At 45.1% G+C, this 134099-nt stretch overlaps 2 protein-coding genes across 2 annotated transcripts; both read left to right on the top strand.

Annotated features, from left to right (window-relative positions):
- Positions 1-14611: 14611 nt before the first annotated feature.
- PEBP4 (phosphatidylethanolamine binding protein 4) lies at positions 14612-94166 on the top strand. Its single transcript, XM_066593445.1, has 7 exons — positions 14612-14688; positions 25774-25895; positions 28513-28645; positions 76956-77054; positions 88149-88197; positions 91992-92108; positions 93836-94166. The coding sequence occupies exons 2-7, from the start codon at positions 25780-25782 to the stop codon at positions 93934-93936; spliced, it is 615 nt and encodes a 204-aa protein (XP_066449542.1). The 5' UTR covers positions 14612-14688; positions 25774-25779; the 3' UTR covers positions 93937-94166.
- Positions 94167-105828: 11662 nt separating this feature from the next.
- Positions 105829-118093, top strand: EGR3 (early growth response 3). The gene is made up of 2 exons (XM_066590043.1): positions 105829-105979; positions 117105-118093. The coding sequence occupies exons 1-2, from the start codon at positions 105829-105831 to the stop codon at positions 118091-118093; spliced, it is 1140 nt and encodes a 379-aa protein (XP_066446140.1).
- Positions 118094-134099: the final 16006 nt, after the last annotated feature.

The raw sequence follows: 134099 nt of genomic DNA on the forward strand, positions 1-134099 counted from the left end.
TGTCACACAAGTGTATGCGTATTTCCGTACGCATTTTGACACATTGAGTGTTGCATATTTGCATGCACAGCAGTGTTTTTTACTGTGCTTTTTGCAAATGGCCAATTAGTTTAATACCTTAAAGGGGAGGTCTCGCGAAAGCAAGTGGGGGTATACACTTCTGTATGGCCATATTAATGCACTTTGTAATATACATCGTGCATTAAATATGAGCCATACAGAAGTTATTCCACTTACCTGTTCCGTTGCTAGCGTCCTCGTCTCCATGGTTCCGTCTAAATTCGCTGGCAGCTTGCTTTTTTAGACGCGCTTGCGCAGTCCGGTCTTCTCCTTCCAGCACGAGCCGCTTCAGTGTGCTCCCCGCTACAGCTCTTCTGCGCATGCGCAGACGAGCTGTCACTGCTCGAGAGCGCGCTGGAGCGGCCATTCTGTACCATCCTCTGTTAGAGGAAGGTGCAGAAACTGGAGCTGCCCAGCGGAGAAGCCCAGCCCAGCAGCCCAGCTGTCCCGAGAAGCCGCCCAGGTAAGTGATGGGTCGGGGGGTGATCTTCACTAACAGGTGAAGGTCCCGGGCCACAGCGGTAGGCCCCGGAGCCCAGCGCTAGGTTCCGGAACCTAGCGCTGGGCTCAGGGGCCTAGCGCTGGGCCGAGGGGGCCTTCGTCTGTCAGGGTCTAGCGCTGGGGAGCCGGGGCGGTAGCGCTGGGGAGCCGGGGCGGTAGCGCGGGGGAGCCGGGTCTAGCGTGGGGGGGCCGAGGGCTGCGCCGGTTACCTGCTGCCTGGCGGTGGGTGACTGGTCGGCCGTGTTCACTCCAGGGGTCCGGTCGGCGGCTGCAGGGCGTCGTGTTGTCATGGAGACACAGCTGGCAGCGTCTCGGGAGCGCGCACGTCGGGCTACAGCAAGCGACGGGAAAAAAGCCGGCAGCCATCTTGGGGAAACTTTTATAAGTTGCTGAAACGCTGGAACGGTAAGTACAAACCAGCTAGAAAAGTCATTTACAGGGGGGCTTAGTAATGTGTGCTTAATTAGGGGGACTGGGCAAAAAAAAAAATTCACTGCTTCCTCGAGACATCTCCTTTAAGGACCAAGCACAGTAAATCTACGACACTTTTACACGCAAAGATAATCGCTCAATATTCGTTCAAAAGATAGGATGAATGACAGTTTGAGCGATCATTTTGCATAAGCTGTTAATGGGCACTACTGCCCATTAGTAACTTATTAGCTTCATTTGCATGTAAATGAGGCTCCCTTAGCTGTATGTTCTCCTGTGGGATATTAGCTGAATACAATGTTATCAGGGCTCCCGCGGAGAATCACAGTGTGCAATGCCTGCTATCAGCTACCTGGCCGAATGATGGATTTTAAACTCAACTAAAAATCATTGTTCGTACAAAAAGCTAACAATGGTAGCATTTTCACGCAACTATTATCGTTCAAAAGATATAGTTTGAGCGAATTTTGAGCGATAATCATTGCGTGTAAATGGGGCTTTTGCCTCTGGTCCTACAATCAAGCAGGAGCAGGTCAGGTTTTCAGCTGTCAGACATCTGAGAACCGAGAGGAGAAGGGAAAAGCGGTGTCTAACCTCATCTGCCATCTCCTTTTCAAGCTACATAGCGCTCAGTGATTGAAAGTATTACTTACACTATGTGACCCAGTGATCATGTGATTGCCGGGTGCCCCCTTTGACAGCAGAGCAGCAGGGTTCTAGCAGACCCTGATCAGCTCTGTCAGTGACTACCAATACTACATTTGGATGTTTTTCCTTGTAACTGGGGCTCCTTGGAGCTCCTATGGATGAAATAAAAAAAAGACCATGTGAATGACCCCCAGGAGGTCTTATATGACGTTATGGGGGACATAGATGGTAAAAATAATTGTTAAAAAAATAAGTCTAAAAAAAAATTACAGAATAAAACAAAAATATATGAATAAAAAAGAAAATGACCCACCGCCGACACCAAACAAAACTGTCACCATATGCGCCCTGTAATCCGAGCCCCTACAAATTATATATCAAAGTGTCAAAATGAGGAACTCATTGACATGCCGTATAAACATGAGTATTAGCTGACTCGGATATAAGCCAAGTCAATAAGTTTTACCACAAAAAAATTGTTAAAACTTATTGACTCGAGTATAAGCCTAGCTATACTCGAGTATATACTAGGTTAAAAAAAAAAAAGCAACACTCACCTCCCAGCTGGTGTCTGTGTCCCCGGCGCGATGGTCTCCCCGGCGTGCGGCAAGCTGCTGGAGAATTCTCACCGCTGTCATCTCCCTGCTCAGCTTTGAATTCCCCCACTGTCAGCGCTGTGTAAGTAAGCACTGTGATTGGATAGAGCGCCAGCCAATCACAGCTGTAGCTCGATAAACCAATCACGGCCATTTATTGGTGGATTGCTGTTACACCATTTATTTCCGTGTTTCCCCAACTTCAGTTCTCCCATTCTTTCCCAACAGGTCAGGTTGTCCGCTGTATTCGTCCGGTTTCACACACACGAGAATCTCGCGTGAGTTTGGTGCATTGTAAGTCTCACAAAACTTGTGCGAATATGAACCCCATTCTTTTGAAAGGAGCCATACACATAAGCGCTGTTTTCCTGCACCACATAGGGGCATGTCCCATCAGTTGGGGTACACTTGCCTTTGATCGCTGACCTCTCGCACATGAAAATGGCACACCACACGTGTAGAAACTGCTCAGGAGATGTGGATTTCTTTATCTGGCTCCTGCCAGCCTTTATTTTCACAGCACATCATATAACATCAAAATACACTGTCCAAATAAGCACCCCACCTGGGTGTAGAGTTTAGGGTTGTTTTCCCTGTCAAACTCCTGGTCTGCACTAGACCCTGGGCTAGCTGGCCTTCCAGCTCCATGAATCTGGTTCTCTCTCAACTTTGGTGTGAGTCCAGGGTTGTCATCCCTGTCAGACTCTGGCCTTTGCTAGGCCAACAGCCTGCAGCACCTCAGCTCTGCTGCACTGGTCCTCTCCCCCTTGCTTTTGGCAGGAACTGGCTTTTATCTGGTTCCTACTCCACCCATTGGTGTTAACCCTAGCACCAGAAGTCCTGTCTGCAGCCCTCTACAGGCCCTTATGTGTACTGCACTAAGTCTGCATGCGGATGACAGGCAAAATGACAGGGATTTTGCTGCGATCTTTAGAGGCGGAATTTACTCAGGAAATTCCGCTGTGAATTCCGTCATGTGAACAAACCCTTAAGCCCTTTTCAAGGTAGACATGCAGATGTTCTGTGGAACTTCCATATGGCAGCAACTTCCACTGCGTTCTGCCCTAAGGGACCTATCACACTTGACGGACTAAGTCTACACGGACATTTCTGCGTAACAATGTTATCCCTATGGGGCTTGAATTCTGCACCTGTTAAAATCTTTACTTCAAAACAGCAAACTTAAATTCCAGCAGAATTTCTCCTAGGCTGGGTTCACATGGTGGAATTGCCGTGGAATTTCCGTGCAGACATAAATTCCACATGCATTTTTAAACCTGAGACTAAGTAGCAAAGTGGAGAAAATCTGCAAAAATCTCGTTTACACACTGCCGACAGTCTGCTGCATACAAGCCGTGTGGAAACTGACAAGTGGCGCGGAATTCAAATCATTGACATGTCAATTGTATCGCCGTTTTTGCTTTGGACTCTGTTCTCTCTATTGGGAAGAGATTTCCACAGTGGAATACAGGCTGCAATCCCGTTTCAAACCCACGCCAAATGGTGCAGGTTTTAGAGCACCCTTTCCCCTGCGTAAATCTCATGGAATTTCTGTGTGGTCCTGTAGTGGCCCAGAACACCATCCTAGTCCCCTCCATAAATGTCATACATGTTTGTCCCATGTAGATGCACTGTGCAAGCCTGTCTTGTTATTTCCAGTGTGTGTGTTGCACAACTTTGGCACTTGAGAGGTTACATTTTTTATTAAATCCAAAACTTGCATGTAGATGTATCAGTCTGTCATGTCATATGGTATGAGAGTGGGTGTAAATAGGGATGTGTGAGAGCGGGAAAAGAGTTTCATCTTCTGGAGGAGCAAGAGTTCCATCTTGTCTGCTACCTGGGTTCCACCAAACGCAGAGCCCCATAGAGGCACCTTCAGCCTCTTTGTGGTGAAGATGGAAGAGGAGAGATTTCCCGTGCTGCTTGTATTCTGGGTGTGAATGGAGTGAGCCCCTAACAGTAAGAGAGAGCATTTGTAAGTAACTTCTTTTCAAGGCCAGTGCAAAGGTACTAATCAATTTTCTAAGTTTTTCCTACGAGGCCGCCCAGAACCAGGATCACCGCGTAGAGGTACACCCTTTAATTGTCACACCCATGCATCTCCAGGGCTGGATGGAGGTACTTCAAGTTAACAATTGCTGCCTGAGTGTCTGTGGAATGACCCTACCCCTTTCCTCCTCCGGAGTGTTCCCCACTAGGAGCGGTTCCTGGCAGATAACGTAGACTGCAGGACCGGTGTCATCCTGAGTTTCCTCACTGACCTCAAATCTTCGGTCTTGCCTGCACTGTAATGACTCTAAGTGAACTGCCTTGTATTCTCTGTTTGAAGTTTTTCTAAAGTTAAGTTCATGCCAGGCTCTAACCGTTCCTAGAGACCCGTGGTACTCAAGGACTGTGTGTGGCTGCATTTATTCTCCGCCGAGGGTCATACTGGTGTGTAACGGAACGGTGGCGTCACCTGTGACAACTACAATCCCTGTTCTCCTGTTTAGTGGGCATCTTCCTATCCTAGGGGTGTACCCGGCGGCCTGTAGTGATACTCTGCCCTTGACTGCGTGTGTTCCCTCCGAGAAAGAGTCTGGTAAGTGCCGCCGTGACTAGCCATCACCTTACCCTCCCTATGGGATGCTGTAATCCTTCTGTGGACATTCTGTGAAATTTCTGCAAGATTCACAGCCTTAGGCTGCCTGCAGACGAGCGGGTCGGATCCGGCGGCGAGGATTCTCGCCGCGGGTTCCGATCCGAGCGCCTGCAGAGACGAGCGCATACTCACCCGCGCCCGGCGGCCCCGGCTCTTTCATGTGCCAGCTGCCGGCGCATGCACAGTCCGGAGCCGGCGGCCGGGTGAGTGACGTTTCTGTGCGGGGCTCTGAGAGCCCCGCACAGAAATAGGACATGCCGCGTGAGATTTTGCGCGGCCAAACCGTGGCCGTCTGCATAGGATTGCGTTTGTTAACGCAATCCTATGCAGGCTTTGAGTGGCGGAAATCCCGCCGCAGGATTTCCGCCCGTGTGCAGGCAGCCTTAGGCCTCTGATACACTTGTCATGTGCCCAGGTTGTGCCCAAGAGGCTTGGGTGTAACTCACATCAGACACCTCTAGGACACCTGTTTGAGTCCTGGTTGATATGAAAAAAAGGTTTGCTCCGGCGTTAGCCAGTAGAGTAAAGTGTGATTGTTCTCAGTGAGAGAAACCAAGTAATCTTGTAGATATGATACCTTTTAATGGCTCACAAAAATACATGATGTTACAGCGAGCTTTCGAGGATATCTCGCCCCCTTCCTGAGGGTAATGAAACTAGTTTGGATGGCACATAATTATAACGTACAGATGAGGGGGGGGGCACCTCTTGATCTAAATAAATGTTCACACACAGAAATTTGAGACTTCAAAAAACACAAAACAGTCTGAGGAGAGAGAGAAATACTAAATCAGTCCACAGCTTGATACACTGTTTGATACATGGACGGCCATGAGCTTTCACATGTGATACGGACAAGAATAAAACGAGCAATGAGTATTCAACGTCGTCCATCTCTGCGTGAAAAAACTTGGTGGTGTATGCTGCCTCGTTGAATATTACGGGTCTGTATGTTGTCCATTTCTGTCACATCCGATACGCGGATAAAAAAACGCCAGTGTGTCGAGGCCTAAAGAGAGGAATAAACTTTAGGTGCTGTTGAGGACTCAACTCATACAAGACAAATAGTTAAATCTGCACCCTATGGTCGGCTTCACACGTGAAATATTCTCGTGTGAGATCTGTGCGTTGTGAGACGCACAAATCTTACACAAATATGAACCCCGTTCTTTTGAGAGTATAGTGCCTGTAAAATTCACTTCTGTAAGGCCTCCTGCAGACAGCGGGATGCAAGCCGTGCCCTGCAGTGACCCAGCGCTCACCTCCTCCCGGTGTCTCACTCTGCGCCAGATGTTGCACAGCCGCACATGCGCAGAACAGAGCCAGTGCGTCACCAGAAATAGGACATGCCGTGATTTGTTAACCAGGCAAGTTTTCACGCGGTCAAATCGCAGATGTCTGCATAGGATTGCATTATCCAGTGCAATCCTATGGCAGTGTGCATGGGCGGAAATTCTGTGGGAAATTCCGGCGCGGAATTTCCGCCCGTGTGCATTTGGCCTAAGATGCATTATTCCTTCATACACATTTAGGTCGCCTGCACACGGCAGAGCCGGATTCCACATACGGGAATTTATTTTTTAAATATTTTTTTTCCCGTGCCGGCGCTAGGTGGTGACACGGGTACTAGCAACCTGTCCACAATGTCAATTGTGAATGGGCCGCGGGTTGGATGACTTCTATTGACTTCAATGGAAGTCGTCTGCGTGGAATCCGCACAGAAATAGAATATGCTGCGATTCTTTCTCTGCGAGCGGAAATTGCAATTGCTTTCCGCTCAAGTGGAAGAAGAAGTACTTTTCCATAGCATCTTATGAACGGTATTTGCTGCAGATTCCGCAATGCCAGTCCGTTAGCGTGCAGGCGGCCTTACCTGAGGTTTTTAAAATTACGGCCACATTCAGTGTTTTTCACTTACTGTATCTTTTGTTTTTACTTTTAGGTCAGCTGTTGAGTACAGCACCATTGTCTCCTTAAAGCCATGGCTCTGATTCTGCAGGAAGCATGGAAGAGGCAATTACCTGGAAAACAAGAAAGAAAATGTGGACTTTATAGAATTCACCACATGGGGGCAGTAAATATAACAGAAGAACTGCATGAGTTTACAGGACAAGGAGTGCGTTCTCGTGTGCAATATCCACTATATCTAATGCCGTTACAGGGTTAGCAGTACTACATGCCCTCTGACCACCAGGGGAATGTCTGCTCTAGGGCAGGCTAGACGTGTCCCGATACTGGGAAGACTCAATTATTAGGGGGACAGACAGGGCAATCTGCAACAAACTCTGGGATCATCCAACCATGTATTGCCTTCCTGGTGCTCTCAGATTACTGGGAGGGACTGGTGAGGATCCAGCCATCATGGGACACACTAGCACAAATGACAAAGTTAGAGGTGGCTGGAGGATCCTTAACCCCTTAAGGACACGGCCTATTTTGGCCATAAGGACGCAACAGTTTTGGGGGGATTTTCATCTCGACTTTTCAAAAGTCATAAAGTTTTTTATTTTTCCATTGACACAGCCGTATGAGGGTTTGTTTTTTGTGTGGCGAACTGTAGTTTTTATTGGTGCCATTTTTGGTAAATATAATGTATTGTAAAACTTTTATAGATTTTTTGGGGGGAGCAGGGAGAAAAAACATCAATTCTGCTATTGTTTTTTTGCAGCATCAATCATGCAGCTTAAATAACATACATTTTTTCTGTGAGCTGGTACTAAATTTCTTTGGGTTTTTTCCCTTTTGCACAATACCTCTTTTGGAAATAAATTTTTACATTGTTGCACTCAAATTCCCATAACTTTTTTTTTTCACAGATGGAACTCTGTGAGGGCTTGTTTTTTTCATGAGCTGTGGTTTTTATTGGTACCGTTTTGGGCTACTTAGGGTTTTTTATTGCATTTATTGTTTTTTTTTGAGGAGGCAAAATGAATAAAATAAACATTTTGCCTTTGTTTTTTTTAGGATTTTTTTACATTTTTTGCTATGCAGGAGGAATAATGTGATCACTTTATTGTAGAGGTCATTATGGATACGATGATACCAAATATGTGGGTTTTTAATTTTTTTTTTATACAAACAGGTATGAAAGGTGGTTTTTGGTTATTGTTTTTATGTTGTTTTTTCTTAACATTTTTTGTCACTGTAAGGGGCTTGAACCATAAGAGCTCTGATCACTATGATACTGCTTTGCCTTATCGCTCACAATAGCGATCACAGGTCATGGCAAGCCTGAGCACCAGCGTATGGCATCCGGTTGCCATTAGCCCTTTACAATTACATTCCAGCATGTAAGGGGTTAAGGGCAGGGATCAATATTCTCATTGATCCCCGCTATTGCAGCGGGAGGCTGGCTATTAGTCACAGCTGACTCCTGCTGTGTGATGGCCAGGGCTCACTTCTGAGCCTGCGCTGTCCAGAGGACGTAAGTTTACATAAACTAATAAATGTCTAGGTGCTCTCTGTAAGGAGAAAAGATAGTGTTTACATAAGCTTACATCCTGTGCAGTAAATGAGAAATGTAAAAAAAATCATAAAATGGTAAAGTTGAAAGGAACCTCCAGGGTCATTCGGTCCAACCCCCTGCTCAATGCAGGATTACTAAATCATCCCAGACAGATATTTGTCCAGCCTTTGTTTGAACACTTCCATTGAAGGAGAACTCACCACCTTCCGTGGAAACCTGTTCCACTCATTCATCACCCTCACCATCTAATATCTAATCCGTGTCTCCTCCCTTTCAGTTTCATCCCATTGCTTCTAGTCTTTCCTTGTGCAAATGAGAATAGGGCTGATTCCTCTGCAGTTTGACAACCCTTCAGATATTTGTAGACAGCTATTAAGTCTCCTCTCAGCCTTCTTTTTTGCAAGCTATACATTCCTTTAAGCGTTCCTCATAGGACATGATTTGCAGACCGCTCACCATCTTGGTAACTCTTCTCTGAACTTGTTCCATTTTGTCTACCTTTTTATAAATTGTCCAGAACTGAACCCAGTATTACAGATGAGGTCTGACCAAGGAAGAGTAGAGGAGGATAATTACCTCACGTGATCTACACTCTATGCTTCTCTTAATTCATCCCAGAATTGTGTTTGCCTTTTTCCTGCTACATCACATTGTTGACTCATGTTCAGTCTATTAACTATTAGTATACCAAAGTCTTTTTCACATATGCGGCTGCTTAGCTCAATTCCTCCCATTCTGTATGTACTTTTTTTTATTCTTCTTGCCCAGATGTAGGACTTTGCATTTCTCCTTGTTAAATACCATTCTGTTAGTTGCCGTCCACTGTTCAAGATTTTAAAGATCCTTTTGAATACTGTCTCTCTCTTCTCTAGTGTTAGCTATCCCTCTTAGTTTTGTGTTGTCTGTAAACTTGACCACTTTCCCCTCAAATTCCTTCTCTAGATCATCTAGAACAACACCGGGCCCAGCACAGAACCTTGTGGTACCCCACTTGAGATATTCTTCCACTTGGATGTGCAGCCATTTACGGCCACTCTTCAAGTACGATCACTCAGCCAGTTCTGAATCTACCTAACAGTTACCTTGTCAATCCCATATTTGGTCATTTTTTCAATAAGCATGGTATCAAATATTTTGTTAAATGCTTTGCTGAAGTCAAGATATACTATATCTACTGCATACTATATGTTTCTGTCAGAGGAAATTGGATTAGTCTGGCATGACATGTTACAAACCCATGCTGGCTCTGGTTCATTACTCCATTCTCATCCATGTACTTGCACACATGCTGTTTAATAATTTCTTAAAAGATCTTTCCTGGTATAGAAGTCAGGCTCACAGGCCTGTAGTTTCCTGGGTCCACCTTCTTCCCTTTTTTGAAGATAGAGACAACATTGCCCTTCTCCAGTCTTCTGGGACTTCTCCTGTTCTCCAGGAATTTTCAAGGATTACACTAAGTGGTTCAGCAATTACCTATACTGCTTTCTTCACTATCCTAGGATGTAATTCATCTGGACCTGGTGAGCGGGTTTTTTTTGTGAGCGGTTCATATCTTACAGGAATAAAAGGGTTAGGAAAAGGAGAAAACTGATATCGCTTAATAAAGAAGTAAAGGGGACAATAAATAATAATTACTAAAACAAGAAGGCATCAAAGAAGCACTAAAAACCTACAAGGAAAGAAATAAATTACGTAAAAAGCAGACTAAAGCAGCAAAGTTGGAGACAGAGAGACTTATTGCCAAAGAGAGTAAAACTAACTCTAAACTGTTCTTCAATTACATAAATAGTAAAAAAAACTTAATACTGAAAGTGTTGGTCCTTTAATAAATAATGTAGGGAAAAATTGTAGAGGATGATGAGAAAGCAAATATATTAAATAGCTTTTTCTCCTGTGTATTCACAGAGGAAAATGAAATGTCATATGGGATTCAGGCTGCCTTCACACTGGTGAGAAAATTGCACAAGATTTAGGTGTTGCGAGATGAACACATCTTGCACAAATATCAAACACATAAGCGATTTGTTCCAGAATTGTGATGAGGGAATCAAATCGCGGCATGTCCTATCTTTGTGTGTGCTCTTGCATCACACTGCCCATTGTTTGCAATGAGGCCAACGGCAGCATTGACCCACATGCTAGGTGCAAGTGACGCGATGTGAGGTCTCCCATTGAAAACAATGGAAGAAACTCTGAGATCCTCCGCTAAGGCTGACAGCCACGGCAGAGGATCGCAACGTCCCAGAAAGGATGCGAGGTGGTTTTGATATAAAAATTGTGACGGGTCTTTTCCACAGGATTGGCGCATAGCCAATGTGGTGCCAATATTTAAAATGGGGTTGAAGAGTGAATCCGGAAACTACAGGCCGGTAAGTCTTACTTCTATTGTGGGTAAAATGCTTGTAGGGTTTCTAAGAGATACTATCCTGGAGTACCTCAAGGAAAATAGCTGTATAACTCCGTATCAGCATGGGTTTATGAGAGATTGCTCCTGTCATACTAATCTGATCAGCTTGTATGAGGAGGTAAGTTCTAGACTGGACAGGGGAGAGTCATTGGATCTTGTGTACCTGAACTTTTCCAAAGCGTTGAAAACAATGGTTGATGCATTCCGAAGGAATGCCCAAAGAAAGGGACAAGCATCAATTTTTTTTTCCGCACCACAATGTCGGAAGAAAAAAATTGCTCATGGATATGACCTCATTCAAAAGAATAGGGTGCATATTCATACAAGATTTGTGTGTATTGCTGCTGCCAAGGCAAATGGGATCTTGGAGTGCATCAAAAGAGGTCTAGGGGCACATCATGAGAACATTGTTCCTCCTCTTTACAAGTCACTGGTCAGACCCCACATGGAATATTGTGTACAGTTTTGGGCACCGTCACTCAAGAAGGACATATCAGAGCTTGAGCGAGTCAACGGCGGGCAACTAAAGTAATAAATTGAATGGGCGGACTAGAATGCCAAGAGAGGTTATCGAAATTGGAGTTATTTAGTTTAGAAAAAAGATGGGGTGCATCCAGTTCCCAGCGGCCTGTAGTGGACTCACCTGACCAATGGTACCACACCTGACCTGGCCGCTGAGAACTGGAAGCCGGGGAGTGCTGACAGCGGGAAGCCTACGGAGGAGGTGAGGGAGAGCATTGCATAGTATGAAATCAGCTGTGGATTCGTCGCTGATTTTCAGTCAAAATCCGCACCAATGATACAGATTTTGACTGTTTTTTTAGATGCAGAAATGCTGTAGATTTTGCCATAGAAACTTCTGCTGTGGACATTCCGCAGCATTTCTGCCATGTGTAAACATACACTAACTCAGCTTGATTTATGCTGCCACATGCAGAGTGGCCTCATTAGTAATAGTGTCCTCCACAGTGGCCTCAGTAGTAATAGTGACCCCCACAGTGGCCTCAGTAGTAATAGTGTCCTCCACAGTAGCCCTCAGAAGTAATAGTGGCCTCAGTAGTAATAGTGCCCCCACAGTGGCCCTAAGTAGTAATAGTGTCCTCCACAGTAGCCCTGAGTAGTAATAGTGGCCTCAGTAGTAAAAGCGTCCTCCACAGTAGCCTTCAGTAGTAATAGTGTCCTCCACAGTAGCCCTCAGTAGTAATAGTGACCCCCCCAGTGCACTTAGTTGTAATAGTGACCCCCACAGTAGCCCTCAGTAGTAATAGTGTCCCACACAGTAGCCCTCAGTAGTAACAGTGACCCCCACAGTAGCCCTCAGTAGTATTAGTGTCCCCCACAGTAGCCCTCAGTAGTAATAGTGTCCCCCACAGTGGCCTCAGTAGTATTAGTGTATCCCCAGTGCACTCAGTAGTAATAGTGACCCCACAGTGGCCCTAAGTAGTAATAGTGTCCTCCACAGTAGCCCTGAGTAGTAATAGTGGCCTCAGTAGTAAAAGCGTCCTCCACAGTAGCCTTCAGTAGTAATAGTGTCCTCCACAGTAGCCCTCAGTAGTAATAGTGACCCCCCAGTGCACTCAATAGTAATAGTGACCCCCATAGTAGCCCCCAGAAGTGTCCCCCCAGTGCACTCAGTAGTAATAGTGACCCCCACAGTAGCCCTCAGTAGTAATAGTGTCCCGCACAGTAGCCCTCAGTAGTAATAGTGACCCCCACAGTAGCCCTCAGTAGTATTAGTGTCCCCCACAGTAGCCCTCAGTAGTAATAGTGTCCCCCACAGTGGCCTCAGTAGTATTAGTGTATCCCCAGTGCACTCAGTAGTAATAGTGACCCCCGCAGTAGCCCTCAATAGAAATAGTGTCCCCCACAGTAGCCCTCAGTAGTAATAGTGTCCTCCACAGTAGCCCTCAGTAGTAATAGTGACCCCCACAGTAGCCCTCTGTAGTAATAGTGTTTCACACAGTAGCCCTTAGTAGTAAGTGTTCCCCCAGTGCACTCAGCAGTAATAGTGTCCCCCACAGTAGCCCTCAGTAGTAGTAGTGTACTCCACAGTAGCTCTCAGTAGTAATAGTGTCCCCCACAGTAGCCCTCAGTAGTATTAGTGTCCCCCACAGTGCAGTGACCCTCAGTAGTAAGTGTCCCCCACAGTAGCCTCAGTAGTAAGTGTCCCCCACAGTAGCCTCAGTTGTATTAGTGTCCCCCACAGTAGCCCTTAGCAGTAATAGTGACCCCCACAGTAGCCCTCAGTAGTAATAGTGACCCCTCAGCTGCCTCAGTGCTAATACTATTACTACTGGTGCTGATATAGGGGACACTATTACTAATAGTGTCCCTTACGGCCCAATGTCCACAGGCGGATTTTATTTATAAAATTTGCGCGTGTGCCCCGCAAAGGAGATCCGTGCATCTTGCTGCCCATGGGGATGCATTAGCATCCGTAGGGCAGCTAAAAGTATGCAGATGGGATTTCTTTCCGGCGTGCGGGTCACATGCACGGGAAGAAATTTCAGCATGCTCCATTTTTCTGCGGGTCTGCCGCACAGACGGCTCCGCAGCTTCTATTGAAGCCTATGGAAGCCGTCCGTATACGCGGCACAGCCGCAGCTGAATTTCTGCTCTGCCACGGGACCGCGGGAAAGCAGGTTTAAAAAAAAAAGGTGCATGGCGCATGTGAGCGGCACGCTACCGGCTTGACCACTATGGTGACCAGATGTCCCAAAAGCGGGACAAATTGCTGTACCATTGGGGTCCCGGCGGAAGGCGGGACACAGGGTTCCAAAAGCGGGACTGTTCCACCTAAAGCGGGATGTCTGGTCACTAGAGATGAGCGAGCATACTCGCTAAGGGCAATTACTCGAGCGAGTATTGCCCTTAGCGAGTACCTGCCCGCTCGGAAGAAAAGTTTCGGGTGCCGGCATACTTTCCTCATGCACCTATAGTCTATGTGAAGAAATTCACAGCACGTCTTATTCCGGTCTGCATCACGGACCAAAATTAGACATCAATGTCCGCTGTCTGAAAATCTCGGCCACGACTCGCAGACGCCCATTTGAATGGGTCCTGAGAAATGTGGCGTTTTTCTGCAAACTACTGTGTGAAACCACCCAACCAGGGCCGAGATTCTGTGTTTGGAGGTAAACAAAGATTGCAATTTGCTGACAGCAAGCAGAGGTCTTGAGGAACGGAAGCAAAACACAGAGTACAGGGGGGAAGAGGCACAGAAAATTAGCCAGGCTCCACAGTTTTATGAAAGCTAAAATAAAAAATGGATTTGTTGCCTATAGCAACCAATCACAGCTCAGCTTTCATTTCTAATACTGCTGAAGTAAAATGAAAGCTGCGCTGTGATTGGTTGCTATGGGCAATAAAGACAGCTTTGCTAAGATTGTGGTGCCCATAGCAACCAATCACAGCGCAGCTTTCATTTTACCTCAGCAGTATAAGAAAGGGTAGCTGCGCTGTGATTGGTTGCTATGGACAACAAAGTCCAGATTTTTCTTTTAGACAGCTTCCATAAGAGTGTGGTGCTGGCCTACTAGTCCACGACCACCCAGTATATTATAACACTTCAGAACTGTTCATTATACACTGTACAGCCGCTATTTGCATAGATAGATAGATATCATGTATATATACTTGTTGCAATGATAGCAAGCACCGCAGCACATCGGGTGCAGCTCTGTATACAGAACATAAGACCGCTCTGTCTGTATTATAACGTATACACACACGGAGAACAGCAGGACTACAATCCCCATGATGCACTTGTGCAGCCACCTTGATTAACAGCAGCCGCGACCAATCGGACAGCACATGCTTACAGCCAATCAGCTCTTAGCCACGTGGAGGGGCGGGACTGCTGTCAAAATAAAGCAGTCAGCTGAGCAGGGAGCGGGGCTAGAGGGACGGCCGAGAGAAGCGGAGCAAGTTGCAGGTCAGTCACTGCGCGGTCTGTTTACAGCAGGGGGCGGTATATTGCATCACATGGCTGCTGGTGAACCCCTGTGCAATGTGCATGGTATATACTCTCCCTATATAAGGAGGTGCGGTCACAGAAGGTACTTGGTGTGGACATGGCACCCAGGTGGGTGCAGAGAATGCCCTCTGTATGGGTATATACTGCATCTATTCCCTTCCAGTAGGACTACTGATATCATGATACCGGTGGTCCAACCGGTAGGTGCAGTTTTAGATCTAGACCTCTATGCAGCGGGCACTGCCACCATACTGCCCCCTCTTCTAAAGGCCCTCTGCACTGTTGTGCGGTCATCCATGAAATGCATGTTTTAATGCCCCAAAAACTAGCATTTCGTTCATCTGCAGGTTGTCGTGGGTTAAAGGGGTTGCCCAGCTGTAGACTAAAGCGGGGTGTCTGTTCTTCACGGATGACCAAATCAATGCTTTAGTTGCCTTTAAAGGGGAAGGCTCATTCACATGGGTGTATCTGCGCTCTGTATGACTCATGTAATATGGACTGTTAGAGCTCATTGATTTGCAGGGGGGTATTCAAATTTTTTTTTTTTTTTTTTTTTTAATGCAGTTGAAAAAAATATTGCAGCATGTTTGGCCCATATTACACACAGAAACTTCCCATTGAAGTCAATGGGATCTCGTAAATACGCGGTGAAGACAATACACGGTTGTTTACGTATGTAGAGAAACTTATGGGGGCGTCTTACAATTTTTTTTTTTTTCTTTGCGCACATCAAAAAAAGTTTTGATTACATGTGCAAAAAACACAGGAAGGTCCAAATGAGTATCACAGAACTGTATCCACCAGAATGCCTGAGCCCTAAATGTAAGTACCCCTTACCACGGCGGTGGCACTCTCTGCACTATGATGGGGTTTCTCCCCTGCCACCTCTTTAGCCCTGAGCTTCCTACCTTGGAGGGTGGCTAGGGTGCCGGGTGAGGCTGGCAGAGCTGTGCCACCACCTGTTAGTCAATGAACAGATCGGTGTGTACCAGCTCAGAATTGAAGATGCCATCCGCTCCATGAGCTGGCTGTGTTCTCTGGGGAAAGCAGAGAGCCGGTCCTTCTGCATCCGGACCTTGCAGGCCACATAAAATGATAGTGGGCCCGATTCAGCCAACGAATCCATGAGTTTTACATCTATTATAGATGGACTATCCTCACAATAGGCAAGAAATAGGTTGCAAGGGACCCCCACAGAATCGGCTAGTTTCTGGGCTGGTGTGCTCATGCAGGAAGCAGACAGCTCCGTTCCCACTTCCATGGCCTGACTTGGTATTACATGCATTAATTTCAGTGGGAACTTAGCCTGCAGTACCAAGCCTGGCCACTGCAGAGAGAACAGAGCTGTCTGTTTCCTGCATGAGCACACTGACAAGAGAACAGCTGAAGAGCAGGGCTCCTGGACGCCTGAGCCCACCAATCTACTATTGATGGGATAGACATCGATTGTTTGCAACCCCTTTAAGCGTAGGCAACATATACATGGCCTGTTTCATATTTCTGTCCCAAAATGTATACTTTTTAGTCATATTGCAGTCAGTGGAAAACGTCTGGGTTTGCGTATTTCACGCAGGTCTTTCTCCCAGCTTTTCTGGTATCGAATTCCAAACTGGCATTTAATAAAGATTATGATAAAAAGTGGACAATTTCATGTCAAAACGGATCAAAGTGCATTAAAATGTATATTGTGCCGAGGCTATAAAAGGGTAAATGTGCTTAAAATCCATGCATTTTAGTGTGTTTCCCATCCATGCCATGGATGACCCTACCAGTGTGTGCCGCCTGGTGAGGGCACTTAAAGGGGTTTTCCATGTTGTGACTCACAAGCTTTACTCGCTGTGATGGGCTCTGCAGCTTTCTTGCATATTGGTTTGGTTTACCAGATTTCCTCTTGCCGCCGGAGAGCGATTGGTGATCACATGACCAGGATGTGACGGTTCCCATTACAAGACTGCAAGCAGAGATATTGAGAACCAGGAAGTTGCTTTCTTCACTGTAAAAGCTGCTAAGTTTTCACTGGATTTTTCTGAAGAAATTCCACAATATGTGGAGGAGAGTTAACCCCTTAGTGGCCAGCAATACGCCTTTTACGGCAGTCACTAACTAGCTTTAAATCGTCCTACCTCTCTTTACGGCAGTGGCTCAGCTGACGGCCAGGTTCCTGCTGTAACTGGTGGGATAAGAGAAACCTCAGATCCTGGCAGATTAACCCATTACATGCCACAATTACAACTGCAGAATGTAAGAGGGGTCTCTTTCTGTCTCTCATCAGCACCCAATAATGCAATTGCAAGGGAACCAAGGAGCCTCCATTGCAGGCAGAAGCCTGACAAAGGCCTCCATGTCTGTCATATAACGCAGGCTATTAACCCCTTAGTGTCTGCGTTTTTTTTGCTTTTTTCCATTTTGATTTTTTCATGCTCCCTTTAAAAAAACAAAAAAAAACATTACTCCTTTATTTATCCATAGACGTCGCTGTGTGAGGACTTGTTGTTTTTTGCAGGACGAGTTGTATTTTTCAATGGTGCTATTTAATGTACCATATAATGTACTGAAAAACGTTTAAAAAATTCTAAGCGGAGAGAAATGGAAGAAAAATGACATTCCACCATCTTTTGGTGCATCCTGTTTCTACGGCGTACACACTGCAATAAAAATGACCCGATAACTTGATTCTATGGGGCGGTATGATTACTACGATGCCAAACTTGTATTTTTTTTTTTTTTTAAGATTTAATTTTTTAAATGATTTTTTGTCCATTTTCTGCGCACAATAACTTTATTTTTCCGTTGACATAGTTGAGTGAGGGCTCATTTTGTGCGGTACGTCCCGTTGTATACAGTTGACTTTTTGATCGGTTTTTATTACATTTTTTTTCTCTGAGATAGGGTGACCAAAAAAGTGCATTTCAAGCATTCTTTATTTTTATTTATTTTTTGGACCACATTCATCGTGCGGGGTAAATAATACATTACTTTGATAGATCGGACTTTTACGGATGCAGTGATACCAAACACATATTTTTGGTTTATTTTTATTTATTTTTTTTTTAATTGCAAATATGGCAAAAGGGTTTTTTTGCACTTTTTTTAATAATTACTAAAATTTTATTGATCTTATTTTTACACTTTCTTTTAGTCCCCCTGCGGGACCACAACCAGCGATGCTTTGATCGCTCCTGCAGTATGACGTAATGCTATAGCTTTATTACGTCATACTGTTTTTTGATAGGTAGTCTGCTAAGGCTATTGCCCGCGGGTGTCACCTGTTTAGCGGCACTATCTCCCTCTATTAGGTATAATGAAAACCAAGGTTTGGTCCAGTGTTAGCCAGTAGAGCAAAATGTGATTGTTCCCAGCAGGAGAAACCAAGTAATCTTGTAGATATGATAGCTTTTAATGGCTAACAAAAATACATGATGTTACAGCGAGCTTCCGAAACAACACAGGGCTCTTCAGGCTCATTTTTGTTGCGTGTGAGACAAAAAATGCTGTGAATGGGTATTTTCCCACCCAAAGCCCCATAGAGAATTATTTTTGTTTGCTCATTGCAAACACCGCCAACAAAAATTTCCCACTTCCGAGTCCCGTCACGAGATAGGACTGACTATGGCTTTGTCCCCTCTTTGTCTGTCCTGTGTTTAGTGTGTACTGCGGTGTGTCCCATGTTCAGTACATCCCAGAGTCAATCCTGAGGTGAAGACCCCGGGGCTGTTCTTGTCAAGACTTCTACCCTGTTTCTAGGCAGGGGCCTTCCCATCTTGTATTGTCCAGTTGGTGTCCTCTGTCCTAGCTTGCACTAGGTGTATCTTAGCTCTTGCCCCTGCTTATAGGTCTGTCTGCTTCACTGTGCCTTGCTCCAGTACCTTTGTCCATCGGGGTCAGCTGCTGACCACACCAGTTGTGGTTCAGGCCAAGCCGGCTGGTCGGCACGGTGGGCCTACTTGCTGCCCGTAACACTTCCTACTGTGTCACCCATCAGAAAAGGTAAGGGTTATCGGCCGAACAGGCTAGCAGAGACGGTCTGGTACGCCCACTAGACTGTTCTGCCTCATTTGCATGTGGTGCGGGAAAACTTTTTAAACTCTGCTTACTAAGGTAAGGTTTTATTAAGTTTTAAGAAACAATATTGGAAAGCCGTCAAAGTTACGGTCAATACCGCAGAGCTGCTCTTGGCTTCCATTACTAAAATCTGATTAAGTTCCCTTTTGATTGTTCTCAGTAAGAGAAATCAAGTAATCCTGTAGATTCCTTTTAATGGCTAACAAAAATACATGATGTTATAGCAAGCTTTTGGACCTCTCAGGGTCCTTCCTGCTGAGACTGCTCTTGCCCCTCCCGAGTAGTCAGAGCAGGACTCCATGCAGGAGGAGCACACAGTGATTGCTGAGTGACCCAATCCAGTTCTATACATGTGGCGCTGGGTGAAAGCTCAAGGCTGCATGAAGTCCAAGAACTAAAATCCCACTGCCATGGATGGTGTCCAATGGTGACCATGGTTTGTCCATTCCTGTTCTACAACTCTGGCTGGACAAGATATACAGATACACTAATTTCCAAATGTATATAATGTATTGAGCCATCATAAATGTCTTCTTGAGGTCCTATCTATAGCAGACAACACTACTTGACATACACTGGCCATTTGGAGACTCCCATCTAGTAGTGTGTTGGACCTCTGTTGGTCTTTAGAACAGCAATTTATCATGGAATAGATTCCACTAGCTGCTGTAGTTCTGCAGGAATATCTGCCCCTGCGGACAGGAAGCTTCTTGTAGTAGCCAATTAGGTGGAGGTGCTGGCTGCAAATTTCTTGACTGCAGCAACTGTACAAATGATTCTTGACATCCTCCTCTGACCCCTTTTGTCAATGGAGTTGTTTCCATTCCCAAGATCCTCTATTGCTGGATGTTTTTCCTCGATCACACCATTCTCTGTATACTCGTCAACTCTGCACCAGAAAACCCCCACAAGGTTGGCAGTGAAATCCCGGCTCTGGTTAGTCTAGCACCAATGACCAGAGCCGGGAAGTTGGAAGTCGCTCAGATTGCTGGATGTTCCAGTCCTGAGGCCCACACAACAATTATCTCTCAAAATTCGCTCATAAGCCATTGTTTGAGTGATAATCATTGTGTGTAAATGCGCCTGTCTTTCACTCTTCGGTTAAACGATCGTTCAGCTGAAGAGAAGATAACAGACCGCATGCTCTTCGCTGTCCATGGTGCTGTATTCTCCACGGGAGCTGCTGATTACATTGTATTCAACAGAAACCCCGATGGCAGAACAAAGGAGCTGAATGGGGAGAACAGACCACCCATTCTCTGCATACAGGTCCTGGAGCTTCTTTTCATGAAAATAAAGGTGATAAGCTGCTAATGGACATTAGTGTCCATTAGCAGTTTATGCAAAACAATTGCTCAAAGAATATCTTTCGAACGATTCTTTGCGTGTAAATGGGCTTTAATGTGGATTCGGATTAAAACCTGTCACATGACTTTAATTCTGCGCTTCAGGGTCACATATCTAATTCCCATGCAGGGAAGCTCCAATCGTGAAAGGGCCAGGGTCTCTAATAAAGGGTGACATTCAGTGTGTAATTAAAAAAAAAAAAAGCCTACACCAGCATAAAAGGGGTTTTCTGGGTATTTACTGCTGATGACCTGTTCTTGGGATAGGTTATCAATAATTGATCGGTGGGGATCTGCCACTCGCATTCCTCATCGATCAGTTGATCCTCCGTCCCGCTGTTGTGCGGTGGAGCTGCATGTCCACATCAGTAGCCCAAGCCAGAAGTGTAATTGGAAGACTTTGGCCCTATTGATTCCAACGGGAGTGAAGCCTTTGTATTACACATCCTACTCTGACCCCGATGACTACGTCTGGTTCGGCTGCACTGGCAGCGAGCCCCTTAGGATCAGCTGATTGCTGGTGGCAGATCCCTGCTGATCAATTACTGAGGACAGGTAATCAGTAGTAAATGTCCAGAAGACCTTTAAATGAACCGTATGTTCACACTTCTGGCTTCCCTTTAGAAGGTTCACCATAAAGGGTAAATGTTGTGTGGACAGACATGTGATGGTCCAGTGATTGGTGTAAATGTTTGCTTTATAGGGGAGCGGACTGCTTATTAAAGAGGTGGGGTGTAACCGTGGCTTTACCTGCTATCAGAATACAATCATGTTACATCTTTTGACAATTAACTTTAGATTTTCCCAGCTCTGCCAGGAGGATTTACCCGCCTCCCCTGGGACAGGAAACAAGTCTTTAAATTAACCCCTTTCACTCTTTTTCTCCAGTTGCTTCCTGTCCCTTGGGAGGAGTGGAAGTCAATCCTGGAATCCCCTGTTGATTTGCATTCCGGCCGGATGGCTGGTGTTGAGACCTGGGGCAGCATTGTGCCCAAGTCCCCTTGGGTCTCTAGGCATGAGTCATGTAGCCAGTCTGACAAATGCCCCAGGCTGTGGTCTGGCATTTGTTGGACTCCACGATGCTCCAATAGCGGTGACTACTTAGCAGGAAGGAGTCTCTAGAGCGCGGTCCAACTAAGTAATGGGATTTATACGAGAGTTTTAGGGACAGACTATAAAAAGTTAGACTAAGTGTGTGGGGAACGTGTCAATCCCCGTCACTATTTAATTATATGACAGATGATTCGAGAGGAAGTGGATAATTGCCTTCAGATTAAATTCAATTCTATGCGCAAAAGAATTAGCGTCCAAATTTTACGTGCGGAATGTAATTTTTTCACTTTCCGTTGTGTCATAGAAACAGGAAATTTGGCACGAGCATTGATTACGTCATAAATATGAAAAGTTAATGGGTCCCAACTCGATTATTCAATTCTATCGCAAAAGAATTAGCGTCTAAATTTTACGTGCGGAATGCAATTTCTTCACTTTTCGGTGTCATAGAAACAGGAAATTTGGCACGAGCATTGATTATGTCATAAATAGGAAAAGCTAATGGGTCCCAACTCCATTATTCAATTCTATGCGCAAAAGAATTAGCGTCCAAATTTTACGTACATAATCTAAATCTCTCACTTCCTAATGTCATAGAAACATGAAATTTGGCACGAGCATTGATTACGTCATAAATATGAAAAGTTAATGGGTCCCAACTCGATTATTCAATTCTATGCGCAAAAGAATTAGTGTCCAAATTTTATGTACGTAATCTAATTCTCTCACTTCCTGATGTCATTTTATATAAAGGAAACGTCGCATGGTTGCCTCCACGTGGTGTTTCCTGGGTAACGCAGAGAACTATGCAAAATGGTGAACATATCTTTTTCCTCAGTATCTCTAAAGTAACCACGACTTCATAAGATTTTCCGTGTGAACACCAGATAAACACCAGTACCAAATTAACTCGGGCAAAGCCGTGTGTGTGTTTTTTTTTTTTCAAAAAATTAAATTCCCTCTTTAAATGGAATGAGCCAACTCCAGTATTACAGACTGACCGCTTCTGGCGCAGATGTGTAACCTTGTCAAACTACTGTCGAGCTTCTATGCCCATATAGCGCAGCCTCTTGCCCCGCTAGGCGAGAGGGCCATACAGAAATGGGAGGTAGATATTCCTGACCTGGTCTCGGGGGAGGATGAGGACATACTAGGCGGATCTGGTCCCCATTGGTTAGCGCTAGTGACAAACTTATTCAAGTTAAGTTTCTGCACCGCATATATTCTACCCCCTCCAGATTGTGCACCATGGGCCTGCTCTCTTCTGCGATTTACCCGCGATGTCTAGCTGCAGATGGGACGGTCATACACGTGTTTTGGGAGTGTGCAGTCTTGCAAAGCTACTGGAGGGACGTTCTTGTTTTCATGGAAACACACTTAGGGGCACCGAGGATCATGCATCCTGGAACGTGCCTCTTTGGGCTTGTTGGAGACCTGCCGGTGGCTGCAGCATCATGCATATTGTACAAATTGTTACTCTTCTATGCCAAGAATGTAATCTTACTTAACTGGAAACACTCTGGGAGAACGACCAGGAATGCATGGGTCCGGGTGGTTAATTCTGAAATCCCAATGTACAAATTGACATATATGGCCAGGGGATGCCCTGAAGAATTCGATAAGATCTGGGGTAGTTGGGTGAGTTGTCCTGCGACAGCAGTGGGAGAGCCTGGCTAGGTGGTAGAAGGGGAGTGAGAGAGGGATGATACAAAGAGGGACATTTGTTTAATTTGCCCTCTAAGTCAAAATCCTACTCTATAAGGAGAAACTGTAGGAGCAGAAAAAATTTAAAGAGGCGCGCGCGGAGGGGGGGGGGGGGGGGGTCCTTTTCCTCTTCTTTTTTTCCTTTTTCCTGACTTATTACAGCTAATTCATTCTAAGCTTATTTTTCGTAATTTTGCTGTTTAGTAATAATTGATAAAGTTAAAATATATGAAAAGAGTTCTAGCCAAGCATTGTGTCAAAAAAACTAAAAAATGCGCATGTATACACAGGTAACGATTACTTTTTTCCTGACTTCTATGTAATGTATCATGCTGCCAAATTTGGCACCTACGGTGCCAGTTGCTTATGTCTGTATGTTTGTTAATTAATTTTTGGCTAAAGAAATAAAAATTCCTTTAAAAAGACAGCTTCAAGGTTTTTCTAGATTATGTTCTTAATCAAAGGCTAATTTCATGCAATTCTAAAATCTGAAAGGTCTTAATCTGTTTATACAATGCAAGAAATTCAAGATCGACTTAATCGCCTTAAAAGTAAACGTATGTACTGAGAATGGTTTGCTGGCCTCCATAGACCACCAGGAGGCAGATTTTCATTGTTAGGATCAAATGTTTCTTCAAATCCAGTAATGTTAAGTGGTTTAAAAAAAAAATCCTCATTTTCAGTTTGCAGCTATAACGTTTGGTCTGACAACCTCCCCCAGAAGCTTTACAAAAAAAGTCCAAGGTGTCAACACATCTTCATGTTCTGTGAATTATAAGTCCTCTACCAGGACAATCTTCTGGTTTTATGTAAGAAGTTCGAAAGAAATGGTGCCCAACTATGTCCAACAGGTTCGGGGTCTCTTGTCTTCCCTAGGTTGGATTCTAAATACAGACAAATCTGACCTTGTTCTGGGGAAAGAAAAGGGGTTTCTAGCTATACAGCCTTTCTCCCAGAAAAGTTGGAGAACGTTCAGACAAAAACAAGCTTGTTCCTTACGGCATCCTCTGTTTCGATCAGACGTTGAGTCTGCTAGGTCATTACTCTTCCTGAAGAAAAATGTAGTCACAGGTTTCCAGAGCAGGCACATTCTCAAGGGGAATGGTCCCTCAATTAGGTTTTTTGTTTTTTTTTTGGGGGGGGGGGGGGGGTGGTTCTTTTCAGATGACAGAAATATGGGGTACACCGTTGGTACAAGACAAAATGCTCAAGTAAAGAGCTCCATCAGGACAAGCAATCAGCTCTGGATGCCTTTTCCCAGTCATGGACGGCTCATCTGCTGTGCCATTCCTGTTTTCTCTCAATTCCCAAGGTTTTTTTGTGTTTTTTTTTCTCTATAAAGGCAGATCTCATTCTCATTCCTCTGTTTGGGGAGCTTGGTTTCCTCTCATTCAGTTTTCTAGGGGAAATCCTTGAACTTACACCCATAAGGGCTTGGTTCTCAATCTAGAGAGCAAAAGGTTTGTCAGATGCAGGGCTAGCCACTTTTGCAGAATAAAAAAAACTTATTTTGAAATGAGTAAAAAACAGTCCCTTTAGGCAGCATGACAAACTTTGCCTGAAGTTCCAAGGTCCTAACCAGGTTTGTAGAGCTAGCAAAGCCACAATCGCTGGTTGGATTTGGTTAAGGTACTTTTAGACTAACGATATTCAAAGAATCGTTGCCTTTTGGTTCATGTTATGCAGACGTAAGAACAATCGTTGCCTCGTTGGCTTATCGTCCGGTTTAATCAGCCGTCATAGTCCCTCTCATTCACTAATACAACGAAGGTGAAAGACTGAACAATTCTCGTTTAAACGAGCCAACAATGTATCCGCTTGTCTAAACAGGCGGCACAAGATAACGAGCTACCGGTGACATCTTGTTTAGACGGCTTGTCTAAAAGGACCCTTAGCCATTGGGGAATGTTTTTAATGGCTAAGCCCCCCTACTTCTGTAAAGGCTTATACTACAAGAGCAATGGCTGCATCTTGGACAGAATGTGCTATGACTTCTTTAAACCAAATTTGCACGACCGCACTGTGGTCAAGGCAAAATATTGTCTTTAGGCATTACAAATTAGTCTCAAACAAACAAAGACTTGAGTCTTGGCCAACAAGTTTTGCCGCTGATGGTCACACCCTCAGAATTGTTTTTCCTAGTAGTGCCGTCGTGGAGTTACTAGCGAAAAGATGATTACTCTTACTGGTAATCGGATTTTCCATTAACCTCTTGCATCACATTTATTTTCTGACCCAAATGAGCATGTTTTAAGTTCTTTGTGTGTATGGATTGTTGTCTTTTCAGGTTCTTGTGGTACGAAGAGAGATATTGAAGAAGAGCCTTGGAGGGGTTAATTTAAAGGACTTTCACATTGTTTCCTGTCCCAAAAGAGTCAGGGAAATCCTCCTGGTAGTGTGGAGGTTAATAGAAAATCTGTTTACCTGTAAGAGTAATAATCGTCTTTTCTAGTCATATGAGAAACTTTCCTGTAGTGTAGTCCTTTAAAGGGGTTATTCCAAAATTGACTTATTGCATGGCCACAGCATAGGCCATACGTCTGGTGGGGGTCTTCCCTCTGAGACCCCCATCCTATGCAGTGCTGCTCCATGGGATTCAGTGGGATTGCCCAGAATGACTGACTGCTTGTACTCGGCTTTCTCGATATTGAAATGAATAGGGTGGTAGGTGCTCGGTTGCCGCTCCACATCACTGTAGGGAGGTGCGGTAAGAAGGACATGGGACCCCAGTTATTGGGCTCAGTGGGGGGCTTGTTTGTGATCAGACTTTTCACATATGCTGTGGGTAGGCAATAAGTAATTTTTGTGATAAACCCTTTAAATGGGTATCTACAATTTATGACTGATCTGTATGTAACGACTCCTGTGCTCTCTCCAGGTGACCATGTGGAAGGCGTTGGTGCTTCACGTGTGCCGCTTGTCCTTATTGGGTCTCGTCGCCACAATCCACGCTACATGCGTTCTTAAACCGATAACTGGTGATGATGCAGAGTTTTGTTGGTAAGAGGTTTTATCATTGATTAAAATTGACTGCTAAACTCCCTCCCTCTGCTCTCCATCTCCCTCTTGTTCTTTGCAATGGGAGGGGGTGACCCGCCTCATCCCATTGCTGACTGTGGACAAGTGAGAGGGTGGGGGGGCTAGGCTCCATCCCTCCCTGCCCCTTGTCTGCAGCTAGCAATGGGAGGAAGTGGGATGGGGTGGCACTTGGCCCCACCCCACACCCTCCCATTGCAAAGAACGAGCGGGGAGGAGAGCAGAGGTGAGCCTGCTAGGAGAGGGAGGGAGGAGAAAGGGGCGACTGCATGGTGGCTTCGGCATATATGTGCCAGGGCCCATGCCATGTGAATGGGCGCACAAACAGCAGATTTGTGCTCCCGTTAATGAGCTTCTACGCTCCAGATGGTGGCATATAGCGGCCGCTCATGAAAACGAAGTCCGATATACACGTGTGAAAGAAGCCTTAAGCTGTATTAACCCTTCCGCCCCCTCCCCGAACACTAATTCTGCATTTAAACATAACAATGATCCAACTTACGAGAATCGCGCACTTTTCGTTCGTCGTTCAGTTTCAGCAGGACAAAATAATTGTTGGTTCTTTCACTTATTGTTACGTTTAAACACTCCCCGCTCAGTGTTGGTCAGGAAGAGTATTGTTTCTAGGAGACCACCTAGGTGAGGGAGGGGCTTATAAGGCCATCCATGCTCCTCTGGGTAATATGCAAATAAGCAAGATGGAACAATACCTCTGCAGCGCCACCTATTGGAAGGCAGCCTTCCTGCAGTCAGGTGGTGCTACAGAGGGTATTGTTCCATCTTCCCTATTTTCACATAGGAATTGAAAGTGAATGTTTAACAATTATGGGCCTTTCTGAACAGGTTGCAGGAGTGCAAGCAAGAATCTACTGCTCTAAAAGGGGTATAACAATTAAACGGAGGGGGGCAGAGAACCAACACAACCAGTAGCATTGTAGTGTTGGATCTGTTTGAAGCAGCAGCATACCCAGCCATATACAAGTGTTGTACAGACTCTGCAACAACAAAGGTAAGACATTTTAAACGAAGACTATTGAGAAAGATGCCCAACTTTTCATTTATAAGCAAAGAAAAGAGCTGCCCCCTACAGGAGCCAGGCTACATCATGGTCACAAATGGCTCAAAAGGAAAACCAGCCTGCATCACCCCCATTATCTCCCACCTTCCAGGGGTTCTGAATAAGGAGATATACCCTTCCTAATACTAGATCAACCATCCTATTCGCCTAGATGGGACTTCATGCTGCAGTACATACGGTGTGGCTTGCACATCACTGCTTGACATGACAATCGGCTGCAGGTGTATAGGTAACAAAGTCAACCTCTGCACCAATGGGCCATACAGAGAGGGCTGTGGAGTCAGAGTCACATTTTGGTGGAGTCAGAAGAAATATATCGACTCTGCTTCTAAGAAAAAAAAATATACACAGTAAAACCTCTACTAGCATTGAACTTTACTAAGGCAGATTTCAAGTATGGCTGTCTGTCTTTGCCAAACTTTGCCTCTAGTAACATTGGTTGCCTCTAATAACGGCTTGTGCCGGCCCATGTGACCTTGCTGCTGAACCCACGTGATCTTGTGCTCGGCGTCTCCTCCTGCTCCTAATGCAACCCACCCTTCTCCATCATAGACTATGGGTAATGTACTAGTACTGTACAATAGCACTCCAATGTAACAACACAGAACGCAGTAATAATGCTGAGGACAGATGATGTACTGTAGTACAGCAGATGTCACTTGCAGTCCTATGTAACAGCACAGAGAACACAGTGATAACGTTGAGGGCAGATGTACTATAATACAGCAGATGTTGTCTGCAGTCCTATGTAACAGAACAGTGATACCACTGAGGACAGATGATGTAGTGATGTAACCTGCAGTCCTATGTAACACCACAGATAACACGCAGTAACATGTTAAATGTTTAGCTATTCTTTACAGTAGTGTTTTATATTTACTAATTGTTTTTTGTGGTATTAAAGACCATATTTATTTTCAATCATATGTGGTTTGTGCTTTTTGGAATGTCTAGAAAGAATAAATTGGATTTACATTGATTCCTATGGAAATAATTATCTTGAGTAGCAACGGTTTCAGATAAAACTGATTTTGCTTTCAGACGGATTACCAATATTAGTAGTAGTGAAATGTCCTATTCATCTAAGCCCCTATTCATCAAAAACATTGATAACACGAATGTGGAATGTTGATTACATCATAATAAGCTTGTGTGACTAAGCCCTTGGGTAAATATTCGCCACCTTTCACGTTGGAGGGGGGGGGGGGGGCTACAGCTGATCTATAATAGAATTATGCTGTGCAATGTCAAAAGCTGCTATAATTCACAGGACTGTTGTTGCACTGTAGACAGTGTCTTATTTTTGGATCTTTTCTCTGATCCTTCTGCCTCAGTGACATGTCTGTAGACAGGTACAAGCTGGGGGTGTAACACTGGATCTATATGACCTTGGTTGCAGCTGCCTGGCATTGGGTAGTATACAGTAGTGTTGCTTCTCCTCTGTGCTAGGGCAGCAGAGCACTATAGCTACAGGGTGTTCACTTTTTTTATTCTCTCTCCTAGTGATGATCTGCATGTTGTGCATCCAGACATAGGGGATGTGGCCTGCAAATCTATTCTACATTGTGACAACGTCTCGCAGCGCCTGCTTAAGGATGGAGGCGCTCCAGTCGTTACATACCAAAAGGCCCAAAAGGTAGGTTGGAGGAGTCTTGTGAAGACCATGCGGAATAGAGTAATTGGTAACAAATGTTATTGTGGATGGTTTTTGGTCTTTGTTGGGACTGAAAACTATCATATGTATTAGGCCTTCCTTAAATATAGGCTTTTTTTTTTGTAATGCCTTCATAGGGGAAACCCCAAACTAAAAACCTATAGAGTAAGCAATGGGAAAAACACTTGCAAAAATCCCAGTGTGCTGTGATATATGCAGAAAAAGTTATGGCTTGGAAAAATACACTGGAAGTGCGGTGGAATTACAGGACCAGTTAAAGGGGTTGTCCTGCGAAAGCAAGTTGGAGTATACACTTCTGTATGGCCATATTAATGCACTTTGTAATATACATCGTGTATTAAATATGAGCCAAACAGAAGTTATTCACTTACCTGCTCCGTTGCTAGCGTCCTCGTTTCCATGGTGCCGTCTAATTTCAGCGTCTAATCTCCCGATTAGACGCGCTTGCGCAGTCCGGTCTTCTCCCTTCTGAATGGGGCCCGCTCGTGCCGGAGAGCTGCTCCTCGTAGCTCCGCCCCGTCACGTGTGCCGATTCCAGCCAATCAGGAGGCTGGAATCGGCAATGGAACGCACAGAGCCCACGGTGCACCATGGGAGAAGACCTGCGGTCCACCGTGGGTGAAGATCCCGGCGGCCATCTTCGCAAGGTAAGTAAGAAGTCACCGGAGCGCGGGGATTCGGGTAAGTACTATCCGTTTTTTGTTTTTTTTAAACCCCTGCATCGGGTTTCTCGCGCCGAACGGGGGGGCTATTGAAAAAAAAACAAAACATTTCGGCGCGGGACAACCCCTTTTAAACTTTGCAGGGCTTTTCATATCACTATTTATACAAATTTTAATATCTGAGGAAAAAAATGCATAACTGTTTATAGGAACCTGAAAATACAAGGTTCATAAAATGTATATTGATCAAAACATGTGGGCCCACCCGCTATGTCCAGGTGAACCTTATTGCATGGGTTCCTAAGGCTGGATTCGCCGAGGTGTATTTGCAATTGTGAAATCTGTATACGCAATATGCAGTGAATAGAATCCATTGATTTCAATTAATTCATTAACACGCGTATGTTTCCTGTACACTTCGGCTGCACACAAGCAGCATGTCTTATTTTCCTACCCATAGAAGTCAATGGGGGATGCACAAATGCACACTAAATATGATCAGATACATGAAAAACTGCATAATTGTATGGGGGAAAAAGAACAGACTTGGAACTCATTTGACAAATTGGCCATTTCAATCGGTGTGTTTTTGTTTGTTTTTCCCTTGTGTATGAACATATCCTCGCGCGCGGTAAATGTGTAATAAAAAAGGCAAACTGTTCATTTTACAAAAACTGACAAATAATCATGTGATGCCGGCCTTACTCTAGACACCTGTCTTAGAGCTAAAAGCCTCCAAATGAGTGCTGAAGCTGGGTACCTGGCTATATACTCACCAGGACAGATGGGTGAATGTGGTGCATGACGTGTAGGCAGCCACTCCTGCACAAACGCTCAGGCAATGTAAACTAGGCGGCACTCCTAGAGATTACATGTGAAGGAGCAGGGAATGGCTGCAACAAATACAGTAACAGACATCCCTATACCGTAAACTGATCGGCCCACATACCTTAGATGGGACAGCTACCACCCTAAAGACATCAAAAAGTCCATTGTCTACAGCCAGGCCATTAGATACAACCAGATCTGCTCCAACCCAACAGACAGAGAGGAACATCTACACCATCTTAAAAGGATATTTATAAATCAGGGCTACCATCCCACCTCAATTGATGACCAAATCACCAGAGCCACCAGGATACCCAGAAATCAACTACTCCAATACAAGAAGGAAGGAAAGAAAATATTGTGCCTCTAGTAGTGACCTACAATCCGCAACTAGAGGTACTAAGGAAAACCACAAAGAAACTTCATCACCTTACACAATGATGATGACCGTCTGAGAACCATATTCCCGGACCCTCCGCGTCTGTGTTACAGGCAACCTCCTAACTTGAAGAACTCTATAATCAGGAGTGCATTACCCTCTGACACACAAGAACTTACCCCTGTAACGTAAGGAGCTGTAAGACCTGCTCACATGTACTGACCGCAGACAGGATACAAATCTCCAACACACAGCAGGACTATAAGATCCCGGGGACATTCACATGTTCCACATCCAATGTTCTGTCCCTGGTCCCCTGCAGTAAATGTCCTATTGGGGGCTTTATATCGGGGAAACAGGACAAAAACTGAGATCCTGGATGAGATCTCATCGCCACACGATTGGAGAGGAAAAACGGAATAACCTGTGGCAAAATATTTTTGCAGTCACGGACATGGCATAGAGCAGATGAGTTATCACACTGAAGGGCAACTTCAAGTCACAGCATTGCAGAAGAATTTGGGAGTACAAGTTTATGGCCATGTTTAATACCCTCAAGAATGGAATGAACCTCAGCCCGGGATTCTTGCATAAGTGGGGAATATGGAAGGTCAGAAGAAGGTCAAGACGGGTGTCCTCCTCCCAATCATTTTTTTTTTGCTTTTCCTTATAAAAATTCAGAAGTTGATTGTAAGAATGTTTCCATCCAATAGGTGGTGCTGTTGAGGTAGTATTTCTATCTTGTGTGCATTAGTGATAAGACACATCATAAAACTGTTGCATTCCTCAGCTCCGTGAACTTTTAGTAAAAAAATCAATAGTTTTATTAATTGTAAAAAAAGTTATAAAAGTTTTTAAATCACCCCCTTTTTGCCATATGTAATATTAAAAAAATCTAAATCCTAAAAAAATACATATTTGGTATCGCTGCGTCTGTAAAAGTCCGATCTATCAAAGTAGCACTTAGTTTTCCCACACAGTGAACATCGTCCGAAAAAAAAATAAATAAAGAACGCCAGAAATGCACTTTTTTAGTTGCACTCTCCCAGAAAAAAACGCTATAAAAAGCGATCAAAAAGTTGTATGTATTCCGAATTGGTACTATTGGAAACTACAGGACATCCTGCAAAAAATGAGCCCTCGTTCAACTACGTTGATGGAAAAATAGAAAAGTTATTGTGCGCACAAGATGACCGCAGAAAATAATTGAAAAAAATTAAATGTCTTTGAAAAATAGTACAGTATAAAAAACCTATACAGGTTTGGTATCGTAGTAATCGTACTGACTCATAGAATAAAGTTGTCGCTTTTGTTGCAGTTTGTGCGCCGTAGAAACAAGATGCACTGAAAAATGGCGGAATGGCTTTTGTTTTTGTTTGTTTTTTTTTTTAAATATTTTTTATTCAAAGATTTTTCATAACAATCATTATAACTGGACCCTGGACAAATGCGGGTCTTATACAGTGCAATTAAACAGGTAATTCAGTCTTTCTACAGATACATATCAGGTACTGTGCTTATATAACACTGTAGTCCAAGGAATATCCTATAGTTAATCAACTATGATAGCCTAACGTGCGGCTAGTCTATTCAAAGGATGTTGAGAACGTAACATAGTAGACTTTTTTCCTCCGATACCCAGGCAACCCCAGGCACAGGATAATGTTTTCTAGGGATGTCTGGACATTTCTGTCTCACACGGGAGTACGGTGTTTGTCTAAATCTGCAAACCCTGGGGTCTCCCGGGGATACCGGAGCTCAACAGTAAAACGAACAGCTGTTCTTCGTACCACGCACTTAAACCAAATAACATTTAACACAGGGTGGAGGGATAGGGGTAGGTGGGTCGGGGGGGGGGGGGGTTGGTAGTTAAAGTAGTACCTCCGTGTTTGCCCCTCCTGGAGAAGCTCTCTCTGACTCCACTCTCAGTATCATAAGGTTTCCGGGGTCCGGAAAATCCGGCTTATGCCCCTGTCACTTTCTACACTATCGGCTCACCACAAGTCGTCTTCAACGTCCGGGGTGCTTCCCCCCCCCCCAGCGCGGTCTGGCAGAGGATCACCACAAGAATGGGTGGGGCTCCTTAACGGGGGGGGGGGCATGTCCTCCCAAAGTTGTCGGGGGGGGGGGGGGGGTTCAGTCATGTACCCTGCAAGACTGGTAATCCCGATTTGGGGTTCAGCAGATGCGCTTCCACCACTCCCACTCCCTGCTGAATTTTTCCCGGGTGCCTCTCTTCCAGCTAGTGAGTTCCTCTAAATTGTAGATCAGATCAACTTTGTCCTTCCATTGGGACACTGTGGGGGGGGGGGGGGGGTGTTTTTTGTAGCCATAGTGCCGGGATAAGCGCTTTTGCTGCATCTATAAGTAGGGCGGTCAATTTATCTTTCAGTGGATGAAAGTAAGGTGTGGGTTTCCACAAGAAGATTATTTCTGGTGACAGCATAAAGTTTGGCCCAATGCTTTTTATTAACCGTTCGATCTCTCTCCAGAACGGGACAACGTCCGGGCAATCCCACCAGATGTGTCGGTATGAGCCGCCATTGGCGCCACAGCGCCAACATCTATCGTGGGTGGCAAGTTTATGCGAGTACAGCCATTGTGGTGTTCTGTACCATCTAACAAGAGCTTTGTAGTGGGTCTCTTGCATTGAAACGCATGGAGAGGCCGAAGGCCAATTTCAGAACAAGCTTTGTTTCCTCTAGGGATAGGGAGATGTTTAGTTCCATTTCCCACGAAGTGAGGAAAGCAGGTTTGTGGCCTATGGGAGAGTCGATGAAGTTTCTTTGAGCTTTCGCTATTTGCTTCTTTTTAGGGGCGCCTTCTGAGAAGAATTTCTCAAAAGCGGTTAAAGGTCTAATTGTCCTGTGTTTCCCAAGGAAATCTTCAGTTATTTTGCTGATGTGTGCTTTGTGTAGGAAGGAGCCGTGAAGGTTCAGTCAGGATCAGCCCTGCTTCCCTCGGGCAGAGCCCAGCTAGTGCCTGGGCATCCGCTATTTTAGCGTCCTCTACTCCCAACCATATGTTTCTGATGTTCGAGTCTGTAACTACCCCCATTATGCTGCAGATGGTGCTCAGAGGTGCTATTGGAAAGGGGATGGGCGCAAGGTTGGGGCTCAGTATGTCCCAGGTCTCACAGGGGGCCTTCAGAAGGGGGCTGAATTTCTTGGCGGTATAGCGGTGTTTGGTGGGAGTCCATAGGTCTTCTACTATGTTGTCTCCGTGAGTGTTGGCAGCTAGTTTTTGTAAGATGGGGTCTCTACTAGGGTGGATTAGATCCAACCAATATGTCAGCTGGATGGCTCTATATATGTTGTGAACGTTTGGCAGATCCATCCCCCCTTCTCTTCTTCTGGAAAGAAGACTAAATGCTATTCTTGGTTTTTTCCCCTTCCACACATATTTAGACACCAAAGCATTGAGGGCCTGAAAGAAAGAACCAGGGATGTGGATCGGTAGCATACGTAATTTATATGTGATGATGGGAATCACATAAGACTTAATGATATTCTTCCTCCCGAACCAAGATAGGTAAGGCAGCTCATATGAGTTAAGCAGGTTTTTAATTTGTGGCAGGAGGAGTAAGATGTTTGTTGTGTAGACACTTTCTGCCTTTTTGGTAATTTTTATGCCTAAGTAATCAATTGAATTTTCTTTCCAGACGAATGGTGATTCGGACCTCAGCATGTTACTATATTTCAAGGGGACAGATGTTTAATATCTCTGATTTTGCGAAATTTATTTGGAAATTTGACATCCGGCCAAACTCTTCCAGGCGAGAAATGAGAGAGGGGATTCCTATCCTTGGGTTGGTAACGATGAACATGATATCATCAGCATAAGCTGCTAATGATAACCTGTTTCTGTCTATCTTCAGCCCTTCGATGTCTGGACGTCTTCTTATCTCCTGTAGGAGAGGTTCAAGCGCCAATACAAAAAGGGTCGGGGAAAGCGGGCATCCCTGACGGGTCCCGTTGCGTATGCTAAACGCCTGTGAGAGGGAGTTGTTGATTTTTATCCTTGCGTGGGGGTCGCTATAAAGGGAAAAGATCGCTGCAACCCAAGGAGCTGGAAAGTTGAAGTTGAGAAGTACCTTCTCAAGGTATGTCCAGTTCACGCGATCAAACGCTTTTTCTGCGTCTGTACTTATCAGCACTGTGGGGATTCTATGCGTTTGAGCGAATTTGATTGCGTGTAGGAGTCTATAGGCGTTGTCTTTCCCCTCTCTGCCTTTAATAAATCCTGCCTGTTCTTTATGTACCAAATTGGGGATGAGATCCTCCATTCTTTTGACCATTTTATTAATTTCATATTCTAATTTTTGACCAAAAATTTCGCCCACAACTTCACATCTGTGTTTGAGTGAAATTGGCCTGTAATTTGTACAGTTCTCTGGGTCTTTGTCACCCTTTTGGATAAGGGAGATGTGGGCCTCCAAAGCTTGTTTAAGGAGTGCTTCTCCCTGTAGGAGTGAATTGAAGAGGTCCTTCAATCGTGGGATAAGTGTTGACTTAAAGGCTTTAAAGTATGAGTCTGAGAAGCCGTCCGGCCCCGGGCTTTTACCTGTTGGGATTGATGTTATTAGGACTTCTACCTCCTTGTCCGAGGCAGGCGCCAGAAGAGCCTGTGCATCTGTCTCGCTTAATTTGGGGAGATCTAATGTCTTTAGGAAAGCGTTAATCTTGTTTGTTTGGTTTGTTCTGAGGGGGTCGGTTGTTCTTTTAAATTATATACTTTGTTATAGAAAGTATGGAAAACACTAGCTATACCTTGGGATGAAGTCATTACTTTACCCGTATGGTCTTTTATTGTGCTAATATGGTTTCTGTTTTTAGCTTTTTTAAGGAGTGCTGTCATGAATTTACTCCCCTTGTTCCCCTGTATGTATACTGTCTGCTTAAGGAAGAGGTGTCTTCTATTAAATCTAGATTGAAGTAGCCGATTAAGCTCTCTACGTTTCTCAGCTAGGTCAGCCAGATTATTTTTCATCAATGAGAGTTCAGTAGTTTTTTCCAATTTCGCAATTTGGGCGAGTAGATCCTCTATCTCCTTGTTTTGCTGTTTTTTACGCTTTGACCCTAAGGCAATGAGGATGCCTCTCATATAGGCCTTGTGAGCCTCCCACACAACTGGGATGCTGAGGTCGTTACCGCCATTCAAATGGAAATATTCCTCCAGAAGCTCCGTGAGCTTTTCTGTCCCCTTCCCTATCTAGTAAAGAATTGTTTAAGCGCCAGATCCATTCTCTCGGGGCCCCACCTATGATCCTAATGTCTATGTGGATGGGTGCGTGGTCCGATATAGATATAACCTCTATTTTAGCTTGTGTTACCTGCGGGAGGAGGGTTGAGGAGGTGAAGAGGTAGTCTAATCGTTGGTAGGAAGCATATTGTTGTGCGAAATGAGTATAGTCCCTTTCTGTGCGCCAGACGTCTACCAGCCCTAACTCGCCCACTGCTCTAAGGAGTTTGCTAATGCGTCCCTGTGAGACCTGGGACCTGCCTTTTGGAGGAGTCCAGGAGGGGGTTTAGGGTAATGTTCCAATCACCGCCCAAAATAATTTCCCCGCTAGCGAACTCCTTGAGGGTTGTAATCTGCTTATGTAGCCACTCTGTTTGGTGGTTGTTAGGGGCGTACAAATTTGCAATAGTAAGGTTGACTCCATTAATGGAGCCTTTCAGGAAGAGCACTCTGCCTTCGTGGTTGGAATATTCCGCCAAGAGGGTGAAATTTACCGACTTGTGGAAAAAAGTTGAGACCCCCTTAGAAGCTGACAAAGGGTGGGAGCTATGGAAGGACCTTGTGAATTGTTTCCCAGGTAGTGAGAAGTGTTTATCCCCCTTAAAGTGGGTCTCCTGTAGGAGTAGTATTTTTGATTTGTATTTTTTTAGTAGCTGGGTGATCTCATACCTTTTTCGCGGAGTGTTGAGTCCCTGGACGTTAAAGGACGTGCATCTGAGCGTTTCCATGTGTGATTTCGAATACAGGATGATATTGTATTCCTAAAGAAAAGAATGAGAGATTAGGGATCAGAGAGTATCACCTCCGTTGTAGGAATGTGAGCAACTCCCAGCGCAGTACGTTCAGCGAGCTCTTTCACTTCCAGCAGGTCTGTAGGGAACCAAACGGATCTCTGTGGGAGGTCTGCGGCTTATGCGCGTTCGCGTGTGCTTAAGGTTGGAGGAGCTCAAGTGGAGGTTCAGTGATCCTGAAAAATAGATTAAGTTATAGGGGGGGGGGAGGGAAAGGAAAGATGGGGTAGGAAGGTTATAGACAACAGCAAAATAAACAAAATAAAGCGAGTTAGTTACTTTAAGCTTTTTTTTTTTTTCTTTTTTTTTTTTCTCACTAGTCAAGTGAGATACAGGCGTAGTCTCACGTGAGACCAATATACGCCCGTTTACGGGAGGCAATATTAATCAAAGTTTTATATCAAATAATGAAAAACAGATGCCTGATCCGGATAAGGCGATCAGACGCCCCTTATCTTTAGGGGTCATTGCAGAACGGGTTTTCCGTTCCTCAGAGTCCTGAACAAACAGTGGGGAGAAGGGTTGAGTGTAGACAGAGCGAAATCTCCTTCCTTCACGCCCGAGCCATTTTAGGAAATTTCGTCAACTTATTTGGTTTAGAGTTCTCTTTCCTCGCTGCGCTCCATTTCATTTCATGGAGGGTTTAGGGCCTTGTGTAAAATAAATCTTTCAGGTGTCCATCTCGGATACTTCGTCTCTGGATTTTTTCTTATTTTTGCTTTTGGGCGATTTCGAGTGGGTAGTCACACTCCAATTCTCCTCGGTTGTCAGGCGTGGGAGAGTGGGGAAATCCGGCATGGGTAACCAATTTGGAATGTCTATAGGATCGAGGTCAAGCAGCTGCCAGCTATTGTTTAGGTCTTCTGGTGACCTGATATTTATTCTTTTGCCCCTGTGGGTCACCCCCAGGCCAAAGGGGAATAACCAGGCGTAACGTATATTTTTCGCCTTTAGGGCGTCCAGTAGGGGTCGTAAAATTCTCCGTTTCGCCAGCGTGGTGGGGGAGAGGTCCTGAAAAAACTTAATTTCTGCTCCCTCGCGTAGCACACTTCTCCTATTTCTGGCAGCATCCAATATGGCTGCAGCGTCAGGGTATGCTAACAATTTGCAGATTAAGTCTCTTGGGGGCTCTCCTGCCGCTGGTTGCGGACGGAGTGCCCTGTGTACTCGTTCCACAGTGATGCTAGCTGCTCTGTCAGCCCCTAGAAGTGTGGTAAAGATCTCCATCACCACCTTAAGGAGGGCCTCCGCCGCCCAGGATTCAGGGACCCCTTTAATGCGGACGGTACTGCGGCGGCTGCGGTTCTCCAGATCCTCCTGCTGCAGCAAGGCTCTGTTAAGCTGTTGGTGTTGTGATTGGAGAACGTGTTCCATTTCAAGGGAGTGTGTAGTAATGGCTGCTGCTGACCCCTCTAGATCTTCCACCCTCCTGCCCATGTGCCTGACTTCCTCTTTAATAACCGTTAGGTCCGCTAAAACGGGACTCATAGCCTTAGCTATGAGGTCCCGCATGAAGCTCCTGGAGACTCCCTGCTCCTCTTCTCCCTCTGAAGATGACTCACCCCCTCTTGTAGTGAACGGAGTCGGCTCCCCGCTGCCGGCGCCATTTTGCTCGGGGCGCTGGGAGAACGAGCGGCTCTCTTTTAAGTATTTCTGAAGGTCCGCTTGCCCCCGAGCTGGTCTGGGCGTTCCCGAAGTCTCTCCGCTCCTCTCCTTGGTGAGTTTGCCCATCTTTGCTGCAGATAGCTATAGTGGGGTGCCTTCAATATCGCCTCAGTTTCGGAGCAGCTCTAGCAAGCGGCCATTTCACTCCGCGGTCAGGCTCCGCCCCGGCTTTTGTTTTTTCCACTTAGAATTTTTTTTTTAAGTTTTTCAGCACATTATATGGTACATTAAATGGCATCATTTAAAAATACAAGTCGACCCGCAAAAAACAAGCCCTCATACAGCGACGCCGATAGAGGGGTTACGATTTTTTTTAAAGGGGGGGAGGAAAAAACGAAAATGGAAAGAAAAGGGCTGTCATTAAGGGGTTAATTGAGAAAAATCCCTTTACTTTACTGACACGGTACCAAACTTTTTTTTTTTTTCTTCTAATACAGTAACAGAAACACGCTTCAACACTCATACATTTACTGGCTGCATAACATTACACAACTGTTCATACTAACTACATAAAATAATGCAAGCTGCTTGGCTCTGTGGCAGATGGGCCTGTATGCTTTTCAAAACCAGGCAAGCCTCTTGGATGGGTTCCTGCCTCTGTAGACACATCTTTTGGTTGTGCAACTTTATTCAGATAGTAAATGTGCACAAGTGCTGAACCGCGTGTTTGTTACTGTGTTGCAGCCACGGCTTCTGTTCACCTTCATGCTTATCAGTTGGAAGTGCTGACTTTTTTTCGTTGCACGTTTCACTGTTGGCTTATAGCGAACATCTGGCACGGGGCTTTTTACAAAGTTTGTACAGCCAAAAAGATTTTTTTTAAAAACAAGCTTTCTGAGCTACAAACTTTCTAGATGATTTCTGTCTTAATGAAACCATAGAAACGACCATTTATCTGCATGGAATATTTTCTGATCAATCGCTATAGAAACTTCGAACAATTTTTATAATGAAATATATTTATATAAAGGCAAAAGTTTCTATAGCGATTAATTATTAAAAAAAAAAAAATTCTATGCAGCTAAATGGTCGTTTCTATGGTTTCATGAAGACCTTCAAAAACGGTATAGAAAGTTTGTGGATCCAAAGGGTTGTCGTAGTTTTCCACTATACATTTCTTTTTTTCTCATTCTTCTGTAATTTCTCATATTTCACTATCTGTACTGGCTTTTTCTCTAGCAGTAGGTAGATATATAAAAAAAACTTTTGTCTTTACATGTATTTTTATATTTAAAGGGGTTGTCCCGCGCCGAAACGGGTTTTTTTATTTTTCAACCCCCACCCCCCCCGTTCGGCGCGAGACAACCCCGATGCAGGGACCTAAAGAAAGCTTACCGGAGCGCTTACCTGAATCCCCGCGCTCCGGTGACTTCTATACTTACCGGTGAAGATGGCCGCCGGGATCCTCTTCCTCCGTGGACCGCAGCTCTTCTGTGCGGTCCATTGCCGATTGGCTGGCAATCGGCACGTGACGGAGCGGAGCTACACGGAGCCGGCATCCTGCACGAGAGGCTCCATTGAAGAAAGCAGAAGACCCGGACTGCGCAAGCGCGGCTAATTTGGCCATTAGAGGCCGAAAATTAGTCCGAAACCATGGAGACGAGGACGCCAGCAACGGAGCAGGTAAGTATAAAACTTTTTATAACTTCTGTATGGCTCATAATTAATGCACAATGTATATTACAAAGTGCATTAATATGGCCATACAGAAGTGTATAGACCCACTTGCTGCCGCGGGACAACCCCTTTAAGAATAACCATTTATATATAGGCTTTTATATCCATTTTTTTTTCATTGCTGGTTTTAATTTATCTATGGGGTAACTTTTAATTGACTTGTGCTCTTCAGCACAAACTGCTTCTACAGCTTGTTTAGTTTTTGTTTAGTTCTTGAGGTTCTGGTCCTGCCAATTAACTTTTTAGCATTGTATTTTATATGTAATTTTTTTTTTTTAATAATTTTTCTCGCCTTCTCACTCATAATCCTTACGCCTAAGGACCGGTTAGTGGTGACATGCACCTGTACCCGTGTTTCCTCCAGGCCGCTCAATTTAAAGAGTTGTGTAAAAGGGCAGGGCCATAGTGACATCACACGTTGCCCGCTCTCCCACGCTTTTTGAGTTATTTAAGCACTGATATATGCATGTATTTTGGCCAGATGAAGCAATCTGCTACCGAAAAGCATAGGGATTGCAGTAAAGCTTATTTCACTCCTCCTCTCTGCCTGGGATCTAGCATCGTCCGGACTCGTCTTTAGACTGATGTTTAATGGTAAGAATGCAGCACTGGTCTTGCAAACCTAGCGATGGACACACATCAGGATGCTGCTGGATGCTGTTGTTGGGCTCTGCCGTACAATGGATCTGGTACTTTGTTGTGCATGATACAAATGTGAACAGTGCCTTAAAAGGGGCTGTACAGGATTATATAAACATGGCTGTGTTCTTCCAAATCTATGCCTAACACGGACATGGGTTGCCTGGTTCAATTCATAGTGAATGAGATGGAGCTGCTATACCACACCGGTAGACGGGTATAATGTGCTTTTTGTAAGGAGGCAATCCTGTTTTTGGACCACCCCTCTAATTCATGCCTGTCGTGCCAGGTGTACAGTAGTTCTCCAATACAGGAACAGGAAGTTGGCTGTGAGCCGATTCTGATTGGCTCATCACATTTTAACTTCCTGCTGGAGGTAAGCACAGGTCTGTGGAAGAAGCAAGTGTATTGGGCAGATTATTCTACATAAGGATTTCTGTAAAGGACAGAAATTTGCTTTCCATATGATCTATTGCGGAATATGGATGTCATGAAGAGGATCCACGGCTCTGAGCCACCCTCTTACTAGGAGAGCAGGTCTAGCTCTGGATTACATGGTAGACCATTTGTTAACCATGTAGTGACCTGGACTGGCACTACAGTATAAAAGTACCTAACTGCAAGAGCAACTGTCCTAGCTACAGTTCATTTAGCAGAGGGTAGCTATGCTGGATTTCATTTAATAAGATGGAGTCAGGATAGGGAACTAAATAGTTTAGCTTAGTCATTTTCTTTCTTTACTAGAAGTGTTGAAGGACCTGGCAGGACCTTACATGTCATAGATCACGTGACCCAGCAAGAGGACATTTCCTGATTGGTTGAGGGGGGGGGGGGGCGCGCTTAAACATAGCCTAGCTAAAAGCAAGTTTCTTGAGATGGGCCTGAGCTAATGAAAGTTCCCTGAGTGGAGTGGGCTGGTAAATTTCCAGTGCTTCTGTGATCTGTGGTGTAGAGAAGCCTGTGTTTGTCATCAACACCTGAAACCCTTTCAAGCCGTGCTTCCACCAAACAGTCAACCCAGTCAGAGCATTGTAGGTTGCAAAGATCCCAGAATCCCTAGAGGATCCCATGAAGTGAGTACTGGAAATCTTGGCTTGTTTCAGGTGGCCGAAACTGTTAATCGGAATGATGGGGTTTTTGCTTTCAGTCTCAGCCTCTCGAGCTTTCTTTCATCTCAGGTGCTGCCCCCCTCTCCAGGGTTTGTTTATCTGTGTGTCAAGGTTTAAACTGTGTATATGCAAGTTCTAGTGTTTACTAATCTTGCAGAATGCCACATTCTACAGTAAAAGGTGTGCCTGCAGTTTACTCAATAAGTGTTAGTCTTTTTCCTCTACAAAGATCTTTTAAATCAGGCACTGGCGTCACGTTCACCTAATTCCATTAGTCTGCCACATCCTGTTATCTACCTTCATCTGTGGGCAAGATTACGCAGAGTGCTGTACTCATTGGCACCATGACATGGCTCCTCAGTCGTCTCTTAGAAACTGCTCAGAGTGCAGGCCTCTTCCCGTTTGTCGCACATTGCAGCAGAACATCGCTGATTGGGCTTCCAGACCCCTGTGACTAGAGATATAGCACATTATATGGATGTAGGGGCTTGACTATTTTTGTGGGGGATTCTTTAATTCTGACAGTTTTTGCTTTTCTTTTTTTTTTTTATATATATACAGTTTATCATACAGCATAGGGCCAGTATTACACGGGCATTAGTAAAAAAGGCAGCGTTTTCAAACAGTTTTTAATGCACCCCATCATTGCATTAAAAATAAGACCATGTTTGAAAAGCATGGTGTTAAATGCTAATCTGAGAAGCCGCATTGAAAGCACTAGAGACTCAATACCGCATTTTTAGCGTAGCATTTAAAATGCCCGCTAAACGCTGTACATGCCTGAGAGTGGCCTAAGGCGGCGCTCACGTGGTCGTAAGCTAAAAGGCTGCATGCGTCATGCAGCATTTTACCACTGTGGCGCTGCCAGCATACTGGCCTATCGCTGCGTATGTTGGTGAAATTGTACTGCGCATGACAGCATACATTTCCCACGCTGTTGCTTCACAAGGGCTTGTTTTGAGTTCTGTAGCTTTTGCTACCCTGCTGAAGTACATGGCTTTTTTTTTTTCAGTTTTGGGAGGCAAAATCTTTATATAACAGTGTTTGTCATGCAGGATAAAGTTACATTTATTGTACGGGTTGTTATGGACACGTCTATCAAACGGGTATATATAATATAATGTAATTAGAATATGCAATGTATATATTTTTTTTAACAAAGGGGAAAATGTGAAAGTGTGCCAAAAGGCTTTAAATTCCTTTTTTTTTTTTTTTTGTCTACATCTGGGACTTGTATCTGTGGACCTAGGATTGCTACGATAGTACATTGCAATACTTCCATACTGCAATGTATTATCACTCGTAATGGCGATCATATGCCATGGCAGACCTGGATGCAATTTTCTGGTGCATTGTTGGCGTAGCAGTCCACTGGCCCACCGTGATGACCTAGCGGAGGGTTAATGCCCTCCCTCTGTGAACCCTTTACATGCTGCAATCAACATTGAGCGTGGCGTGTAAGGGATTAAAAGCAGCGATCGGTGTTCTCACAAATCCTCCGTTGGCGCAGGAGAAATCTGTCTAAGTCACAGGCAGCCCCCCCTGCGGATGGCGTGGATGCAGCTTCTGAGCCCGCCGCGTCCATTAGCTGTAAACGTATGTCCATTTGAAAGCTTTGCTTCCCACGTGTGATGTAAGTTGACGTCCTGTGAAGGGAAAGGGTTAAAGGGGATGTTCCAAAAAGTTATTTCCTATGAATAGAAGCGATCAATCGGAGGTACAACCCACTGACCACGAGAATGGGGGGTCTTGTGTCCACCCCAATGAACCACATGGCAGGAAAGCATACATGTTGCCACTCCATTCCTCTTTATGGGGCTGACAAATTGCTGAGTGCTGATTTTTCAAGATCCACAACAGGATGTTACATACAGATTTTTGCATCAGGTTAGTTGCAGATTTGTGGTAAAATCAGACTGGAGAGTTGGAGAATTTTTTTTTTTTGCCCCGCTCCGGGGATCCCCAGGGCTTAAAGTGATCAGTATTGCTGCCTATAGGGTGCAGAATCACTTATGCAGAATGTATAGCATGTATCGTAGTGATTTGCACTGACAATATCTGGATCTCTTCACTAGGGGGCAGCATTGATGCACAGATTTGTAGGATGATTTTAGAAAAGCATAAAAATGCTTAATTAGTGCTGTAATATAAATGCCAACATGCCAAGCGGTGTCTGGTGTATAGGAGCAATGTACATAGTATTTATGTTGTCTTGCGTGCTGCATTTAATGGGATGTCTGTGTGAATGTGTAGGGGGCTGTATGTATACATCTTGTGCTCCAATATGTACTACAAAAATTATAGCATTACTTGGCTTTACGTACATGAAATTCATTGTCGCCTGTTCCGGACCTAGAACTGTAGCTTATTGTAAGAATGGAATAAAGGGGTAAAGATAGAACTAAAGGGGTATTCCGTGACTTTACATGGGTTGTCCGCGTTGTGGGTTTTAACGAAAATGCCATTTCCCTGCTGTAAATGGAGCACTATGTACTAAAGAGTAAAGTGGAAGTATTACTTACACTATACGAAGCGGTGATCACGTGACCGCCGGGTGCCGAGGAGCTGCAGGGTCCTAGCAGACCCTAATCGTTAGTGACTAATGTCACTACAGGGGATGGTTTCCCTGTAACTGGGGCTCTTATGGATGTCCCAGCTACAGTGGAAAAGTATGGAATTTAAAGTGTCCCATAGGGGCCTTGTATGATGTAAGGGGGACACAAATGGTAAAAAAAGACAAAAATGGAAAAATAAATAAATTACAGAATACAAAAAATGACCCGCTGCCAACTAAAACCATAGCAATATGCATCTTGTAATCCCAAACCATACAAATTGCATTTCAAAACCGCAAACAAAATGAGGAACCCATTCCTGTACTTTATTTTAGAGTAAACATACTAATTTTAAAAATAAACTATGAATTAAAAAAAAAAAAGCTTTTAACCCCAATAAAATTTAAAAAAACAGGAGAAAAGTCAGTGGGGGAAAAAAGGTATAAAAAAAGAAAAATAGCCCTGAATGTCATGGGAAGGGTGGGGGGGGGGGGGGGGGGACTTCAAAAATCTTTGTAGTTGAAGAAAAAACAAAGCAGTAAAACAACCCTATGGGTAAAATCTCTAAAGCGTTGTCTGGTCATCTTAGGACCAAAACACCCTGGTTCTTAAGCGGTTAAAACCATTGCTGCATACACGGTACATAAATACAACCTTAAACTACATTGACCACCCCACCAGACAATACAGACAGCACAGTAAACTAAGTTGTGATTGCCTCATATAAATAAACCTAGATCAGGGGTGTTCAATCTGCAGCCCAACACAAAGGAGAGGCTGAATCTGGAGGAGCAGATGCTGCAGGAAGTACCTGACGGCAGCAGGCTGTAGCTTTCTGCTCAGATGGGCTCATGCAGATGACTAAGCAGCTGGTGGTACTTGTAGCTCCTTGACTGTCCAGACTCATTCAGGCAATCCGGGTCCGGAGTGCAATGGCCTGTAGTGGCGATTCTTCCTCTCCTGACCGCTCCTCTCCAGTATTGAGGCGAGGACTAGAGAATTGTACCAAGGCAAACATTAAATACACAATGTGGCCCAGAGATGCCAGAAGGTTGGAGTTGGTGTAAAAAAATGTGTTCCATCACCCATGCAGTTTGGAGGAGGATAACTTCATATATGAATTCGGCATGTACAACTCGTGTATAAAACACAAATCCATGCCCACGTGACCACTTCATATCCTGATGTTACCTTTAATCTCTGCCCACCTTGCTTTCCATTTTACCCATGTGAACAGTGAGTGACAGCCGCCCTTCAGCGCCGCTCCTCATGCACGACTCTCGGTGGCTGTTCGGAGCGCTCGGTATACGGGTTAATGATGAGTTCATCCCACCGGCCTTGCCAAGCTCAGCAATGACCACTCAGTGCTGATAAATGGTAGCGATTCCTGCCGTCCGCGGCCTGATGTATGGATCATATTAACACTGCTGCTGAGTTTACTATATTCCGCGCTGGACACTGACACCATCCATCTGCAGCAGGGGAGCCACAGGGTTGGAGATGGAGAGCGATGCTCCGGGTCTGTCCGGGTCAGAAGAAATGGGGAAAATACTTAAGGTTCCGTCACCAATGACTTATCGGACCATCCATCAATGGTAAAACGCTTGGTGATGTTTATACTGGTCTCTGATATTAACACATGGCTGTTCTTTAGGGATGGGGGGGGGGGGGGGTTGCAGTAAAATAGTAGCCGAAAATCTAAGGTTTTTTTCTGTTTTTCAACTGCAGCAAAACTCCTCGAACCTACATGCGGTCTTTAAAAGGTGAGTTGCTGATACTACATTGCTTGTGCAATGGATCTGGAGGGCCTCGGAACTGCAATTGTGACTGCAGCTCCAGAGATTTGGGGGGGGGGGGCGAGTGGAGGGTTGAACCCATTGTAGCCTTTGGGGGTTGGCACACTGAAGTTTTTTTTTTCACGCAGACCAATGGTCCATGTAAAAAAAAAAACAAAAAAAAAACCCTTATTGCATGTCCAATTCTCATATCTACGGTAAGCTAGGGGTGACTACAGGTCCCAGCATGCAGCCGGTCAGCCTGATCAGTGGATCTGCAGCTGGCAATGGAGCGTCTTTCAGTATTTCCTTTTGTCCTTTTAACCCATTTTCCTATGACACTCATTCTCGGTGCAACAAAGCCTTTATTAACATAGCTTCCCCTTTCCCATCCGCACTTCTCTGGTATCTTCCCTACAGCCCCCGCAGGCAGGGGAAGCCCAGAGCTGAGGAGGATGGATAGCATGCAATTGAAGGGGGGGTGCAGTGGGGTGGAATTGGGGTCCCTCCGCCTCCACCCGGACTGAACACCTGTGGGAGGGGGGATCAATACACCCTCAATGGGCTGTATGTTTGCTGCTGTCACTGATGTGATGGGCAGTGTAGTACATGCACTGTGACAGCAGGGGGCCCCAGCAGCTATGGATCGCCAGATATTTAGTAATGCCATTTCTGAATTTCATTCCTAGCAAAAACTTTCCAACTCTGGATGGATCACAGTAATGTGCAAAACTACAAGGAGCTTCTAACTTATCAATGTAACCTCGGGGTCTAAAAACGATCAGCGGTATGAGCCCACCCCCAAAAAAGCTGCAGTACCAGCATACAGTGGGTAAAGGTTAAGGGGAGCCTGTAGAGTCCCCACAACACTATAAACTAAGCTGTGCTGTCAGGTGACCGGACAAGGAGCCGTATGTATGTATGTATGTATGTTATTTTTTTTTATATATATACACTTGCCCGCTCCTGTGGTGTTCCTCGCTGACGTCTGCATGAGACAAAAAAAAAAATCTGACTTTTCAGAGTCCTGTGCGCACGTTTTCCTATAAAAGTCTATGGAGGAGCGCACGTACAGGACTCTGATGCTGGCGCACGGCCGAAAATCGAACTCTTTTCGGAGGGAGCAGGAGAGTATTTTAAAAAGTCCCCTAAAGGCACCATAACTTAGTTTTCAGTGCTGTAGGGAGGTGATGGGTTTTAAAGGGGACCTGTCAGCGTTTTTTTTTTTTTTATATCCATATGAACCAGTAGCAGTAATTAATGTAGTGTATATCCTTCCAATAATTAGCTGTGCCCGTGGGTGTAAACATACCTGAGAATCTGAAAGTGGTATGTAAATGGGGCAGAGCGGTCTGATGGGTGGGGCGGAATACACAGTGGAAATGAACACTATGGGGGGGGGGAAACCCTAAGCTGCATGTTTGACGTTCCCTAAGGCAGTGTTCCCCAACTCCAGTCCTCAGGGACCACCAACAGGTCATGGTTTTTGAGGATTTCAGGTTGCACAGGTGATGTAATTATTGTCAGTGCCTCAGACATTGCCACAGGTGTTTTTACTATAGGATATCCTGAAAAAATGACCTGTTGGTGGTCCCTGAGGACTGGAGTTCGGGACCCCTGCCCTAAGGGTATAGCCCAAAGAACGACTTTCACACACAAGTTCTGTCTGATTGCAATATGGACAACACCTTATTTTCTGTTTTATATGCATGAGCTATTTTCTCTTGGACTTGGGATCAGAGAGAGAAATTGCAGTGTCTTATTTTTGGGCAATATTGCCCATAATTCCTATTCCATTCACCAGCCGTCCACCATTCAGGCTGCTGGCTATGCTTTTCTTGGCATTTTTTTTTTTTGTCTTAGTTTCGTTGGGCAGGGCTATCGTACCTCTGGTTTTTGCCCAGGCTCCTCTTGGATGGCTGAGTTGTCAGGGAAATCTGTCGAAACAAGGAACCATCTTCGTATTACGGAACTTGTGATATAGTATATTTAGATCCAATTTGAATATCATTTGGTGATGGTGCCATCTATTACTATTAGACTCTCTGGAGCTCTCCACTCTATCCAGTCAGCTACGGATTGAACTGTGGATGGTGCGGGTATCATTTACTTAATTTTGCCATTCGGTTAGACTGCATTTGATTATAATACCATCTATTATCTTTAGAGGGGACCTTGTAAACATGACTGGCTATGGGTCTCTCTATACTCTCACCTGGGACAGATCACCCTGGCTCTGGCTCATCCTGCATCATCGATGGCCTGTCATGTCTCTATTTGATCTGTTTCCTTTTTTGTACTAATTTGGGGTCTACCTTTTTTTATGGTCCGTCTTTTTACCGGTTCCTCTCGCTTTTTTTGTTTTGGGTCTGTCCATTTGTTTACGTTCTCTTGGGAGTTTCTTCATCCTGGGTTTACGTATGTCGGTTCTAGCCCTAGATTTTAATTTTTCTAATAAATGTAATTTTTTTTCAAGTTGTCTATAATGTGAAGGGCGCTGGATTTAATTAGACTTCTTTATCTCAGTGAAGTAATGCCTATGGCTATGTTTAAAATAAATACCTAAATAAACATCCCATCCCACTTCATGCGTGTGCGGTCTTATTTTTATTACTACAACTTGCTATTTTTCGCACACATGCATATTGCAGGTGCAGCAATAAGATGCATTATTCTCAACGCATCAAGCTTGTAGGAAAAATCGCAAGTGTTCATAATGGGGCGGAGTGAGGGCAGTTATTTTCCATTTTACTCATACCTATAACTGCTTGCAATATGTTCCGCAGAACCTATATAATTATATATACTGTATTTGTTGGCAATGTACAAATAAATATTATGTACGTATCGCCTATTTTCAGCATATAACCTTTATAAGTGCGCTGATTCCCCCCCTTTCACGATTGGACTCCTGAACACTGAGTGCAGCATAAAATCATGTGACAGCTTTTCCGTGGATCAGTTTTGGTGGTGGTCCACACTAGAATGGGAAAATCCAGCCATCTGAGGGACTTCTACTAAGCCCTGGTCATCAGTGCTAGACTAGCCGTGGCCGGGATGTTCCTGTCGACCTTGTGGGGTTTTCTTGTTCAGTGGTTTGCAGAGTATAAAGAGTGGTGTGATCGACGAAAAACATCCAGCGCAATAGGATCCTGTGGATGGAAAATACTTGTTCCCTGAAAGGGTCAGAGGAGGAGGTCAAGAATCATTCTGATGAACAGGCATTGCCCGGTCAAGCAAACTGCAGCAAAATGCTAGAGCTCCAACTAATCTGGCCAAATGCACAATTTTTTATTTTTTTTTTAAAGCATGGATGGGCTTTATAGCAGCTGATTGGCCTTTCCAGCGCCATTGTGTCAGCCAAATGCAAGACTCCAGTTGGCTGAAAGGCACAATGTTTGGATCACTGAGCAGCGGAAAAATATCTCCTGGTCAGATGAATCCAGATATCTATTCCACCATGCAAATAGGAGGCCAGATTTTGGCACAAGCAGCATGAATTGATGACCCCATCCTGTCAGATGTATAGAACATACCAACACTTCTATCTAATTTGTGGCAACAACAAAAAGCTTCCTCTCCTCGTGGGCCATTATACTTGCAGAACTACTTCAAAACTGCAGCAATTCGTCATGGCATAGATTTCACTAGTGATGAAGGCCAAAGGAGGTCCAACGCACTACTGGATGGGGGTCTTTAATACAGCGCATCCACAGAATAACCCCTGTTTCCACACCACATAGAAGGGGGTTCTTTACTGTAAGAGCAGTGAGACACTGGAACGCTCTGCCTGGGGATGTAGTGATGGTGAATTTGGGAAGAGAGTACTAGAGGGGCCTAGACATCTCTTGAGTGTAACACTACAAGTTGAGGAAAACTGGCTTCTGCCTTGCTGGGAAAGGGGATGGGGAGGGGGTAAAGGGGGGGGGCACTTCTGGATCCACACTAGAAGATAAGTGACTGAGCAGGATTCCCTTATCTCCCCCCCCCCCCCCCCTTTTTTTTCCTTCTATATATTCAACCTTCCATGTAAATATTATCTGGTCTATTGTATAGAAGGTGGCAGTATGATCTGGTCATCCAGTGGCCAGATCGTGTCATACAGGCAGGCTACAGTGTATTGCACTGCAGACTGGAAAATTGAATAATACTGATCAATAACCACCCACACACCTCCCAAGTACCAAAGGGGCTGCTTAGTATTCTACTGGCACACAGGTGGGGCTTGTACAATCACACAGATACACGTAGTGCACCACGCACCCTTGCAGCCAATTAGCGATGCCCCCACTTTGGAAGTAACACAAAGCACTGACACCCCCAGGTTCCCGAGCATCTCGGGGGCAGACTGCTTCTGCAGTTAAATATCAACCAACATGTCATATTTTGGCCAACATGCGCAAGCTCATAACCTGCATCAAGGGTCCTTAGGTCTTGCGAGCCCCTACACTACACTAACCTTACCAAGCAATCACTACTATTTGTGATCTGGTAGTGGTAGTTTCTGCACTTGGGTCACACTGGCAGATTCAATGAGTATTCACAGTGGAAACTCTTAAATCCAAAAATATACTTTTGTTGTGGATTTTGAAGTGCAGTTTTTATGCTCTCCATTGAGACAATCTGCTGCATTGCTGAAGCTACGGAGGGAAGGTAAAGTAATTCCTGGTGTGGTAGCTGCCCCACCGGAGGTACTGTAGGGGAACTGTTACCACTGGGGGCATACGTACTATTAGCGACACTCCGGCTATTCATGTCCACTTGAAGCTAAACGCTCCACTATTTTAGCCCACTAGAGAAATCTTATTTAGTATGAAATACATTTTTACACTATTTTCTATTATCTGAACCTGCGTGCATCTTATAGTCCGAAGGATACGGTTCCTGTTGGAAACAGAATTAAAACAAATGTTTCCACCACCCCCTCCCCAAGAAAAAGGCCAAAGCAAACCGAAAACTTTTTGTTTTGCTTCAGTTAGGTTTTTTTTTTACAGGAACCAATAGTGCAATCTGCAGCACTAATTGTAACGGTAAAAGAAGGAACTGAAGCTAGCGGAAAGCTTGCCATTTTGATAACCCGGTGAGATCAATGGGGTTTTTTTTTTCGTTTTCCGCTCCAAAAGGAATTGTCTAAAAATCATACTGCAGGTGTGAACTCACCCTTACTGTTACAGTTGCGAGGTTTCCCATTGAAATCAATGGAAAACCAGTCCAGATCCTCTATAGCATGTGAAACTCAAGAGAGAGGAACGGAATTTCACAGATGCAAGATGGGTTTTGCCTGAATATTGTCTTCCATCTATGGGTAAGGGCTTATTCAGATGACCGCATATCGGCCTCGTAGTAACGCTGGCTGATATACGGCATCCCTCTCGGCAGGGGGAGGAGGCTGGAAGAGCTAGGAGCTCCCGCTCCCTCTCTGCCTCCTCTGCACTCTTTGCAATGAGGGGAGGTGGGATGGGGCCAGAGCTAATTCCTGGAACTTGGCCCCACCCCTGTCCCGCCTCCTCTCATTGCAAAGAGTGTGGAGAGGGGGCGGGAGCTCAGAGCACTGCTCCTGGCTCTTCCAGCCTCCTCCCCCTGCAGAGAGAAATGCCATATATCAGCCGGCGTGAATACCTGGCCTATATACGGTCGTCTGAATAAGCCCTAAGACACAGGTTGCCGAGCGTAATATAGGGCTGAGGTTGTAGCCCCAATATCTCACTTGCCCGTGTAGCCTTACTGAGTATTCTACAAAAGGGTGTGTATCTCCTACGCATTTACTGGGTGACTGGTACGTTCCTGGAATGTCAGTGGCAATCATAGGCAGTTTCAAGGTCCCACTGTACCAACAAAACAACCATTTGGTGCCTAACAAGCAAACTTTTTTTTTTTTTTTTTAAACCCTTTAATGACATGGCATACAATTATGTCCTGGGCGTTCGAGGTATATATGGTGGGGGGAGGGGGGGATTGAACCCGCTTCATACAATGTGGGTGTCAGCTGCTTTTTACAGCTGACGCCTGACGGTAAAAGCTGCAATCAGCACTCATCCTGATTCTGACTGTTAACCCTTTGAATGCCACTGTCAATTTTGACAGACATTTAAATTCCCCGATCAGCGTTTGCTTGACATGGCAGCCATTGCAGATTGCCTATCAAGCCATGCCTGGGGCATGGCTTAGTTGCTTGTTATATCGCAGTATAATGTAATACTGTAGCGATGGAGGCGCAGGGCACACCACTGAGCAGATGGGGGGTCTACCAATGCCTCCTCTGAGGGACGAGTGTAACCCTTTACCAAGGCCCTGACAGGCCTCTGCAGGCAAATGCTGATGGTGCGGTTGACCTGCATAGGCAGTTGTCGTCGCTGGTCCTGTCGCTGGTCCTTACTCCGTGATAAACTCTAAACGGGAGAAATAAAGTCCAGACACACAGATGGGTAAATTGTAGAACACACAGTTGCTGGGAATAGGCAGCAATCGGAACTTTACTTGAAGTTTTCCAACAGCTGAATTTTGCAGGCAGCTTGGTAAATTACACGCCAGTGCAGGAAACAATTGAGGTCAGGGAGGAAACACAGGATGACCCCGGCCCCACAGTCCAAGTTATCTGTGCAGCACCGCTCCTGGAAAACGGAACAGGAGGAAAAAGGAGACGCTCCACTGCACCCTCACACCTGGTCTTCCAGACACTGCACGGCAGACTTCATTTCCTTACGTCTTAGTACGATGTGGGCAGAAACCTCAAAAACCTCTCTTCTTCCATTCTTCACCACATGAAGGTTGAAAGTACCTACATGTGGCTGGCGCGCTCTCTCAGAAGTACCAAGAAGAACAGCAGCTAAGAAGACCTCTTGCACCCACCTTGTAAGCACATATATCCTCGAACGTCACATGACAAGACAAAATTGTTACATTTCCAGACATAACCCAGACATTCATAGGCATTAACCTCTTGTGCGCTGCAGCTGTGCAATACACATAATTAGTGACAGGACAAGTTGCACAGAGCATCTATAGTGAGAACATGAACAGTGAGACAAATACAAGACCGTTATGGAGGGGCCAGATACATAGACCTCAGGCCACTACAATACTATGGTATTACACCATACTGCAGGAACGATCAAACCATCGCAAGTTCAGGTCCCTCGTGGGGACTAAAGCCAATCCATTTAATTTTTTTTTTATAATTATTAAAGAAAAATAAAAGGTAATAAGAGTTACTCTCCCTTTCCCATATTTAAAAATCTAAATACCCCCCTCCCCCCCCCCCCCCCCCCCCAAAAAAAACACATTTGGTATCACGGTGTTGTATGTACTTCAAAATGGTACTGATATAAACTACAGAACGACCCACAAAAAATGAGCCCTCATACAACTATGCTGAAGAAAAAAATAAAAGGTAGCAGAAAATGTTTTTTCCATAGACCTTTTATTTTTAAGAGTAGTTTTTCTCCATTGCACTGCAAGAGTATAGGAAAAGTCTTGCAGCGCAGTGCGAAAAAAACACTTGCAGATCCCTGGAACATCGCCAGTCATTTCAATGGTGCCAGCGGCAGCGGCGCTAGCCCCATGGAAAAGATAGGGAGAATGCCACGGATTTCTGCCACAGCTGTGGCAGGAGTTTCCTTCATCCTCGCTGTGGCAGAAGGATTATTGGGGAAGGGCTTGACATATAAGCCCTTCCCCGATAATCATCAATAAGTGGTAAAAAAAAAACATTAATAAAATTTCCTCACCTCTCTGCCGCTCAGACGCGTCCTCTGGCTGGCTCCCCGACACTGCTGTCCAGCACTTTCAGCAGGCGGGGATTTAAAAATCCCCACCTCCTGAAAGGGCTGTGCTGAGCACTCAGCCAATTACAGATAGTCCTTAGCTATTCATTCTGCACTTCTGCCACATCCGCGGGGAGGGAAACTCCTGCCACAGCTGTCACAGCAGTTGCAGAAGTCCGCGGCACTCTCCCTATCTTTTCAATGGGGCTAGCGCTGCTGCCACTGGCCCCATTGAAAAGACTGGCGATATGCTGGTTCTATTTCGGCGTCTTTCTTAGTGGGTGTCAGCCCTAAATTTGGTACCATCGTAATCGTGCTGACCCATAACATAAAGTTGTCACTTTTGCTGCAGTGTGTACACCGTAGATACAACACCCGACCACCCCCACCATCACCCCGAAGATGAAACCCCAAGCATAGATGATGTGAACGGAGCCTAAACTCAGAGCTGTACTGGGTTAGGTTGCAGTGGGCAACATTGGCCAGTGTTTCCTCTTGCTAAGAGGCATCATGATGGAAGGATTAAGGAGGCTCCGCTTCATCCACAGTCCAAGTGACAAAGCATTCTTCAGTACTAACGGGCATTGCATCACCCACCCAGTGCCGTTGCATCACACCTTCCAGTCAAATCTAATCCCATAGAGTTACGGAGATCATTGATTGTCCTGTTTGCATAACCAACACTGCTGTAAAGATAACATGTAGCATAGCAACCGTATATTTTGAAAACATTCGCCCTGTTTAATTGGTACAAGTCTATTCGTACAAGTTGCATCACTGGAATTACCATGCCGCTGGGGAGGGCCGCGCAAAAGCCCGCAGTTCACTGTTAATCGCTGCAATTTTGTAGCAAGTACAGGTGAAGCGCACAATGTGCTCCATCTGTACTTGCAGTGAAAAAGTGGTAAAAGTAGTTGTTTTTTTTTTTTGTTTTTTTTTCTTTAAGTTCTACTTTTTATGACTTCCCAGTTGTGAATCTTATTTTTCGCTTTTAAAGAGCTTTTAAAATTTGATCCAAATCTATTAAAACCAGCGGAACTTACTCGTCCTCAGCAGCAGCAATTCAACGCTGCAGCCCCACAGTGGTCCTGGTCTTTGGAATAGACTCCACGTGACTGCTGTAGCCAATTAGAGGCCAAGGTGTTGGGTGAAATTCTCCTGGCATCATGGTGCGCGGCATCTGAGTGGTTGTACCACCCAACCGCTGCGGACCCTAATTGGCTGCAACAGTCATGTGCTGACTGTTTCATAACAAACACAGTACTGGACTGCTGGGACTGAGAAGTACCACTTGGTTTTATTGGTTGTTTTTAAGGCCTCGTTCACATGGGCAACAAAGTCGCATTGCAACAATGCTATAAATCACATGTATGTGAAGCCCATGCTTTCCTTTGTGTTATTTCACACATGTTTTGTAGCATGCGACATCATGACACACAAACCTCACGGGTCCCTTGATATGTACGCGACTCCCTATGTGTTTCCCTATGGAGCCTTCCTCTCTGTTGCATAACATGAAAACGTGATTTTCATGCAGTGCAATGCAACTTTGACAATAATGTAAGCCATAGCTGCAGAAAAAAAATAAGTAAAAAAGTATTCATGACCTTAGAAGCACTGTCAGATGGCCGTATCTTCTCCCCGGTCCCCAGGAACATTCTTCATCAGTTCTGGCTGGGGATTGAAAATTCCCCGCCTCCTGGAAGTGCTGCCTCTGATTGGCTGACGCTTAGCCAATCACAGCTGCGCTCAATAAACCAATCACAGCCATTCATTGAGTCCAGGCTCGACTGGCTAAGCGTCAGCTATTTACAGCTAGCACTTCCAGGAGATATTTGTAAGGTCTTGTTTTTAGGGTGTATACACTGCAGCAAGTGACAACTTGATTCTGTGGGTCATTATGAAGAGTGAAATGGATTTATTTATTTATTTTATTTTTTTCCTATCCTTTTTAATATTTCTTTTATTTATTTATTTTTAATAAGGCTAACTTTACATGGGCGAGTGTGATTTCCCTACAAATGTGAGGCGTTTATGTCAAAACCGTTTCCCATTACTTCGGGGGAGTAGAATTATGGAGTTTCTCCCATTGTTTTCAGTGGGAGACCTCGCATCACACTCGCGTACACCTAGAATGTGGTGCGATGCTGCCGCCGACCCCATTGAGAACAATGAGAATGGGGTTCATATTCATGTGATGTGTCTTGCATGATTTTCTCGCCCGTGTGGCGCCGGCCTAAGTTTTTTTTTTTTTGTTTTGTTTTTTTTGTTTGTTTTTTTTTTGTTTGTTTTTTATTGCCATCTTTGAGCACCATTTTTTCTTTTTCCTGCTGATGAGGCTTTATGAAGGCTTGTTTTTTTGAAGAATGACCTGTGTTTTGTTTTTTTTTTTGTTTGTTTTTTTTTGGGGGGGGGGGGGAATATGACTTTCTGATTTAATTCATTTATTTATTTTGCTTTTATTGCATTTTTTTCTTGGAGATCTGGTGACCAAGAACGCTATAGTTACGTTACGTAAATTTTAACGGCATTCACTGAGCAGTATAAAGCATTATTTTAATCAGACTTTTATCAATGGTTTTTTTCTTTGTTTCTTATAAAATTTAAAATTTTTTAATTTTTTTGCAGTTGTTTAACAATATATGCAATAAATATTGGGTTTCTGTAAGTATTCTATTAAGTCATGATACCTGAATGAAGTTCTGTGATCTTTTCGCAGTATGGGGCGGTCAGTTCTGGACATCTAAATGACACTTGGGTCACTTTAAATGCCAGGTGTCGGCTACGCACATGTGCAGGCGTTGCTCCATTCGTTTCATTGCGGCTGACAAATACCCATGTGGCACCCACTGAAAGTGAATGGTGCGCTGGTACGGCTAGTGCTTTATTCAGACTCTCCTCCCTCTGTGGTGCGCACCCCCAGCTACTAACAAGTTATCCCTGTCCAAAACCCCCAAAAGGCTGTCGATGAGGAAGAATAAGCTATAGCTCTTGGAAGGAAAGGATGGAAAAAAACCGGACAATGACTGTAATGGGAAGGGGATTAATTTCCATCCCAACTGTTCACTTCTTGCTTTTTCAAATTTGTGCCCTCGGTCATCATGGACGTCATCATTGTAATCTTCTCATGTTACTATGTTTAATGTTATGCTGCTGTGTTAACAACTGAGGATTGCTATATACCACTCGATTTGATTATGCAAATGGTGAATGATATTTGTTATCAGGCCTTGATATAATTGTTGTATATGGCGCCATACGTCAGACCGGTGGCAGAAGATCTAGAGTGGTTAAGATATCTTCTCATACCCGCTTCCAGAATGAAGAATTTATGCATAGTGCGCTATAAACAAAGCTCATAAAACTTTCATAATGGCTTTGAAGTTCCTAAGGGGTTTTCTCGTAAAGATAAGCCCTATCGGGCATGGATGTCATGAAGAGCCTTCTGTGGTGCAGAGTGTTAAGGAAGCAGATATGCAGTCCTAAGCTCTCGCTCACGACCTGAAGGTTGAGAGTTCAATCACACATGGTTCAGGGAGCTGGCTCAAGGTTGACTCAGCCTTCTATCCTTCCGAGGTCGGTAAAATGAGGACCTAGCTTGGTGGGAGGGGTAGTAAAAAATAAATTACTTGAAAGCGCATTGGAATAAGTTGGCGCTATACAATCTCCTACTCTAGAGCCCTCTGTGAGCCAGACTGATAGATGGCCGGCACGAGCGGCTCTTGTTCAGGTGCGTTCTCTGCAACACATGGACGGCCATTCATGACCACCAGCGAATATGAAACCCCGAGCAAGAAGCGAATGATTCTCATGGAGTGCGTAAACTATGAATATGCCTGTCTAAGCAATGGACTGCACAAGCGCAAACAGGCTGGTGATCACCAGCTCATGTAAATCGTGCCACCTTGCAGGTAAATCTAGGAAAGCCTGGTCTAAAGTCTAAGAGCCACTTTGGAAACCACCTAAAGACAACCAACTGTACACTACCCTACCAACCATAATTGGACCCCTGAGCAAGAATCAGAAGTAGTATTTATTTCCATATGTTACTACTTAGTAGGGCTCCTTTGGCCCTAATGACATCAGATACTCTCCATGGTATACTTTTTACAAACATCTGATAAACTTCAACTGGTATTTCCCTCCATTCATCCTGCAAATGTGCAAATGTCTGTCAAGTTCTCTCAAACATTAACGTTGTTCATATTTCCTGACCCAACGTTCCAGTTCATCCCGAAGATGTCCATTAGGGTTCAGGTTGGGACTCTGTGCAGTCAGTCCAAATGTGGCACATCCATGTCATAAATCAAACACTGATTTAGGTTGATTTCAGGATAAGGCATGTTGTCATGTTGGAGTACTGCTGACCATTCCCAGAGTATTACCACATTGTCAGCAGCACATTATTGTCTAGAATGTCAGGGTACACCTCTGTGTTCATGGTTCTTGTCACTACAACCAACGGACAGAGACCATGCCATATAAACCATCTGCAGACCATAACGGAACTTTCACCGTACTTAACTGTTGACACAGCACACTCAGGCAGAAGGTGTTCCCCAGGATCCTCCACACCCAGGTACCTCCATCTGATCTAAAGATGGAGTAGTGCAATTCGTCACTCCATAGAATATTATTTTATTGCTCAACTGTCCAATAACGACACTTTTTGCACCACTGTAGATGGGTTGATGCATTGTGCTGCTTGATGGCTTGTATGCATCGGCATAGTCCTATATATCCAATAGTGTGCAGTTCCTATCACAAATTATGGCTGCCACCTCCAAGGGTTTGCATCTTATGGAGCATGGTTTAGGACACATGACAGGCTAATAAGACAATCCATTCTACTGATGTGTCCAAATCCTTTTTGGTAGGATTGTGTACTTGGCGCCATGTTTTCCACAAGCTGAAGATGAAGCCCACTCATGTGGTCTTTCACCACTAACTAGTTAATTATAAAGGACGGACCACCTTTATTCTTCCAGCCCCCTATGGGAGACCCAGTGTTCTCTGATTTGGACTCAACCCTTTCTTAACCCTAGAACTGGGATTTGTCTAATAGATTCCCACATATTGCCACATCAGGGACGCCCTCGTCCAAGCTGTGAGGTCCCATATAAAGTCCACCCCCTACCTTTCATTATACTTAGCAGATTTACGGAAAACTTTGACCACAATAAGATGTCACTGGAGTGAAGTCCAAATATGATGATCTCCTGAACTGATCACCGGCAGGAGGAGGCCGACTCATTGAGTTTGACTTTACTCACCATTCTGCCTCCCAACAGCACTCTCTGGGTCTTGTGCTTTTTTGGCGTTTTCCAATAGGCTTCTTTTATTAGGGTTAAAAAAAAAATAAAAACTTTAGCATATTTTCCTCTTGTGGATTTTGGTGGGGATTTCGTCCCGCTTGAAGGGCTGTGAAAAATAATGATGAACCTGCATCAAAATCAAAATATTTTCTGCAGCTGAAGATCTGCTTTGCCACCTGTGAACAGACCCCCTACATGGTTGCCCCATGCTTAAAGGAAACCTGTCATGGCCTTAGGCCCCCATGAACTACATTATGGGGCTTAAAGGTCAAAGTACATGGTGTTCGGGGAGCATTTTATACTAACCGGGCACCCCGTTCCTGCCCTGTGTCCCTCCGAAGTCTTTGCATGTCGGCAGAGTGACTCCTTCCACATGTGCATCCCCCATTCATTGCTATGGCTCATAGTTTATGGGGCTCAATGGTCATGACAGGTTCTCTTTTAAAAGTTATATTCCCATTAGCAACTTAGAAATTTTGATTTTCCTGATTGTACGTAGCCATTGAGGCACGAAAATGAAACCTTTATTGGTAAGTATAGAAATTCATTCACCTGTTGAGGTGATTCACCAGAAAGCAACATGATAAACACAAACTAAAATGAAAGCATGCCTGACCCCGACCTCAGTGAGGGAGAACAGACTGTCAAAGCTGCTCTTTACCTGAATCCACCGCAGCAGAGCCAATTTCACTCTGATAGATGGTTGAGTGCCTGCCTTCAGAAGGGCAGTTCGGCATGCACAACTAACTACCGTATTAACCCTTCCTCGTGCAGCCGTTCCTCGTTTTATTCTTTTTTTTTTTTTTTTTTTTTTACTCCCTAGTTAAAATAAGACAGCTTGTATTGGGGATTTTAGTCAAGCTTAACTGGAGCAACCAGTGTCAGGCAGCTGCTGCCAAGGCAAATAGAATCATGGGATGCATCAAAAGAGGCGTAGGGGCACATGACAAGAACATTGTTCTTCCTCTTTACAAGTCACTGGTCAGACCGCACATAGAATATTGTGTACAGTTTTGGGCACCGGTACTCAAGAAGGACATATCTGAGCTTGAGCGGGTACAAAAGGGGCAACTAAAGTAATAAATGGAACGGGCGGACTACAATACCCAGAGAGGTTATCAAAATTAGGGTTATATAGTTTAGAGAGAAGGATGTGAGGGGCAACCTAATAACTATGTATAATATATCAGGGGACAACAGAGATCTCTCCCATCATCTATTATACCCAGGACTGTGACGGTAACAAGGGGGCGCCCTCTTTGTCTAGAGGAGAGAAGGTTTCTACACCAACATAGAACGTGGTTCTTTACTGTAAGAGCAGTGAGACTATGGAACTCTCTGCCTGAGGACGTGGCGATGGTGAACTCATTAAAATGGTACAAGAGGGGTCTGGATATCTTACTTATTATTCCGACTGCCAACTGGGAATGAATTTTTATTTTTTTTTCTCCGCCTTTAATTTGGGCAAATAAATTTTTTTATTTTTTTTTTCCTTCCTCCCTCTGGATTAGCATTGGGTGTGGGGTGACTTGCAATCTTTATTAATACCAATTTGGGACACCATATGATTTAATTTTTTTTTTATTTGCATTTTTTTCCATTTTTTTTTTCTTTTTATATGGGGTGACCAAAAGAAATCAAAATTCTGGCATTGCGTATATTTTCTTGATGGCGTTCACAATACGGGTTTAATGTGTAATACTTTATTCTGGAGTTTTGCAGATGTAGTGATACCAATTTTTTTATTTTTCGATGGGACTTATCTTTTCTTTTTTAACTATCTATATATATATATATATAATATATATAATTAGCTGACCCGTCGCACGTTGCTGCGAAGAGAGACAGAAATGCATACATTCGTGTATATATATAGAGAGAGAGATAACGATAACAACCAATCACAGCGCAGCTTTCATGTTACCCCAGTGGTATAATAATATATAACAACCAATCGCAGCGCACCTTCAATGTTACCTCAGCTTTATAATATATAACACCCCATCACAGGGCAGCTTTCATGTTACCTCAGCAGTAAGAGAAATAACAACCAATCACAGCACAACTTTTATTCTGCCTCAGCAATATAAAAAATAGCAACCAATCACAGTGCAGCCTTTATTTTCCCTCAGTGGTATAATATATAGCAACCAATCACAGCACAGCTTTCATGTGATCTCAGTAGTATAAGAAGTGGCAACCAAGCACAGCTTTCATGTTGCCTCAGCAGTATAAGAAATAGCAACCAATCACAGCACAGCTTTCATTTTACCTCAGGATTCTCAATATCCAGCAATGGTCTTGCGACACCTTCGGCGGATGCATCATTTTGTAGTTGAACACGCATCCCGTTGCTCATAATGCCTTTTGCTTTCGTGCTTGAGATGGAAATCAAACGATCTTTGTCTGGGGGGCATAACTATCGATGATGCTCGCACGCGCGCCACCTATCGTAGGATAGTTGTACTATGCCAGTAATCTTCCCAGGAGTGTACTCAACAACTTCCCAAAGTTTCATGGCGATTTGATGAATGGTGTAGTAATGCATAAAGGACAGACAGACAGACATACATTCATTTATATATATCAGGAAGTGAGAGAATTAGATTCCGTACGTAAAATTTGGACGTTAATTCTTTGGTGCATAGAATTGAATAATCGAGTTGGGACCCATTAGCTTTTCCTATTTATGACATGTTCAATGCTCGTGCCAAATTTCAAGTTTCTATGACATTGGGAGGTGAGAGAATTACATTCCGTATGTAAAATTTGAATGCTAATTCTTTTGCGCTAAGAATTGAATAATCGAGTTGGGACTCATTAACTTTTCCTATTTATGACATAATCAATGCTCGTGCCAAATTTCATGTTTTAATGACATCGGGAAGTGAGAGAATTAGTGGCAATGATGGAAATTGAACGATCTACGTGTGGGGGGGCGTAACTGTCGATGACGCTCGCACACGCGCCATTTATCATAGGATAGATGTACTATGCCAGTAATCTTCTCAGGAGTGTACTCAACAACTTCCCAAAGTTTCATGGCGATCGGATGAATGGTGTAGTAGCGCATAAAGGACAAACAGACACGCACGCATACAGACATACATTCAATTTTATATATATATAGATAGATATAATTAAAACCATTTTTACTCCCTTTTTATGCTTCTCTTTAGTCCCACAGAGGCCTTGAACTGGCGATCATTTGATCACTTACATCGTATAATGCAATACTGCATTCTGATTGATAGGTGATCGTTCTTGGCAGCCACAGAAGCCTCTGGACTGCCATGACATCTGGCTGGCTCCCTCACATGGGGGTTGTGTGAATTTCCTGAATGTCAATTTGGGCTTTTAAATGTTGCTGACAGAACTAACAGCTCTATTTAAAGGATTAACGGCTGCAAATAGTGGTGTCTCCATTTGTGGTTGTTGAGGATGGGTGTCCGCTATCAAAGGTGGCCGACATCCATTGTGTATGGGTCAGGTTTGCTCCATACACGCACCATATTTGTACGGCACATGTCGGGAAGGTATGAAACAGCTGATTCTTAAAAAGTCTGGACCAAAAAAGTATTCTTGGCCTTTAACTTTTATATTTGCGTCTTCAAGGAATTAAAGAGAAACGGTCACCAGCTTCCTACTACCTGAACCACTGGCAAAATGAACCTGGGACAGGCATGCAGCAGTTCAGAATAAACACACTTTGAAGTTTGACTTGGACTAGAGCTGCAAATCGTGGGGTCTGGGCTGCGCTGGCCTCTCCCCTACCCCCCCCCCCCCCTTCCATCATGTAGGCTGACGGCGGTCTCCCTACATACAAGCAGGAAGGGAGATGTCACTCTGCATTATGCAGGTTGGGAACTCCGGTCTAAGTCAAACTTCAAAGTGTATTCTGAAACACAGCAGATTTTCAGAAGAAAACATCTATGGGGGTACCATACATACCTGTACTGGGTCCATGTTGGTTGTGGAATGGGCAGCATGAACCTGGTGATGGAATCCTTTTTAGCAACTTAATTCATTCATGATTTCCTACCTATTTTGCTGCTGTAGAGCCTGTGGAACTCCTTCACATAGCAGGCTGTGGTAGTGAGAACAAGCTATTTCTAGTATGTTAAAGGCGTATTCCAAGCGTTTACTATTGGTGACCCATTCTCGGGATAACACCTCACTAGTTGATTAGTGGTCCGCTGCTCAGCTCATACTCTGGGCTACAATTAGTGCATCGTGGCCGGATGCCCGTGTCAGCCAGAAGTGTAATAGAAGGCATCACCCCCATTGAAACCAATACCAAGAAAGGTCATCAATAGTAAATGCACAGAATATTTCTTTAATTTTTTTTTGTTTGGCCTGCAACTAGCAGGAATCGCTCTGCCCTCTCTCTCCAAGTTCCGGGTGATGGCACGGAGCTACACTATGGAGTATGTGTGACCACCGGCATTGACGTGGATGTCCTAAGAGAATTGGCAGAACACAGGGACCATGTAGCAAGTATATGATGGCAAAACATTCTGGTTTTGAACAAATGCGATGCTTAAAGTATGGGGGCTCTAGGAGTCCAAATGGGACTTTAGTCTGCGCTGGATGCTGCAGTCTTAATGTTTCCTGTTTCTTAGGAAGACACCAAGGTTGACACACAAAGGGACTATGTGGTTCATCTAGTCTGCCCCATTTCCTTTTTATATCCGGTCTTTTTTTTTATTTTTTTTTTTTACTTCTGTCTTAGGATGGATACATAGATGCTTACCCCAGGCAACAACCTATTGTTGATTTTCTGACCACATAGAAGTTTGTTCCAAGCAACTACTACTCCATATTTTCTAACACTGGGACTGTGCTTGCAGTACCCTAATAGGCCACTGCATAATGTATGGAGTGCTAGCTCTAATGCACAGTGGCTCCTGCAAACAGCTAATCTGCAAGAGTGCTGGGTATCAGACTCAGATGTGATATTGATGACCTGGCATAAGGACAAGTTGTCAATAAGCAAAACTCCTAAAATACAACTTTAACCCTTTCCAATCCAATTTTAGATTCAAGGTTTCCTAAAAGTCTTTCTCTTTTTGCTGTTATACATACAATGGTGCCATCTACTGGCTAAAGCCAGTGAGTGTGCGCCAGAGAGGCTCCGACAGCGGAGTGGCTGGCAATAGACGGTAAAAATACCCAGTCGGACGTCTTCTGGCATTGCAGCTGTACAAGCTTCAATCAGAATATAGGAAGATGTCAGACAGTGGATTGGAAAAGGTTAATATCATGTTAGTGCAAGGATCAAGAAATACAGGGATGTCTGGTTTTAAGGTGTTTTGCCAGAATTTCAAGTTATCCCCTATCCAAGGATCCTGACTTTCACCACTAAGACCCTCACTGGTTTTGAGAATGGGACTCCCATGTCCCGTTCTACTGTCACTGCAGGGTGTGCTTCTTTCCCCACAGTGATGTCACATTGGATGGAGCACTGGCCCCAAGTGCACCATCAGAACTCCATTCATTTCAATGGGGCTGATGTAAATTTTTGTGTGTCTACTCCTTGTGCTACCTCGATTCGGCAAAGGTTGGATCCAGGAAGTTTAAAGGAGGTAGGTGGCCAACGCACGGAAACATCCGCTGATGGCTTGCTTCACACGTCTGGGTAATACGTCAATAAAGCTTTGACAGCTCTCAAAAAATTTCTATACTTGTTTCTTTTTTTTTCTCTACCAAGTCCATTTGCATAAGGACACAGAGGTTTTTCCAGAAAAAGTTTAAAGGAAGGAGGGTTCATGTCAATCCACGTCTGGAGCACCATTTTAACTCCGGCCATAGCAAGTATATGTAAATGTTTTACAACTGCCTGGTGTGCATTTGCTCACATCTTAATCTATGTAAGCAAATACTGCCCAAATTAGGTTTAAAAGGGTTCGTCGAGGTCAAATGTGTGAAAGTGACTAAGCACCCTGGCCCAAAAGATCTGAACAGCAGGACAGTCCAAAGAAAATGGTGAAGACCCAACCCGACACTGGAAGCACCTGACCTTTGAGTACACTCCCATCTTGTATCCTTGTAGGGGAGTAATGCATGCCTTGTGATTAAAGTTGTAGGGCCATCTCAACATGCATGGAAGCTATATTTCACAGCCCTTAGTAGCAGTATAGTCCAGGGATATCAATGACTCATTATGATGCAAAAAGTTTTTTAAAGTTTTAGTTCTACTTCTACAGAGACCATTGGGTTTGCTGGAGGGAGTCTATGGCAAAGTCCAAACCTTTAATTTAAGTAGTTCCTTCTTTGACCTGGAGGATATACAGGTCCCAGCTTCTATATCGAAGCAGTCTCAACTTTTTTTTTTTCTATAGGGCACTTACCTTGCTGTGCAGGTATCCTGGACTTGGGTTACTAAAATGTTGGCACAACTGCATGATCTGTACCTACTTGTGCAAAAGTGAAGAATTGCTCCTGTATTCCTCAGCTACTTAGAACCAGCAGAGAGGTGGTTAATCCTTCTACCGTAGCGAGCATGCTAGCAGGTGAGACAAAGGAAGGCCTGCTCTAGTGTCTCCCAGAATCCTCGGCAGTGTTGCCATGCGCTGCCTGTTAGCAGCACGCTCTGCATGTGTCAGGTTGAGCAGTTGTCACAGAAACGCAGCTTTAAATAATGCAATTACAGTAGAACAAGGAACGAGACCGATACACCCCCCCCCCCCCCCTCGAAGGAGCGTCTACTACTGCCTAACTGGCGTCTTTATATACTTATCACAGGGACCAGCTGGCATCGAGCGCTCTCTGAATACCAGCATGGCTGGTTAACCGTTCCTGTACTACTTGCTTTTCATCCGTTATGGTCTAGGTTCCTCTAAACGTATGTTGTATTGGTAAAGGCGCCGTTCGTTGTGCTGGACCCCTACCTGTTTCGTATACTCTACGTCTGTGACCAAGGTCTTCATTGGGCTTCACGCAACTGATGGACCAAAAGAGTGTCGTCCATCAGAATGATAGAAGTCTGTATACCTATTTTTTTCCCCTCTCTATAGACTGCGCAATTCCTATACAGAAGCGTTCAGTTAAAACATGATATACACCGGTATATGTTGAGCAGGTTTCCCAATGTGTACGTCTGATGGAAGGCTGAATACGGGTTAATTTATTCTTTGCAGATGGAGTCCTTTTTGGCAAATATGTTGGAAAAGCCCCAATCACATATGTCTAATGTGTCCATAAGGCCCCATTTCCCTACCGGAGACCCAAAAAGTGTTCTTTTGGCCACTGGCCGGTAAATGCTGTCCCGTGGTTTTTTTTGGTTTTTTTTGTTTTTTTTAACCTACATTTTTGCATAAAAAATCCTGATGCAGTATATGGCGCTTTCCTTCCATTGTGGTTAACGTATGCAGCGGATGGCTGTTCAGTGACATATGCGAGAGCCTTCAATTAAAGGTATACGTTGGGAAAGCTTTCCAACGTATACCTCCTGGCGAAAGGTTCGGGCGCAGACTACACAGAGCCTATCACAGTACTGACTACACTTATAAAACCGGCTTGTGGTGCTGTATCTGGCAGGGAGGACTGGCATTGTGGATCTGGCGTATTCTTTAGAATGGAGAGCCATACAGCCGCCTATACGTAGCAGCAGATTGGTTGCATCTGCTGTTCAGCCAGTGCTTCTCACACTTGCAGCTTGCCCATATATACCAAGCCACACCATGCCAGTTTTACTTGTTTTTTGTTTTTTTTACAATTTTGTTAGGGAATTTCTACACTGACTCTTTAGCGATGCGCCGAGCCTGGAAAACCAAAAATGGCCGAAACACTTCTCTGACTACATGATGCCCACTTTGTATGCATTGGTAGTCTAAGACCCTACATACTGCTCTGCTCTGACTGGCCAGTGTTGCTCACATGGTGTAGTGTAGGGGGGGGGGGGGGGGGAGCATCCTGCATTAAACACCACTGTGACAGAATTGGCTAAATTCTAGTGAACGTCTCGGCACAATAACACTATTCAGCCCTAACATTGCACCCAAAGCGCCTATCGCACCAATCAGTTCACACACATGGCAAACTTGTTCCAAAACTTTCTGCGACTAGAAATCTGTTCCATACATGTGAAGAGGGCTGTTTCTTTAGCAGGTACTCGGATTTCTACAAGCTCCAGGTAAATTAATGGGGCCATTGTAGGAATACCTTAAGGCCTTATTCACACGAACGTTTTATCGCGGCTATTTGGCCACGATAAAAAGTTGGCCGAAAATCGCGACCAGGTGAAGCATTGGATTCCAATCATTCGTTCAGATGGGAGATTTTCTGATGTGTAAAATTGGCCGGAACAGACAGCACATACACTGTGGATTCCGGATGGCTGCTTTCACACGTGGTTGGAAAAGATAGGTCTTGCTTTATCTTTTGGTCGCGATCAGCCAGAAGCTCCCATAGAGGCCCATAGGAGCTGCCGGCAAAGGGAGGGAGGGACTACTAAACTCTCTCCCCCTACCCTTGCCGACAGCTCCTATAGGCTTCTATGGGGGCTTCTATTACCGCGAGTTTAGCTCCCTGGAATTCCAGGCTGCGGTATATATATATATATATACGCTGCACCCGGCTGTCTGAATGGGCAAGAAAATACAAGATTTAGTTGTGACTTGGTCGCGGCTTTCTCTCGTTCATGCGATTTTCAGCCACGATGTGGACTGCCGAAAATTGCAAGCCCTTGTGAAAGAAGCCTAAAACGGGTACTCAACTAGTTTTTGTATAGGTCCACTTGCCTTGGTCCCCTGTCAGGTGAACATTGGTCAAACGCAGGTAATAATTGTAATTACATATAAATTACGGTAGGATTACGACAATGCAAAATTTGTACGTTATTTTTCTTACTACATTTGCACCACAGAACACCTGACTCACCATATTTTGAGAGCCGTAACTTTTAAATTTTCCCATTAACGGGGCTTGTGAGGGGTTGTGTATGCAAAAAGAAAAGAAAAAAAGCTACGCGAGAGACCGAGGGTAGGAGCGAAGCTACGCGAGAGACCGAGGGTAGGAGCGAAGCTACACGAGAGCGAGAGAGCCAGGGGAGGAGCGAAGCTACACGAGAGCGAGAGAGCCAGGGGAGGAGCGAAGCTACACGAGAGCGAGAGAGCCAGGGGAGGAGCGAAGCTACGCGAGAGCCAGGGGAGGAGCGAAGCTACGCGAGAGCGAGGGAGCCGGGGGAGGAGCGAAGCTACGCGAGAGCGCCGGGGGAGGAGCGAAGCTACGCGAGAGCGCCGGGGGAGGAGCGAAGCTACGCGAGAGAGAGAGCGCGCCAGGGGAGGAGCGAAGCTGAGCGAGAGCGCCAGGGGAGGAGCGAAGCTGAGCGAGAGCGCCAGGGGAGGAGCGTAGCTGAGCGAGAGCGCCAGGGGAGGAGCGAAGCTGAGCGAGAGCGCCAGGGGAGGAGCGAAGCTGAGCGAGAGCGCCAGGGGAGGAGCGAAGCTACGCGAGAGCGCCAGGGGAGGAGCGAAGCTACACGAGAGCGCCAGGGGAGGAGCGAAGCTACACGAGAGCGAGAGCGCCAGGGGAGGAGCGAAGCTACGCGAGAGCGCCAGGGGAGGAGCGAAGCTACGCGAGAGCGCCAGGGGAGGAGCGAAGCTACGCGAGAGCGCCAGGGGAGGAGCGAAGCTGAGCGAGAGCGCCAGGGGAGGAGCGAAGCTGAGCGAGAGCGCCAGGGGAGGAGCGAAGCTATGCGAGAGCGCCAGGGGAGGAGCGAAGCTACGCGAGAGCGCCAGGGGAGGAGCGAAGCTACGCGAGAGCGAGAACGAGAACCAGGGGAGGAGCGAAGCTACGCGAGAGCGCCAGGGGAGGAGCGAAGCTGCGAGAGAGCCATGGGAAGAGCGAAGCTACGCGAGAGCGAGAGAGGAGAGAGCCAGGGGCGGAGCGGAGAGAGCCAGGGGAGGAGCGAAGCTACGCGAGAGAGCCAGGGGAGGAGCGAAGCTCCGCGAGAGCGAGAGAGCCAGGGGAGGAGCGAAGCTCCGTGAGAGGGAGAGAGCCAGGGGAGGAGCGAAGCTCCGTGAGAGGGAGAGAGCCAGGGGAGGAGCGAAGCTCCGTGAGAGGGAGAGCGCCAGGGGAGGAGCGAAGCTACGCGAGAGCGCCAGGGGAGGAGCGAAGCTACGCGAGAGCGCCAGGGGAGGAGCGAAGCTACGCGAGAGCGCCAGGAGAGGAGCGAAGCTACGCGAGAGCGCCAGGGGAGGAGCGAAGCTGAGCGAGAGAGCCACGGGAGGAGCGAAGCTACGCGAGAGCGCCAGGGGAGGAGCGAAGCTACGCGAGAGCGAGAACCAGGGGAGGAGCGAAGCTACGCGAGAGCGCCAGGGGAGGAGCGAAGCTGCGAGAGAGCCATGGGAAGAGCGAAGCTACGCGAGAGCGAGAGAGGAGAGAGCCAGGGGAGGAGCGAAGCTCCGTGAGGCGGAGAGAGCCAGGGGAGGAGCGAAGCTCCGTGAGAGGGAGAGAGCCAGGGGAGGAGCGAAGCTCCGTGAGAGAGAGAGAGCCAGGGGAGGAGCGAAGCTCCGTGAGAGGGAGAGAGCCAGGGGAGGAGCGAAGCTCCGTGAGAGGGAGAGAGCCAGGGGAGGAGCGAAGCTCCGTGAGAGGGAGAGAGCCAGGGGAGGAGCGAAGCTCCGTGAGAGGGAGAGAGCCAGGGGAGGAGCGAAGCTCCGTGAGAGGGAGAGAGCCAGGGGAGCAGCGAAGCTCCGTGAGAGGGAGAGAGCCAGGGGAGGAGCGAAGCTTCGTGAGAGGGAGAGAGCCAGGGGAGCAGCGAAGCTCCGTGAGAGGGAGAGAGCCAGGGGAGGAGCGAAGCTCCGTGAGAGGGAGAGACCCAGGGGAGGAGCGAAGCTACGTAAGCGAGAGAGCGCCAGGGGAGGAGCGAAGCTACGTAAGCGAGAGAGCGTCAGGGGAGGAGCGAAGCTACGCAAGAGAGTCGGGAGCGAAGCAAAGCTATGTGAGAGAGCCGGGGGGGGGGGTGAGAAGAGAGAGGGGGGGGGAGAGCGTGAAGCTACGGGAGAGCCAGGGGAGGAGCGAAGCGAAGCTACGGGAGAGCCAGGGAGCCAGGGGAGGAGCGAAGCCACGCAAGAGCCAGAGGAGGAGCAAAGCTACGCAAGAGCGAGAGGGCCAAGGGAATAGCGAAGCTACGCAGGAGAATCTGGCGAGGAGCGAAGCTATGGGAGAGAGTCGGGGAAGGAGCGAAGCTATGGGAGAGAGTCGGGGAAGGAGCGAAGCTATGGGAGAGAGTCGGGGAAGGAGCGAAGCTATGGGAGAGAGTCGGGGAAGGAACGAAGCTATGGGAGAGAGTCGGGGAAGGAGCGAAGCTATGGGAGAGAGTCGGGGAAGGAGCGAAGCTATGGGAGAGAGTCGGGGAAGGAGCGAAGCTATGGGAGAGAGTCGGGGAAGGAGCGAAGCTATGGGAGAGAGTCGGGGAAGGAGCGAAGCTATGGGAGAGAGTCGGGGAAGGAGCGAAGCTATGGGAGAGAGTCGGGGAAGGAGCGAAGCTATGGGAGAGAGTCGGGGAAGGAGCAAAGCTATGGGAGAGAGTCGGGGAAGGAGCGAAGCTATGCGAGAGAGTCGGGGAAGGAGCGAAGCTATGCGAGAGAGTCGGGGAAGGAGCGAAGCTATGCGAGAGAACCGGGGAAGGAGCGAAGCTATGCGAGTGAACCGGGGGGAGGAGCGAAGCTCCGCAGGAGAATCGGGTGAGGAGCGAAAAGCAAAGCTACGCCAGGGAGCAGCAAAGCTACGCCAGGGAGCAGCAATGCTACGCGAGAGCCAGAGCAAGAGCCAGGGCCAGGAGTGAAGCTGCGCGGGAGAACAGGGGGAGGAGCGAAGCTTCGAGGGAGAACCGGGAGAGGAGCTAAGCTAAGCGAGAGAGCCGGGAGGAAGCGAAGCTACGCCAGAGCAAGAGCCAGGGGAGGAGCGCAGCTGTGCGGGAGAAACTGAAGGAGGAGCGAAGCCAAGCGGGAGAACCGGGTGGGGGAGGGAGAATGATGCTACGCAAGAGAGACGGGGGGGGTGGGGCGCGAAGCTACACGAGAGCCAGAGGGCCAAGGGAATAGCAAAGCTATGCAGGAGAATTGGGCGAGGAGCGAAGCTACGCAAGAGAGCCGGGGAAGGAGCGAAGCTATGCGAGGGAGCCGGAGGGAGGAGCAAAGCTACGCGAAAGAGAGAGCGAGCCAGGGGGAGGAGCGAGGCTACGGGAGAGAGCCAGGGGAGGAGCGAAGCTACGGGAGAGAGCCAGGGAGAGGAGCGAAGCTACGCCAGAGCAAGAGCCAGAGGAGGAGCAAAGCTACGCAAGAGCGAGAGGGCCAAGGGAATAGCGAAGCTACGCAGGAGAATCGGGCGAGGTCCGAAGCTACGCAAGAGAGCCAGGGGAGGAGCGAAGCTACGCGAGAGAGCCGGGGGGGAGGAGCAGCGAAGCTACGCGAGGGAGCCAGGGGAGGAGCAAAGCTACGCAAGAGCCAGAGCCAGGGAGCAGCGAAGCTATGCGAGAGCCAGGGGAGGAGCGAAGCTACGCGAGAGCGAGAGAGAGAGAGCCAGGGTTGGAGCGAAGCTACGCGAGAGCGAGAGAGCCAGGGTTGGAGTGAAGCCACAGAGAGAGCTGGGGGAAAGGGGAGCGAAGCTACACGAGAGCGATAGAGCCAGGGGAAGAGCAAAGTTACGCGAGAGCCAGGGGAGGAGTGAAGCTACGCAAGAGAGAGAGCCCGGGGAGGAGCGAAGCTATGCTAGAGCAAGAGAGCCAGGGTTGGAGCACAGCTATGCAACAGCATTGGGTCCTCTGTGTGATCACACTGAAAGGATTTAGTTGGGGGCGCGGAAAGGGGAACTGGCAGCAGCTCCTTCTCCTGACAATAGGGGTCCGAACAATTGGCAGCTGAAATCCGCTTTTGGACACCATAGACTTGTTATCACCAGTGTGACCACCTGATACTACTATTCCTTGAAAGTTCCCTCAGTAAAAAATTGTTTGCATCACTTTATGGCAATATCTCTTCTCTCCTCTGCCACCCTCCCTCACCCCACCAAACAACACAAAACCGGTATGTGGTCATAAAGCCCGGGCTACCCGCTGAAACTGTGAGTAGGCCAGACATGACGGTAGCAGGCAGTCCCCTTCTCCTTGGCCCAGTTAGTAGCCCGCAGTTGGCTTACTGCTCCACCCATCATTACAATGATGTTGCACTTGGGCTGGGATAGCCAGCAAGAGCTGAAAGGGTATAGCACTCTTATAGTGTCGGGCGTCGTTGTAAGCGGACCACCTTTGATCGGACATGGATGGCATATTCCAACTCTTTAAATCTTAATGGAGATATAATTTTACAGTTGACCAATTTCTCCACGGGGGGGGGGGGAATCTTTTTTTAACAAAATAACCAAGTTTCTGGTTTAAATGTTACAGATGCGTTGATAATCCAGGTCGATCATGGTGGAACACTTGACCATGGCCAATCTTGATGCCTATGGCTACCTTTTAGATGATGTTATTTTGAAGACCTCTGCTGACACCATAGTGTGATCATTTCTGCATGTCTGCCTCATATACACATATATATATATACACACACACACATATATATATACAATAAAAGCCCATAGCAGATGCGCTGTGCTGTGTTCACGGAGTAAGCGATCGCTGCCAGTGTTTCTCTTCCTGTTTACTTCCAGCAAGAAAGCTGTGTACTTCCCGACTCTCCGTACACTTACTGATTGGGGGGTGGAAGCAGATGGGGGTCTTTAATAGCTGTTCTCAAAGAATATGGCAAAGCGGCTCGATGTGTAAAAGTATTTTAAAAAATCACTTTATCTGTCATTAGTGTTAGCTTTTCTGTTATAGTTGGCCTTTATGTGTTGTATACTGTAGATCATCTACTTTTTTTTATAGTAAGGTTGCATTCGCACTGGTGAGCGCGATATCAGTCCAAAAAGCTCGGACATACATCGCGGTTCTAAAATTGCAAAGCCATTATGAATGTATATTTTTAATAGGTAAGATTTAATAATCACATCGCACTCGCTTATATATGTGACTGCAATGTACTATTTTTTCCCCTCCCCCAATGGCCATTAGTAACCATAGGCCAGTCACAGAAAAATAAAACCTGCTGCGGCTTCGTTATCTCGCATCATCCCTACAAAAAAAAAAATCGCATAAGTAATTAGACCCATTGAGAACATCAGTGTCCATTTCAGTGCAAGTTATTTACGCCTCGCAACACGAGAACCTCGCTCTTGTGAATTCACTCTTAGACCCCTATATTCGCTAATACAAATTGTGTCGGTAACACGAGCGGCTTTTTCACTCTGACTGCTTTGCGGTCCAATCCTGCCTTTTTTTTTAACCGTAATTGGTCATTTTTAAGTGAGCAAAACCACATGTAGCCTGCATAGCGCTCGCCGTATTCCTCAACGGGACGCACAATGCAGAGAAGATTTATTAAAAACTGTTCTTGCCCATAGCAGCAAAAAAGCTTGGCAACCCTAGAAAAATGAGCTGTGATCGGTTGCTATGCCCGCCAAGGCCGGTTTTTCATAGACCGTTTTTCGATAAACGAAGGCTATGTCGTACCTGAGAGCGTGCACACGTTATTAGTAAATCTGCTCCAATGGGTATTAGCTGTGATCTTACAGATCTGTGCTAAATACAGCTAGTGGTCTATAAAAGAGTGCGGAGACTTATTAATACTGTCCTGATATTACAGAAAAGGATCAACAACACCAGAAGGGCAGAAACTGCTCCAAAAGTATCAGTGGGACTTGCTGTCTAATGGGGTGTATCTTACTAGACTTTCATCCTAATCTCACCTTAGTCGGTGTATTTTGCACCAAGACAACAGAGCAAGTTATTACATCTGGTGCATTTTGTATCTTTTTTTTTTTTACTCTAGACCTTTTTCACAATTCTTAGGTGTAGAGTTTCAAAAATGTATAATTTGGCACACTTTGCTCCAGCTCTCTCTGTGTGTCCAGGGAGATTTACTGTATACTTGTGTTGTATACACTTACCTTATCCATAGATGCACCATGCATAATCAAAATGGTAATTTCTGCATAACTGCTTGCTACATGGGTCGGGAAGGGTATCATTTCTCCTTAAGGAGAGCACCTAGAAGGTGAGTGAGGAGACACCTATATGATAAGTGAGGAGACTTATAAGGCCATCCATGCTCCTCTGGGAAGTATGCAAATACAGAAGATGGAATAATACCTCTGCAGTGCCACCTATTGGAAGGCAGCATTCCTACAAGTCAATCTTAGACTCTTTATACAGGTCTTTATAACAATGACTGGGGATTGAAAACCAAGCCAGAATACCATATATACACAGCTGTTTCGGGGTTGAAGGACCAATTTCACTGTCACAGATTTAAACGCTGGGGACAGGGGGTGGTACCTTGAAAACCGGATGGGTATTCAGTGAGAGAGGTGACAACGGCGGTGCACCTCCCACTGATCCCCATTTTTTCAGACACGCCCACAGACACTAGTGTTTGTTACCGTAGGAGCCTAAGGCCGCCTCCTAGAGTTTAGGATCCAGACTGTTGAGTCCTGTGAAGTACACATTAGTTGGTGCCATCCATAGTTCTGTGCGATTTATATATCTGCTCTTGTTTTAAATTAGACACACAAATAAAAGTGACGTTTTAGATCCTCTCTGTAAACCCCTGGGTTTTATTATGCAACACTGTTGCATTTCAGAAAAATATATACTTAGAGGTTTGACTCTGATCTCGGCTCTCGGAGTGCTCGACTTGAGGAGCAGACCATGCTGGGCTCTCCCCACCCGCATCATCCTATACAGAAGAAGGGAGAGGAACTATCCCTCTTGATGACACGGGCAGGGAGGCTCTGGTGCCGCTCGCCCCTCTGACTCGAGAACTCGGAGAGCTCAGTTCAAACATCTAATTATATTTTTTCTGAAACGCAACAGTGTTTCAAAATAGGCCGTTTCGATTCATGTAGGTTTTACCTGTGCCGGATTCATGCTGCCCAAACCTGCTGACAGGTTCACTTTAAGGGTGTTTCCCTGGGACTATACTATATCTATCCTAAGGATGGTAACAAAAACTCATGCCTCAGCACTCAGACATTTAAAGGGGTTGTCCCGTGCCGAAACGGGTTTTTTTTTTTTTTTTTCAATAGCCCACCCGTTCCGCGCGAGACAAACCCGATGCATGTGTTGAAAAAAAAAACCGGATAGTACTTACCCGAATCCCCGCGCTCCGGTGACTTCTTACTTACCTTGCAAAGATGGCCGCCGGGATCTTCACCCTCGGTGGACCGCAGGTCTTCTGTGCGGTCCATTGCCGATTCCAGCCTCCTGATTGGCTGGAACCGGCACACGTGATGGGGCGGAGCTACGAGGAGCAGCTCTCCAGCACGAGCAGCCCCATTCAACACGGAGAAGACCGGACTGCGCAAGCGCGTCTAATCGGGCGATTAGACGCTGAAAATTAGACGGCACCATGGAAACGAGGACGCTAGCAACGGAACAGGTAAGTGAATAACTTCTGTATGGCTCATAATTAATGCACAATGTACATTACAAAGTGCATTAATATGGCCATACAGAAGTGTATACCCCAACTTTGTTTCGCGGGACAACCCCTTTAATATCTAAAAAAAACTGCACAGCTGTTTATACCAACTGCATGCAAACACAAGGTTCTTTGCACATGTTTTGTTCAAAATATGTGGGCCCATCCGCCACACCTAGCACTTAGCTCTAAGACCCCTCTTTTTGGGCCAAAGGCTTCAAATGAACACAGAGAGCTAGATAACTGGCCATATACTTTCCTTTAAAGGAAGCCTGTCATGTCCCCACGGTATCATAAACTAAGTTATGGTGCTGTTAGGTAATGTGACAAGGAGCTGGGTGATGTATTTTTTTATACTCACTACTCCCACAATCCAGCAGTGTTCCTCCCTGAAGTCCGTGCGCAGTAGAAAATCTGACTTTCAGACTCCCCTGCGCTCTCTCTCATAGACCTTTATAGGAGAGCACCGAACTCTGAAAAGAGTCAGATTTTCGTGCCGTGTGCCTACGTCAGAAGTGGACACTTATGGATCACAAGAGTGGGGGGGGGGGGGGTATAAAATACAACACCCAGCTCCCTGTTACATCCCTTAACAGCACCATAACTTAGTTTATGGTCTTGTGGGGACGTGACAGGTTTCTTTTAAGCCACCTGGGACAGATGGGTGAATAGATTACAGGACAAAAGTGAGGGCAGCCACTCCATCCCCAATGCAATGCATGCAAATAAACAAAAGTCAGCATTTCCAACAAATGTGCACATAAGCCATGGCTGCAAAACTTACTTTAACAGAAACAATGTGTATGAGGTACATGTTTCTGTTACTGTAATTGTTGCAGCCTTGGCTTACATGCCCTTTCACATTTATTCACCACTGATCCTCCAGTTGCTATCAGTGCAGCCAGATCATAGCTGGGAATGTAATAGAAGGCATCCCTCCCATTGATATCAACGGGAGCTATGCCTTCTATTACGCTTATGACTCCGACTCCACTGTGGATGTCCAGCTGAGCTGCACTGACAGCATCCAGAGGATCAGCGGATCGGTGGGTATCCCAAGTGGGGAATCCCTTTTGATCCACTTTTGAAGACGAATCCTGAGGATGTCTCGTTAAAATCCTGGAGAACCCCTATAATTTCCCCTGTAGTGACACTGAACACTTACTGCCAGGGTTCCGCATATATTACTTCTGATCGCTGGGGTTCCCAGCATGGGGACACCTTATGATCTACTTATTGTCTGGGGACCCTTCTAACAAAACAGACAACCCTTGACCTTGATTTAATAAAAATATGAAGACCTTTTAAATTGTGTATTACACTGCAGTCTTACACATGTTCTCTCCTTCCAGGACAAGATGTATAGTCTGCTGATGATGGATCCAGATGCTCCCAGCAGAGAGAGTCCAGGAAACAAGTACTGGAACCACTGGGTGATCGCTGACATACAGGTGACCGGGAAGCGGGCCACGAATCTGTCCAATAGTCCGAGCTGCCAATTCATGCTCTTTATTTGTATGATAGCCTAATAAAGCCCCTAATAAATCCTCATAAAGTAGTCTATATACAGCATACTGTATACACAGCGCCGATAGAGGCGATCATCCATGCAATAACGAACGCCATAATCGGTCCTTTTAGTTGGATCGTGGCGTCTTCTGCATATGAGGGGTTTTTGCGGAGCAAGTGGAATAATACACTGCCATGGCATAAAGCATCTCTGCGATCACATGTAATAGATGGGTGAGGGGGAGCGGGAGGTAAAACCACAGATCACTCCGATTTAATTTTACATTTTCCTATCCGAAGCTAATGATGACAATGGATGATAATAGCTTATAATTGCGCCAACCTGTTAACCACCTTCTCTCATTGTTTCTGCCTGTAGTAATTGCAGCTATTGCTCTTCCCATTGGGGGTTAATAAGATATTCTAGTGAGCTGACATTACTAGAATAATTAATTAAAATTGTTTAATTTTCCACTATTTTTTTTCCTTTAAGACTTTATTATAGAAGGGCTGATTATGCGCAGATCACCTTCGCAGCGCAGATCTAATGCATCCGTCATAATTATAACCCATCTCTGACATTTGCTCTGGGCTGTGAAGAGGACAGTAAACCTACAGTCGGCACCAATGTATTAATATCATTTACACGTACAGTATGTAGGAAAACGCTTCTAGAGATAGATATGCTACATAGCCAAACGTATGTGAACACCCAAGTGAACGTGCATCAAAAATCCACAATATGTACAAATATACTAAGGTCATGCTCACACGGGGCAGATTTTCTGTCCGGATTCTCAGTACAGTAAATTTACAGTAGAGGCATGGATTCAAAAACGTATCCACACGTGGAAAAAATATGCATGAAATCCACGTGGAAATCAACTTGCGGTGCTGATTTTGGATCTGCAGCATATCAATTATAGCAGCGGATTTGCAGTGTGCTTTCCACCTATTTGAATGAATGAGTCAAATCTGCATCACAATCCACACCAAGTGGTGCAGAGTTTGACGTGGGTTTTGCACGGTGGAAGATTCTGCCGCATGGCACTTAGATTTAGGTCCCCCTAACACTTTTTTGGCGCATCAGGTGACAAGAGAATGCCATCGTCAGTCAAAGGTAGTAGTTTTGACATCCATCCTATGAAAGGCCAACAGTAAATAAATCAAATTATGTAAGGGAAAGATTAAAACTGCCAAGGAGGAGGCAAAAAGACTGATTGACAAAGAGAGCAAAAATAACCCTAAACTATTTTTCAGTTATATAAATGGTAAAAGGATTTGCACTGGGAGCACTGGCCCTTTAACAAATAATGCAGGAGAAATCACAGAAGATGATGAGGGGAAGGCAAATCTATTAAATAGTTTTTTTCTTAAGTGTATTCATGAAGGAAAAAGAAATGTCACGTGACATTCAAGGTATAAAACGACCCCCTCGCTAAATATCACCTGCCTAACTCAGGAGGAGGTGCAGAGCCGATTAATAAAAGTTTAAAATCGACAAATCGCCGGGCCCAGATGGAATACACCCAAGAGTTCTAAGGTAATTAATTGACGTGATAGACCGCTATTTCTTATATTTAGGGACTCTATTGATATCAGGGTTGACCACTGAATTAACTTATTGCCAGTGTGGTTCCAGTTTACAAAAAGGGGTCAAGAAGTGAGTCTGACAACTACAGGCCGGTAAGTCTCACTTCAATAATTGGAAAAATATTCGAGGGGTTTCTGAGAGATGCCATCCTGGAATATCTCAGGGAAAACAACGGTATAACTGCATATCAGCATGAGTTCATGAGGCGTCGATCATGTCAGACCAATTTGATCAGCTTCTACGATCAAGTAAGCTCTAGGCTGGACCTGGGAGAGTCTATTGATCTTGTATATCTGGATTTTTCTAAGACATTTTACACCGTGCCACATAATAGGCTGATATATAAAATGAGACAACTCTAGGCAAAAATGTGTGTATCTGGGTAAAGAACTGGCTCAGAGATAGGAAGCAGAGGGTGGTTATAAATGGTTTGTACTCAGATTGGGCCACTGTCACTAGTGGGGTACCATAGGGTTCAGTATTGGGCCCCATTCTGTTCAATATATTTATCAGTGACCTGATAGAGGGGCTGCACAGTAAAATATCGATATTTGCAGATGACACAAAATTATACAATATAATCCATGCAATGGAGGACAATGTGCGGCTACAAATGGACCTAGATAAACTGGGGGCTTGGGTAGAAAAATGGCAAATGAAGTTCAATATTGATAAATATAAGGTTATGCACATGGGCAGGAGAAACGGATATCACCAATATACACTAAATGGGGTACTGCTAGGGAAAAGTGATATGGAAAAAGACCTGGGGGTACTAGTTGGCTGTAGACTAAACTGGAGCAATCAATGCCAGTCAGCTGCTGCAAAAGCAAATAAAGTCTTGGGGTGAATTAAAAGAGGTATAGGGGCGAGAGCATTATCCTCCCACTATATAAGGCACTTGTCAGGCCCCACATGGAATACTGCGCACAGTTCTGGTCACCGGTGCTCAGGAAAGATGTTGCAGTGCTGGAGGGGGTTCAAAGAAGAGCAAATAAATTAATAAACAGAATGGGAGGACTGCAATACCCATAGAAGCTAACAAAATTGGGATTATTCACCCTGGAAAAAAGATGGTTAAAGGGCGACCTGATAACTATGTATAAATACATTAGGGGACAATACAAGGTTCTCTGCCATGATCTGTTTATACCCAGTGGGGACCCTGACCCATCCCGCTTCTATCACTAATTTGTCACAAATTGACTGTTCAGAGTGCGCTCGGCGCTATGACCGCTTATCATGGCAGAGCCTCGATCGATCACTCTAGCAGGATTGCAAGCATGGAGTTGTTAGAATACAGGTGGATCTGTACCCAACTTTTCCAGGCTTCTGCACACACGCAGACCGAAAGCTCAGATCACCTGCTGCTCTGCAATACCCACACACACACGCTGCCACCACCAGCTGTTAAGGGAAACTGGAACCCAAACTATGAATTATGAACACAATCTTTGGAGTTTATGGTTCATTTTAAAACGGACAAGACTTAACTAATAAATTGCATATTTATTCTAAAAAAACCTATCAGTGCAGATATATATACATACACAAAGGGTATACAAAAAGGTTGTTACATGGGTGTATAAGGGTATACAGGTATACATAACAAGACAGTATTTTAAAATAAAACAAGGAGAAAAATAAACAAAAGATACTAGATTTGGGATATCTGGCTCAAGGTTCTGATTGGTGGGGTCCTGGAAACAAAACGGGACATTCCATATGCAGCAGCATACCTCCGTGGTCTGGCAACAGGAGACTGTGGAGCCCCGAATTATAAAGGATCCCTTATGAACACTCCTTCCCCTGCCCCTTTGGATGTCATTCAGGACAGTTGGGGTGGGGCCATGCATCTCTTGGATGGAAAAATCATAATTCTCCATTTTCCCCATATATTGGCCGGAGGCCCTCCGATCAGGAATATAGGCCCGGCTTATTTCTGGTCATGATTTTATCTATTCAGCGACATCAAGCATGACAAGTAAATTATAACCAGTTACATGGATACGCCGTGCAGGGTGTTCTGGGCTTTGGAACTCAATGTGGCTAGATGTGTTTCATTCAGCAGGCTTGCCTGATTACAAAACTTATAACTCCTATCGGGATAGGACCTTCACACGACCAATAACCCTTATCAAAAGATTCTCCATTAGACTGGCTTTCGGTGACATGGAGTCTGCTGATACTACCTGAGGTGTTAAACCCCACTGGCAGGGGGTCAATTAACATCTTCCTGTCGCTGGCTAACCTTATTGCCAGTATGATCAAAATACTTCCGGAGGAAGAATGCATATCACAGATGTGAGGGAGGGGAGATTAATACATTGAATTCATCTTTCCCAGTATCCTGAGTGGCAAGTTGCTATGGATAGTTGGAGGGACACTTTATCAATATCTCTATATCACAGCCGCATACTGGAGTAGCAATAAATTTCTTCATTTGTAACCCAATTGTAACCAATCATGGTAAGTGACCCCAGCAGGTGATGTTATTGGAATATATCAAGTTCCTGGTTGATACGTGCAGTTACTTTCCATGTTTTAGATGCATATAATGCAGTCTAAATCATGATGGTGTTCAAAAGTCGTATCTTTGTTTGTAATGGGAGTGAGGTGGTAGCCTATATAGAACATAGACGTTGGAAAGTTGCACAAGCCTTCCCAATAAGATGCTGGACACCACATTCAGCATCATTGTAATTAGTGATTGTACTACCTAAGTAGACAAACCAGTTGATTTCTTGCAACTGCTATTAGTTGACTGTGATTGAGGCATTCGTGCCTATGGTGTATCCAACTAGCTTAATCTGTGTCTTCTTGAAGTTAATCTGTAAACCAACAACCGCCGCTTCTTGTTCGGGAGCTCAGCTTGTTTCTTGGATTTGGGGGAGTGAAGGTGCATCTGCAAAGTCCAAGGCAGTAACCCATTGTAGTCGGTTACATCCCACAATTCCAACCATATTTGGTCTGATTGCTCGTTTCATGATGTGGTCAAGAAGTAACTCGCAGAAAAAGAAGCCAAGTATGCATCCCCTGATACATTGCAAGGCAGGCTCAACCACCATGTTCCCTTGGTTGAGGTGTGTGGTCTCATGAGCGCAGAGTCATTGAATGCTAGTTGGCTGCAATAGAGAAGACAGAAGTAGTTATATCTGCCAGGTATTTACCCACTTACGCACATTCTCGCCCAGATGAAGCATTCTCATTTTATATACCAACCTTTTATGTGGCACGGTATCAAACACTTTGGAAAAGTCCAGATCCAATGACTCTCCGGTCCAGTCTAGAACTACCTCCTCGTAGAAGCTGATCAGGTTGGTGTGAGAGAAGTGATCTCTCATAAACCCATGCTGATATGGAGTTTTACAGCTATTTTCCTTCAGGTTCTCCAGGATAGCATCTCTTTGATACCTTTCAAACATTTTACCCACCACAGAGGTAAGACTTACTGGCCTGTTGACCCCTTTTTGAATATCGGCACCCCATTGGCGATGCACCAATTCAGTGGAACAGACCCCGTCACTATAGAGTCCATCTATTTTTTTACTGGCCATACTAATGACTAGTAAGAAAATTATTTCTTGGGGTGTGCACCTCCAGCGGGCATCAACCACAGCAGCTAGTGATAAAACTCGCTCTGAAGTTCCCATTGTGGGGACCCTGCTGATGCAGCACTCAGTAGATACTCCTCCCACGCTGTCTACATTTCTGCACGTACTGTACGTAGTGCAGATGCTGGGTGGAGTGGTCTGAGCGCTGCAGAGATGTCTCAATGGGAACTTCAGAGCGAATTATAGCACTTATTACTGTGGTTGCTGCCCGGCAGGAGTTTCAGGGGTGGAGAGGGGGCACATGGAGGGGGCCACTATTACTGCTGGGTCTACAAAAGGGGACACTAATACTACTGGGGCCACTGGAATAACAGAGGTAAAAAATAGACATTGTGATAAGCCATGACACCTTTTACCTCGGCTAGTATTTTGTTGACGAAGGTTTCAGTCATGCCTAAGGTTGCCACCATGATGGGTAATGAAGTTTTGGGGACACTGTACCAGTTGTGCCAAATCCAGCGTTTTAGAGTTTTTTGGTTTGGCTCCTATTACTGAGCAGAACAGAAAACCCTAGGGCAAGTGTGAACAAAAGCCTTATATTCATACGCAGAAATCAGATAATAGCTGCAGCTTATAGAAGTCTATGGAGGTGGAAGTGGGAATAGCTGCTGGAGAGAAGCACAGAGATTCCCAAGGAGATGTGGCAGCAGCATCTAATAAGTGTTTTATTTCTAACCTGTGCTGGAATCACAAATACACTGCTCAGTACTGCTGTATAATGTCATCCATGTTGATGATAGAGATAGAGGAGCACAATCTCCTTCTGTTTGCTGCGTATAGAAGGCAGCATAGCAGCTATTCTCCACCTACCAGCTCAGGGAAGACCAACAATTAAGATAGAATCAGCAGAGGGAAAACTGGTGATAAATGCAGGATACAAGTCATATAACGGCCAGAAATGGTGTACACACATGGCAGCTTAGGGTGGTTCCACATCTGCGGCCGGGTTCAGGGAGCAGGAAAGGGTAACCCTCGCGGCCCAATGGCTCTGTCTGTGAACAGAACCGAACAATGCTGGGCAGATTCCATTGACTATAATGGGAATTGTTCTGTTTCCACCCGGCTTTTGGATGGAAGAAAAAGTGCTACATGCTGGGCTTTTTCTTCCAGTATTTTGGACCGGATCTGTGATGAAAGGTTTCAACGTGGATGTGGAACCGGCCTTAGTCTGAAAAGTTATGTTTTAATTACATGTTAAATAGCGGTTTACATGAAAATCCCACTTTTTGGTTCAGAGGTGCCACAGCAGCTGCCCAATTACAAGAACTAATATACCCCCATACTGTGTTGCTGTGAGAATTTACATGTCTAGGTATAATAGTGTCCTGAATTTTGTCAGCGACTTGTATAAATGATGTATTCTGACATCAGCAGCAGATTATACAGAGTCGGCTTCCTCTTCTCTTGGGGGAATCTTCACGTCAATCAGTAGATGGTGATCAAAGCCTGTTCCCTTTTTTAAAAGGCTCTTGCAAAAACAGAGACGGTATACGATACTCTAAAGCAGTTCCGTAATAGCATGCATTATAAAGGAGGAAGAGTAGCGTACAGACGATGGCTGAGTTTCAAAAAGATGTTCTGCAGCAGCTAGTCTGTGCATTAGAGGGCACAATACACTTTCTAAAGTTCAAAGACGATGAATTCCCATAAGAGATCTTGGAACGGAGCACCCTAACGCGGCCGTGGAAATCCTCTAATGCATATAACGTATAGTAAGTGGGTGCATTATATAACGATATTGCACTATACGCTATCGAGGACTCGCTATCCCGCGTCTACAGGCTTCTTTCTGGACATATGTTAGATACAGCAAAAAAAAAAAGCTGTGGGATGAGAGATGATGATGATACAGAATTGTCCTGTCCCATATGCAGGAGCAAATCTCACAGCACCAACCTGACTCATCCCAAAAGCCGAACTCGCTGCAGTTACCAAGGGAACCATCAGAATAAGTGATGTGGAGAGTGGGGAGTGCCTCCGAGGGTAATGGAGGGCTGAGAGTAGTCAATAGGGAGTTTAGCATTAGGATGGAGAATTTTAGTAAGTGGTATAGACAGGAGCGTAGACAGGTAGGAGTCTGGTTTGCAGGACTTTGTGTACTTGGCACTTGGGGGGGCACCTTCTCTTCACCTCTTGCGTTCTCCTGTCTCTCCTTGGTCCTCTCCCTCACTCTCTCCCCTGTGTTCTGCTTTCCACTTTCCCCGTCTCCCACGCCTGGTCTTCCTCCTGTTTCTCTTACGTGTCTGAGTGGGAGATTCCTTGTCACACGTGGCCTGGGAGTGGGAGCCTGAGAGAGCTTCCCCAAGATCCAGCTCATCATTATTACACTCTGCCCTATGCCGCTTAGACTTTAATAACCCGGTCCAGCCAGCTGTGACTCCCGGTTAGAAGGCGGCCGGATCCATTGTTACATATAGCCTGAGCACCGCTGCTAATATTAGACTATGTGCAGAACATCCGAACCTGCCTGACACCCGGCGCTTTACACTTTATTCTATATACTAGCGGAGAACGTTAACCACTTCACCACCAGAGGGGTTGTGCACACCGTTACTTTATGTAGAATCAATAAAGTAACTTAGTTGATACATTTTATCACTTATCTTGTACTGATCCAAAGTTATAGCTTTTTATATACTTCAGAGCTGTATTCACAATTCTGACGTTTATCATTAGAGAAGTCAATAAGTTTGTCTGATCCAACCCTAACAGCTGAGCTCCTACACCGAGTAGACATAACATTAAATTAATGTGTATCGGGGGTATACAAAAATATGGAAATTCTGTACGAAATGCATGCCTTAAAATCTATCTCTACATGTCTTATTGAAATATGAAGTATAATCCCATGTAACTTAAGTGGGAGTAATATGACACAGATGCTGCCGGGCAGAAGTGAACATCTGCCTGAGCAACAAGGTATCATTGGTCAGGGATTTCAGCCACTCAGCTGCTGTTACCAGCTGGCTTCCAAAACCACCCAGAGCAGGGCAAGAGGTGAAGTAAACACAAATTTGGCGGGAAAACTCTCAGCCAAGCAGGGGTTAAAAGGGCAGCTAATGGTTAAAATCCTATGCAGTTCGTACAGTGTTTTTATATTTTTGTCCACCCCCTGTAGATCCCCGCATACCGCCAAAGTAGCTTATGATTTGTTAAGGTATGGACTCCATAAGTCCCCTGAAGAAGTCCTATGGTTTCTGGCACCAAAACATTAGTAGCAGGGGTTGTTCAGACTTTTGAAACTTGAATTTTTTCTGAGTACGTATTTTGGAGTCGTGAGTCGGACTCCAGTGGGGCATTGCATTGATAGTGCCTCGCTGCAAACAGCTTTCAGGTTATGTTGCTGGCATACTTCCTTTTTTCAGGTAGACTCAGTAGTTGATCGCCAAGGGTCTGCTGCATAGGATCCCTGCCAATCAGCTGATTCCTAGGCCTACTGTCCGTATACACAGTGCTGGAAGCAGATAGCGCTGACTGTATTGTAGTGGCCTGGTTTGGTACTGCAGGTACATTGAATTAAAAGGGAGCTGTGCTTGTAGTACCAAATCAGGCTACTGCAATACAGGCCACATTTTCCATACTGACAGTGGGCCTGGGGATGTGGACTCCTGCTGCTCAACTATTGAGGACCTATGTTGAGGATAGATTATCAATTGGAAAAGTCCCAGACAACCCCTTTTTAAGACTTGTAAATTGTGAGGTGGGGCCTCTCTGTAGATCAGATGAGTTTTGGGTACTCGTGACCTTGCTGCCAGTTCACTAGTTGTCTTTCCTTGGACCACTTTTGATAAGATTTCCGCCCACCTGCCTGGCTTTTGAACGGAAGGAAAATCTCTGCATGCAGGATCACTAAATCATCCCAGACAGATGTCTGTCCAGCCTTTGTTTGAACACTTCCATTGAAGGAGAATTCGCCACCTCCCATGGTAACCTGTTCCACTCATTGATCACCCTATAAAAGTCCTTCAGATTCTTCACTTTTACGGCACTCATTGAATTCAATAGGAGCTGTGTCTATAGTATCAAACTGGGCTGCTGCAATATTGACTGCGCTATCTGTTTCCAGTGCTAGCCGCACTGACAGTAGGCCGGCGATCATCTGATCAGTGGGGATTCTCAGCGGCAGACTTGTGCCAGTCAACTATTGATGACCTAACCTGAGGCTAGATCATAAAGGGTAAGCATCTTGGATAAGCCCTTTAATAATTTTAACATTCACTGGATGCACGCAGAGATTTTAATAATGGCAAGGAATTGAAAGGCAAAGTTTCTTGGTTAATTTACAGTTCGTTCAGTATCACAATCTACTGAGAAACTTCATACGCCTTCATTTGAGGGGCTTTCCCACAAGCTCACCCACACAGCCAATGTCAGGGATCCCCTTGTGTGCCGCATCCTCTGCCCCCTCAGCCCAGCGCTCTCCCACACTTCTGTAACTCCTCTTCACTTCCTGCATGATGCAGAATTTTTTTTCTGGCTGCATTAAATACTTTCCATCCTCCAGTCTTATTTGCTTCTTACTTCTACTTCTCATTTTGACTTCCATCACTTTCGCTGTCTGTCTTCTTCTTTTCTCAGATTGCTTTTAAAGCCCCACTAAATACAAAGAGGAGTAGTGATATAAGTGGTATATATAAATGTTATACATTGTTGCGAATGATATTAGCAGTACGTCATACGTTGGCAACCGTCTGAGCTGGGGTCTGTACCCGGCAAACCTGGGCAGGGTCCAGGGCCAATTAAAGCTGGAATCTACCCGAGTCTCGTTCTTTTAGATCAATTGTATCTGCATCTTAAAGATGCAGGCACCACCATTGATTATGACAAAAGCAATTGCAGGAAGCGATTACTGTACTGCCATCCTGCATCTTCTCTGTCATGCAAGCTGTATGATGTCACGGCACCACCTGCATCGTTCCACACAATCCTAGCCAGTGGAGGCCAAGGCAGAGAATGGAGGGCTCCGCGGGAGCATGATAGAGTTGAGTTTATTTTATAGTTGGAGTACAGTGCAGCCTATAATTAAAGGGGTTGTCCCGCGAAACAAAGTGGGTCTATACACTTCTGTATGGCCATATTAATGCACTTTGTAATGTACATTGTGCATTAATTATGAGCCATACAGAAGTTATCAGAAATTTTTCACTTACCTGTTCCGTTGCTAGCGTCCTCGTTTCCATGGAGCCGTCTAATTTTCAGCGTCTAATCGCCAGATTAGACGCGCTTGCGCAGTCCGGGTCTTCTTCTTTTCTGAATGGGGCCGCTCGTGCCGGAGAGCGGCTCCTTGTAGCTCCGCCCCGTCACGTGCCGATTCCAGCCAATCAGGAGGCTGGAATCGGCAATGGACCGCACAGAAGCCCTGCGGTCCACCGAGGGAGAAGATCCCGGCGGCCATCTTCAGCAGGTAAGTAAGAAGTCACCGGAGCGCGGGGATTCAGGTAAGCACTGTCCGGTTTTCTTGTTTAACCCCTGCATCGGGGTTGTCTTGCGCCGAACGGGGGGGCTGTTGAAAAAAAAAAAAACCCCGTTTCGGCGCGGGACAACCCCTTTAACTTGAGGGGTGGTACAGTGGGGACTATAAATGACTGGGGGGAATGGGGACTATAAATGACTCAGGGCACACAGTGAGGCCTCAATTACTGAGGGGACATTAAGTATCACACAGTTCCTATTGAAATTGATGGGCTCCTTGTGAAATGCATGGGTGTAGAGGGAGAAACTTTAATTGTAGCTGGTGTCAACTTCAGACCAAAAACTGTTGTGGCCCCCTATTTTAAACAAACACCTACACAAACTGTTCATCGTTCATATTGTCTATTTTGATTTAGGGTCGGGATCTTCAGTCTGGAAAAAGTCTCCAAGGAAGAGAGATAACAGGTAAATCCGGAAGGTGAAGAAAACATCTGGTTGAGAGATGCAGAAAAACATTGAAACTCGCGCAAGAAAAAAGTGGTAACCAATCAGATTCCAGCTCTCAATTTTTAACAGGAAACTGAAAGCTGTAACCTGATAGGTCGCAAAAGACCACGCCTCCTGCTGGAGGAATTCACCATCCTAGCACCCATCTGTGGTGAGTGACTCCTCTTGTTCTCCACCGATGGTCTGGCCGACACCTTAACTTACCCTTTCATTTAGGACTCCATAGTATTCTATAGTTTCCTGCAACTGACCTCTTTCTTACATAATACGCTATAAAACACTTGATGATCTCCAGGCACAGAAGAAGGAAAGACATGAGAAGGGGGAGAAACCAGGGTTTAAGGCAATGTTTAGCTTCTTTTTAAGGGTCACTTGGGCAAAAATACATTTTTTCATCCCTGCCCTCCTTATCTGATTGGAATGCACAGAGGACACCTTCAGAGTGTGAGAGGCAGTCCCTTCCCTGCAGTGCAGCCCCCTGTCGCATATTTCCCTTTTCAGCCACAGTTCTCCGGCGCGGCGCATTCAGCCAATCAGCTGGCTGGAATCGGCACCACGTGACTACACAGCGTGCACGCGGATTGCCTTCAGCAGCCGTGGGCACTACACACTACAGTTAAGCAGACGTGCACTACACACTACACTTAAGCAGCACGGGGTTAGGTTTAGGGTTAGGGTTACCTAAACCTAACCCCAACCCTAAACCTAACCCTAAACACTAACCCTAAACCCAACCCTAAACCCAACCCTAAACACTAACCCTAAACCTAACCCTAAACCCGCTGCTTAAGTGTAGTGTGTAGTGCACGTCTGCTTAACTGTAGTGTGTAGTGCACACGGCTGCTGAAGGCAATCCGAGTGCACGCTGTGTAGTCACGTGGTGCCGATTCCAGCCAGCTGATTGGCTGAATGCGCCGGAGAACTGCGTCTGAAAAGGGTAATATGCCCCCCTGTCTGATGCTTATGAGACATCATCTTGATATTGAGATTTTTCACTTTCATGTTCAATCATTCCCATGATGCATCGGTCTAGCATTAGTTAAGGCTATACCATTTTTGTCTGTAGGGGGATCAGTTTTAATGACTTTTTTTCCCCGTTTTCATTTTCTTCTGCCCACTTTCAAAAAGCCATTTTTTTTTTTTGTCTATCAACGTAGCTGTGTGAGGGCTTGTTTCTTGTGGGACAAGTTCATATTTTTTAATGGTACCATGTAATTTACTATATAGTGTACTGAAATGGGAAAAAAACGCAATTCTGCGATCTTTGGGGGGGTCTTGTTTCTATAGCGTACGCACTGCAGCAAAAATGCCAGGATAACTTTATTGTATGGGTCAGTACAATTACGACATTATGAATTTTATATAGTTTGTAATTATTTTTTTTTGCGGTAATAATTTAAAAAAAATAAAGTTATGGCTGTGAGAAGATGTGGCACAAAATTGTATTTTTCTGTCAACATAGATGTGTGGGGGCTCATTTTTCGCAGGATGTCCTGTAGTTTGTATTGGAGTTCAGACAACTTTTTGATCGCTTTTTATTTAATTTTATCTCAGTGATGGGAGTGACAAAAAAAAGCACAATTCTAATGTGACAAATGGGTCATTTTGATTGGACTAGACGAAGCGATACCAAATAGGATGTTTGTGTTATTTTGTTATAAATATGGAAAAAGGTGGATTTTTTACAATCACCTCTTTATTTCTTTTAGGCCTTTCTCATACAGGCGTTTGCAGAAACGCAGCATTTTTCAACACTGCGTTTACTGCAGATTCCACCCGGTTTCAGCAGCCCTGGCATGCGTTATGCCATCGTTTTGGCTGAGTTTTCAGCACAGCTAAAAGCGCAGCCAAGGATGCTGAAAAAAAAAATCAATACTCACCTTGCAGGTGCCGTCGGGGTCCCTGCCGGTGTTTTCGGATATTCGGGACGGCTGCCGGGCACCTGTCAAGCCGGCAAAGCATCTGTTGCTAGAGACGGGGATGGAATTCCTCACCTCCCAGCAAGAGATTGCTCTGATTGGCTAATTCGACTCAGTGACAGCCCTCTCACCCAATCATAGCCAGCTGTGGAAGCACCAATCACAGCCATTGAATGGCTGTGATTGGTGCATCCAGCGCTGGCTATGATTGGCCATTGAATGGCTGTGATTTTGTACCGCGTTTTCAGCAACGCTGAAACCGCTGACCATTCATTTCAATGGGCGTCGCAGCGCCAAAAACGGCCAAAGATGGAACATGCATCACCGTCAAAGTGCAGCGTTGGAAATGCTGCGCTTTGACTCTTGTGTGAGCGGCCCCACTGAAATGATGGGAAGCGTTAAAAACCGCCTGTCATCACTTCAGGTAAAGTAGCAATCTTCCGACGTGGCTGAATTGTTTTCAGTGGGAAGCAATGCACTTGCGTGTATATGGTACGTTGTGCGATGTGTTTACCGGCCCCATTGAAAACAATGGGCGATGTGTTCCGAGGGCATGCCCAAAGTTAGGACATGACGCAGTTTTTTTCCCCCCGTGATGTGGGAAAAAATTGCTCATGTATATGCCCCTATTCAAATGAATGGGGTTCATATTCATGCAAATCTCACACATCGTGCGCGATTTTCTCGGCCGTGTGATTTTTTTTCGGCCTTAATAGAACTTTTTAAAACTCATTTTTACTTTTTTTTTTTGTTTGTTCCTCTCGGGGACTTGAACTTGTGATAGTTTGATCACTTATACGGTATAAAGTAATACCATAGTATTACATTATACCACGATCTAACAGGCAATCTATCAAGCCACATCACAGGCATGGCTTAATAGACAATCTACAATGGCAGCCCGGGGGACCTTCAGAAGGCCACCTGCTGTCATGGCAACTGAACGGCACCCTGCGATCTCTGGGGCATTTAAAGGGTTAACAGCCGCTGTCAGCGCTCACATTGATTGTGGCTGTTACAGGCGGGTGTCAGCTGACAAAGACAGACCGCACCTATTTTGTATGAAGCGGCATCGGCTCCCATTCCCACACCATACCAACCCCGAACCTCCATGATATAACTGTACGCCCTGTTGCGTTAATGCGTTAACATACTTTGTTGCCAACAGTCCCAATTTGCCAAGGACTGCCCTGGACTAGAGTAAGGGTGAAGTTTATGGTAATTAAATGCAAAGTGGGGTATTTTGGGACGTCTAAGGGGTGTTCCCACATGCAACTATATCGATCAGATACTGATTGAACTGTAAGAATTTGTTTCTCTTTGGCAGCTGCGGCTTATCTCCCTGAGATCATAGGGATCGGGCAACTGAAATCCAACCTTATCTTTCCTGACACTTGTCCTCGGAGAGAGTTGGGAGGCCACCAAATACATCAGATAGTTGGTCAATTCTGCTGAAATAGACATCTAATGAGCGTGGCCTACCTTAGAGATTCTGTATGAATCCGTATGAGAGATAAGCAAGAGGGCGCACTCATACCCATTAAATTGTCCCCACAGTGCCAACAATGGGGCCGGAGAAACAGGCCTCGTCCTATCAGTGAAGGGAAAGAGGAAGGAAGAGTCAAACTACTTTCCCGTTTCCTAATTTGAAAAATAATTAGGAGCTCCAGGGCTTTTCTATAGGCACAAGCCCCTTCATTCTGGGAATCAGTCAGCAGTCTGAGATCTGTAAAGTTGGTGGCGTGACATGGGTAACGTGAATTTAGGTAAAATGTCTCCATCTTTGATGTCTGTCCTTGATTTATTGTAAGACTTTTCCCTTTTTGTAATCAGAGTACAAGGGTCCGTCTCCCCCTGCAAACACCGGATTTCACAGATACCAGTTCTTCCTGTATCTGCAGCCTCCAGGGTCTCGCCCTTCTCTTCTTCCATCGGAGGAGAAATCTCGTGGTACGTTATCTCTACCATAAGAACACCTGAGAAGGGTTAGAACTTACTGCTAACTTGTCTCCATCACCCATGCTTCCTAATGTACATATGGTCAGGAGTTTTCAGATATCCAATGGTCTCGGGTACCAGCAGGTGGCATGGGAAAGCAGAGACCGCCTAATATTATGTGCAGATGTTGAGATAGGTGACTCATATGGTATGAATAAGATGCAAAAAGGGGATTCCAAAAATTCATTGCTCAGCCATTTTCTTAGAAGTTACTAGATGGGAAGTGTTGGGTATTTTTTTTTTTACTCCTTATGTTCCAAGGAAAGTTGTTGCACACTGGTCCCATAATAAAGAGGTGATGAAGCAGTTATGTCCAGGACTATTGGAGGGTCTTGTAGGGACAAAACAATCCAGGATGCAATAACGCCCACTGGTGTGCAGACCCATTAATCTCTCGTGCTCCTGCCATAGTATTAATTGAATTTCTCGAAAGATGCAGGGGTGGCAAAAAGTGCAATATCCCCACCACACTTTTATTTACAGTAACATTATTAACCCCTTCCTCCACCCTATGCATTCTCCACGTCAAGTGAATGGGTGACCAAGATAGTGGATAGTTCACCACTGCTCTTACTGAGTATAACACTCCGTCCATTATGATCTCTGGTCTGGACAATGCATTTAAAACCAAAACTTCACTTAAAGGGGTTTGAGTCTGACATATTTATGACCTATCCTCAGTCATCAATATCAAATCAATGGGGGTCTGCTGCACAAATAACAGTTTGAAATGACGGCGGTGCTCGCTCCAGTGCTCACCAGGCACAGTGCTGTACATTGTATAGTGGCTGTGCATGGTATTGCAGCGCAGTCCTGCTCACTTGAATGGGACTGAGCTGCTCTCAGGCCATGTGATCGATGAACGTGGTGTCATGGACCTGTGAAGAGGCCATGGTGCTTGCCCGAATACTGCTGCCTCTTCAATCAGCTGATCAAAGGTAGTCCTGAGTGGCGGACCCCACTGATCAAATAAAGCATCAAGATAGGTCATCAGTATTAGAGCCCTGGAAAAAGCCTTTAAGTCTCATATATTGGGTTATGAAGTATCTACAGACCTCACCAGTGGTGCATAGAGATGGTAGCAAGGGTTGGGCAGACAATATGAGGGATGTTTCGGTCAGGTTCTCATAGACATGAAAAGCGCTCCTTAGCAGACAATTTTTATTTTTTTTTAACCCTTTCCAATCCACTGTCTGACGTCTTCCTACATTGTGATTGAAGCTTGTACAGCTACAATGTCAGAAGATGTCCGACAGGGTATTCTTACCTTCTATTGCCAGCCACTCCGCTGTCAGAGCCTCTCTGGCATTCATACACTAGCTTTAGCCAGCAGATGGCACCGTTGTAGAACAGCAAAAAGAGAAAGCCTTTTAGGAACCCCTGAATCCAAAATTGGATTAGAAAGGGTTAAAAGATGCAATTTTCTGTACTTAAATGACATTTTTACATCAGGGCATGAATATGGCGGCCATTCAAATTAATAGCTGACCTATAATGCCTGGACATGCCGAGTCTATCATAGCGGGAGTGCCTCCTACAGAGCAACCCTCTATTCTAGCTCATAGATGTGGATCCCGAGGGGGGCACAACCCCAATGTCATCCATTTACCGTATTGGGTTGTAGTGAGAGAACCCCTTTAATGAGGTCAGGATATTAATATTAACCTTCTTTGTTTCAGGTAAATTCAACCCTGAGGCATTTGCTTTACGCTTTGGCTTAGGAAAAGCAGTGGCCACCACCCAATACATGGTCCGGAACCCCCAACAAAAGGATCTTTAAGAAGTGCAAGCAACGATCGCATCGCATTTACAATTTTCAGCAAGGACAAAGCGGCAGATTGCTATGTAACAAACCTACTCGCAGTGAAGCTATATGTCTGGGAACAGTATATGTGATACATGTACTTGTATTGTAGTGTGCTACATGTGGTTACTGTAGTTGGTCAGTGGTTAACTTCATTCTGGTGTTAATAGCAGACTGTTAAATCCAATAAAATGATCCCTGACTTCCGTCTGTCATGTTCCTTTTATAACATTTACACTTAAAGACAGATTTACATTGCTGATTGCTATGGGACATTGTTGGGATATGGCCTAAACTTCTGAACAATGGGGGGCTGACATCTGTGACCCTCTCTTTGTGATATCTCTGGCACATTGGCATTCCTGACCACCCCACTTTGCAGAGAATTGCAACACGGCTCCATTTAAGTGAATGGGATTGTATTGCAGATTCGTCCACAGCGCTTGGCCAGGAGCGCCAGTGTGCAAGGAACTCCTAAGAAGCAAGCCAAACTGCTTAGGCCATGTTCACACCTGAACTCTAGGTTTCCACTTTCTTGTTCCGTCATAAGAACTGGAAAACAGAATCCCAGTGGAGCAGAAACTAACAGGCCGACTGATCGCACTGACTATAATGGGGTCTGTCGACTTCCACAATGCCACCCAGCATCTTCCCGGGTGAATTGGCGCAGCATTGTCCACTCCTTCATCTGCGACTTTCTGACGTTGGTTCCAAGCTGAGCCTCCAATGCTGCTGTGAAGGAGGCATTAACCTGTGTAAAGTACCCTAACAGCAAAAGCTATCATAGGTAACCAAATGCTTTGGTCACCTAGACTCCAGTGGGATGGAGAGTGGTGACAGTCCTATGGTTGGTTATTGGGGGTCCTTTATAGCCAGTAAAAACTCAACTTGCTGAGATGGGAATAAACCTTTATCTGCTATCTACTTGTCGATTGGTGGGTGTCTAACTGCTGGGACCCCCACTGACCATAGATATAAACCCAAATGCTTCCCTAAATTCCCAGAACTCTATGCTTGAATCCGAAAAGATGCATTTGGATGTTCAAAAAACAGAGAGACCTAGCAAATTAGAAATGCAGATGTGAACTGCAACATTAACATGCATGAAGGTTATTTCTTATTGGGAAAGCTCTACCACAGCAGTTATGTTTCTCATCTGGAATGGCACAAGGTAAGTGGACGTTATGTGGTCAGTAGAACTTCGCTGCATCAATCACTTTAGGAGGGTTACCCAGTGGATTTGATGGCGACGTTCAAAAGTACCTCACCTCTGTTTTATTTGTGGCCACAGACACCCCACCCTGTTTTCCTGGGGGGACACCCATGTATAAGGACACCATACCCTGACAAATGCTTTGACACAGAAATGTGGGACATGAACACACAGTGGCATAAAGTGCTAGAATTAGCTAGACCAGTTCAATGGTTGGTGAGTATATAAATGCCTCATACTGATGCCAGCCAGAAAGCCATGCCACAATGGAGGTTAAAAAAAAATTGGATGCTGTATTGCAGAGCCATGCTCCTCTAGAAGACAATAACATGTCATCATGCCTTACGTACTCCCATGTCACTATGTCATCCACTAGCTACAGTACTACACATTTGTCAAAAACCAAAGATGGCGTTTAACCAGAAGAACTTGATGTCAAATACACCAAAGACTGGGCAGCTCACCGTCACATAATCAACTATGAATTCTTCATTGTACCAGAAAATGCTTTGACAGAGTGAGACCATCTCTCAGAAGACTTGATTCATAGCCGCAATGAAGGTGCAGAGGTTATGGAGAAGGGTGCTGTCCTTTTCCACATAAGCTGAGCTCCAAGCAAGCGCTTCACCTTCTATCAGGTGAATGAACATCACCTTATTTCGGTCGCTGGTAAATGGAGCGGGTCTCATCTGGAAAAAAGATGCTGCATTTGTTGCGGCATTGGTTCAGGAACCCCCTGTATTAGCGGCAGTCCCCACCAAATCTTGATGGTAGTGGCATGCGAACATCAGCCTCGGAATGTTGTCACTGCAACATATCTGCCTTTTTTCCCAGGGTAGAGAACTCCTGATACGTGGCACAAAATGTCTTGTAATTCTGCCACTTCTGGACTCCATTTCTGAGCATGTTATTCTGTCACGAGTCTGTCGCGGGACTGAAGTCTCGTTCTGTAGCCACTTACAGGAAGGTAGCGTGGTCCAGGAGTAGCCGAGATCTGATTCACAAGAAGGCAGTGCAGTACAAAGGGTTGAAGCAATAACGTAGTCAGGAGGTATAGCCTAGGTCTGGTACACGAGATGGACAATCAGTTGTAGAGGAGCAGGTATGTGGGAGAGACGTTTGATTAGAGGCAAATGGCACAATGACACACAAGAAGGGAGTGTCAAGGCCAGGCTTTTATAGAGAGCCTAATTAGAGAAGGCACAAGACATGGGTTTGACCAAGGCAGGGAAACACGGAGCTAGGAACATGGACAGGAGTCAAAGGACAAAGAACAAGGTGCTAGGATTTGGGGTAGCTATCCAGCATGCTGAAATAGCTCAATAAGTATGCAAGAGGTCTCAGGTTGGAATATTGACAGACCCTAAACACGCCATCAAACCCGACAAATAGAATTGTCTTGAACTGCCAGCTCAAAGGCAAATCCATTTGTGATATTAAAGGGGGTTATCCCTTAGTCACAGGATGAATTTATGATCACTGGGAGTTTCACCACCGAGATCCCACCAGTTCCAAGAATGAGGGTCCAGTGTCCCCTGACCCCCTCACTGGAGGGTTATTGCATGCGCTCCATTCATTTTCAATATGACTGCCGTAGATAGTCAAGTCTAAGCGCTTGGGTATTTCCATCAGCCCTACTGAAATTAATGGAGCTACGGCCATGCATGTTCAGCCAGAGCTCCATTCAGTTTGACGTCACTACGGATGGGAGAAGCAACCCAACAGAGATTAAAAGAGGGGGACACGGAATCCTCATTCTCAGAATTGGTAGGGTCTTGGCAGTGAGAACACCACTGATCATAAAGTGATTCCCTCTCATGCGGATAGAGAATAACCTTAGATCGTGAGATAACCCATTTAAGACTAAGTAACCTAAGTAATGCACCAATTACCACAACCAAAGACATTGCACAATGAATACTCTATTAAATTCATTACAATGCCTGGGCACTCAGTGGTCACAACAGGGGACCCCCACTTCTTTTTACTCATATACAGAGTAGAGACAAGTCCAGTCCAGTAAATATAAGAACCAGAAGTGCGCCAGTAAAATTTGCTAGCCCCGGTATGAAATCCTGGCCCTGGCTAGTGTAGCACCAATGACCAGACCTCGTTGGAAGTCACTCAGAATGCTGGATTTTCCCAGCTAATGTGGATTCACAATGAAATTGATCCATGTGATTTTATGCTGCAGTCCGGGGTCACCGGTCTAATATCTATACAGGGAAGCTCCAATCGTGAAATGGCCTGGGGTAGGGGTCTGATAAAGTGGGGTGTAGGACATCATTATGCGCAAGTAGAGGATTCAGATTTGGTATAAATATTATTTATTAAATAACGTACGTATAAAAAGGTGAAAACAAATTCCTCCCACTAAGAGCTATAAAATTAAAGGATATCAGGTCCAATTTTAACTAATGAGAAAGTCCTAAAGGGGCTGAAAATGAAGAGGAAAAAAAGGCATAGACCTCAGCTCTGTTCACAGCTCCAACAAGATTTCTGTTCTTCTGGTCCATCAAGGGGTAGAACAATAAAAATAACAGAATGCCAGATCTCTTGTAAGATGGACACCAACAATGCCTCATAGACCCCATTAACTTATAGTGGGGACGATGGGTTCTGTAATGGCGCTGTAGAGGTATTGTTTCATCTTCATATTCTCATATTTCCCAGAGGAGCATGGATGGCCTTACAAGTCTCCTCACACCTAGGTGCTCTCCTTAAGGAGAAACTATACCCTTCTTGACTGGAAAAATTGTGATGCATGCTGTTCTATTTTGTCCAGGAAATATGAAAGAAACTCCTGACGAAAATGTCAACAGTCTGAAAGAAAAAATCCAGATGCCACATAGTACAGTCCAAAAAAGTACATGATAGACTCTTGAATTGATGACCATTAGAGATGAGCGAGCGTACTCGGAAAAGCACTACTCGCTCGAGTAATTTGCTTTATCCGAGTATCGCTGTGCTCGTCCCTGAAGATTCGGGTGCCGCTGCGGCTGACAGGTGAGTCGCAGCGGGGAGCAGGGGAGAGCGGGCGGGAGAGAGGGAGAGAAAGATCTCCCCTCCGTTCCTCCCCGCTCTCCCCTGCAGCTCCCCGCTCCGTGTCGGCACCCGAATCTTCGGGGACGAGCACAGCGATACTCGGATAAAGCAAATTACTCAAGCGAGTAGTGCTTTTCCGAGTACGCTCGCTCATCTCTAATGACCATATCTCCTTTAAGAAAAATGATAACACAAGAACAGCAACCTGAACACGTGATGATGAGTAACAGACGTGAACTCTCATTGCCTAGAAACATGTTTCCTACCCTGTAGCAATCGGTTTTTAGAAAACTCTATTGCTGACAGTAGTATCTAACAGCTGGCCAAGCTGAACACACGGGCACTCGCGAAATTTCACTATCTGGCACTCCGTCTTACTTCACTTCCATAATTTAAAGGGGAATTACTATTTGTGGAGCTTGGAGCGATTCCGGTTATATCATCTGCTGTATGGGTTTAGTTTGCTGATGTGAAGGCCTGCCTCTTATTAAGTACCTCTATACTGACCAAATCTAAGGGTGCTTTTACACAGGAGCGATAGTCATTCAGTGAATGAAGGTGGAGCGCGCTGGAGATCTCTACCTGCCACCTGCCTGCTTTCACTGTGAACAGGCAGTCGCTCCAAGATGAACAACTGCCTGTTTACACTGAGTGAGAAGTCGCCCGTTAATTGCTTAGTTTTAATTGGTTGAAACGAAGGGACTAATGAGAGATTTCTCACTCAGTACGCTATTGAATCCAACTTTTACATGGGCCAACTATTCATCAAAATCGCCCGTTTGAGCTATTTTGTTTTTAGCCGATAGTCAGCCCTTGTAAATGGACTAAAATTTAACATATCTTCATAATCGTCATAACATTTTTTTTGCTAATTTCTCAGTTCATTTATTCATTCCACACATGGAATATTGAGGACAGTATTGGGCAGCAGTAATCAAGAAGGACATATCAGAGCTTGAGCGGGTACAAAGGCGGGCAACTAAAGTAATAAACGGAATGGGCGGACTACACTACCCAGAGAGGTTATCAAAATTGGGTTCATTTAGTTTAGAGAGAAATATGGCTGAGGGGCGACTGAAAAACTATGTATAATATATCAGGGGACAATACAAATAAAATAAAATTTAAAAAAATCTTGTTATTTGTATAGCGCCAACTTATTCTGCAGCGCTTTCAGGCAATACAGAGATCTCCCATCATCTGTTTATACCCAGGATTGTGACTGTAACAAAGGGGCGCCCTCTACATCTAGAGGAAAGAAGGTTTCTACACCGACATAGAAGGGGATTCTTTACTGTAAAAACAGTGAGACTATGGAGCTCTCTGCCTGAGGACGTGGTGATGGGGAACTCACTAAAAGAGTACAAGAGGGGCCCGGACACCTTTCTTGAGCGATACAATATTACATGTTATATCACTGATTACTTCAGAAGAGTCGGTCATCCGGGGATTACTCTGATTGCCCGATTGGAGTCAGAAAGGAATCCTTTTTCCCCTAAAATGTAGAAAATTGGCTTCTACCTCAACGGGGTTTTTTGCCTTCCTCTGGATCAACATTGCATGTTAACAGGCTGGTTTGGACGGACATAGGTGTTTTTTCAGCCTTACATACTATGTTACTATGAGAACTGCCGCAGAGTAGACAGTCAACATGCAGGGTTGCGTTTGTCTCCATTTATAGATTTCAGTGCACAAGGGCATGTTCTTCTAAATAGAATGAGGGTTTGATTGTGAAGATGGTTCAGCAACAACTTGAGGGTACATTTACACGTAGCAGAAATGCTGCAGATTTTCCGCAATGAAAAAATCTGCATCAAAATCCACAGCATTTCTGCATTAAAAGCCACGCTGGAATCTACACCACTGGGGTGTATTTGGATGTGGATTTTCGTGCGAATTTGCTGCACACTCCACTGGTTCTATTGAAAGGGTGAAATCAGTTGCTGACCGTGGACATGCTAAAAACACTTACTGTTGCCCTCATCCACTCTCGGCTGGATTATTGCAACTCGTTGCTGATCGGCCTCCCCTGCACCAGACTCTACCCTCTCCAATCCATCCTGAATGCGGCAGCCAGGCTCATCTTCCTGTCCATCCGCTACTCAGACACCTCTGCCCTGTGCCGGTCACTGCACTGGCTGCCCGTCAAATACAGAATACAATTTAAACTCGCTACCTTCATCCATAAAGCCCTCCACAGCACAGCGCCACCCTATATTGCCTCCCTCATCTCAATCCATCACCCAGCCCGGGCTCTCCGCTCCAAAATCAGACTGAGTGCCCCTTTAATTCGAATCTCTCATTCCCGCCTCCAAGACTTCTCCTGAGCAGCACCGGTCCTCTGGAACGCACTACCAAAAGGCTATCCAGGCAATCCAGGACTCATAAAACTTCAGGCGTGCTCTAAAAAAGTACCTCTTCAGGGAGGCATACCGCATACCCTAACCAAACCCCTCTGTATTCTGCCTGATAACATGCTCCCTGACCTACTGACTGCAATCCTTGCCAGCTACCATCAACGCCCTGCAGTCATACCGATTCTACCATCACACGGCCAAATGTCTGACCATTGTCTATGTGTATAGCATCCCTCACTCTCCACCTCACCATACATCTCCAGCCCCTTTACCTTCTGTATCACCCCATTACGTGTAGTATGTAAGCTCGTTGGCGCAGGACCCGCACCCCTATTGTTTCCATCAACTGATTATTGCATGTAACCGTGGTTCTGGAATTTTTGTTCTTTTGTCTTTCTGTATCCCCATGTCTTTGTAAGCGCTGCGGAATATATTGGCGCTATATTATTATCTGTACCGAAATCTGCAGCAAATCAGCGACATGAGAACACACCCTAAAGGGTTGTTAGGGATTTTCTTTTTCTTTTGATTACCTGTCCTGAGGACAAGCCATCAATAGGTGATTGACAGGGTGGCTGCCGATCCCCACCAATTAGCTGATTAGCACAGAAAGCAGATTTCACTGTCCATAGAGTTGGTATTGCAATAGCGACTTTCCTTAACTTCCAAAGCTTTCCATAGTGAAAGTGGCGCCGGTAATCAGCTGATCGACAGGGATCAGAGCTACAGGATTCTCAGGATTGGTTATGAATAGAAAAAAATGAAAAATGTCCCAGACAACCCCTTTAATGCCCCTTTTCATATGCTCTATTAGAGGATAGCAGGCTAATTGCCTTTTTGCAAGGCACAATAGTTGCTATTCAGCAGCCTCAGCCATGCCACGGCAGACTATCCGTATACTACAGACAGATTCGACCTACCCATTGGTACAATACTGTAGATATATTCCACATTGCAAATTCTGAATCCACAATGGTGTGGACACATCCTAATGCTAGTCTTTACAATACCTACAGGGGGTGGGCAAAAATATGGAAACACTGTACGAAATGCATGGGATTTTAATAATTGTCACTGAGCTGCCCTTTTGACCGCTGCTTGGCTGAGAGCTTTTCCACCAAATTTGTGTTTACTTCACCTCTTGCCCTGCTCAGAGTGGTTTTTGGAGCCAGCTGGTAACAGCAGCGGAGTGGCTCAAACCCCAAACCAATGGACCCTTGTTGCTCAAGCAGATGTTCACATCTGCCCAGTAGCATCTGTGTCATATTACTTTCACTTAAAATTCATCTCTACATGTTTTATTGAAATATGATTTTTAATCCCATGTAATTTAAGGCATACATTTCATATGGTGTTTTCATATTTTTGTCCACCCCCTGTACGTGTCAGGGCAATACTTCTTTAAGCTTGCCTATATAGTTTCTGTCCACTACTTACCCATCCTGTCTGCCTGCCTATACACAGATCACCCATAACATGAAAACCATTGACAGGGTGAAGTGAGTAACAATGAGACAAGGACAGGGATTTATTAGGTAGCAAGCGATCAGTCAGGTCTTGAGGATGATGGATTGGAAGCCGAAAATAGGCAAGTGTAATGATCTGAGTGACTATGACAAGGGCAAAATTGTGATGGTTAAAGGGGTTTACCAGGTCGCACATGCTATCAGCGCGAGAATACACAGGGATCAGAGCGGAAGCCGCTACTCCAACCCCTGTGTAGTGGTCGGCGCTTGTAATTGCAGGCACAGCTCTCATTAATTTCAATGAGACCCCAGCCTGCAAATACAAGCGACAGCCACTACACAAGGGTTGGAGCAGCGACTTCCCCTACGACCCTTATGTATCCCAAAACTGCCTCGAAAACCCCTTTAAGACAACTGGGTCAGAACGTCTCCAAAACAACAGGTCTTGTGGGTGTTCCTGGTATGTAGTGGTATCTACCAAAAGTGTCTAAGGAAGAACAACCAGTGACAGGGTCATGGGCACCCAAGGCTTACTGATGTATTTGGGGAGTGAAGACTAGTTGGTCTTGTCTGATTCCACAGAAGAGCTACTTTAGTACTAACTGCTGAAAAAAGTTCCTGCTGGTTATGATAGAGAGGTTTCAGATCACACAGGACATTGCAGCTTGCAGTGTATGGGGCTGTATAGACGTAAACTGGTAGAGTATCCCTACTGAGTTGCTGCCTACAATAGACATGTGAGCATCAGGACTGGACCATGGAGCAATGGAAGAAGGCAACCTGGTTTGTTGAATCACATTTTCTTCTACATTATGCAGTCGGCCCGGTGTGTGTCACTTACTTAGAGAAGAGATGGCACCAGGATGCACTATGGGAAGAAGACAAGCCGATGGGGGCAGTGTGATGCTGGACAATGTTCTGGTGGGTACTTGGGTCCTGGCATCGTGAGGATGCGACACATATCAGCTACCTAACATTGTACAGACAAGTACCCACTTCAAGGCAGCGATATTTGCTAATGCCAGTGCCGTCTTTCAGCAGGATAATGTGCCCAGCAGAAACAGTTCAGTAATGATTTGAGGAACACGGCAAAGGTGAAGACTTGTCCTCCAAATTCCCCAGATCTCAATCCAATTGAACATATGTATGATATGCTAGAAAACAAGTCCGATCCATAGAGACTGCACCTCACAATTTACAGTACTTAAAGGGGTAATCCAATCTTGGCCCATTATGTCCTTTGTACAATGTAGTTAGGTTGGCTGGAAACACCAAAACAGCAGAGTACTCTTAGTGGCATACTTTCTACTAACGTCTGATACACTTCCGCTAGTATTTCCCTCCATTCATCCTGCAAACATCTGGGGTGTTCTCCAGTTTACAATGGTGCAAAGAGTGACGTCATTGGACAGTTGAACAATGGAAGAACATTCTATGGAGTGACGAATTGTGCTACTTCATCTTCAGATCAGATGGATGAACCTGGGTGTGGAGGAGCCTGGGGAACACCTTCTGCCAGAGTATATTTTGCCAACAGTTAAAGGGGTTGTCCCGCGGCAGCAAGTGGGTCTATACACTTCTGTATGGCCATATTAATGCACTTTGTAATGTACATTGTGCATTAATTATGAGCCATACAGAAGTTATAAGAAGTTTTTCACTTACCTGTTCCGTTGCTAGCGTCCTCGTTTCTATGGAGCCGACTAATTTTCGCCGTCTAATGGCCAAATTAGCCGCGCTTGCGCAGTCCGGGTCTTCTTATTTTCTCAATGGGGCCGCTTGTGCAGGATGCCGGCTCCGTGTAGCTCCGCCCCGTCACGTGCCGATTCCAGCCAATCAGGAGGCTGGAATCGGCAATGGACCGCACAGAAGCCCTGCGGTCCACCGAGGGAGAGGATCCCGGCGGCCATCTTCAGCAGGTAAGTAAGAAGTCACCGGAGCGCGGGGATTCAGGTAAGCACTCTCCGGTGTTCTTTTTTAACCCCTGCATCGGGGTTGTCTCGCGCCGAACGGGGGGGGGTTGAAAAAAAACAAAAAACGTTTCGGCGCGGGACAACCCCTTTAAGTACGAAATTCTGTTACGGTCTGGAGATGTTTGACCTGCTATGGTTTTGGTCCATGGTTGCAGTGACAAGAACCATGAACACGGAGGTGTACCCTGACATTCTAGACAGTAATGTGCTGCTGACAATGTCGCAATACTCTGGGAATGGTCAGCCATACTTCCAACAAGCCAACGCGCCTTGTCACACATCCAACACTGTTTTACGTTGGTTTGAGGATATGGATGTTTCACGATTGGACCGGCCTACAGATTTCCAACCTGAACTCTACGGGATGAACGTCGGGTCAGGAAATATGAAATGCAGCCATCTTCTCTGAGAGAACTTGCAAGACATTTGCAGGATGAATGGAGGGAAATACCATCTGAAGTGTATGAGACATTAGTAGAAAGTATGTTACAGAGAGTATCTGGTGTCATTATGATCAAAGGAGCCCCACTAAGAATTACCATATGGAAATAAATACTACTTTTGATTCTTGCTCAGGTGTCTGACTACTTTGGGTAGGATAGCGTACCTCTTTAAAGGACCTGCTGTTAACATCCTGGTACTAGTTAACACAGAACACATTGAGAGGTCTTGTCTATAGCGCACAAGTGTTTTGATGTCAGAAAGGGGATCTATACAATACTAGACAGGTGGTTGCATTGCTATGGCTGGTTTGTGTAGTCTGTGTACAATACCTACCTATAAGTGTAATGCTTCTTTCAGCCTGCTCTGTGGAAACCACTTACCTTTTATAGTAATGCTCCTTCCATGCTGTAATTCACTGTACACTATCTATCTGCCTGCTCCTAGTCTTTGTAGTCTACCTCCCAGCCTACCTACATAGTGCCTGTGCAACGCCTACCTGACCGTGCCATGCTCCTGCCAGCCTACACAGGCGTTATGCACCACCTGCACGTGTAATTCTGCCCACTTGTCTATAGACCCCTTTCTTACATAGTGCAGGTAGGACAGGACTTGTCCGGCCGCCGCTTCCTGCATTCTCTCTCAAGATTCCATTATGAGGAGGTTCCATTGTGACATCACTGCACTGTGTGTCCATATATGGACAGTTACGTCACTGGAGCTTCCCCAGGCGGAGATAAAAAGCAGCCGGAGTCCCCGGACAGAGCATCGGGATTCAGAGAGGACAGCAGAGATAATTCCTAGAGCATCTCCCTGGGGAGGAAAAAAAGATCTATTAACCCCTTACCTCCCACTGGATCTCAAGGGGGGGCATCACAAATAACCACACCCTATAAATGCCACAATAATACATCCACTTTCCAGGGTAGGTGCTGCAGACATCACCCATTCAGAACACCTGTTACCCATCCTCACATCCTCCAGATGCAATACAGCTATGTGCAGCGCTTGCCTGCCCCTTCTTAGTGCATCTTTTCTGCTCCACCATCTTATGGGGTAGCAACATCTTCTATCCTCCTTTCATCCATTCCATCCACTCTTTCTTGTACCTTCCTCACCCATCTCACCAGCCACCTTCTCATTTCTATGCTTCTGCCAGGTGGAAGGAGGATCAGCGCAGCTATATGCATGGGGCACAGGTGAGACCCCCCATCTGCAGCATGGCACACAGTTAGTCCCCCCTTCTTTCTTCCTTATCTGGGGGTAGACTGACAAGAAGGCAGCATCCCTGAAGCAGAGCTCTTCACAGTCTGGGGTCTCTCCTGCACTTACAAGGTGGGCATCACTTCACTTTCTGGGCACTGGCCGGTGCTATGACCGGGAAGCTGCTGGATAAACTCTCCGTTAATATGACATCCCTTCTACCGGACAGTCTGTACTCCGAGGAGGGACAGGATCTGACCGGAGCTCTGGCCATCTACCCTGGAGGGGGCAACGAGCAGCATTACTCTGCCATGTCTGCAGGTGAGTACATGGGGGCTGCAATAGCAGGGCACATACAGATGCAGAAGGATGCTTGCTATATGGGGGTGCACAGTTTATGGGGAGCAACTGCATATCACAGAGGGGGGGGGGTGATGTATTTAAGGGTAATGCATTTTAAGAGATGGGTGCAAATGAATCAATTTATCCAGATTGGTGATGTATCTATTGATCTATAGTTACAAGTGTATATGTAGGAATGTTACATTGTGTCGCATCGCTTATAGACAGTACGCTTTCCTTTGTCACTACTACTTCAGTATACAGCCCGAGCCTGGCATCCCGATCACACAGGGGTACTTACTGGGCACCAGATCTAGGGGACCTGGGGTTGCACCTCAACAAATTGCAGTGACCTCAGAACTGCATACACATACAATACTGTATGCCCAGTTGTTTATCCTGTGATCAGAGGGTGCCCACCACCATCAGAGTGCCCCCATAAGCAGCGCCAGATGCTCCTTTAGACACAGAAAGAACGTCACATTGTGGGGGAAGAAAGTCTTTAAATATGGTTGCGGAGGTGGGGGAGCTCCCAGCCCGGTGTGTGGGGGTGGCAGGCGACTGAGTTGGGAGGTGACACGTGGGGGCAGCTGGTGACAGCTCACAGGATAGTGGGTGAGTAGGTGTAGTGTGGGGGGCAGGGGGGGATTTCCGGGATTGACTCCTTAAAATGTAGATGACCTTTAAAAGTTTAGTGTGTACAAAGAGTTAAGCAGGAGAAAAGTTCACTTAACTTAATAGGAAGGTTATCTATAGAAGATGCGAGTAGACAGATAGTGGTCTGCTTACTAAAGAAATGACACATGCAATGCAGAATAATAAACACTTATATGTATATAGAGGATACCCAACCTTATATACAGGAGTACAGCTATAGATCAGGGGCAGAAGATGTGGATCTGGGAGAAGAGGAATAGATTAGGGGCAGAAGATGTGGCACTGGGAGAAGAGGTACAGATTAGGGGCAGAAGATGTGGCACTGGGAGAAGACGCACAGATCGGGGGCAGAAGATATGGCACTGAGAGAACAGCTATAGATCAGGGGCAGAAGATGTGGCACGGGCAGAAGAGCTACAAATCAGGGTCAGAAGATGTAGTACTGGCAGAAGAGCTACAGATCAGGGGCAGAAGATGTGGCACGGGCAGAAGAGCTACAGAACAGGGGCAGAAGATGTGGCACTTTGAGAACACCTACAGATCAGGGGCAGACAATGAGGCACTGGCACAATGAGCAATCTGAGGCTTCATTATATTAAAGACCTACAGTACTTGGCGAAAGTTTTAGGCAGATGTGGAAAAAATGCTACAAAGTAAGAATGCTTTCAAAAATAGAAGTGTTAATATTTTTTTTTGTCAATTAAAAAAATACAAAGTGACTGAACAAAAGAGAAATGTAAATCACATCAATATCTGGTTTGATCGCCCTTTGCCTTCAGAACAGCATTAATTCTTCTAGGTATACTTGCACACAGATTTTGAAGGAATCCAGCAGGGAGGTTTGTTCCAAAGATCTTGGAGAAGTAACCTCAGATCTTCTGTGGATGTAGGGTTGCTCAAATCCTTCTGTGTCTTCATGTAATCCTAGACAGACTGGATGATGTGGAGGTTAGGGGTCTGTGGGGCAGTATCATCACTTCCAGGACTCCTTGTTCTTATTTACACTGAAGATAGTTGTTAATGATATTAGCAGGATGTTTGGGGTCCATTCTGCAATAAATGTGGAGTCCGATTAGACGCCCTCTATTTTTGAAAAAATGTGTTTACTTTGCAGCATTTTTCCCACACTTGATGAAACTTTTGCACAGCACTGTGTATGTACCTCTCTCCCTATATATATATATATATATATATATATATATATATACACACATCGCTAGCAGTAAAGTGAATACACATCTCCTAACAATGCATAAAGCTGTGATAATTATAATTGCTGTATATATGCAGCAGAAATCTGATAAATACCATCATTATCTGAACTGCATCAAAAGTCCCCTGATCTGCTCTGATCATTATATATAAAGGGCAACCAGACTGGAAAACCACATTTATAGGAAATGGCATTTACTGTGCTGTGATGATATCACTGTGTGTAAATGCTGAGCTGATAATAAGTGTGATTAGAAGGTAAATTAGGGGATGCCCATGTATCAGCAAGTGTAAAACCCAATGTATGGAATAAAGGGACATCCAGCAGCACCTATTCCTACAGTCAGACCACAAGATACCTGTGTACTGTGTAAAAACCACCACAAATGATTATTTCCACCAATGAGAAACTTATTTGACATAGATAATAAATAGCCAGGCTTTATTTGCCTATGATGGAAGCGACCAAAACTGTCCCCATTGTAGCAAAATCTCTGCACTGATCGTAGAACTCAAAATTTGGAAATATCAGCATTTCAATCTGATAGGGGACAAAGTCCAATCTATTATATTAGAAATGCTGAAAAGAAGAGCCAAAATGAATCATAATGTAAATATATCTTATTATTGTATGGAAACATTCCTATATCTATAAATAAGGGGATTCCTGGGAGGTGAAAAAACGTCAATTACCAAAATGCTGGCCATTTCATTGCTTATAATTAGGTCCTATTCAGGAACGAAATGTAAAAGTAAATGGGAATAAGCTGATTATTTACATATCCACGGATCAGGGCTACATGGGAAAGACATGTGTGTTACCAAGTGATAAGGCGGAAGCAGAGGAATATTAGTAACGATGCTGGGGAAGTGAATTATAAGAGGACATATTAGTTAGTGGTCAGTTAATTGGCTTTTATGCACTCCTAAAATTCAAAAGGGTCTGCCACCTCAGACAACCATCCATATGAATTAAGGTATATGGAGTTATAAGAAGTGCATATGCTTTCCTCATATAGACACAACTCTTGAGAAATAAACATGTGGCACTTTTAGTTCTTGCACACCATTTGTGGTTTGTGCCCCATTTTCTTTAACATGCAGAAGCCAGACCCCCAATTACAATACAGGACTCCCTGAGTTGGGCTTACTTGCCCCTAGCGCCAAACCTTAAACCAGGACAGCAGTACTCATCTGACACAACTGTGTCCCTCCAGGCAACTACTGAACTGCTGTCTGAACATCTATGACTGCCCTGCACCAAAACATCCTGCAGACCTGCCACACAGCCAGTGTCCCCTACATGTGAGTTCGTCCTGCCATATGAACAGTCAGCAGGGTGGGTTGGGTGGCTCTTTGCCATTTGTAAAGTAAGGAATGCCCTACCTCTGCATAGGTTCTACTTAAAAACCCCATCCCTACTTCACCTCTTAGGGTACTTTTACAGGACCAAGTATTGGCCAAAAAATCACTGAAATGATTTCCAGCAATAGTTGTCCTGTGTAAACGTGGGAGCCGATTGAATGAGAAATCGCTCATTAGTCACTAGTCGTTTACTTTCAGCTCTCTGAAACAAAGTGACTAATGAGCAACTTCTCACTCAGTGTAAGCAGGCAGTTGTTCATCTATGAATGACTGCCTGTTCACAGTGAATGGAGGCTGGAAGAGATCTGTGGTATGCTTCACCTAGATTCACTGAACAACTATCGGGAGTTTAAGTATCCAACAGTCGTCCCGTCTCAAAGCAACCACAGTTATTGGGACGACTGTCGGCCACTTAAGCCCGACAGTCGTCACATGTCAAAGTACCCTTACTCTCAGTACCAATCTCTGCCTTCCTGCACTTCTTGTCATTACAATCTTGCATACTTTACCCAGATTAGACAAAGGCTTGCCTTTCCATACCCTTCGCCCCACACACAATTTCTGGTGCCAATGGCCTTGTGGCTAGCACCAATTTACCTCCTAACAAACCAACTACTACTCTTACTCTATCCTCCATGCTTGCTAGGGATGCCTTGTCCCCCTTATGGCTCCTTAGTCTTGGTCCCCGCATATTTTCTACTAAACACCAAGCACCCCACTTGTGACCATCCTTCATTAGTGAGGGCAGAGAGAGATGCTACAAAAATCACTTATGTGTATTATATGTAGTAAAGTCCATGTATCACTTCTATTGGTGTAATGTGTCATCTCCTTAGCAAGCAGGTCCCTGGAATCAGTTACTGAATAGGGAATATCCAAAGTGGGCATCCCCTTTAAGGCTGGGTTTACACTTAGTTTTTTATTCTGTTAGTTTTTAGGAAAAGTAGGATTGGACCCCAAAACAGAAAGGAGAAATAGGCTTGTTATCCTTCTTGCTCACTTGGATTTGTTCCTTCTTTTCATGCAAATGGCGGGAAAACCACATATAAAATACGATATGTGAATCCAGACTCCTTTTTCTAATGGATACAAAACATAAGGGCCAACCTAAAGCTGCGAACATAGTGTGATCTTTCTTGGTTGTGTGTGAGATCTAAAATATTCACCCATATATAAGATGTGTCTGGTATGATGGATCCATAATACAGCAGTCATTGAATGATATGGACCAATACAACACTTCTGATTTTACAAGGAAGCACACAGAGGCCTTTTCTTACATATTTTATTAGAAACCACATAAAAATCATGGTGTATTCTGTAGCATTCCATATTACTTAGGCATTCCTCTAGAAGCATTGCCCTGTCATCCAAATATGGCCCACAAACCAATGCCAACAACACTAGATAGGTGTTATGCTGACATGCAGAATTGTACCTTATTTTTTCTGAAAGTGTATTAATTGGCTTTTAAATGAGCTGCAAAGAGGATTTTTACTGGATGAAAATGGTGAATTGGTCAAAAATGATGTCGTGAAGACCAAACGTTTAAATTCCTATTTGTATCTGTTTTCTCTCAGAAAGTAGATGTAACATCAACTGATCTTCCCTGTGCTATTGGGGGAATAAAAGAATGCAGACACAGGGAAGATCAGATAAATTATAAACAGAAATATGGTCATAGAACTCTTAGCTAATTTACATGAATTCAAGTCTCCAGGTGCAGATGAATTACATCCTAGATTACAGTATTAAAGAATGCAGGCTATCTATAAGCAGAAATATGGTGAGGGAACACTTAGCTAATTTACATGAATTCAAGTCTCCAGATGAATTACATCCTAGATAACTGGAGGAGATAAGAGTTAATTGCTGAACCTTTGCTAATTTTTGAAAATTCCTAGAGAGAAAGATGAAAGGCTGAGTCAACCTTGAGCAGGCTACCTGAGCCATGTGGGGATTGAACCTGCAACCTTCAGGTCATGAAGCGAGAGTTTAGGACTGCTTACTGCTGCATTAGTCTGGCATGACTTGTTTGTTACAAACCCATGCTGGCTCTGGTTAATTACTCCATTCTCATCCAAGCACTTGCATACATGCTGTTTAATTTGTTCAAAGATCTTTCCTGCTATAGAAGTCAGGCTCACAGGCCTGTAGTTTCCTGGATCCACCTTCTTCCCTTTTTTGAAGATTTGCCCTTCTACAATCTTCTAGAGGGGCCTCATGTGGTGCAGAGTGTTAACCCAGTCAGTGATTCTGTCATAGAAGGAATCTAATTTCCTTCTATGACAGAATCACTGACTATGTTGATCAAGGAAATGTGGAGGATATGGTATATCTTGACTTTAGTAAAACATTTGACAAAGTATCTCATGCCATCCTTATTGAAAAAATGACCAGATATGGGATCAACAAGGCAACTGTGGATTCACAACTGGCTGAGTGATCGCACTCAAAGAGTGGCCATAAATGGCTGTACATCCAATTGAAAGAATGTGTCAAGTGGGGTACTACAAGGCTCTGTCCCAGGCCCAGTGTTGTTCAATATCTTTATAAATGATCTAGAGGAGGAAATTGAGGGAAACTGATCAAATTTGCCATTGACACAAAGCTAAGAGGGATAGCTAACACTAGAGAAGAGAGAGAGGATTAAAAAAATCTAGATAAACTTGAACAGTGAGTGGCAACTAACAAAATGGTATTGAACAGAAAGAAACATAAAGTCCTACATCTGGGCAAGAAAAATGAAAAAAAGCACATACAGAATGGGAGGAATTGGGACAAACAACAGCACAGATGATAAAGACTTGGGTATACTAATAGATAACAGACTGAACATGAGTCAACAGTGTGATGCGGCAACAAAGAAGGCAAACACAATTCTGGGATGTATTATAAGAAGCATGGGGTCTAGATCACATGAAGTAATTATCCCCCTCTACCCTTCCTTGATCAGACCTCATCTGGAGTACTAGGTCCAATCCTGGGCATTCCAATAAAAAAAAAAAGACATTGATAAACTGGAGCAAGTTTAGAGAAGAGCTACCAGGATGGTGAGCAGTCAACAAGCCACGTCCTATGAGGAACGGTTAAAGGGTTTAGGAATGTTGAGCTTGCAAACAAGAAGGTTGAGAGGAGACTTAATAGCTGTCTACAAATATCTGAAGGGCTGTCACAGTGCAGAGAGATCATCCCTATTCTCATCTGCACAAGGAAAGACTAGAAGCAATGGGATGAAACTGAAAGGGAGGAGACACAAATTAGATATTAGACAGTGAGGGTGATCAATGAGTGGAACAGGTTGCCATGGGAGGTGTGAGTTCTCCTTCAATGGAAGTGTTGAAATAGAGGCTTCAAACAAATGATTTAGTGAATTCTGCTTTGAGCATGGGGTTGGAACCAACGACCCTAGAGGTCCCTTTCGATTCTATGATTATGATTGTCAGATGGGCGGTCTTGCAGCTCGTAATTGACCTGGCTGTCTCCACTCAGTCCTCCACAGTCGTGCCTAATGATCAATGTCTATAAAATGAAGAGCGTCTGTGGAGGACTAAGTGGAGATAGCCAGGACCAGTAGGAAAACCACCCAACAGAAGGTTTCCAGCTCATTTACAAACAATGCTCAGTGCATGTGAAGGTCAATTACTTCCTTATAACTATCCTTGCAGGGAAAAATGTCATAAACTCCTATATGTCTGCATAGCACCTATCTAGTACTAACAGTGATTTATGAGCCATATTTGGATGATAAACTTCCTGTAAGGAGAATATTCCTAAGGATACTTTTTCATGGGGTGACTACTAGTTGAAAAATATGTCAAAGAAGCGATTTTGACCAATAGCTGTCCCATATAATAAGGGGATGCAACAGGGTACTGAGCGAGAAATTGCTCATTAGTTGTTAGTTGCTTCATTTCAGCTCACTGAAACAAAGTGACTAATAAAGTGATTTCTCGCTCAGTGTAAACAGACAGACATTCATCTATGAGCAACTGCCTGTTCACAGTGAATGGGGGCAGTTGGCCAGAAGACATCTTTATCATGCTCCATTGACTGAATGACTATCGCTCAGGTGATGGCTTTTCTTCCTGAGAACAAAAGGATGAGGCATGTTAAAAACCAACTGTCTGATCTCTGTTCCCCCTCCCCATCTGTTATCAGGGGATAGTCAAGGAGCTGTCATACACATTGGATCAGTGATGGCAAACCTTATAGAGACCGAGTGCCCAAACTGCAACCCAAAACCCACTTATTTATCGCAAAGTGCAAACATGTCAGGGGGGTGTGGTTTATCACGATGTATGACTTTTACCTCCGTCATTCTTAAAAGGACAAGGCTGTTTCAAAATAGACCGGGTGCAGATTTAGTAGTAATAGTGACATCCCACAGCGGCCCAGGTAGTAATAGTGACATCCCACAGCGGCCCCCAGTAGTAATAGTGACATCCCACAGCGGCCCCCAGTAGTAATAGTGACATCCAACAGTGGCCCAGTAGTAATAGTGACATCCCACAGCATCCCCAGTAGTAATAGTGACATCCCACAGCGGCCCCCAGTAGTAATAGTGACATCCCACAGCGCCCCCAGTAGTAATAGTGACAACCCTCAGCGCCACCAGTAGTAATAGTGACATCCCACAGCGCCCCCAGTAGTAATAGTGGCATCCCACAGTGGCCCCCAGTAGTAATAGTTACATCAGCGTTGCGGCTGGCGCTGATCCCAAGTGCATACTGTGACATCACTTTGCTCCCGGAATCCTCCTACCCCTGCTCTCGTGGAACCAAGTAGGAGACATCAGGGAAGGGGTAGGAGGATCGCCCCCTGCCAGTATTCACTAACGTAGTGAGCGGCCGACGGCAGCGCGTGCCAGCAGAGAGGGCTCTGCGTGCCATAGGTTCGCCACCACTCTGCATTAGATGGTCGACCCATTCCACCGAAACCAGTGGACTTAGTTCACATTCATCTACTGTGTATGGCCAGCTTTACAGAGGCACCATATGGCAACATTCTGAGGTCCATAATACTGGCGCACACAGGGACTCCATGCAATGAAACATCCATTGTGGCTCCAATAGGAGTCCACCAGGTAACTGTGCTTTACAATGCTATAAATCCCAGACACCTTACTCCATATATAATATATTTTATGTTCTCATATACACTCTAGAATATTTGTAAGAAAATGAAAAGAATGCCATCTTGTCATGCTTTCTTGAGGCAATCATTAGACTTATTTTATTCCTATACATTCCCCCACATGGAGACACTTCGCACACGGCTAAATAGCGAACCATACTGTAACAATTTACTAGTAAGCTGCCTGTCTGTGTTATCAGTGAATTACCCGCAGATTTTCTCTGACTTCTGGTGCTATGGTGATATATTAAAGCGCTGTAACTCTCTCACTGCTGGGGGCATGTTCAGAGTCTGCAATTTGACAAAAAAAAATCTATAGTACAGAACTGTAATTACTACATTGTGTTCAAAGGCGATCTTTGTGTGTCACAATGCACAAAAACAGGAGACAAAACCGAAACATTACATACCATAAAGAAGGAAATAAATGGCATAGAGTCTTAGTGATTACATTAATAATAGAACAAACAATACGAAAAAACCCACAACGGTAATGATCCAATATGTTTGGGTTTAAATGGAGATATTGTATAGGATGGAGACTCAACAGACGGGTGGCTTACAATGATGCCACACTGGAATCCAAGTATGTCCTGGCATATCATATGTTGTAGCAGAACTAATGGCTCCTCCATACACATTAGGGTTTCATTGTCCAAACCCGCTGATAATGGTGGGGCTAGATGACTCTCTTATATATAGGGGCGATTCAACTTTTCTCCAACAGGTGATGCTGAGGAAAAAGAAGGATCAGCATTAGAGATGAGCGAATGTACTCGGTTCGGGTGTTTTTGGACTCGAGCACCGCTTTTTCCGATTAACTGACTATTTGGACGAAAAGATTCCGGGGGGCGGCGTGGTGGAGCGGGGGGTAGCAGTGGGGAACAGGGGGGAGCTCTCTCCCCCCTCCCCTCTGAAACCCCCACGCACCCCTGGCGCCCCTGAATCTTTTCGTCCGAGTAGTCAGTTACTTGGAAAAAGCGGTGCTCGAGTCCAAAAACACCCGAACCGAGTACGCTCGCTCATCTCTAATCAGCATTGTTGAATTTCAATGCCACATCCTCTTGTTCCCAAAGAGATAAGCCGGAGATGTCTGGCAGTGACTTACAGGTACAGGTCAATAGACGCCTGAATAGTCACTCAAAGAAGTGATTATGGCTGAATGTTGGCCTGTGTACACATGGGCTCTGACAGGGCACTGAGAGAGAATTTGCTCAGTAGTCGGAAGTCGTTCCGTTTCAACAGGAGTTAATAGGAGTCACTCAATCTTTGAGTGACTGTCTGTTTGCGGTGAATGGAGGCGGGATGGCTGGAAGAGATCTTAGTCGCACTCCGTCTCCATTCTTTGACAGACTGTTGTTCCCATGTAAAAGCACAGGAACGATAGTACCCTGTAAAGGTACTATCTCCCTAATCCCACATTCATGTGTATGGGACAGCTGGGAGAAACAGCTGTCAGATGAAGGATCGTTCATTTGACAGTTGTTGAAGGTGTATGGCCACCTTAAGAGTACACATTCCTCCATAAGTAAGCCTACCATAATCCTTGATGGATGAGCAGCCTCCATATATAGACAAACCACAGTGGGTTATGAACTGATAGCCATTGGAGAGAGAAAAAATATGTAGAAGATCGGTGCGAAAGGATAAATATACAAATAAGGGAGATGGAACAATACATCTGCAGCGCCACCTATTGGAAGGCAGCATGCCTGCAAGTCAATGTTAGACTCTTTATACAAGCCTTGTAACAATGACTGGGAATTGAAAGGGCAAGTAATAATGATAAAAATTTGGGTGTGTACTCACAGACTTTGGGGGGAGGACCAGCTGGTACAACTCACCTCATCAGATCCAAGTTCAGCATATATAAATCTATGAACGGATTGGCGTTAAATAATCATGATTAAACATTGCCACCTTGGAAGGATTTCATCAGATTTCTGAGATGTACTCCATTGTTGGACTAAAACTGTATATGCTGACCTCGGATCTGAGGAGGTGGGTTGTATGGCCGGTCCTCCCCCAGTGATGGAATATACATCCAGGTTTTTATCCGTATTACTCTTGGGGCTCTCCCTTTATTTGCTACGGCTTTGTTCATGTCTGCATCATTGTTTCCTTTTTAATGGAAACCACAAGGTCTTCAATGCTGGATCTGTCACAGGACAGACACCAGCAGCACCTGATGGACCCTATTGACTTATAATGAGGTTCAATGGGTTCTGCTGAGGTGTCTGTTGCTTTTCCGGAGAAAATAGTAACCGAATCTCTGATTTAGATATGAACACAACCTTAAAGGGAATGTATGCCCTATATTTGACTTTTTTACTAATTAAAACCAGATAGTGAAATATTTTCTATTTTCTGGTCTGTTTTTCTTTCAGATTTTTTTTTAATTCTATTTTCTGTACATGACCATGGAGGCACGTATCTTGCCTGAACTGCAGTTAACAGCATTTAGAGATATGCTTTGCAGCAGCTTCATGGGCTATAGACACAATGGACAGGAGGGGACCGATTGACTTCTATGGGAGAGTGTTATTAGCATATTCTGTGACATGTGCAGGGATTGCCTATATGACATACAATATATGCTCTTGATGTACAATGTGCTTGTCACGTCATATAATGAAGAATTGTGTTACTATTACTATGACTGTGGAGAGAACCGTGTGACTGCACTGACCATGTATATATGTGAGCCTCTTATACCCTTTCTTTCTCTCTCCAGATAATGTCATGGACTTAGGTTTGACAAATGACAAGACATCCCAGGATCTTTCTTACACAAGTACATTCCAGCCAGGCAACAAGACTGTGACCTATCTGGGAAAGTTCTCTTTTGATTCGCCTTCCAACTGGTGCCAAGAAAACATCATCAGCTTAATGAGTGCAGGTATTCTTGGTGTACCAACGTCTCAAGCCCCCACTGGTGGAGGAGGAGGAAATGGTGGGAACAACGGAGGCATTATGAGTCAATCACAAAGTGATGTGGAGTCGATGTTCCACAGTCTTCCACCTTATTCTAGTTGTGGGGACCTGTACCACGATCAAGTGGGTTTTCAAGGAGGTGGAATGGCCCCGTACTCCTCGCAGGAGTATCCATCAACTAAACAAAGTTTAGACTCCAGTGTATTCCCAATGATACCAGACTACAACCTGTTTCACCACAACACAGAAATACCCACAGTGGACCAAAAACCTTTCCAAAACATGGAAGCAATGCGGGTCAACCCACCACCCATCACTCCACTGGAAACCATCAAAGCTTTCAAGGAAAAACAAATCTTGCCAAGCTTTGGGGGTATGAACCATCAACCTCCCCTTACCCTGAAACCTATCCGGCCAAGAAAATACCCCAACCGCCCTAGCAAGACCCCTTTACATGAAAGACCTCATGCTTGTCCTGCTGAAGGGTGTGATAGGCGCTTTTCACGCTCCGATGAGCTGACCCGCCATCTTCGAATCCATACAGGCCATAAGCCCTTCCAGTGTCGTATCTGCATGAGGAGCTTTAGCCGTTCCGACCACCTGACAACCCATATTCGCACACACACAGGGGAGAAGCCGTTCGCTTGTGACTTCTGTGGACGCAAGTTTGCACGCAGCGATGAGAGGAAGAGACATGCCAAGATTCACCTCAAACAGAAAGACAAGAAAGGAGGGGATAAAGCAGTGTGTTCCCCTTCTGTTGCACCAGCAGTAACCACATGCGCTTGATTTCTCACCCAACTGACTGTTCCTGAAGGAGAATGCTTGATTCAGTGACGTCGTTATTAAATGCTCTGCAGACTAATATTCTATATACGGTACTGATTATTATAATTGTTTTAAGGGAAACAGTACGTGTCTATGGATCTTCAGAGCATCGCTGAACATTGCAACTCCTTCAAGTTCCATTATTGGAACCATCTTGCTCCTGAAGACCTTTTTACCCCACCTTGATAAATATGCAGAGAATGACTTTCCTTTGTAAGTCTACTCTTAACTGTAGAGCCCTTCTGCTCTCTCTTGTGCATATCTGTTCTTCTATACCCTAACTGCAATCCTCTTTGACTTGTATAGCCTCACTGATGTGAATCTGGCGGCACAAAGGGTCTCAGGGTACATAGGATTTGGAGAAACTGAATCCTTTAGTTTGAGGCAGGGTCGCTTATTTGCTGCTATGGCAAAAAACATTCTGCTGCTACGTCCAAATGTTAAATCCTCACGTGCCTGCTGTCCTTGTCAAGTCGCTACATTTCTTTTCTATCTTCTTCCATACTCATCCTGCAAGCATCATCCTTCTAGGATCACATCCGACAGATTTCAAAAAGATCTTTTCTTATTCTCTTTCCTCTCCATCCCCCCTCTGTTCTGTTTCTTTCTCCGTCTCATACATTCCCCCCCCCCCCCCCCCCCATCACCACCGTTTCTTTTCAACGTCTGTTACACAATTTTTATTAAGGGTGAAAAAAAACAGCTACAGCTTGAGTCAGTGTGTGCAAAAAAGGCGCGTGTGCATGACAATATATGAGTGTTATCAGTAGTCCAGGTTTCGTTGTCTTCAGCTGCAGAGGGAATAGGAGGAGCACATTGATTTTTTTGACCAAAGAGCCATTTAGTTTGGTGTCTTCTGCAGCCGTGTTATAATTCCGTCCGTTGGTCTGAGTGTTGCTTACCCAATAGTTGTGAAGAACTTGCTTTACTGGTCCAGACAAATCAATCATACATATAAAGTCATTTTACCACTGCACAAACTGATTTAATTGGGTCCTGTGCAGTCCCGAAAACCTAAAGGGGGTCTTCCAATTCTCTAAAATTGCTTTACAACCACTCGGTACAGGACCTGTGACTGCAGCAGCCAATCACTGGCCACACCTTCTATGACCAGTGAATGGCTTCAGAAGTCACATGTCCTGCTTAGCAGCAACCAGGAAGTACAGAGTGATTGTGGAGCAATTTTAGGTAATGGAAAAACTCCCTTTAAGAAAGGGCTTTCTCCTAATCATCTTTAAAAGGGCTGCACAAGCTTTGGCTATAGTGTTGAGTCCTCTCCATCCACACCCAGCTATACTCGCTTGAAAGGGCAACTAACATTTCTGATGTTTCAATAGAGCTTATGGTTATGGATTGCTGTTGTGAGACCACCCCATTAAGACATGAGGGGGCTTGGAGTTAGCGGTGGGGTTAAGAACACACAACAGGTTTTGCATAGCAGAGAGAGAATTCCATTGTAAAAAAAGTAAAATGTTCCCCATCTGATACTGTTCCCACCTCTGCACTCCCCTCCACCTCCACAGGAGGAACGCTGTTCACTCCCCTCTAATTTCTTACATTGTGGGAGAGAAGAATGCAAATGAGCTCTTCTCCGCAAGAACGAAAGCATCTTTCTAGTGCTACCTGTAGGCAGCTACCCTGAGAAGCGCTAATTTGCATACTTATACTACTGTGTAAAAGTAAAAATTTTAGGCAGATGAGGAAAAAAATGCTGCAAAGTAAGAATGCTTTCAAAAATAGCAGTGTTAATAGTCATTTGCCATTTAAAAGAATACAAATTGAACGAACAGACGAGAAATCGAAATCAATATTTAGTGGGAGCGCTATTTCCCTTCAAAACTGCATTAATTCTAGGTGTACTTGCACACAGATTTCGAAGGAACCCAGTAGGGAGGTTCCAAACATCTTGAAGAACCAACTATACATCTGTGGATGTCGGCTTCTCCAATCCTTCTGTCTCCTCATGTAATCCCAGACAGACTGGATGATGATGATGAGATCACTCTGTGGGGTCATATCATCACTTCCAGGACTCCTTGTTCTTCTTTACACTGAAGACAGTTCCTGACGACATTGGCAGGATGTTTGGGGTCGTTGTCCTGATGCAGAATAAATTTGGAGTCAGACGCCTTCTATTTTTGAAAAAAAAAACTTACTTTGCAGCATTTTTTCCACACCTGCCAAAACTTTTACACAGTACTGTACTTCCTACGAAGCATTGTCATTGACTGCAGAATTGTGGGAGATGGGGAAGATGTAACCTTTGGGGTGATCTCCCACAGCTTGTATCCTAGCATGGCTTCAGGCATGGGGCGCCGCTGTAGCGAGTGCAGAGGTATCCTTTGCACCAAAGTGCCCTGTCCCACATAAGAAGACAACAGTATTATAAAACGTATATAGTGAATGGGGAGGGAGGGATGTTACCGATATTGTATAGAGGCTCATAAGCTTTAAGCTAAGGGTGCTTTTACATGGGCAAAATTCTCGGCCCGATGCAATGATTGCTGATTGACATGCATGTCGATTGGCCCTTGTTTGCTTTTGTTTTACATAACGGCTTATGGAGACGAATGGTGGTACCTATGATCTTTAGTCCCCATAGGCCGGCCGTATATCTCCCTTTTCACATAGGAGATGTACTGTGATCAGTGAATATTTTTATGCTTGCTGGAAGCTAACGATCAGCTAGTTCCTTGGCTGATCTTGCATCTTTTCCACAGGATAACGCATATTAACATTTGGATGGACGTTCATGCCCGACCATGTTAAAGGGTCTCTGTCCATGGGCAAGAGAGATAGGGCTACTCTAAGCTCATCGGATGGCTCATTGTATGTGCGTTCTTGACATATGATAGTAGTTAATGACTGTGGATTGGTGAAGGCACACCCTCTCCTGTGCCATTGTCTGTCTGCTTTGTTTCACGGGAAACTGTTAAATTCTCCTAGGATTACAGGTATTTTTTACCGGATTTCTCTATTCTCCACCGCTGTGATCACTTTCAGTCTGTGTCAGCTACTCCTCTCTAATTCACTTTCCTAATTCCTTTTCTCTCCCTATATTCTCCTTGTCACTTGTGCGTTTTCCACTCGCTGTCATTCTCCCTCCTTCCCAGATAATCCTGCCTGTGCTTCAGCCCTCTCCTTTTATAAAATGACATGTGTTTGTCACTTTGAGAAGAGTCGGTGGGGGCAGGGTTTGGAGGTGAACCATCCCACCTCTCTCTTGCATGTCTCTGCATGACAGGTCTAAAAAAAAAAAAAAAAAAAAAAAAATGAAATATTTTTTTTTCTGATGATCTTTTTGCTGCTATGGTAAAATATAATAGTATAAAAATAATCCAAGCAACGAAACAAACAAGCAAAAAAGAAACTTCACCTCTTTGCTGTCAGCCCAAAACTGAAAATATTGCCTGAATATTGTCTGAAAGTAAAGGCTTTAAAGGGACAACATACTCATTTAAAGGGCAACAACACCTAATGTGCTTTTATACATGGATGACATCACCAAGCATGTAGAAACCTTAATAGAAAAGTCCTTAAAGGCGTTTTGCCATAAAAACATGTATTGCCTATCTACAATATGATTATTGCAGGCCTGACCTTTGGGACCCCCAGCGATCACAAGAATGATAGTCCCAAGTGCCTTGTGTAAATGGAGTAGTGTCCCTATGTGACCAGCGCTCTATTCACTTCTATGGGAATGGCTGTAATAGCCGAGTGCTGTACTTGGTACATGCTAAGCTATCTGCATACACAGTAAATAGAGTGATGGTCATACGTGCACTACTGCACTACATATAGGACCCGGGAAGCACCATTCTAGTCATTGTGGGGGTCCCAATGGATGGACCCCCCAACGATCATACAGTTAATGGATAGATGATTGTTTATGGGAAAACCACTTTAATATAGTTTGCATGGAAGCCAGATTTCCATACCCCATACCATAATACTTTGCAGTAGCGTAATGCCTTTATGCCCCCAGGGAGAATGAAAGTGAAAGCCCCTGGCTGTTCCACAATTTCCACCTATCTGGATAATGTTAACCTTACTATGTAGTCCTCATATGTAAAGGGGTTTGCCAGGACTTACCTTTCCTCAGGATAGTTCATCAATAGTTGATTATCGGGGAATCCCCAATGGTCAACTGATCCCCAGGTTCGCTGTCAGTGCAGACAGTGCTGGAAACAGTCCTGTCCGTATTCCAATGGCCCAGTTTCATACTGAATTTAATGGAAGCTGTGCTTGTAGTACCGAACCGGGCCACTGTAGCGCTCTCTGCTTCCAGCTTCGTCCACATTGACAGCAGACCTCTAGATCGAGTGATCACTGGGGATCCCGAGCGGTACAGTAGTGCACCAGCCCAGTGAACTGCTGAAGAGCGAGGGTCTCGGGCAACAGACCCCTGCTGATTTACTGTTGATGGCCTATTTAGAGGATAGTGGACAATCCGTTTAACTTGTCAGCAGAATATTGGCATAATGGAGGAGGCTGTCATGAAGCAGTGTTTAGCTGATGGGCTGATTTGATATCAGGAGGGGTTTGGCTTACATGTAGATTACCTTTACTACTAGAACTCTCCCACTTGGAAAAGGAGAAAGTCTGATTCTAAGAGCACATCATGGAATTGTAAGGCCGTATTTACACGCGATTTCTTGGACTGATATCGCGCTTGTAAAATTGCGAGTATGATGTGATTTCAGAGAAAATCGCATCGCTGAACATGCAAGTTTCACAACGTTTTTTAGCTCACAACGCACAAAACTCACAGGGGAAACTCACTTGTGTAAATACACCCTAATTCATACATATGCACTTTATTCGTGGACTACATACTTCTCGAAATCTCTAAATGCTGTAGTTTCTTCTTAAAACAGATCTATGATCACTCTTCAGAACTTACCTGTGCTGAGACCTCTTGCCCCATCACTATGTGCTGTGTTCCTTTTCCCAGGTCACACAGTAAGACTTCTCGCCTGTTTCCCCTCTTACAGCATGCATTGTATGGCAGCTACGAAGCTATCTGTTAGTTACAGTCACCTTGGCTTCAAAGAAATGCATAGCTCATCATGCCCGCTCCCCCTCCATCTTCTCTCTGTGACTCCTCAGATTTACTGCTGGGTTTACACGTGGCGGTTTTTGCTGCGGTTTGTAACAGCCCCCACAAACGCTGTTTTAATTAAGGTTGGAAACCGCAACAAAAAAACACCATGTGGAAATGCAGCCTACACTGGATTAAAAATGCAGTGTTAGGGCAAACACACGCGGGCGTATGCGTAACTACGCTCGCCGCTATGCAGCGTAGTCGCGCATGAACCAGGTCATTTCTCCGGGCCATTCAAACTCAGCGCCATAGCGCACGAGTTTGAAAACAGCAATGAGAAGATAGGTCCTGCGCTATCTTTCCTGCACGTAGTATTACCTACATCAGGGAAAGGTAGGGCGGGACCTATCTTTTCTCGCCCGTACTATTAACCGGTGAGAATGACGCTGATGAAAACAAAATCATCGAAATCAATGGTTGAAGAACTGACATCCGCGCTGAAAATCTGCAACATAAATGGACATGTCGTGACTTTAAAATCTGCACCACAGGTCAATCTACGCAGCCGATATTTTTTGTAGCCGGTCGATAACATTTCTCGAATTCCCATTCACCCTGCTGATTTTCTGCAACCAATTCCACTGTGTAAAATCTGCAGCATTTCCTGCCATGTGGCAGATAATGCAGACTTTAGCGCGGATCCAGATCAAAATCTGCAGCAAAAATCTGCATTAAAGTCTGCCTATAGCATATATCAATGTATATCAGATTTTTACGGTGACTTTGATGCGGTCTTCACCCCCTCAGGTGAAATCCATGCTGAAAACTTGAAGCATCAGTGGACATGTCATGAATTAAAAATCAGGTGCATTTACGCTGCAGATTTTTTTCCATAGCGGGTGGATGAGATTTCTTGAAATGCCATCCACACTGCTCGTACTGCCAATTCCGCTGCCAAAAATCTGCATCCTTTCCGCTATGTGTGAACCTACCCTAAGGGATATTTCTGCCTGAAGTTTTAGAGCAATGACTGTACATCTGCTTTAAGCCATGCTTGCACACAGATATCTATACTACTGTACATATCAGCAAACATGTCTAGATGCGGCAGGTTGAATGTATATAAAGTACACATTGCTCTGTATAGTCAGGAGAATATTTTTTGATGTCTCGCTCTAGGGGTAAAAGGCAATGTACAAAGACCCTTTTTTATGTACGCATGTAACATTCTACAAAAAGGTATGAGACACGACGAGGAGGGGGGGGGGGCAGCATTTCCACTCCCATTCCTGCCCCTATATATCATGACACTGTGCATTTTGACATTGCTGGTGCTGTTACATGGCTGAAAACTGATGTGATGCACTTTTCCAGTGGTGTCGAGTATACAGATGATGAACATGCTGCATTGTATATTGGTATGACTATCTCTATATGCTGAGCATGGGTACGCTGCATTGTATAATGACACCGAGTACCTCCCCACAAGGCTACACGGTACAGATCATACTTGCCACTGCTTTCATGTGCGCACTAAATGTTCATAATCATGGGAGGGGGAACTGCTGCTTTTGTGGGGATATTTTCCAAAATAGCGGCTGTTTTAATACACGCTTACTTTTTTTTTTTTTGTATACAATTGTAAAAAAGTGAAAGCAGATGTCCTCTATATTTTGTGGCTGTTTATATTCCCAGAGAGATTTCTATGTACCTTATAATAAGGTGAATTAATATATATATATAGCTATATTTCCAGGAACCAGTGGCTTACCTTGATCTTAGGCAGACGGACCCGCAATGCCAGTAAGTCTGCCAGATCCCACGTTTTTTGCTCCCTCTGTAACGTGGACGTGTCAGGCCGATATATAAAAGCATTTCAATTGAAGACTGGTAAAATTTTCATCTCTACCCACGTGTCCCGTTGTCTTTCTTCAGTGAGATGTGTGATGGCTGAATGATGCTTGATGGTTGGATGAGGGCAGAAATAGTACATATCACACATCGTGGGGAGGGGAAGAAAAATCCCAAAATTGACATATACTCACTAAAAGTGTATAATAGAGATAAGCGAGCATACTCGCTAAGGACAATTACTCGATCGAGCATTGCCCTTAGCGAGTACCTGCCCGCTCGGAAGAAAAGGTTCGGCTGCCGGCGTGGGTGAGTTGCGGCAGTGAGCAGGGGGGAGCGGTGGGGAGAGAGGGAGAGAGAGATCTCCCCCGCCGCTCCCCGCCCGCCGCCGGCAGCTGAACCTTTTCTTCCAAGCGGGCAGGTACACGCTAAGAACAATGCTCGATCGAGTAATTGCCCTTAGCGAGTATGCTCACTCATCTCTAGTGTATAACTTGCTGCACAAGTTGTTGTATAGGGCCGGCTTCAGGTGAGCGTATGCGAAAATATGCTCGCCCTAGTGCAACGTATTTGCGCAGTGAACTTGGTTGATTTGCGTGTTTGTCTGCACATAGTACTATACGTTTTTGCGCATTCAGGCCCTGTGTATATGCGCACGCACTCCCCCTCCCCAGTGAGGTCTAGATGTGTTCTTTTCGCTGTGGTTTTGCGAGCATGTTGCGCATCCCCTTGCGTATTGAGCGCATTTGTGTACCTCCAATAGACTTCTATGGGGCCCTTTGCTGCGCAAATACATAGAAAGATAGAGCAGGACCTATTTTTTTGCGCAAAAAGGAAAAATAAATAGGTTCTATTCTCTCTGTTTTGCGCAAAAACACGCGCAAATATGTCCGTGTGAAGCTGCCCTAAAGTAATAAATATTTTAATGAAAACCGTGTCAGAAAATTCGTAATATATATTTCCAAATACCAACATGTTGCACCATTTATCTCCGTGGTGAAACCAGAGACTAGCAGCGGCACCACCATTGTGATACTGTTCTCTACGGAGGGTACAAAGTTTGATGTATGAACTTTTGTGCATCACTTATGATCTTCACTAGCTATATAAGGGCTTAAACAGCTCATATCCCACCAAGGACCATATCTGCAATCGTATGATTTCCCTGTGCTCGTGTGGGGTCCCTCTGACTACCCCAATTTAACCCAAAACTCTAAAAACATACCATAGGAAAACTTACCCTGTGCCCCAGTGGGGTCATGAAGGGATGCACAGCACTGCAGAGGATTCCCCAATACTGACATCCGTTACCTATCCAGAGGATCGTTGTGGCTTTCTGTAAAATAACCCAGTGCTCGGTTTCCGTTCAGAATGGGTTTCTGCTATGGGAACAGGAAGACATAACCCTTGCTCAAACGTATCAATTCTACGCTGGACTAAAACGACGTTGAAGCGAATCCACCAAGTATCATGGGGTCTGTCTGCCCGCTGGCATCTTCCCGGATGAAAGAGGGCAGCATGCTGTGCTGTTTAGTCCGGAATTTCCTGCCGGATCTATGCCGGAGGCTCCAAGTGCAGCCTCCAGCGAACATGTGCGCCTAATAGCCATTCATTTGTAGAAATAGGAAAGATATACTTTTCAAGCTCTACCTCATTTTTCTTGCAATCATAGATAACAACCCTAAAATAACTCCATATTTGCCTTCACATCCTCCATCGTTACTATTGCTACATGCGACATGTTATGTAATTGGACTGGGGCTAGTGCTATGGCAATGACTGGAGGAGGCAGTTTTTAGGGGGCTAGTGCATACTTTCTATGTATGTTTGGTTTTTATTTGCTTTTATGATATGGCCCCAAGGGTCTGAAAATAGTTTTGGGGTAATTCACTTCTTTACGCTATACTTTGCCACGGCAGCCCCAGTTACAAGAGGAACTAGCCTTGTTACACTGACATCTGTCACTGTCGGGATGTGCTGAGTTTGACCCAACAGTTCCCAGTGGCCACTGGTAATCACTTGATCCCGGGGACCACTGGACCATGTGTGTGTGAATGGAGACAAGACAGATGCAAGAAAACCTCTTCTGTATTCTTCTCTAAGTGCCAGTCAGTCAATCACCCAACACAGGGCTGTCAATTATTTGGGCAGTCAGATTAAAGGGGTTTTCGGGGACGGGATAGGTAATCAATGGTTGATCATGGGGTTCCGCCACTCGGGATTCCCACCAATCAGCTGACTGAAGATACCATGGCGTTCAGGTGAGTGCTGCAGCCTCTTCTTAGACCTGTGATATCCGTTCATTGGTTACCTGGCCTGAGAGCAGCTTAGTCCCACTCAAGTGAATGGAATTGAAACGCAGTATGAGGTACAGCCACTATGCAATGTATGGCGCTGCTCCTGGTATGGACTGAAATGAGAGCAAGCACTGCTGTTACTTTAATCAGCTAATTGATGGGATTCTAAGTAGTGGACCCCCCCCCCTCCTCCCCCAACCCCACGGCCAATCAATAGTTTAGTCTTGAAAACCCCTTTTAAATCCCTTCTGTAAATGTCCAAAGGCACAGGTTTGAGAACCAGCCAGTGTAAATTTACTTGGTTAAGATCTCGCTCACATATGTCAAACTTGACACAGATTTCAATCCAGATTATGTGACAAAATCTGTATCATATCCAGCCACAATCCGCATCCCATGCATTTCAATGGGGTTTGCACAATCCCATTCACAGGCAATGGAAAATTTCCGCTTGGAGTTTTGGCGCTGCTGCAGAACAAATCTACCGGGAAAATAAGTGGCATATTATTTATTTCCATGCATTAAATAACAAACATGTCAATAATCGTAAAGTCATATGTAAACAATTAATAATAATAATGTGTATTTGTATAGCGCCAACTTATTCCGCAGCGCTTGAGGGCTTCTTCAGACGACCGTATTTGCGTACATAAAATATACACACGCAAAGCGCAGAGAATAACACCTGTTGATGTCAATAGTTCGTACTCATTAACATTTTTTGCGTTCGCATTCCCCATGCACGCAAAAAAATAGGACCTGCTCTATCTTTCTACCTATTGCGCAGCAAAGGCCCCCATAGAAGCGTACGGGAGGTGCGCAAATGCGCTCAATACGTTGCTCAGTTCTGCGAAAAACAACACATCTGGGAGTGTTGCACATGCATGTGAACACAAGTGCGCAAAACGTACATTACTATACGCCAATCTGCATGCAATTCTACTGAGTTCACAGTGCAAATGCGTTGCGCTGAAGCGTGCGCAATTGCACATACAATCATCTTAAGAAGCCCTCAAATCCAGCCACAATCCGTATTCCATGCATTTGAATGGAGTTTTCACAATCCAGTTCACAGACGATGGAAAATTTCCGATCGGATCTTTGGCGCTGCTGCAGAAAAAAATCTGCGATGAAAATAAGTGGCCCATCATTTATTTCCATGGATTAAAAAACAAACACATCAACAATAATTAAATTCTATCTCAAGACACGATTAAGAGACATTTGTAAGGTTTAAAGTGCCAAATTCTGAAGAAACGAGAAGTCTGGTATAGGTCTCCTTCACACGAGCGCTTTTATGCGGCTAGTAAGCCGCCATAAAACATCAGCCGAAAATCGCGACCATGTGAAGCATTGTATTCCAATGCAATCACATGGGAGAATTTTGGGTGCGTGAAAAAAATAGCGCCGTCAAAACGTGAAACCGGTAAACTGCTTTTGGTCACTGATTTTCCCGCTGCGTCAAAAAATAAGTCTTGACTTATCTTTTGACGAAAAACGCTGAAAGCTCCCATAGACACCTTTGGAAGCTGAAAAAAAGGGAGGGGAGAGTTTACCTGCGCCCGGCACTCGGGAAAGAAGATCTATTTAAGCTATTAGGCCCAATGTCCACGGGCAGATTTTAATAATAAAATCGGCGTGAGTCTCCCGCGCAGGAGATCCTCACCTCTATCCACCCATAGGGATGCATTAGCATCCGCAAGACAATTTAAAGCATGCGGATGTGATTTTTTTTTCCCATCGTGCGGAAATAATCACTGCGTGCTCCGTTTTTCGAGAATCTGGCGGTAACGGCTTCTATTGAAGTCAATGGAAGCCGTCCGACCCGCGGCACAGCCACAGCTGTCACTGTAGGCGTGACGCAGATCCGTAGGAAAGCAGCATGCGTTCGTCATGTCGCCGGAGCGTCCGCATCCGCCATGCTGATGTAAGAAGATCAGGCCAGCAGGGAGAAGATCCATACTGGAGCTGGACAGGTGAGAAAATGTATTTTCCTGTCCATGTCTGCGGGCACGGCTGGATTCCGCTGCGGGATTGGGCAGTGGAATCCGAGCGTGCCAGTGGACATTGGGCCTTAGAAGTCTTTCTGAGGATTTCTGCCAACCGATGGAATTCTGCGCTGCAGCGTATTTTTTACGCGATACACCCTTGTGAATGGGTAGCAAAATGCTAATTTATCTCAGGACTCGATCGCGGCTATTCTTCATTTTCACCCCCAATGCGGCCAGTGTAAGAACGCATCGCCCGCGTGAATGAGGCCATACCCTGCGTGTGAATGAGGCCATACCCTGCGTGTGAATGAGGCCATACCCTGCGTGTGAATGAGGCCATACCCCGCGTGTGAATGAGGCCATACCCTGCATCTGACGAGGACAGTGTAGAGTCATCATCACTTTACTAGTATTGGCTATTACAGACCGACTGGATTACTGGACACATTCTAATTGTCTTGATTCCTGATTACCGGGGTCTTACACACAGAAGACGCCACCCAAGCTATTCATAAAATCCACAATCGTCCCTCTTCTAGAAGAAAGCATACATTCCCGCAGATTGCCAGTGTTTGGTAAATGATTTACATGATCGGAGGACCAGACGCAGATCTCAGGTTTATGATTGGCTGGCCTCATGCAGCGAAACTGAGGTAAACAGATCAGAGTTACCATAGCAACAGAAGCAAACTGCACAAGAAGAGAGCTCAAATAATTAACATTAGTGTCTAGAATGTGTGTACGGAAGGATGAGTGTATGTGTGGTGCATGGGAATGTGAGCAGGTACGGAGCTGGGGGTAGGTGCGCACCGAAAGAGGGACGGGATGGCAAACAAAGCTCGTGCGACCAGCGTATGCGCCAATACACACATCTCAGCGCTACGTATTTGCGCAGTAAACTTGGTTGATTTGCGCATGTGTCTGCACAGAGTACTGTACGTTTTTGCGCACACAGGCATGTTCATATACGCACGCGCCCCCATATCTCCATATCTTATCAATGGGGCTAGCGCTGCTGCTGGCCCCATTGAACAGACTGGCGATATCCCGGCGTGATCCCATTTTTTTTCTCGCACTGCGCTGCGAGAGTTTTCTCTTACTCTCGTAGCGCAGTGGAGAAAAAAACGCCAGTGGGTGTCCGCCATTATACAAAGAATCTGACGCGGATTTTGCTGCAAATTATGAGCTATGTAGACAAGCCCTAAGCCCAGAATAGGAACGACTCGTTACTTCTTGACATGGATTCTATGTGGAATCGGAGATGGGACATCCGCACAGATGCAAGTCCGCATCAGAAATCCATGGTTGAGGGTCAAGGGCCTCTTCAGACAAGCGTATGCGCCAATACGATCGCCGCAACAGAGCATATTTAGCATGCGCGAGTTATTTTCAGTCTCGAATCTTGGTCGAAGGGCTGATTTTTAGGATGTTCAAGCCCAGCGCTGCTGCACACACAAAAAAAAAAACACGTTGAAACGATCAAAAGAGACGAACGGAAGAAAGGATGGTAAGGTGTAATCATTGGCGCTGCCCACTGCAAGCAGCTATAAGTAGGTGTTAGTTGTGGCCATAATTACACTTAATTGATTCGAAAATTTGTTTGTTCAACAAAGGCAATCTCAGAGCTCCAAATACGACTAAAGGTGCCTTTGGGGCGTAAAACGGAAAAGGTAGAGCAGGTAGAAAATACACGTCCGAGAAAGATAAGGCAGGTCCATATGTAGAATTGCGAGCAAGAAATTGGCTTGTGAGAATGAAGCCGTTGAATCAATGTCTCTGCTTTGTCGCATTATACGGGCAAGATTTTTACGTTGTCTGTTTAAGGCCTTAAACTGACAAACGTGTTTGTGCGCATTTGTTCGCCTCAGAAACGCACGTCTGCAAAACATGACAAAACAAACTCATTGGTTTCAATGGGTTTGTTCTCATCAGCGCGTTCCTCACAGAAAGCTGCCATAGAAGTCTATGGCAGGTTAAACAGATCAGGGGGAATGGCGTGACCCTGTGGACAACCCTTGTTCATGCGCAAACACGCTCCGTTGCGGCCAGCGTATTTGCGCATACGTTCGTCTGTTGAAGCCCTAAATGTGCAGACTTCTGATGTGGATTTCACCTGTCCGAATATACCTTTAGGGCTCAGTCACATGGGCGCATCCGGGCACCGATGTGCCCGTGTTACTGCAGGATAAGACGGCCGCACTGCAGGTGCGGACCGACTCTCCGCACCGCCGGAAGAAAGAACACATGACCGGCTCTATTGCCGGCAGTGCGGCAGTCTTTTTCGTGCAGTAACACGGGCGCATCGGCACTAAGATGTGCCCGTGTGACTGAGCCCTAAGGCTAGTTCCACGGGGAAATCATGTCTTTTTTCCTGCGATTTTTGAGGGTCAGCATTGTTTTTTTCTTGCAAAATCATCGCTACCGCTCGCAAATTTCTCGCGCATTTTTTATTGCATGATTCTGCCGCGATTTTTTTTAGCAAAAGTCAATAGAACTTTCTAATCGCATCGCATCGCATCGCAAAGTTGGTGCGTTGCAATAAAAAGGAGGCTCCATAGGGAAATATGGGAGATAAAATATCGCACATCATAAAAAGATAGAGCATGCCGCGATTTTTTGCTCTCGCAACATCACATGCATGAAAACATCGCTAATGGGAAGGAAACCGTTGTAAATCATTGGTTTTATAATCTGCTTTTTTTACTGACTCTCACTGCATGTGAAACCACCCCAAGGCCTCATTCAGACAAGCGTGTATTCTCACGTACATAGGCGTGCACAAAAACCGAGCATCCATGGACATGCCAAAACAGGCGTGAATGAAGGTTAGTGCCCATTGGTTTTAATGGGGCCACCACTGCTGTCGGTTGCCCCATTGAAAGCAATGGACTGCCAGCACCCCCGCAGTGATTTTCTGGGAAGGGCTTTAAATATAAGCCCTTCCCTGAAAATCATCCCTAGCATGTGTAAAAAAATGTTAAAAATATATACGCACCTCTCCCAGCTGTCGAGGCTCAGGCGCGTCCAGCCGCGTCTTCTCCCTGCACTGCTCTGAAGTTCTTTCAGCAGCAGGGATTTAAAATCTCCGCTTGCTGAAAAGGCTGTGTCTGATTGGCTGAGCGCTCAGTCATTCATTTAATGACAGCTGAGCGCTGCCTGTGATTCGTCACAGCGCTCAGCCAATCACAGGCAGCGCTCGGCCATTCATTGAAACGCACTAGAATATAGCTGACAGCGTTCGAACCCTCGTCTGAGAAGCGCCATTGAAAGCGATCTGTTTTCATACAACACGGGTGCTGGCTGTTTCTTACAGCCAACACCTGGCGGCGACAGCTCCGAGAAGCTGCACGGCATAATGTACCCCGCACGATGAACGTCGTCAGAGAAAAAAATTAAGAACGCTAGAATTGTGCTTTTTTGGTCACCCTGTCTCCAAGCAAAAATGTAAAAAAAAGCTATAAAAATGGTACAAAAAGAATCTATGGGACGTACCGCACAAAATGAGCCCCTGCACAGCTATATCGATGGAAAAATAAAAACCTTCTCGCGGTCAGAAGATGGCGACAGAAAATAATAAAGTAGTAAAACAAAAAAAAGTATCTGTTTGGTATCGTAGTAATCGGACTGACTCATCAACCAAAGTCATCAGGTCCTTTTTGCTGCAGTTTGTGCGCCATAGAAACAAAACGCACTCAAAGCTGGCAGAATTTGGTTTTTTTCTATTATACTCCACTTAGAATTTTTTTAAAGTTTTTCAGTACATTATAAGGCCTTGGTCAGACGGGTGTTTTTTCGCGCGATTTGCGCATGCGCATGCGTCCGGCGATTTTATAGAACCATTGCTTTGCAATGGTATCGGACACATGAGCGCTTTTTATGCGCTCGTCTGATTAATTATAGAACAGAAATCGCAGATCGCACCTATCTGCAATTCCTGTTCTCTTCTCTATATGCGCTCAATGGCGCTGAGAGCTGCCTCTGATTGGTCCCTGCGCTGAGCCAATCAGAGGCAGCACTCACTCACCCATTCATGAATTCATGAATGGGTGAGTGAGAGCTGCCTCTGATTGGTGAGGGCTGTGACCAATCAGAGGGAGCTCATTCAGCAGGCGGGGATTTTAAATCCGCGGCTGCTGAATACTACTCACAGCAGTTCAGGAGAACTGCCGCCGGCCGCGGTTGAACTCCGTCTGCCGGGACAAGGTGAGTATATATTTTTTTTACTTTTTACACATTTTTGGATGATTTTCAGGGAAGGGCTTATATTTTTAAGCCCTTCCCGAAAATTCCTCCTGAGATCGCCCGCAGCCCATTGCTTTCAATGGAGCCGGCTGTATTGCTGGCTCCATTGAATTCAATGTGCTGGACAGCGCTGCACTGCTCCGGCCCTTTTCTAATGAAACGCGGCTAGGAGCAGATTTTTCGGGCGATTTTTCGGCCCCGGTCATGCGATCCGCAAATCGCGGCAAAAAACGCCCGTCTGACCGAGGCCTAAAGCCCTGAGACAGCGTCAAAAGGTGGGAAGAGAAAACGAATATGGGGGGGGGGGGGGGGTTAGGCAATGTCCTTAATATCTAAATAAAGTTGCACAACTGTTGTTTTTACTTGCTGCATAAAAAGGTTTTTAGTTCACAATTTGATCAAAACATGTGGTCTCATCCGCCATGTCCAGGTGAACCTTACTGGATTTGGTGGAAGTACTTGGTGTTGTTGTTGGTGCAGGAGCGGCTCCTGACACTTGTTGGGGCACTTCCTTCACCCATCTGTCCCGGGGGCTTCAGTGA

This window comes from Eleutherodactylus coqui, chromosome 2, assembly GCF_035609145.1.
Source record: "Eleutherodactylus coqui strain aEleCoq1 chromosome 2, aEleCoq1.hap1, whole genome shotgun sequence".
Lineage (NCBI taxonomy): Eukaryota > Metazoa > Chordata > Amphibia > Anura > Eleutherodactylidae > Eleutherodactylus > Eleutherodactylus coqui.

Excerpts from the sequence above, each read along its gene's own strand:
- PEBP4 (XM_066593445.1), top strand. The coding sequence starts at position 25,780 with ATGTGGAAGGCGTTGGTGCTTCACGTGTGCCGCTTGTCCTTATTGGGT. Across the intron at positions 25,896-28,512 it reads GATGATGCAGAGTTTTGTTG|TGATGATCTGCATGTTGTGC; the intron begins GTAAGAGGTTTT and ends TCTCTCTCCTAG. Across the intron at positions 92,109-93,835 it reads ATCGGAGGAGAAATCTCGTG|GTAAATTCAACCCTGAGGCA; the intron begins GTACGTTATCTC and ends TCTTTGTTTCAG.
- EGR3 (XM_066590043.1), top strand. The coding sequence starts at position 105,829 with ATGACCGGGAAGCTGCTGGATAAACTCTCCGTTAATATGACATCCCTT. Across the intron at positions 105,980-117,104 it reads TTACTCTGCCATGTCTGCAG|ATAATGTCATGGACTTAGGT; the intron begins GTGAGTACATGG and ends TTCTCTCTCCAG.